The sequence below is a fragment of the Osmia bicornis genome, chromosome 2 (genome assembly GCF_907164935.1).
Source record: "Osmia bicornis bicornis chromosome 2, iOsmBic2.1, whole genome shotgun sequence".
NCBI lineage: Eukaryota > Metazoa > Arthropoda > Insecta > Hymenoptera > Megachilidae > Osmia > Osmia bicornis.
In genome coordinates this window covers 4,799,812-4,943,990 of record NC_060217.1, presented here as the reverse complement: position 1 = coordinate 4,943,990, position 144,179 = coordinate 4,799,812, and the positions used below count along the sequence as shown (strand labels likewise).

At 44.2% G+C, this 144,179-nt stretch overlaps 1 protein-coding gene across 8 annotated transcripts; it reads right to left on the bottom strand.

Annotated features, from left to right (window-relative positions):
* Nucleotides 1–28,046: 28,046 nt before the first annotated feature.
* On the bottom strand, nucleotides 28,047–143,392 carry LOC114879233 (homeotic protein antennapedia-like). Of its 8 annotated transcripts, XR_003789885.2 has the most exons (5): nucleotides 74,796–76,418; nucleotides 49,771–51,263; nucleotides 39,507–41,243; nucleotides 31,177–31,445; nucleotides 28,047–28,478 (listed from the first exon to the last, which is right to left on the bottom strand). XR_003789885.2 is itself a non-coding variant. In XM_029193993.2 (3 exons), the coding sequence occupies exons 2-3, from the start codon at nucleotides 50,573–50,575 to the stop codon at nucleotides 40,990–40,992; spliced, it is 1,059 nt and encodes a 352-aa protein (XP_029049826.1). In that variant the 5' UTR covers nucleotides 50,576–51,263; nucleotides 142,951–143,392; the 3' UTR covers nucleotides 32,854–40,989. The 8 variants fall into 8 exon arrangements, 6 of the variants coding, with proteins under 6 accessions (XP_029049826.1, XP_029049849.1, XP_029049817.1 ...); XR_003789886.2 differs by lacking the exon at nucleotides 31,177–31,445 and having other exon boundaries at nucleotides 28,048–28,478; XM_029193993.2 differs by lacking the exons at nucleotides 28,047–28,478; nucleotides 31,177–31,445; nucleotides 74,796–76,418 and adding an exon at nucleotides 142,951–143,392 and having other exon boundaries at nucleotides 32,854–41,243.
* Nucleotides 143,393–144,179: the final 787 nt, after the last annotated feature.

The following is a 144,179-nucleotide window of genomic DNA, read 5'->3' as shown; positions in this document are numbered from 1 at the left end:
AAGCGTCGGCCGTCGGAACATGGCGCACCAAGATCGAGCCAATGTTTCTTCGCTTCAAAATCATTATATTCCACCCTGTTGTTTTTATATCACGTCGATATTTTATTTCAGACGATAATATTTCATTTTACCCAATGAGATACATATAAATGAATGTGCAAAGCAAATGGCTTCCAATTAAAGTTTAAAAATACCATTTTAATATTTATACACCCCACATAATATTAAATTAACCCTAAAACAATAAAGCCGATGACATAACCAGCAGTTAATTAATTAACAACGTTATATTAAAATTCATATATTGTCCATTATTCGTGCGATATTATAAGAGACAAAATTTTGTTGAATAAAATGGACAAAAAGAGTGATCATGAATATAACATAGAGTTCGAAATTAAAATCTCATGTGAAACATAACGAAGAGGATACAACATAATGAACGAATAAATTTGCAACAAAAATTAAGTCCGCTAATAAACCAATTCGACGCGCATAAAACACGCACGGAATTATTTACGATCGCATATTGAATTCCCATCGAATGTACCCGGGACAGTAATGAATGGTAGCCGAGCTTAAAAGCTCCTCTCTATTCATGCAATTGAATCATAATTTTATAATTGAAAAATGTTTGTTTGTTCCAAAGAAGGGAGAACAATTTAACGTGACAATGATCATTTAAAACAGAAAAAAGCTTAGCAAATCCAAATTATTTTCAAGCAATAATTATACCCCCTATAATAATAATTAAACTACTAAAATCTGAGCTTCATTAATAAATTCTTTAAACTAAGAAAATCATAATTTTTATTGAAATTGGTAAAGGGTTTAAAGAATTCGAAACAGAACATGAAAGTTGTTACACCACTACAAAATTAGTTGCATAAAGAACATTTACAATCGAAATCTGGAAGAACAAATCAAATTCCCTTCACTTTTAGATAACAATCACAATTCTGATTTTATACTTCGGTCCTACTATTCAGCGCCATTTCGGAGAAAAGAAGAGCCCGCATAGCGGGAATTGAACAACATGGCGCTGCGACGGCCGTCGGAACATGGCGACTGGACGCGGTTTGGAGCGGCGCGTCGCGTCGCGTGGATTCGAGAGCCGACCGGTCCGCTCCGGTTCAGCTCGTTACAGGATTTCGCTTGTGGATCCTATTCGGTGGATCGTCGTTGAAAAATCGTCGCGTTTCAACGGTCACGGCTCGTTAGAATATCGCTTGACAGTCGGCAACAACGACGCCGCGCGTCGAAGCCCGCTTCTATTAATACGTCGCTCGCGAGCTGTCGAGCGCGTTGCGGCCACGTCCACACACTCACGTCTACACCGGGTTATTGTACAGTATGGGTGAATAACAACGGAGCAACCTGGCACGATGCGTGGCCCACGATCCGTCGCGTATTTTTGATGCACTTTCGAGCGGCTCGACGCGATTTAACCGGCTGAAAATTAATTGTCGCGGCGAACACCGTGTCGCACGGACCAATGCATTTTCGTTATTTTTCAACGAACCGCGGAAATAGTGCCAGAATCTTGAACTGATCCTCGAACAAGCGTCTCGTTAAGTTTACTTGGTATTTCGATCGATCATTGCAGAAAGATCGATGGAGCTCTTAAACGTCGATTTTTATTCAATTCCAGTTTAAAATTTGGTTAATCCTTTCGCTTCCACTCGATCACACAAACCATTCTTTTTTTTTTTCAAATGTAAGATCTGAAATGTATGAATTTTATTTTCTGAAATAGATCATGGAGACGGGTAAAGTTAGACGTCGAACGAGTTTTTGGCCAAGTGGTCGAGGTGAAACATGCCGGATCGAATAGTATTGATTAAGGGGAGGAGAGAGTGGTGCGATGGGGGAATATAAATCGTTCCGTGCGGCTTGCCCCGTTAAAAGCTCGTGATCGTTGTAAACTTCGGTTTCGCGACGGTTCAACGACGATTGTTTTACCCGGTACGCTTCTGTCCTTCTTATTCTCCTATGATCGATTGCGGTAAATGAAGCTCGAATTCAACGGACAATACTGATCCAATGAGTTATGCCAACAAAACCCATTGGTAAACGAAATAAAAATGGAGGTTCTGATTGAATGAAGCATGCTGATTGAGTCTCTATATGTAAATTCAATAGAGATTATATTTTCTGCAATAGTTTCTTTAAAAAGTTTGTAAAGAAACCTTCGGTGTTGGCGAGGGTACAGAAAGTTTCTTCAATTCAAAAATAAGAAATCATCGTCATTTCGACACGTTTCATCGTTGTAACGTTAATCCCGGAATATATAAATCGACAAATATGTACTTTCGAATGGTAGTGTGTGCCCGACTCAAACACAATTAGCTCGCGTTTTAACAAACAGAGTAAAAGGATTAACGAGCTCGTCTTTCAGTTTGCTTTCGAGCATTCAGTTTATCCGGACGTACAGATAAACGCGACATCGTTCTCCTCTTATTCGACTATGGAAAAACCACGAGCCGACAAACAAACAACGCTGGATCAGCGAACTTCACGATCGAACTGACACGGTGGCTGAGCAAGAATTGCACAGATATCGTAGGGTCAACCTTGTACGCATGGCCGAACGTGATTTCGTCATTTCTCGATCCGCTTAATGGAAAGTTAAACGGTTCAGATAAGGTCGGCTAAACTCTGTGAAACGTAGCTAGATCGACGCTATTAATAGGCGACCGTAGACGCGTGGAAAAACGAGCGTCCATTCTTTTTCACCGATTCCGAAAATAGACGTTTCGCTGACTAACGGGAGTTATAATAACAATAAATATTTATAGAGATTGTTTTGGTTAACGAACGCGAAATTGATATACCCTTATCGGTGCAATGTGTCGACGGAACGCAATAAAGCTGTTCGACGTATTGCAATGATTATAACCTCAGAACACCAGATATTCAATCTTAATTTGCGAATAATTCGCATATCGAATGTTTATTGATAGAATCTTTGTTCGATCGGCGACGAAATTCATGATAAAAAAATTAAATGATAATCGGGAAGACTTACGAATTTCAGCAAGACGAAAATATTCAATTAATAAGAGCCAGTTAGCGGAGAATATGGGCGTAGATTCAGCGACGGGATGGAGGCGGTCATTTTTCATAGAGCCTCTCTTCCCGAAGGTTCAAGTTTGCCAGGAGGTTCGATCAAAAGCACGTCCGTCGGAGTCGGGATGCACACGAGCCCTGGCTACGGTTAGAAATGCTTCCACATTTGTTCAAGTCGCTTCAAATTCGTCCGTGTCGTGGCAGCGAACTTCTCGCGTCCGTGCGTGCTCGTTAAGAAACTATGGCGAAATGAACATTCTCTGTGATGTTTAGAAATTTCGAAATAATTGTCGTATAATATTTTGTCTACTTCGTTCTAAGATTCGATGACTATTGTTATATGAAATTGTTCAATCAAAGATCGTCGATGGTATTGAAATGCTTAAAAACAGAAACGACGCTGCCACTTACAGGAAAACGCATCTACGAAATTCTCCCGTTATCGACATTTTTCCACCATTTTTCTCGACGCTTATTTCCATCGATCATCGGCATCGACAGAGAGGGACAAAGAGAGGAAGAAAGCGACAGAACGAGAATAAGAGAGAGAGAAACCAGGAACATTCGCATCTTGCTGCCTTTATAAATGCTTCTACATTTATTAAGGCTACTCCCCGGAGCTTGGACGTACCAGTGTACGTATTTCGAAATGAATGCCTCGTGACGTGGCACCGCGACGCTGTCGTCGGGGCGCGCGAGCGAACCGCTACGAAAAGTGAAATATTCCCGTCGTATTTTCACATGCGCGCGAGCCCAGGACGAATGGCGTCCCTGCGTCTGACGGTTCCGTGCTTTGGCAGCCGTGAAGGGAAGGAAAAAAAAAATCTGAAATAATAATAAAATACACGGGCGAAACGTTGGAACCCGGGCGCGATCTTTGCGAAGGAAAAGGCACAGTGTCGAACGCGTTTCGAGGAAAAATCAACCCCCTTTTCCCGTTGACAACCGATCCGCGAATATGGCGGTGAGGCTGAAGGTTGGGTCGTTTGCATAAAAATGAAGAGAAGAATTTATTTCGTCGGTAGGAGAAAAGTCGAGTTTCCAGCTTGATTTATACGCGAAAGGGCTGCGGGAAATGCGACACGACGCGAAATTTCCCGCTTTCAACGAACCCTTTGACGCGTCGGAATCGTGCTCGCCTTAACTCACGGCTATGTTTCAGTAAAATTGTTACTTCTAAAAATATCGCAATATTTGTTTTTCAACTTGTCAAGATATTGTTGCATCTTAAATCTCCAAAGACGTCATCGAAGACATTGCACGGCCAATTTCACATAATTTCACGTGGCCATATTTCACGGTTCACTTTTCGAACGACTTCTGCACGTTATACACGATGCGCCTCCGTAATTTTATATAACCAGTTAAATGACTCTTGGCAAGGAAGTGATTTGTCGCACGATATTTTATTTCATATAATCATCCTCCGTGTCAGACGTGGGCTGTCCACGGCGACAATGTACAGTGTACATTGATTAATGGCCGTTTCTTCGTCGTCGGAAGAAAATAAAAAAAGAAAAGAAGAAGAAGAAGAATAGGAGTGCTGGAGCGTCTCTCTTGAATTTGACACTGTACGGTTCCGAGCAGTTGGCGATGCCTAATGAATCGTCGCGTTTTCGAAATCTTGTTAACGCTCGAAATGCTTCTCGACCAAGTTCACCGAATGGTCGTCGATCATTCCGGCCATCGATCTTCCACTGGCCTGTTTGTTACCCATGATGAAGGGGAACAATGAAAAACTGTGGCAAATGTTATTGTCTCTTCGGCTGATTTACGTTCTGCTCTGGCTTCTTCGAATCTTACATGGCGACAGAAATGTCGGATTCAGTCGACGATTTAATTCACTCTCTGTGAATTGGGATCATTGAGTCAATTGCTGGAGTTTCAGTGAAATTCTATCATCGGCCGTCGATGGAAAGGAACTTTCTAGGAATAATCGTTTGCCATATTTTTGGTAATTTTTCTATTTCTCTGTGATGGAATTCAGATGGTTTTAAAGCGAACACAGTTGCCAACTTGATACCATCACTCGTAATAAAGCGATTGAGAAAGATTTATGAAACATCCTGTATATCAGAAGCCGCGTAACCGGTGTTAGGAAAGGGAACGAGCGTTTGCCAATAACCAGTAATCCGATAAAGATGTTTGCAGATAACTTTTCATAGATGTATCGGTCATTCTTTAACGCCCAGCGTCAGTGGAGATCATCTCCGTAAAATCAAGGTACGATATTTCTTCAGGCGAAGGATCATCTCGCGATAAACCCTTCTTCAACTTAAGGATCTAAAGTACACTGTAGCTAACCGGTTAACAAGTTTGGTATTTTAACCATCTTCAAAATAGTAATTGAATTTTATATATTTTGCCGTAAAAGAAGATGATACAATAATATTTTTAAAATGAAAATAAATTGGTGTTAACTTAGAAGCAAAATTCATCAGGGATCATTTCGAATCTTTGAAGCAGGTAGCGCATGAAGGTGGTCATCTTAAAGAGAAGAAACGAAGAAAAAAGGTGTCCGAACCGGCAATTTTCAGCGAGCAGCTGTAGAATAAAAAATCCGAGAACCTAAAGAGGAGGAAATTGCAAGACATCGCGGTAGATACGATTGCCGAGACCGCTTCTTCTCGCGTGAAATCAACTCCGGTAAAACGTACGCGACACCGTGCAATTTGCATCCGAAACTACCTGAAGAGGAACACGAAGGAACAACTACCAAACGGCAACACCCTCTCGCGTTTATACAGAGTAATGCTTACGTGGTGACCGGTTTCTTCAAAACCAAAAGAGGTACGAAAAGATGAAACACTTTGTAAGGTACACCCTATACCGTGGCATTCGTGACCATAGGGAGCTCGATGAACATAATTCCTAGCGATTCGAGTCGCTTACGTTTCGTGCTTTGGACACCGAAAGCGCACGGTAAACATCGTTTGCCGGTAATGAACTCTTTCGACGAGAGACTGTCTTTAGTAAACGTTCGCAAATTGCACGAAGACGAAAGACAAGTTCGCTCTTGTGGATTCACCGTGCAGCAGAAGAAAGCTCATGAATATTTACGCGAAGAAACACAGTAGTAGGAGACATGACATTTCGTGTCAGTCCACGATCGAGCCTGTTTGCGAAACGACAAGAGGAAATGACTGCGTTTATCTTTGCATCGAAAACTGCAAATGATATGATAGATTGCAGGCTCGATCGATTATCGAATACTTTCGGCCAACAGGGTTTCGAAGGTGTCACATTTTTCTCTCAAACAGACATTGATTAAAGTCCTTTATGCTTCTGGGAACAGTTTAGAGAGTAATCATTTTTTATCTTCATGCTTTAATATGTTTAATTATATTTTTTAATTGATTTTCGTTCCACCATGAAAAAGTTAATTTTAATATAGGTATTTCATGAAACATACAGATTCTCTCATGTATTTCACACTACAGTAAAGGGTTAAAGAGTGGTCAGCTCTCCCCCTTCGATTGCTCGAATAACCAAAGGCCCCGTAACGAAAGTAAATGGAGAGTACAACGCAAGGAGGGCAATTAGCGAGTCTCTGGTAGAAAGTGTGGATCCTGGGCGTCTCGAAATTGCCCTGGCGAAACGAAATTACATTTTGCAGCACGTAATACGCTTCTACGCTTTTGAGACAGGCCGGGCCAAACGAAGCTGGGCCGTGCCGAACAAGGCCCGTGGAAGCTTCGGGCGGTCGGTGAAACGAAAAACAGAGCAACAGACCACAGACCGGAATATCGGCCATACCTAGCACGACCAGTTTGCACCAAGCGATGGCCATTCGATTATACTCTCTCTTGTATATTTTCAAATAATTCGATGTTTGCTTAAGTTATTTTAAAATAACATTAGAGATGGAATCAAGTTCAACGTGTATTCAGAAATTCTATGCGAAATACACGAATTGAGTTATAAAACTTTTCAAAATTTCTAATTTTATATTATTCATTTTTTAATTCGTAAAACATTCCTCTCGTATTTAAATTTCATATTATTAACCGAGATTGCTATACGAAGCTCGAAGCGCGTTAAATCGGTCCGATCGCGAGCCATTAACCGCGGCTCGCTGGTATCTAGAATATTTTATATCGAACGTAATTTCCGGTTTTGCTTGCCCTCCACTTTTCTCCTGCACACGTGAGCGTTATCAGCAACCTGCTACGTAGGCTGTTCGATCGTATTTTTCTGACGATTAAGAGGTCGAAGCACTTGAAACGCCTTCTAGTCTATTAGCGGAATTACATTTCAGAATATTTATAGCGTGTAATTCTGTAATTACCAATTTTCAAATCGTACTTACTAATCTTTTTCAAGATTATTACCTCCGAGTACTTTTGAGGGACTCGATATCGAGGAGATACTATAAATTCAGATCGAAATTCAGGAACCTCATCATCGGGCACGCGATACAGCAAGACGACGCTTGCCACGTTCGCTCGGTGTCCGATCCGGTCGAGCCTCTGGCCTCGCGAGGCGAGGGTGCACCAACGATGGAGATGGATAATCCATCGTGGTGGCAATAAATCATGGGAGAGTAGCAGAGATGCTAGCCGAAGAACCGACCAGCCAACGAGAAAAAGCGAAAGATCGGGAGAGAAAGGGATAAACGTCAGTTGGGAAGATCGAGTGTAACTAGAGGGTGCTGTCAGAAATTTTTACTCGAGAAAGGCGGGAAAAAAAACAGCGAGTAGAACAAGGTGGACGACGAAGAAAGACGGGAAAAAGATCGGTGAAAAGAAAACAGGATGAACACAGAGGGCGAAACGAAACGAAATGAAACGAAACGAAACGGAATGGAGGATAGAACGGGAGCATAATGGAGGGAGGCATGGAAACGTTGGCTGCCGGGACAGGCCTCCGGAAGTCCGGCTGCCGGTGGTGTCGTCCCTCATTCCTCCATTTTTCAAAAAAATAAAAGCGACCGCAACGCCGGCTCATTGTTCGCATTGCCTGTTCGAGCGTTCGCGTGTACAGAGGGGTTGAATGAATTCAGCAAGGGTGGATATAGCTTGTGTGTATTTGAGCGTACTTGTTGTCGGTAGACTGTGCACGACGATCGATCAAATGCTAATTAAATATAAAATTTATTAATCATGCATGGCGTTAATTTCATGTACCTCTATCCAGATTAACTTGGAACGTTGCCTCAACGTCACATAAATAAATAATGTTAATAATAACATCAGAAATGCGAGTCGTTTTCGTTTGCTTTTAATAAGGAGACGACAGGTCGAGTTCATCGCCGACGCGAACCTTCAGGGGTTGCTGTCTCAACTGATTAACCGTCCTCGACGGTTAATTATCCCCCATAGCCACCCTATGCGTGACGTCGTCGGCCTCGTCACGTTGAACGAAGACGTTTTCGCTCTGGCGAAAATTGCCGCTTCCGTCATTAACTAACGAAACGTGCCACTTTCTGCCCCCATCGTGAAACAGTGTCATTTCGCGTTTCAACGCTCTGGGTCACGCTTCATTCTCTTCGCGGCGGCGTCGTTTTATAAATGACGCCACTCGCGCCGCGTACATTAAGCGTCGGCTGTTCTTTGCATCGCAATGATAACGAGCGTGGTCGATCAGTCTTGGAAAATGTGGGCGCACGCTGGCTTCTCTCAGAAATCGATACCGTTTCAAGACGAGTAAGGTAAAAAATAAAAAGACCAATCTACTTTAACGCCGGCGAACGGTGTTCCTTTTCCGATTCGAAGAATTCCAAAGTACTCTGAAACTCCTGGAATTCCTAACATCTTATCCATCATCCGTCGAATTGGCCGGCATCACGTGAATCTCATCGAGCGGCAGGGGTGTTCGTGCACAGGGAGAACCGGGCGAGAAAGAGAAGACCCGAGAAAGACCCGAATATCAATTCGCGATACAAAATCCCACGGCTGGTGGGAAGAACCGCATTTCAGAAATATGGCCGACAGCCAAGCCCCGAGTCCTTGATCCTAGGTACTTATCACCCCCTTTACCGCCCTTCCTTCTCCCTGTACGCCAGAGTGTGTACACAATTTTTGAACAACTTTCTTCCTTTTGCCTGGGATAGCTAGAGAGCGATAAATTTTCCTCGCTGCTCTTAAAACGAACAGGAAGAACGAGAAGTAGAAGGAGGTGGTACGAAACGCTTGACAATTGGAGAATATGAAGAAATAAGGCAAATGATGAGACATTTAATCCGCTACGTTTTTCTTCAACAAAGGGAAGGCTAAGTGGTACAAGACTATAGGTGAGCTAGGTAGGGCGCAAGATCAGCTTCCGCATCCGACTTGTCAGTTGCGTCACGTCACGACACGTCGCGTCACGGTGCATCACAGCACGCGGCACGTAGAGATACAATGCGGTTCCCGAAGCCATAAATCGCTCAAACGCCGCTCCGCTCCTGCAACAACGGACGCTGGTTACGTGGACGAAATGCAAAACCAATTGCACCCGAATACCCTTCCTCCCCCGGCTTTCAGCCACCCTCGGCGACCCTCTACCTGGCATGATTTCTCTTGACAGCTTTCTCGTGTCGTCGTTTCAACCATCGTTTTGCTTGATTCTTTGCGCGTCGATCATGGATGATTTAACTTCGATTCGTTTTATTCGTTCGGGATCGTTTCCTTTTTCCTCTATGCGCTTGTTTCAAGCATTTGTAGTATATTTTTTCTATCCAATGCTCGACTGATTTTGATTAATTTTTATTATGAAATGCACGTGTCAAATGCAAAGTGTCATTAATTGTAATCTGAGAAAAATAATAAAGTGCTTTTCTAATTGAAAAAATAAAATTTCACGATTTTTACTCTGATTCACAAGTGGGTGGGATTTGAACGAAAATAACATTAAAATACGAGATGTTCTGGGGGCGAAGAGATCGGTGGCGACAGTGGCAAAACGTTAACGTGAGAGTGCGAGCAATGAAAGCAAGAGAGCAGCAAGTGGCTCGTACGTCAGCCGGTGGCTCGTAAACGTCAGCGGTGGTGCTCGTAAACGTAAACGCGATGCTATAAGGGGATGTAGAACGGCACAGCCGGGGAGTCGCCATAACATAACAGTTAAAGAGATACACATAGAGAGAAAGACGATCCATTTAGCGGTTTAAACGTGGTCGTTACGACGTCCTATGCAACGAAACAATCTGCCCTGCTCCGTTTTAACCCTCTGAGAGATTTAGGGCATGTCCTGACTGCTACTTTATCGCGATTCGTGAAATTGTTTTCAATCTCGTGGAAATGAACGTTGCTCTTTGTACTTGTAAAAATATAACATGATTTGTTGGTGTTCTTAATTTTGAAAAATAGAAAGTTTGACACGGTTAAATGACATTGATAAAAATGGCGATGTAGCCTTATCCCTTTTTGCAATAAACCGTGTCCTCGTAAAATCGTCCAATTAATTACCTGGGAACGTCTGTTTATCTTGTTGCTCGACGAGGCTCAAATTACTCCCTGTCCTCCTCCGCAAAATCAATAAAGAAAACCGTCCAAGTCACCAACCACTTTCCACGACATTAACGCGACAACGACTACTTCCCGCCGGCAATGATTCCAATTAAGGCAAAGAGTTTATCAATGGGCGGGGATGAATGGCAATTAGAGGGTGCGTCGCGGCCTGTCGGGACAGAATCAAAACGTAACGAGATAAATTCGTGGGGTTAAGCGGAACAAGGAGATCCGATAAGAGGGCATCGTCGACGGGGGTTGGGCTCCCGCGTTATTGAATGCCACGAAAGGAGAGGCCATCGAGTTTTCAGAGGGGATAGTGATTAAACTGAGGGATGAATCCTAGGGATCCGACGAGTGGGCCACCGGATCCTCCCCGAGGTATCTCTTGGACGTTGGAAGGGGTTCGAACAACGGCATTCCGTGTTTAATCATGTCTGACCAAGGGGACAGACGACGGGGGTGAAATTTGCATACTTCAACAACGATACTTGTATTTATTAGAAGAACATACCTGACCATTTTCTGTATTTTAATACCGAAGTATTTAAATAATTTGTTGTATATGACTAATTATTCAGGAGTCTTTCCTGCAGAGTGACGCCATTTCTGCGCCATTTTGAGGATGATCTCGAAGACACCTAAAGAAGGCGAGAGAAAGGGAAAGAAAACGAAGGATAACGAAGGAAATGAAAAAAAGAAATACAAAACAAGAGGTTATACACCGATATCTCAATCGCCCGTATAAAAACGGGTAATAACTTGCGACGCCACCCAGAAAGATGATTGCACGCCACGAAAACAAGAACCTCGAGAAACGCCAAAATTATGATAATGATTCGAAGCGGTTTTCAGTTAAGACATTAGGGGACGTGTATAATTTAGAGAGAAACCAGGCCCCGGTAAGTAAAGACCGCAAAGTATCGATTCGTGGCCGTTCACGATAATAAACTTTAATACATATTATGCAGATTGCCGGGCACCGCGACGACCAGGACGCCCCGTGACTACGCCTATGGGTCTTTCGCGTTCAGACGACTACGTTTATCAATATACCCGTATGCCATAAATAGAGGAAAAATTTCTGATCGTTCCTGCAGTTATATAATTATTTCCTCTTTTCTCTCTTCCCGCGATAACGCAACAACAACGCTACTCGCGTTAAATACCAGGCAGATCGATAATTCAGCGCCGCTGAAGCGCGGAAAAATTCGTTTATCGCGTGAAATCCCCACCTTTGTTTTACAATCCCTTGGTCGATGGAAATTTTTCACTTATTCGCGTCAGTGCTAGGTTGATAAATATTATCTAACATTATTTTGTAACCACCCTCTAGAATGATTTTCATTCGGCGCGTCAAGCGGACACGAAATGTTCCATGATCGAATCCTGTTCACCCCCGGAGAGAAAAATGAAATAAGCGCGACGAGCGTAAAGATTGGCAGAACTCGAAGGGATAGAGAGAAGAGAGAGGGATCGGAAACGTAGAGGGGGATCATCGAAGGTGGAGGAGCTGGCACACGGAAAAGGGGGATGGTGATGGTACAAGAAGGATAATAATCCGTGGTTTCGATCAAGATTATAGGCGCGGATAAATGAATAGTTTACGAGCAGCGAAAATGAGACGGGTAAAATATTAAACGCTCCCTATGAACACGGACTCGAGCCTTTTATATACTGGTCGCCTGTAATAAACCTCAATGTTAAATGTCTTTATTGCGATTCTGGGCCTATCCTGCTATATACGGTAATTGATACGAACAAACCTAAGGGCAAAATTCTCTCTCTCTCTCTTTCTTTCTCGACTTGTCAGCAAATTACACGCGGCGTATTCACGTTAAAAGGACAGACAGGTATTTAATAACCAGCTTGGTAACGACTTCATTCACGGACGTGCATGTTCTAGCCAACGTTACAGCTCAACATTAATTTTCCCGTTGAGTGTCAATGAAATCTTTTCACAAACGTGAAAAATTCAGATCTAAACTTAGAAAAGTTTGCCTCCGAAATTTACACAAGGATTGCAATACCTGGTCTCAAGGTTTGACCGGACCTTGAAAAAGTCTTGTATACATATTCGTCTTGACACCGCGTGCGCATTCCTCTATCCGCCCGAGGAACAAGCTTGGCCCGGGTTTGACATTTCGCTTACAAAGCAGCTCATCAGTCCCCCGACGTGTCCGTCTCCGGCGACCGAACTGGACGAAGATTGAAATCAAGAAATCAAGCAAAAGGAGGATGGCATACCGGTCGTATAGGTAGGCAGGTTAGGCGTCAACCCAGCGGGAATATCTGGCGCGTAAGTACACGCTTGAAGCATGTCAGTGACGCGGATTGCACCAGCAGACAGAGAGAAATAGAGAGGAGAAGAGAGATACCCGTGACGGTGGTGTGCGTAGCAAGATACGAGTGTTCGTGTCCAAAATGAATTGACCGGTGCATGGTTGATGGACGTAGCGGGTGGCTCGTTATGCTTACAGCCGGCCCAGCAATCAAGAAGAATTCATACTGAACCGCCTGACGTGTCGCTCATGATGGAAGCCCGGACCTCGGAGTCATCCATCTTTAAAGCTCTTCCGAGTGTTTGCTTTATTCGAGTCTGACGTAATAATTCTACGTTCCTTTCCTTTATCTGAAGGATTTTTCAAAGATTTTGTATCATTCTTGGACCAGCTATTTTTGGTCTCTTCTAAAATTATAAATTTCAAAATTCTTCAAACTAATTAACGTTCCACAGCCACGAAAAACGAGCTATACCGTACATTCTTTTCTCTTCGAAGTTTCTTTCTTGGTGCTAGAGGCCCTGGGCTGATCGTCGTGTTGGAAAAGGTGGATGAAAGCGTCGGCTGATGGTGGTGCGAGTTGAAAGAAGGAAGAAGGGGATGGGGGTGAGGAGGAAAGACGAAGAAGGGATGGTCGACGTGGCTTGGGGGAGTTTTTCTCGTTCCCGGCTTCCGTCTCCTGGGACGCGAAGCGCGAGGATCTTTTTGCTCGCCTCGACGGAGGATCAGACGTCCCACTTTATCTCCGCCGACCCGTTCAAGCCCCCCCTCCTCCTCTTCTACTCTCTTCGTCCATCCCGCCACTACCTCCCGTATACCATGTCGGTTGCTACCCCTCTTCGAACCTCTATCCTGCCGCAACCCCCGTTGCGCCTTGCTTTTCTACCCCAACGCTCTCCGCCCCTCCTACTCCCCCTACGTCAGCCAGAGCTATGGTTGATCACGTATAGGAGGAGCCCCTAGCAGCGCCTAGAGTGACGCGTCGTGGAGGAGCCATTTGTCATCCATCAGCACACGTTTCCTAGCGCGGCGAGATAGCAGCCTGACCCAGCCTAGACCGATTCTATGCTTCTTATCTTCCTTCCTCTACTCTACTCTGTTTCCCTTGTCCATTTCACCCTCTCTCTTTCTCTCTATATAATGTGGGATACTCGGGGAAAACACTGTTCGAGAGGCTTCCACAAAGAGGAGATCACGGATTCGGATTACTGCTTCGAATCGACGTTCTATTTCTTGCGAAGGGTGTTTCTCTAGCTCTTAAGGTAAACAAAGGGGGCTGATTTTGAGGGAAAGATTTTAGAAAAAGAAATTTTCTTATCTTCAAAATACTTCTCTTTAATGTAATTTTTTGTTTTTGCACAATTTTTATATTCTTAGCAACGTCTCCCAGGAGCTTCTTTCGAAGGTAGCAATTTCACGCGGACAATTTCGAGCCCACCCTGGAGTTTCACGATTCTTACATCGTCCCAGCTTCGATACGACTACTCCTCGTCATTTTAAAATAAATTAGACTCACGGCAGGGGTTTGTAGCGTGTCGGAGGCTGTGAACGTGATCCGCGTAATTTATGAAAAAACGAGCGACCGAAAGAGGGTGGTTGATACTACCTAAAACTTGCCAGATTCCAGCGTATCTGTACAACGACGATCGCTGTAAATTGTCACGTCGTTTGTAATGACAATTCGATCGAATCGTTTCGCTTTTCCACGACCAACTCCCACCTCCTCTTTATCCCACCTCGAATGTGCACCGCATTCTTGGCCACCTTGTTCGCAGACTTTTGTTCTCGATAGCTTATCCGTGGATTTGTTGCCACCGATCCGAGTATCGTGAACTGCCTACTTATAAGATTTATTTCGTCCAGCTAAGGGTCAACGTGAACTTTCAACCCCCTTCTCTTCCTATCGAGATTTTCTTCCTTCGTCACAAAGTACGAACTACCAAATGACAGATTTTGATCGAGAAAGATAACGCGTTAAGGGTACATCGCTCCGGGTGACTCATCGACGGATCGTAGAAAGCCACCCCAATTTCCTATCCTCCCTTCCGGCGCTCTTCTTTGACTAGAAAGCAACGTTTGCAAACGGATTAGAGCCGGTCCATAATTCCTAATTAGCGATCGATACCGAAGTGAAAGAAAGAGAAGGAAAAAGGCAGCAAGTAAGTAAGGAGCTCCCGGTGCCCGGCCACACCAAGGCAATCCGTTAAATACACGGTTTTTTGGGGGAAACGGGTCGCGCGCTGTAGGGGCGTGTAAAGCACAATGGATGATATAGGTATCGCCAATTTTTCAGCCGTCCGCCAGATTTTTCAATGTAACTTGAGAGCCGCTCCCTCGCGAGGTCCCAGGACAGAGGAATGGATGAACAGGCGGTGAAGAAGGGTGGCAGCCGGGGGTCAGGACGACAAGAACACCGGAGACGACGGAGCGAGAGAGCCACAGAAGAAAAAGAGGCCAGAAAAGAGAATGGAGGGTCGTGTAGAAGAGATAGACACACGGGAAAGAGAGGAAGGCCAGTTCCTGCTCTTCTTCTGATTCTTCTTCTTCTTCTTCTTCTTCTCTTCTACCAGGGAATACAATAATGCCGGGAAAAAAGGTCTGCGAGATGGAAGGGAACGAATCCCGAGGATACCATCGCGGCTGCATCCACCGCGGCAGAAAATCTGCCCGAGGGGTTCTCGAGGGTGAACCAGGCCAGTTACTGGAGGGGATGCTGCTTCAGGCATCGATGTCATTAATAAAAGTGTCAATGGTGTCAGTGGACTAATGTCGGTAGTCACTCGTGTTGCCTGGCTGGACGGGGAGGGTGGTGGTAGCATCAACCGATCGTCCTATCCAAGTATTTTACCCCCGCTTACCACCCCACGACGCTTCAATCGTTTTCCGTTGCTCCTTTACACGATACCTTCTTCTTCTTTCAACTAAATTACCGGGTCTTATCGCGTGTCTTACACAGACACGGATGAAAAGAATGTCCTGGGTAAAACAACCACAAAAGGGGAACAGAAATTATTTTGTTTAGGGGTAGGAAAAATTAATATTAATATTTCATTTTTTGGTTGCCTGGCTGTTTAATTCTTACATTATGAATCATCTAGGAGCCCGAATAGTTTTAGAAAAACCAAAACAGAATCTGAAAGTAATTACTTTCCTGGAAGTAATTACCGAAATGCATTAAACAGGCATTAATGTTCTAAATATAACTTTCCCCTACAACCCTCGTTCTAGCTCTTTCCCGTTCCCTCGGTCACGGAAGTTTTACATTAATTTTACTCGAACCGTCCTGATCTCTACACGCTTCCAACAACACTGACAGCTAAACAGGATGTCCCAGAATTCTGTTCCGTCATGATTTTCGAAAGCGATTATACCTCCACCGTCTCATCTTTTAATAGCGAACACAAACTTTCTTTAAATGGAAAAAATAAGTGTAATAAAGGAATATTAAAAAACCCTGATAAGGGTGTAACGTATATCGGCGCAAAATGAAGGAACATGTTTGCAGATCGGGAGGGGTGGCGCATAGGAATATCTAATAAGAAGCCAGGGCTCATCCATCGTGCAGCGGGCCACTCGGGGGGCTGTCACCGTGGGCGTCAGCGTGCCACAGAGGAGGGGTGATTTACATAGTAATAATATCGGGACGCTGCACCACGGCTGAAGCTTCGAGTCTGAACCATCCGGTCTTAAACTTGTTTCTAATACGCGCCCTCTTCGTAACATCCCTATTGAAACCCTCTGATCATTATTTTTGCGAATAACTAATTTTAAACTTGGAAAAGCAAGTTCGATTCTATAAAAAGTTGATTTAAAATATTAGAGGAAAACCTCGGAAAGGAACATCGTCGAGGAGCTGATTAGAATATCAAGAGACGAATAACAAGCGACCAAGGGTAAACAATAGAAAGGGGTGGAAGGATGTTGAAGGGTTACCGTCTCAGGACAAAAGGGGTTCAAAGCCCGGCCCGACAGACACTTTGACGTCTTCCTCCACGCCCGCGGAGCACAATGTTAATTAACGAGAAGAGAGCCGCTCTAGAGATCCAGGCCGCGTTCTCAATCAACGATGGTATTCATGAGCCCTTCTGCCTGTGCAAAGCCAGCTCTCGAGGGCTGACTGAGTTATGCAAACTAAGTATAGAACGTTTAATAAACGAAAGAATTCGGACGCCTTCGTGAAACAGTTTTTCACTGTCTCCGGGTTGCGTTTGTTGACTGAATTGTAAATGATAAGATAAACCTGAAACACCCTTACATAATACATTATTGAATGATTAAATATTTGTCAACAATAATTATTGAATTTTTAAAAGAAATTGTCTCGTGTAAGACTACTATCTACGTGATGTCATCAGCATCGAGTAATTCATTTCTTCGAATCGAAGCGAAAGTCAACGACAAGACAACCCAATTTCTAATCTCTCTATTTCCCTTCTATTTTCCCTATTGTTCAGTTCCTGGTACCGAGTTATTACAGCAGTTAGAACATGAACAAAATGACAAGATGTGGAACAAGTTCCGTGAAACAATCTACTGGGACGAGACCTACCATCGCAGGAATTAACCAATGAAACTCGATTAACTCCTTTTACATTGAAACTATGCGTGTCTACATCAGACAAGAAATGTTTGAGAAAAATTGGAAAATGATAACCAGTTGTATGTCATTGCCACAAAGTTTTTCAGACTATCGCAAGTTTTGGATTATAATCTGCAGCAATGAGGTGGTTAATAATCCCAAGCCGCCTTTCCCACAGAAAATCTTGGGCCATGATTCAGATCAAAACTTGAGACACGGTGAATTTCATTATAAACAAGAGAATGCCGTCGAATCTGTATAATTAACGCGACTAATTGGCAAAGCCGAATCGGTCGGCGCGTAAACGCATCCTGTGTACATAATCATCTGCGATAAAGGATCGCTAAAGACATAAGAAGGAGAGAAGTCGAGCAATCTGTACGAAGGACGCGCACGATAATTTTATCGATGCACAACCTTATCGACTCGCAAGGTCTCTGTACAGGTGAATTCACTCTGATTACATATTCAGCCAGGCTGAAAATTACGCGGTACACGCTGAAGAAGGGAGAGAGAAAGAGATTGATAATACAACGCCGCGTAATTTCACCTATAAGATCAAATTACAGTCGGCGCCGAATTAAAGACCGTTCATTTTCCACGAGAAAGGTTATCCCCTCTTTGTCTGTTCCGTTGAAACGTAAGCTTGGAAGATTTGGATCAAGCGTCTCCTCGCAAACCTGGTCGCCACGTTTTTGATCTTAACTTGTGAAGAAAGCAATCGCTACGAAGCACGGGGTCAGACTGATCCAACTTACCGATTTACCTCGATTCGCGTCGTGTCTTTAAAGCAACGGCCTCAACGAGCACCGTTTAACAGGAAATTGCGGTCCGAAGGGCGAGACCTTGCCAGATGTGGAATTAAGTGACTCCGAATGGGCTGTGTTCAATGCCACTGTTATAGTTGCTTTATTATTGAGGAATGAGGGAAATTTGGAAGATTTTTTCGAGAAAAGATACAATAATCATTATTATAATGTTTAACCCTTGAAGGGCAAAGATCTAGTACAAGTGTCCACCACCTCTTTCCTTTAGAGACTACCTTAAGAAAAATATGGCTAATAGAAGATTAACTACAATGGCATATTTTTTTCCAGGAATACCACATTGACTGCTAATTTCATTAACAAGCTAATGACTGTTAAACCGATGCGCGAAGCAATTTGGGGCAGGGAGCGGACATTAAAAGGCCATCACGCTGGGTCCAGGAAGGAGGCTTGGCTACGAATCCGAACAGTACTAATGCCTTCCACCTTCCTCCGCAGCATCCTTTCACGAATAGACGTTTTTTGCATAACTTTGCCGGTACGATCATTCCCCTCTCGTCGCCGCCATCAGCACCCTCTCCCCACCCATCAGCTCGAGACTTCCCGTCTTGCCGTCACCCTTCTACCTGAACCACCGATTCTCCTTCTTTCCACCGACACCTCTTCATCTCTCTTCAACAACAGCATCCAGGGCTGTACACGAGGCTGCGGCTAAGAGCAGAGCGACGTCGCCGACGCCACGCACCCCGACGTCGCCCTGACGCGCTCCACTGACGCTGCGGAGCGGAGATTAATGGCTTCGGACTCTGAAATCCTGGAAAATAAATAGCGGGGGCGCCGGTGGCGAGAGCGAGAGTCCTACGGAGCAAGATGCGATCCTTTCCTCTTCTCTGCCCCCCTTCTTCTCATCTCGTTCAGCTCGACTCCTCGCTCTCACTTGGCCCAGAGAAAGGGACGCGACCAGAAGGTGGAAGGGAGATGGTCTGGGAGATGGGAGAGGGAAACAGAGAGACGCAGCATCCCGAGGGACCTGCCTACTACTGCTCTTGCTGGCCATCGCGCCATCGCTGGTCCTCCTTTGTGAGGAGACCCGAAGGTTGTCGAAGAACCGACGCGAAAAGCGGCCGCTGTAGAAATTTATTCGAACGGAATGCTTTTGTTGGACCGCCTCGTCACGTAGAAATCCAAGGTTTTCTCGTTTTTCCCGCCGGGATTTATTCAAATACCGTGGAATCGACGTTAGCGAGACTCTTTTGTTTCGACCAGTCGGTTCAGGAAGGTTTGCGCGGAGAACACTAGCGCGTGAAATTCAAACTAACTATCTATAGGCGTGAAAACGAATTGTATACGTGAAAGGGTGAAGAACACTTGTAGATTCGCCATCTTTCAGACGTTAATCGTTCAACACTCGGCCACCGGTAACCGAATACCTGTTGTATACACGGAAAGTCTTGGTGGAATGTGTGAAGACGGTCATTATATGGCCGACCAGGGGTAAATTATATTAAATACTAAATAACTGGTGGAAGACCACGGTCTAATTGTTGTGTCGTTTGCATAATGCCTGGTCTGTAACTACTCTCTTCCCTCTACCTTCTCCCCTACTCTTCCCTCGGTTCTCCATTTCTCTCTCTCTCACTCTATGTCCCTACCAGGGTACCTCTTCCTTGCATCTACCTCGTCCTATCGGCTTTCTTCCCTCCCCTTCACGTGTACAACGAGCTGACCCTCTCCTCTTATTCGCGTCGCAACACCAACGAAAAGATTAATTGCTAATTCTTGCTACTGCAACCAGTTGCTACTAAATACGTACGATGTAAAGGTCAAGGAACCGTCTGGTGCCGGTATGTTGAGCAAGAAACGTAAACGCGTTAATGAGATTTCTCCCTCTCGGTACACTGATGATCGACGCTACTCGCGAATATCTCCTTCGAACTTACATATATAGATACAGGGCGTTGAAAAAATGGATTCGAGCTTTCAGGGTGCTTTCTATACATAATGTAGGAGCAAAAAATCAGGCTAGATCACGAAAGCGGAGTCTGTTACTGGCGCGAAAGGTCGTCCGTCTTCCGTCTCGTTTGAGAGCAACAACGTGGCCTCTCATCGTTCTCCCTCAGTCATCGTCCAGTCACGTTTGCACGGTAGCCATTTGCGAGATTACGCCGAGGCGCTTGCTAGGCCGCTCATTAACGAGCGAACGAAAGAAGAGATTATCAACCGACTAAGCGTAACTAACAACAACGCGGCCCGTCCAATTTGAGAAACGGCTAATTATACGCCGTGGAACGACCGCGACGCGCTTTACCACTCTCTCTTCCCTGTCTCGCTTTCGCTGTGCGAGGAGATACTTTTTCGCGACCACGACTAATTACTCAGAACGACTTCGATCGCCACCGTTGTGACACCGTTGCCAACGCGAGATTAATTGCCATACGTGCCCCCACGAAATTAATTGCACCGTGCTACGCTTCCTACTGTGCCCCGGCGCGTCGCTACCAAAAATTAAACTGTAATAATAATAAGAGAAATGACGAAACCGAAACGGGTGACCGATATCTTAACACTTCGACTACTGTAAAAAATTAAAAAGATCTTTCTACTAGTGCTGTAGAAGCAGAGGATGATTCGAACGAGGCGGATATTCAAAGAAAATGAGAGGAAAGGTACAAGATTGATTGAGAGGCGTGATGAATTGATACACGTAATCGCTTACGTGAATTGTAATTACTTCTGTATGTACAGGGTCGCTCAAAAGTTTGGTGCGCTTATTAGAAATATTCTGGAATGCGATAAATGAAATAAATTTGATCTGATGAAGACACCCTTCATTTCCCCTTTAAATCTCGACGTGATATCAAAGTCAGACTGAGAACATCCGGCAGAGATTGCGAGCAAAGATTCCTGAACGACGAGTTCGTCACGTTACATTCCTGAACGATGATTTTCGTTCCTGCACATGGCGAATAGACGGAGAAGGGGGTATAAGGGAGGGCTAGATTTGATTCGTAGGGGGATAGAACAGATCGGGTATGGTGTCTGCCTCGACAGACACGGGGGAGATGGCGGCGTGCAACGCCGTAGCAAAGCAATATCCATAGGAACACCCCGTGTCAGAGGGAGAGATGCAGAGACGTGCAATCAATCACGAGGGACCCTGCTGCCACGTTCGTGGCCCTCGTATCAAACGTAACGCACGGTAAACATTTTTAACTTTGCCACGTTATTAATATTCGTTGCGCCACGGGAACCTCTACACCCCCTCCCCCTCCGTGTCCCTACCGCCCTCCTATACACGGAGCTTCACGTTTTTGTTAATCAATTTGCCGCCGTTCGCGAAACGAAAAATCGTGGATCGAATATTTTTTCTTTCGTGACTTGTTTTGAAAGTTTATTAGTTTCTAAAAGCCTAATGGTAATTACAATTTTTTTAAGTACCGTTTTTCAATCTGTAGGTTCGGATGGTCGGAATATCCGAAACGATGAATGCAATCGATATTAATTGCGGTAACGCGATATCGTATGTGCGCTTTTAATTACGTGGCCGACATGCTCGCCAGGATCACATTAGACGTAATGCACGGGAAATGTTTTTAACTCCGCCGTGTTATTAATATTCGTTAGAGCTCCCGGCTCACCCGACCCAGCTCCTCCTCTCTGTTCACCTTTTTGTTGTGTTAACGCGCATTCCAGCCCGCTAATCGCAATAATGGAAATTAATAATTTTTGATAGAAGCTTCTAATCGCAAAGCGTTAAAAATGATTACAGGTATAATTAGCAAATGTAATTCAGAAAATCATAAAATAACACTATTGTTATTGTAGGCGACGAAATACTTTTGCAACACCGATGTCTCTTTTTTGTTTTTCAGAACAGTTCGACATAGAATTCTGGCAAGGAACCCTCTTCTGGTAGTTCTTGAAATTTCCTTCAATTACCGGCGCACAAAGCGAGCTTGTAGCTGTCGTGAGCGTTTAACAAGGACCACGTGTGTAAGACAATTCTCGACGGTTGTTACGGTCCGAGGATCGTAGCACGAGCAACGACAAACAACAACAGGATTCAGCTGCTGCTGTTTCTGCCCACGCAACGGCCAACAAATGTCAGAACTGTAATCCGGATGAAATTAAAGCGCAGAATTAGCTGTGCCAGGTAAATAAGCGAACGCGACGGTTCTTGCTAACCAAAGTGTCAGCTTTACTAATTTACTGTCTAAATTACTCAAAATGCTTCAAAATATTTCCACTCAAACGGTTGATAACATTCAGTTCACAGAGAGCAACGTGAAATCTTGAAAATCTCTGTGAAGAAGAAGAAGAAGAAACAAAACGGTCGTCAAAATGAACGAACGTAGTTGCTTGAGATATCGCCAAAGGGTGATTAATGAACACGGAAGAAGTAGAAGAAGAAGAAGAAGAAGAAGATGGTAGAAGAAGAAGTCGAGAATTCGGCCGCTGTCAGCTGGAACACGAGATCGTCCCGAGGAATATTCTTTTTAATCCGCTCATAAATCCGCGCCGCGAAATTCGCCTGGTGAACGAGCCGTGAGCGCGATTAAATATTAACTACGTGGTCGATTATGTAATTAAAAGGGTATTCGTAGTAATTGGGAGGACGGGGACTTAACGAGCTTTCTAAAATTTCCGAAGATAATTGCGCGTGCAGCCCGCGTGATTATCGGCGGTTCGCTAATTACGGGCTAACGCGGATCGTTTCTCTTTTCCAGCTATTACGCTCCGAGTCGCCGCGGAAACTGGCAAACGCGCCCACGAGATCCTGCAACTTCCTTATCTTGCTTTTCGACTTTCCCTTCGAAACAGGAACTAACATCCAGGAACTTTGCTACCCAACCACCGTTCCTATCCTCAGCCTATAACTTTGCGCCCCGTTTTCGCATCGATACGCACCATCTACCCTTAGCACGCTTCGAAATCGCTTCAGTAATTGTTTCTAGGTGAAACGATCGTTTCTCGATCCATGCAAGTGGTTGCAATCAATATTACTTAGGATATTTTTAAAATTATATACTGATTATCCTAGCTAAGAAATAAAATTACATGAATTAATAATGATATTATGGTTTGATACGAGTTCATCATCCTCGGAGGGTTTAGTAAAATAAAACAATCAGACATTTCAAACATTTACTAATAGTTACACTAAGAATTCTCTATGCCAGATTGAGTTATAGTTTGACGGGACCATTAAATGCAGTCATTAAGGAATCATTAATCTTCCTCTACAGTGTGCATGACAACGGAGTCATTGTTGGAACAGGTGCTACTTCCGAGGAGGCTGAGATCATTAGCCGAATAAATGGAATCGGCCCTTCGCGGAATAAAAGAATCGATGATAGGAATCTTAACGGGAACAGAAACGACCCGTGGCGTTTCTATGATGGCGGCAATTAACCAAACCTGAAGTGGGAAGAATATTTCTACGTATCATCCTTTCCGACGATTCTGTGCATATGGTAATGCAAAATGGTGCTCGTTGTCAGCAAATTCGAACGGAAATATAAGAAACCGTAGCCAGGTAAGGAACACCGAAAATATTCACTGGAGGAACATAAACGGCCGTCGTTTGTCAACCAGACGACTCAATGTCTCTCGCGTAACTCGCGTCAGGCCGCACGAGGAATCCGCAAGATGTGCGATAAACGACGGAATCGAAAGGCAAATAAACGCTTTGCGGCGCCGCAAGCGAAATGCTCGATGAATGGCACGCTTGATCGATGCAAGGATCTTCGAGGCTGGCCTTGGTAACAACACGAAGATACGAAACAATGCTTTCATGCGGCGGAAATTGGATTCGAGAGGCAAGATTAATTAATCCGCCATGGACAAGCTTCTGCGGTTGTTAATCTTTATAATTAACATCATGATAGAATAGATTGCTGTTTTTTACAAATCGAAGGTCTATCGTTAAATTGAAAAGCATTTTTATGCAATTTTCAGGATCAACCTCTACGTGAACTATAGGTAGATAAAATAACTCTATACCCAAATAAAATAGCTGTAATTTTGGAAAAAAGATACGCTAATATTTGGAAAAAGATACACAAGACTTCCAGCGTTAAAAAATTGCAAATACAGTGGACACCGTTTATTACAGTGATCCAGATAAAGTAGATATAATGTCTAATAAAGCTAATAATTAATAGTAGTATAAATTATAGTGTGTTCAAGATAACCGATAATATATAATTTAACGAGAGAGATGACTCTACTGATCGTTTAGGATATAAAGGTCAGTAGATAATGATACAGTAAATTAATGTAACAACGCGGTTGATAACTAACAACATTGTACACTGTAGATTAACTATATAATACTAAGCGACGATATCATAATTTTAATTAAATAAACATTCATATAATTAAAGTCACCTCCTTAATGATGATTCTTTCCTTTACTATGCTAATAAATGGTAACGATGTTTTTAACTCAATATTCAATCTGTAACACGATCTTTTTTCTCACCATTAGGACTGTCAAAATAGTATAACAGATTAGAAAGAAAAATGATGCATTTTTATGATTCTTCAATACAATATTTTTAATTGTATTGTTTAAATTTTGCAAATATACCTAATACCTTGACCTAATCACATCTGAATGAAACGATGTAAGATAAGAAAAGAAATTGTTGTATCGGTGGACCGGTGATTAATTAAAAAAAGAGAAAATGAAGAAGAAATGTTGCACCTGCGTGAAAATTTATGCGTCGCGTACAAGTCGCGCGTATCGTTTCTTGTAACAAATTACATGCATACTTGATGGAACGAGATATTTATTCGAGGAGGCCGTAATCATAACGAACCATGCGAGTTCATTTTCACACAATACACTATTTACTTCATTTCAAGTAATAATTAACACCAGGATAATAACTAATACCACCGCTTTAAGCTTTAACAACCTCGTGAATTAATTTAAATGAACGCTTTAAGCCTCTACCAGCCTATCATCTATCGTCACTTCAATTTCACTTTGGATACATATATTCAATTTGCACGAGATCAAATCGGTCGATCTCGAGACTCTACGTCGTCAGACTACGTTTCACGGATCGTATTATAATGTTTAGAAGCTATTTGCATCACTTTGTTACAATAAAAGATGCTATCTATCACGAAAAATCTCCTTTTAATTAAAAGAGGTTTGTATATATTAAAATTTGTATAGAAGCATTTATCAGAACTGTTCTTTGAGGGGTGGAAAATAAATTAGTACATAAAATCATTCTTGAAGAATGTTTCGCAATTTCTAAAATTAATATTATTATGAAAGGAATATGTAAATTTTTTTCAGATAAATTTTGTATATTGCAATACTTTCTATTACACATTTTGACGGATTATTCTGTCATCCGACGCAAAGCAGTTGAAGCGAAACCGCGTTGTAAAGAAATATTAATCTTGTCAATTGTGATTAATACCTGATTCTAGATTTACAAGTTTTAACTGCTTTTTCAAGTGAAATTATGGCTCCGCTATAAATTATTGCTGATTGATTCAGTGAAACACTATTCAAAATTATCAGAGCATCAGATTTTACACGAATTCCGAATTTTTCAATCCGAATATTCGAAAATATAGTTGTACATAAAACAAAAAGGCATTTCGAAGCGTTTCTTTCGTTTCACATTTGCGTAACGCGTGCAAATCGTTCAAGACCGCCTTTACGATACGATTTACACCCTCAGGTCTGTTTCCTGGAGGAAGAAAACCGGCATTGTTCCAATGCGAGTACCACACGTGTTTCCTTCGAAACTGGAGCAATTTATGGGGCCCGAAAATCGTCGCAATATTCGACCCACGGCATTGCCAACATCTGGCTTTTTTCTTGCAAGTTTGGTCAATGCTACGAAATGCCTTTGTGAAACAGATTTTGTAAACTCGACAGGGAAATTAAGATTTATGCTGGCAATAGAAAATGTGGTGATTTTTACCGTGACCTTTAGAGATCTAGACTTCATGGAAAATAGAAAGACTGTTACTTCATCAATAAATCAACATTACTCATGACGTAACATTACAAACGCAATCTTGAAGATAAAGAACAAATTTTTCTCTGAATATCAATATTAAATTTTTATCTGAATAATCGCAAGTAACATTACTCGTATCAACATTAAACAACAAATAACTCTGACAAATTACTGCACGTGCCATTAAACTAATCTTTGAATAATATTTCATACGAATCATACTGATAATTGTATGTTATCAAGAAAACAACCGATCAATATTGTTCTGTATAGTCGCATTTCCGTCGCTCGGTTCGCGACTGACATCGTTTTAAGAACAAACGGAGACACATAAAGAAGTGGCATGCGATGGCAAAAAGTACTTACAGTTTTCGGAGAGCATGGCTTGAACAGGGCACAGAACTCGAACGCGCGTCACGGCAGGCTGCTTCCTCGTCCGATGTGAGACGTAAACTGGCTCGTCGACCGTGGCGAACTCGTATCTCTAAGCTAATCCACAAAATCTGTTTATTGCTCGAACTCGATCGAGCACGAGCCTTACGGTCGCTTCGAGATGTCAATAATCATCGAGCGACCGTAATGCGACGATTTGAAAGCAAAACATTCATGCTTTTTCTTACAGCTATAAATCATTTCAATACAAGACTAACTATTGCAAAAATATTTGTATCAATTTTAACCAATACTATACTAATGATATTTTTTAAAATAAAGAATTGTTAGAAATTGAATGTAATTGTGTTTTACAATTTAACCCCTTACGATTTAAGTATTTTTTTCTTACATTCCAACCGAACTATAATAAATTAATTAACGGAAATATGAAAATTTGTGTTACATTAGGAACTTAACCTATGAACACTTCAGCACATAGCTATCAGAGTATTAAAAATCATCATTATCCTTCATCATACTAATTTACGAGATGAAACTACCCCAGGATTGATCAAAATACCCTCTTACACCCCTTAGAACAAAATCCGCCCCAAGATTCAATTCCAAACCCAAGTTACCTGTGCCGATCCAAGATATCCGCGCTGCCCATCGTCTGCTGTTCGCTTCTAGGAACGATGAGATCGTTGAAAAATCGTCGAACCCTTTGGGTTCTGGTGTTCCTAAAAGGGGCCCGATGTCGCGAATCAAACAATACCTCAGAAATTTAAGAGAAACACGTTCTTTTGACGCGTTGTGCAAAAAATCGATCGGTCGTATCCGCGGTTCGACTACGAAGAGGGCAGCACCTCACCGTGCAATTTCACGTCGGCGGGGCAACCATCGATGGCCGCGTTTTTGTTGTACTTGTTCTCTGTTTTTTTTTTACTTTTTTCCCTTTTTTTTGGGTTCGTTCGCCCCTCTATTCTCTCGTAGTTGGCAGATTAGGCTAATGCGATGGACCAGATGAGATATGGGCCAACGAATCGGAGCACGGTGCTGGCAGGGCAGGGGCGTGACTGTACCCTGGAAACGGTCGTGCCCCGGGCCACAGTCACGACGTGAACTAAGTGCTGGGTGGAGCCCCGTCTAGGCACTACCTACTCGATGGAACCATCATCCTCTCCCTCGAATGTCACGACACGGGGCAACCTAATGGCTGCCAGCCACCTCGAAAACGGCGCCAGTTTTGAAAGGTTCTCGCGACGATTCCTGTTTCTAGCTTCCATTTGGTTTCAGTTTCCACAAGGTGTTTGCAGTGATCCGCGTACTATTTGCTTCCAGTGAGATCAAGAGTGCGGTGAACACCTGCATATAAGTGTTGGAGATGAATTTTGGAAAATGATAATTTCATTTGTAGAGTCGTAGCTTAATTAATATGATTGATGGAAACCTAATGGTCAATGGAGACGTTGATTGGTACGTGGTGACAGTGTTGGTAAATGGAGAACAATTTCTTTCTTAGATATCTGCAAAACTTTTTAATGTATTTTAGCATATGTTAGTATGAATTGCTTGTAGCAACAAAATAGTACATTTGTGTTGGATATGGTACTAACTTAACACTTAATTGTCGACAATGTTGTTATCATGCTGATAATTTTTGTTAATTATCATAAACTATAGCTATGATAAATTCATCGAATATATGTCTACTTATTCAACTCGTATTTTCACTTTATCCAACACTGTTCCAGAACATCAGTTTTTATAAATAATTAGTGTTCAATAGAGTAACTGTTTCCATTTTATCCAACACACTTTTTAAAGGCCACACCCTTAACCACTTTGCTTCAGCAACTTGCTTGCTTTCCAGATTGATCCAAAATTTGAAGCTCACAGTTGAATCTTCATTCCACCCCTAATCATCGTCATCAGTCATTAAGCCAAAATGTTGAACTCGTTGAATTTCCAAAACGCATCACCTGAAACAATTAAAATACTCGTCAGTCAAATTGTCTTAGCATATATTAACATATTGTTAGCGGTGGTATTGGAACTTTTCAATTATGGTTTTGGTGGTCAGGAAAAAATTGAGAACCGCTGTTCTAACGAAAAGAGGCAATCATTAAACTTCATGTTAAATAAAAAATTAACGAAACACAGACATTCCCTGTACCATGACGTCTCTTTTAGAAACAGAAATCGTGACTAAAGAAAAAAAAGGAGGCGATGCATTAGTAGCTCGTACAAGCAGTTTTCAGTTGATCGGACTTCACCGGGTATTTTTTACATGTGTTTGCCCGTTTCAATTCCCCGTTCGAACCCGCTCCTCATCCATCTGCCTACCGATATATTCGTTCGTGGGCATATCTCCCGGCCACTTTTCAATTTCGTTCGACGAATTTCCACTTCCTGTTCCACCTTTCTACCAACTGTACACATCCAATCTTCGAAATCATAAATCTGTGTGCTTTTTACTTAAATAACCCATTAATACTCAAAGTTGCGTACTATCTGTTTAAGGATCGACGATTTAGCACGCGATACCGAGTGAGCGACAGTAAAGGTATTATGCTATCTTGAATATCTTTGGGAAGCAAGGTCATCTCGGAGTATCTCATCAAACGTCCACGGTGGAGGGTCAAGGAGGATGGGGTTGAAAGCTGAACGAGGCGAAATTTCCAACGTGCCACGGACTCGACTAACCCGTCTCTCCGCCTTTCTCCAGGGAATACTACAGCAGTGTCATCGGAATATACGGCTAATTGCGAGGATGTTTTGTTTGCCTGTCGGAACCCGAGACCATCTCCCCTTACAAGCTTTTGCATTTAGCCTTTCCGTATCGACGACGCGTACAGAGCACGAAACTCCGCGAAGCCGGGGGTGGCTTCCTCGTCAACCACCCTTCTACTGTTAACTTTGCTTTAACGGTATAATAGGATACCCAGGGCACGGTGAAAGTTGCTTTTCCAACAAAATCCGGGATGATTCTGACCTAAGAACCTTACACGACGGTTAGGACTGTTACTCTATGCCCCGATGGCATCGAGTTTCTCAGCTTCTGATAAACAAATTTTACTGTAATTTCTCGCTGCTTTGCCGAGGGACGCCGATTGATTTGTTAATTAAGTCGTGGAAATAGTTTCGCAGGCGCGCACGCGACAGGACGTATTAATCGTCGAACATCGGAGGTCATATATTGTTTGTGACGCTTTAGACACGAACATTGATTGCGAGAGAGACGCCGGCGTCGCTCGGTGGTTTGCGGAGGAGAGACGGTGTGCTGCTCGGCCAGGAGGACGAGGGTGTCCCGGGGGAGGACGGAAGTAGAGGGAGCGGCGATATTATTGATTTATGTCCCGTTCTACGTTATGTATTCTAGCTTTTCCTCTCTACAATGACACCGAATGATGCCCGACCGAGGTACAAGGTTTTCCTCGATTTCGGCTGCGACTTCGAATACTTTGACGATGGTCCAACCCTATAATCCGCTTCGCTAAAGTTCTAGTAGACCAGACGTTATACTGAGTATATTCAAATACATTTTATAGATTTTCAAAGTCAAGTTTGTCAATCTCAAATACAACCGCAAATATCAGAGAAAATATAATGAGTCCAAAATCCTTGCCTCTATTTGATCAATTTTCAAAATGATAAGAATCATAGCAAAATGATCATAGTCGTCACAAAACAACCATGAATCCTGTACAACAGGATTATCACTCGATTCGAGGGTAATAAATCAAAATTGACCATCAGCAGAGCCGGAAGCGCAACAGTGGCCATCGAAAATCCTGTTCATCGAGCAAGACGAACAACTATCCCCGATGATATCAATTATCTTCGATACGAGTTACAGTTACTAGCCACGAAGCGGTGTACAGGGTGGAAGGTAGGTTGACGCGAAGTTGTGCGTGCCGGAAGTCGGGGTGGGCGCAGAGAACACGAAGACAGGGGGGGGGGGGAGGGGGGCAAAGAGGGTGGTCAGAGATCAAGAGAGAGAGATCAGCGTGCGGGAAGCGCCGAAAATTGATGTATTCCCTATGCAAAACAGCAGTAGCCACGGCGCTAGACGGGTAGCTTGGACAGCACGCAACCGAGAATCCTCTATGGCCCCGGTGTCTCTCTCGTTCTCTGCCCTTCGTCTCTCTCTCTTTCTCGCCGACTCGTCCGTCTCGCCTTCTACCACCATCACCGACTCCGTCACCTACGTCCTGAACAGAATCGAGAGCGGTATAGGAGCAATTAACACTCTATTAACACTAACGACGCTCATACATAACAACGGTGCCGCTGGGATTGAATTTATGGTCTGTTAATGGGGGTTACTTTATGCGTTATGCAGTCGTACCGCGTCACCGGCGACAAACGGCGCTCGCGTAAATTTTGCACCGAATCAGCGCTAACGGATTCTTACGTACGCTACAGGGAAGACGCGCGGAATATAATCGCATGGATTACTGTGGAGGTTACCGATGGCTGGTGTGTCAAATTTTTGCAAAACTGAAAACGAGAAACACTAATGGTCTTAATTATCATCTAATGGTGTAATTGTTACATAATTCCCATTCGATAGCCAGGATTCATTGAAAGAAACGAAAGAGAAGAAAGAAGGAAACAGGTGTACGCGCGATTTCTCTAGGGCGTAACGCGAGTAAACAAGAAAGTTAGGGGGCTCACCGTTCGTCGAGTGCAACGAAGTCGAGTGCCAAAGTTCATCGTGAGATCCTGCCCTCCTCACGGCTAAAGGAGACGCGGCAAGGCCGGTAAAGTGATAAAGCGGCCATAAATTCTGACCGCCATCCTCCCACCGAGCCCCTCTCTAACCTGCCAGCTAGCTCTCTGCTCTGTCTCTCGTTCTCTTGCTTCCTTTCGTCTTCCCTTGTCTTCCTTCCTCTTCCGTTCACCTTATTTCACCTCGTCCCTCATCTTCAACAACCTGGATGCACCTGCAACAACGAAATTGGCAAAGGTCAGCGCGGGTTTCGAAGCTTTAGATCGGTGGATGGTTTTGATACTCACTGGTTGATAATTCTGCTGGATGCTCATGAAAAATGTTCATCTGTTTAATGAAAGGATTGAAAACTGTTGAGTTGTCCATGCGAGATTGACCCATAAGAACTATGAACTTAATACAAATTGCGTTTGAGGCTACAGAACAACTCAATCGAAAATTGAACCTCGAGAATTAATGTCCTAATATTAGGTCTTTACTCCAGAAAGTCTCAGGATTTTTTTTTGAGAATCTTCTTACCTGATGAATTATTCAACGAAACAGTGTCGACCACGTGATTGTATTTCGAAGGGTGTCTAATCGTGTCCCAGGATCATTCCCGTAAAAAATTTCAACTGTAAACTCTACTATTCATTTCCAAACAACTCATGGGCTCGACTGAGACGTTCTCATCTAAATCTTCCGATCTTTTATTTTGTATCTAAGAGAATCGGTTGAAATGTAACCCCTATTTAACCCCTTGCCTTACAATGTTGAGCCACAGTTATGGTGACGATCAGGGTTCAAATAAGAAATCCTTAGTGACAGAAGGCAAATCTGCAGACAAGAATCTTTCACCAGAAGAAAATTGTTTCATGGGACAAAGGAATCGCAGCTAGGAATGGGAAGTCAAAGCGTGAACGGAAATTAGGTCAGTCAGGAACGCATAGAATTCCACGCGGACGCGGAGAATGGAGACGTCCCGGTCGAGAAGAAACCGTTGCCTGCAGGTAGTTTGGTGAAATGTCGAAATCCAATATCGCAGCGTAGCCAGGCATACCAACTGCCTAGAAGCTAGGCACACGGTATGTTCGTTGCAGCGCAGGGGCGAACAGACAGAAATCCCAATAAATCATCCCGTCACGAGCCGTGAGCCAAGGCGGAGCCTCTTGCCTCGTATTAGCCAATAATAATCCTCTCCGAGGTGGAGGCCATCTTGGATTATACAATGGTTCCTTCCGCCACAATTCGTATAAATGCAACCTTCGGGTTACCGGACAACCTTTCCTGAAGGGTCCCAGTGGCGTACCGACCGCGATATTTTTCGGTCGACCGTGAAAATGCATCGACCGTTCCTCTGAATCGATGTCATTCTCGACGTTTGTTTACCCGAGATCGGGGTCGATACGACCCTTACAAATCGATCCGACAATTAACTTAATAAAATAAATATTTCTACGATAATGAATAAACTTGAAAACCTAAAAAGAAAGAAACACTTTAGATGGATTGAATAAACCCTCAGACCAGTCCACATGAGTGATCGATAAAGTTTGATCAGACACGGAGACGAAATGTTGAGAAGAATGTATTTTATACATCCGGTTCGTCAATTGTTCGCATCGATCTTGACACTCGATTCGTTTTCATATTCAACCACAATTTATTTCTCGTTTTCAAACACAGCTATTATAATTAATATAATTATTATTATTAATATGGACAGACTCTTATATAATATAATACAATACGGTTTAGACTTGTCGACATGATAGCGTTATAATACTATTATCGTTTTTTCCCATCGTCATCGTCATTGTCTTTGTCGTCGTCGTCATTACTCATAATACATAGCTCAATCGCGGTGCATATCGTTTGTCATTGCAAATATCGTATCGTTATTATCCTAAATCGTCATCATCGTCGCCATCATTATCATCATCATCATGATCGTTTGCTGACATACTTCATTTTCTTTTTCTCCTCATGTGTACATTTAGTTTACATAATGCGGGACACTACAAAATAATTATATACGTTTATCATAATTCGTAATACTATTATATTTATATTTATATTTCATATTTATATTTATTTATATAGATTCATTTATTTATATCTTCTGTTTCCGCTTATATACTTCGGTTAAGTGGTGTGTGTAGCCTACGTCATTTTTCGACCTGGCTAGGCACACCTCTATCTAAACGTGTTACTTCTTTTTTTCTTTTTCTTCATTCTTCCGCATCGCGTAACCGCTTTGAACGAATGTGTTCTTGTATCCGGTCTTTGTGTGTGTGTGAAGGGATGTTCCACCGGTTCGGCCGGGGGCAATGTGTTCACGTAGCACTGATGACTTGAGTGTACAACCAAAATAGGGTGGAAAAAAGTGAATTTGAACTTCTTAGTAACTTGGGTCAAAAATTTTCAAAATCGAATTTATCAATGCGTAAAAAATAAGAAAGTAGAAGTACTAAATAAATAAATAAATAAATAAATAATCAGGTTAAAAACCTAATTTTAATCACAAGTACTACGTATTGGTGACGACAACGTTGCGGCTCTTAATAAATATTGTCATCCTTTTATTCTATCTTCTCGTCACGGTTACAGGACAATCGAACCTCTTACATAAGGGTCGAAATCGTCCCTAAGCGACGATTTTTTGTTCGTATATTATTACAGTACCGTATCAATAAATAGTAATTAATTAATTCTCTGCTACCGTTACTTTGTAATCTTCTTTTAGTCTATTAAACAGGTACCTACTTTACCTACGCGGTATCGTATACAGCGGTCGCGGTTCGCGATTCGATGCCGCGACGTCAGACGTCGCCTTTCACATTGCCCCGCCGATAAAAAAAACTTTCCACGCTATTTTGAGGCAATTATTTACAATGCTTCCTCTCCTGTAACAGCGCAATCCGTGGCGCGAGACATTCATTTTTCAAGGAAAATGGTAGCAAATTTTAAATAAGTACTATTGTTTCCGACCCGATAGAATTTCTAAAGTACAAAGTACATATTCTTGGTTTCGAATTTACAAACTCATTACAATAAACGAACTATAAGGATGCGTTATTGTAGGGTATCAGTCTTCACAGAGGCGGAACATTATCTAATTGTAAGAAACTCTTGTCGAATTTGAAGAAGTGTGTGTAACAATGACGACTGCACTTTGAAAAAGCAATTTACGCTGGTGTATTTACAAATGCAACGGATGTGCAATGACCGGACGATTTAACGCTACACCTAAACAAAGGAGGCTTTCGGATACTGCTTTCTTCCTTTTATGTAAATGATACTACGCGAAAACATGAGTGTTTCTATGTATGTCTCAGACGGAAGAGATCGTTTTCAAAAACAAAACCAATCAAAAATAGTGAACAAAGTTACGTATGGACATTGCGGCACCTGTGACCTTATTAAACGTATAGCAAAATTTTCTTCCATTCTATCGATATGAAATTGTAGATCGTTTTTAATCCTTTTTGCTCACTTTTTAATATATATCTTCTTTCGTATTGTAAAAAAGACGGCTAATCGACTTGTAGGACATAATGGAGATTTTTAAGTTACAGTATTCCGAGCGATGGATGATCGCGTTGACTGAAAGTAGAGAGGCGATGGACTACTGTTCCTTTCTTCTTCTTTTCTTTACGTATTTAGGTAAGATATACAGTACCTAGAAAGGTGTATACGAAACTAGCGACACCTGTCTGGAGAGTGACAGGCAGTCAGGAACTCTTCGGCGCATGGGCGTGCGAGGACGTGGTTTTATTGTTTGCCAATTATGACATATGTTAATTTACACAATTGGTATTCTGGTAGACTGTCAGAGACATGAATCAACCTGGCAAGTGCATTAAAACAGCATATAAATTAATAAATATTCATAAAGAGGGTTTCCCCATCTGCAGAGATCATTTTTATTAGGACTTACTATCGTGTTTAATGTAGATTTCATAAGTGGTGTTTGCGAGCTCCCCAAATAGACACATTGACTATATACATGATCGCAAACCCCACGAATGTTTTAATTATTTAATTGCGCGTTACCCATTTTATCATTTGTGGTGAATTAGATTAGATTAAATGTCTTTTACTTCTTTTTTGTAACCACCGTCCCCGCCCGCTGCAACCGACATGCCCGTTTCCTTAATTCTATTTAATTATCATCTTAAGACTTAGGCTTTAGTCGTAAACCTTATCGATTAAACGCTATCTTAGTGACTCACTTCGTACATACGCACTATTGTTCTTGTTGTTCACTTCCCTCTTTCTCTTAAACAATTCCACTTCCTCTCTTCGTCGCTTTTAACTCTACATACAATCACGTTACTCGCTTGTCCACTTTTGCTTTTGTTTCTCTTTTCAAATTACGTATATATCCGTAAATTTTTACGCGACTATATAAGAGTAAAGATAAAATATATAATTTTGCATTTTACACATTCCAGTTCACGCTAGGAATTTCCTCTTTTTTTATTTTCCCTCGTCAGTTTCACCGCATTTATACACATATATATTTACTCTATATTAGTAGTAGCTCGCTATCCAATGGATACAAAAATTTCTTTTTTTTCATTTTAAGCTAGAATTGGTGTTCACGGCGATCGCTCGCGGTTCGAAACTTTTCTCCTCGTGGTTAGCCACGCGATTATTGCACAATTAATTTTTTTTTCTTCGTGTGTTATGAACGATTGCTAGTAAGAGAAATACCGATGATAAATTCACTAGTCGCGATCGAATGAATTTCTCGCTTTATGCGTAATAAATTGAACCTTGAATCGGTGAAAAATCATCGAGATCGATTTGCACTTTCTACCGAGAACGTGCGTGCTACACGAATTGAGACATAACAATGTGAACGCCCTTTTACCAATTGGTCAAACACATTCAGCTACAGTCACTGAGTTATAGCCTAACTGGAGTGTGAATTAAAGGCAGACTGAGTTGTTCAAGAAGGATAGTTATACTTAAACCTAGTCCACAACTACATATAGAAACAGAATTGCACAAAGAACTGAACTAAGAATGGGGCTCTCCCTAGGGACCCCTAGGTCAGCGCTGTCCAAGAGCATGCCCTGGCGGCAATGATTTGCACTAGTGGCAATGGAATTCAAGAAATGTTGAAAGATGTTACCGTTTCTGACATCACTATCCTGTGAGCCGCTTTGAATCAGGGCAACTTATAGACAGGCTTATCCTTAACTTCACACTTCAGTTAGATTAAAGCTCAATGATCAAACATTTGACAGAGATTAATGCTACCAACCCTTAGTGGTCAGGAAAAGTGTCTGGAAAATAGTTTGTCAGACAGGCATTTATGCGTGAAATTTTGCTCGCACTGTGGACCCCAGTTTGTGTCGTAACGGGTCGGTAGTGTGATGCAAGGCCAATAAATACTTCCTTTGTCTCGAAAGCCGCACCCTACGCCTCGGTATATCTGGCCTACATAGATGGTATCGCTGATTAATGTAGCCAGAATATTAACGCGTGCGTTGCTTACCAACCGCAAACCATGCAAAAATAGGAAATCACCGAATCGTGTGAGGTGAATCGATGTATTGTGATCTTTATAAATCGTGATCGATATTTCAAGGGCCTTGATTCTAGACGAGAATAAGAGAAAGCTTACTAATCAACGCGATACGTAATCTAGATCTCTGAATGGAAGGAACAAGAAGGAATTAATTTTGCATTGACAGACAGAGCCGTTGACGGGGAAACGTGGAACTAAAAATGCTCATGGTTGACAGTTCGATGAATGTGCGATGGAGATATGAAAATCAAGGTACATTCCGTTTGTTTAACACTTACACGGCTGTCAATGGGTCTTTTTAGATACAGAAATCAATCGTTTCTCATTAATTTTCATTTTTACTTTTGTATGGTGCCAAACGACTGCTGTCCATGTAACTATTTCGGCGACAGTGGTGCAAGTGTTTATAACAAAATTAATCCTCAATTTTCATGAATTCTTGCCAAAGTGGTTTTCAATGTAAACGATAAGTCTTTTATGACTGAAACTATTTTCCGACTCAGTGTACGAATAAAAAAGATAAGTAGATCAAGACGAGGACCGATGATGGTTCGTTATTTATCGTCGGTGTTCCTCTTTCCTTGAAACTTTTACGAAAACCCATACCTACAGCGATGGCGAAGAAGCCCCTCGACGGGTTATCGAGCTTAATTGACGCCAATTTGCCCGAGCAATTTAGAATCACGACCCCTGACCGTAAACGTGCGGGTTTCGGGGCTTCCCTTCCTTACTCCCACTCGCCAAACAATAAAAAAAAGAAAAGAAAAAGAAGAACCGTTCACAAGAGACAGCGAGCGATCGTCGACGATCTTCCGTTTTTCACAGTTCGTTGCTTCTCGTGACAAAAAGTTATACATAAATAAATCTCTCGAGAAAGAAAGGCCGGCTGATGCTCAATCGATGCGCGTGCGCGAGCTGGACCATGTATTACGTATATCAGTTCCATATATGTTTCTCCCATTTTATTTATTTCTTTTTTTTTTATCTTTCCATGATCATTTTACTTCTTTGTTTATCTCTCGTTAATGTGAGAACGAGTCCAAAGAAAGTATTCCTCGGACCCGTGAGATCTTTAGATTCACTTCTTAATATACATATATATACCTATATAATTTTTTTTTATTTTTTTATTCATTTGTCTCTAAATACTTCATCTTCTCGTCGTAGTCATTCGTCGTCGTCCTCGTCTCTGTCGTCGTTTATACATAATTACGTATTCGTTAATTATCGTTTATTTACGTATATCGTAGATTGCGTGTATACAAGGTGTATAAACTAAATTACGTCGATCTATGAAGTTTTACAACACAGCACAAGAATTCGCCGCGGCAGTTGTCCGACGTGTCGGCCCTTACGGGAGGGGATGCGACGACGTCGGCGACCACGTGAGGATCGACGCGCGGCATCGTTGATCCGTCATCGAGATCGCGAGCTTCACTGATCGGGCCGACAGATGGTGCGCGTTTGTTCGCCGCTTGGCACCCTAAACGCATTCAAGTTACTTTTTTTAAGTATCTAAGGGAAAACAAGAACGGGGAATCACAGATTGACTAGTGATACGCGTTGGCACGTCCAGTACCATGGGAATTCCCTGGTGAAATTTAACTAAATGGAATGATTAAGAGTTAAACGATGAAGAAAATGGAGGGCAACTGTTCAATTTTTGAATTTAATTTCTCAACTCTACCTTATGATTACTTTTCATCTATTAAATTATGTGATACAATTTTATTATTATAGGTCACTAGTAACCCCCATGGCGCCACTTGCAAGTCGAGTACCAATCACCAGTGATCCCCATGGTATTCAACGCGTTAATTATGAAATTCTTAAGTAAAGGAAATTCAATTCATTAGTAGAAATTTAGCCATGAGAGTGTTAATAGAATAATGCTACGTCTCTAAATGAACCATTGTTTATAACAAATTCAGAGCAAGGAGAGATACCATAAATAGTGAAACAAAATTTTCTATAGAGAGTTTTACTCTGTGGAGCTAGTGTTAAGGTGCCAAGCGGTTTCATGCCGAAAGCATCCTATTCCAAAAATACGCTACGAATTACATCACTTGGTAACTTGGCCTGGTGTCGTGCGGAGCAGCAGTAAATTTTCAATGACCACTCGCTCGCAAGATTCCTCGGGTTTTGGTCGTTTGTATCGAGGATCTCTTTAACCGGGGTCGCCCCTTCTTTTTTTCTCTTGTTTCGTCATTGCTTTGAATATTTACAAGGAAACAGAAAAACGCAGCGAACACGGTTGCACGATTTCTTGGTTGCTGTTTCGAAACACAGCTTCGCGACACGGCTTACCTCAAAAGAAAAGGTACTTGAAACAATAATTACCAAGACAGACTATCAAAACATCGAAAGATTTTGATACGAATTATGAAATGCATTTTACTTCGGCAGAATGATAAATATTATATATACTGTGTACAAAAAATTAAATGGATAGTCCTTCTCTTTCGAGTAGCCGCGATACACTTTTGGTTTACGATAATACTCGCGCGAGCGTAATTATACAGCGATGCAATATACCCGTAATTTCGTAGCTGTACACTCGACGAGAACAAATTATAAGAGGGTCTTTCATTGACACGTTCTTCAGACAGTGTACATACACGTGATCAAGAAGAGAAAAAAAAAGAAGAGTGCCAAAAAATATGTGTACATCTGATCGGACACGAACATACACGAAAGTGTAATTATAAATATGAAAACTTTTTTGTTTTTGTTTTTTTTTTTTTTATAACTGACCTTGCGATGACACTGTGATGAAGAAATGTCAGGTGGGTTTTGACTTCTGCTCCGCCGAAGGCCTCCTCACTCCTGAAACACTGTGTGTCCTTTTCCCTTTCGTTCAGAGCACACTAACGGACAAGACAAGTTTTGTTCACAACTTTTCCCCGATTGGCCGAAACTGTTGGATCCGATCGATCACCAAACAAATCACTGGAATTTAAAGAATTGCATAGCACACACTAAGATTTCACTGGTTCCACGACAAAGTGATCGAATCTCGCTGAATTTTTTTCCTCGTCCATTTTTTTCCTTCCGCTGTTTTTCACTAATTAAATTAGATGTAGTGTGCAAGATTTTCACTTTTTTCTTTCCGTTTGCTCTTCCGGCAACGAAGAATCACACTTGGCACGTTCTTGATTCCTTAAGCAACCCTCTGGCTGAGCCACCGCGGTATTTGTCGAAATTAATAAAAATAAAAAAAAAAAAAATAAAGTAACTATCTAAACGATCGATCCTCTCTAAAGAACACTAAACCGTTTCTGATCTACTCGCTAAACAGAGACACGATGGACGATCGTCCTTCGTCCACTATTTTAAACTAACCGCTCTACGACTCTACGCGTGTACGACGTAAGAGAATAAATAATAAAACGCTTCCCTAAAGGTATATTTCTTCTTTTCCACGCGGTAAATATATATTCGTCGCACGATTTTCGCACTCGTTCGTTCATCATTCGCTCTGTCTCTCTGGTTCATTTTCGCTGCTCTTCTTCATACATATATATATGTATATAATATTTATATATTTATATATTTATATGTATATATGTATCACTTTACAAGCTTTCATTGGGCTCATTCATTCTCTACTTTACAATTAATTTTCAAACATCCGCGCTATAATTTTCATGGACGTGTATCCGCCATTTTAAAGTACGTATATATTTTTTTCTCTCTCACTCGCATTCTCTTTCTCTCTTTCTTTCTCTCATCCCTATCATTATAGGCTTTAGTACAATTACATTCGATTAAATGTAATAGAGGTTAACGCGGTTCTGATTAGCATGTGATCCAGTTTTCTTCCGATCTGATCCGATCCGATCCGTTCCTCCTGTCCGATTCCTTTCATCTTCGTTCCGTTTCCACGACATTACTGGTAGAAGATATCATGGATCTCTATAAATCTTCATTCGACTCGTTCGTGTGTGTCCCGTTCACATCTTCACTTCCGTGTTGTTCAATTAATTTTCGTCTCTACGCGTTATCCTTTGTCTTCTCAATTTTTTTGGTACGAGCAACTTGATTAACACGACAAAATAAGCGTCATTGCTGTATGTGGAGCAAGGGTGGTTTGGGTGGGGACTCGTTTTCGGATATTGCAGAGGTGGCATGGCGTGAGGGGGTGTGTATTATGGGGAGGAGGTAGTGCTGGAAACAAGGTATTAACGACCCTGAGAGAGATGAGACCTCTTTGGAAGTTCCACTCCTCGGGACTCTCTCAACCCTGTGGCGATGTCTGAGGCGAGATCTCGGTGTCACCGTCGCCCGAGCCTGGTTCACCCTTCGTCTTGTTCTCCTTCTTCCATTTCATCCGTCTGTTTTGGAACCAGATTTTGATTTGTCGCTCCGTCAGACAGAGCGCGTGCGCGATTTCGATGCGTCGCCGCCTGGTGAGATATCGGTTGAAATGGAACTCCTTCTCCAGCTCGAGGGTCTGGTATCGGGTGTACGTTTGTCGACCTCGTTTCCTCTCTGAAACACGGAAACCAGTAACGTTCCTCGTTAGTTTCGCGTTTCCAGTCGGTTTTTTTTTCTATGTCTACTTGATACTGGATCTGATACTACTTCTGGTACAACGCAAAGTTTTAAGGTTAAGATATGGTCGCTAATTAACAGCGCTACGAATTTAATTTAATCTTTGGATCAATAACTAAGATGTCCATGGTTGCTTTATAATCGTAGTATCTGAATAGCCGTGGCAAACTAATTACTAAATACCGAGATATGTATATCATAGGGACCAAAGCGACGACAGCGCCATGGCGAAGCGATGCAACGCGACGCAAGACGTTTCGTTAGTCTACGTACGGCCTCCTTGAACCTGCTATCCGAGATATTTAATGAACGCCGTGTGCAACCTGCTTCGGCACGCGGTTGAGGTTTTTACAGGGCTTCGTTTGAAACAAAAATACCTGCTCAGCGAAGAAAAAAGCTCGACCGCCAGTTCGTAGGCGCAGTTCCGTGTATGATAGATACCTTACAGATATCCGTGACATGATCTGCGCTCGGTGTGGCGGTACACGAATCCCGAACAAGAATATTAATTGTACTTGCCGAGGGAGCAACGAAGAAAGGGAGAAACACGAACGGATAGAGAACCACAGCTGGACTCGACGTGCGAGTATTTCTGTCTCCTTCTCTCTTTCTCTCAGCAGGCATAATATCAAAGGGTTAGGTTAGCTGTTGCCACACGAGCGCAAGAGGGCAAAACGAGAATATTTCAAAGTGGTACGAGGGAAGGAAAAAAAGGAAGAGCAAGGAAAGAGGAGGAGACAGAAGCGGAGGAGGAGGAGGAGGAGGAGGAGGAGGAGGAAGAGGAGGAGGAGAAGAAGAAGAAAACTCCTTGGTGAGCATTCGAGGCAAACGCCGCCCGTCGCGCTGTCGGCCGATGAAGACGGATGGCGACTCTGCTTCCAGACAGAGAAAGAAAATTCTTGGAGGGCTCTGCATCGTTCAGCTGGACGAAGACGGAGGTTCGAAGGAAGGAGAGAAACTCTGGGAACATGCTCTCTCTTGTTCCCTCCCTCGGGCTACGCTCTCAAATTAACAACATACCAATCTCTAGCGTTTTCTTATAAGTTTTAACCATTTTGCTAGCTTCCCTCTGATTCCTCTTAGCCACTGAACAATTATTTTCTATTCCTACCTCGTACTTCTTCGTCTTTCTAAGTTGTTAAAATATACGTGTAACAATAATTACTCGAGATACCATCATTCTAAGTTAACCAACAAGCTAGCACCCAAAATACATCGACAACGTTTGCCAGAAAATTGGAGTCCTAGTCAGTCGATCAAAGGATGCTCGGGATAAACATAGATCTTGGATTTCATCAAAGAAGCCCATGAGTCGTCTCATGCACATGCTTTCACGTGGATAGCCGGCTTATTAATGTTCATTCGTCAGCCGGTTAATGAAGGTACCCCGTGAAGACAGTTTACATCCTGGCCCAGAAGATCATCAAAGCCTTCATGGAATAATAAAACGGCTTGAAGTCACGCTCGACATACCCTGTACCGATTAGTCGATGCCTATTTACCGATAACAGCCTTAATACCTAATTATAATTCCTGCGACACTTGTATCAATGGAAATGATAAATAAGAAGTGCAATTTAGCAGAACAACTCTCAACCGGCTGGGTCAAAGAGATTCTTAATAATCATCTGACTTCAAAAGCGGTGACTGAACATTAAATAAATTATTTATCAAATACTAGCAAGAGGTTACTAACATAGACACATCATCCTCAGAATGGCGAATGTAGCACAAATAAATGTTGCCACAATAAAGGCACCGCATAGTAGATAGTAAAGAAACAATATCAGATAGAATCCTAGTCGTATTCAGAAGTCCTTGAGACGGTGTGAAAGCATTATCTACCTGCACAATCTCTAGCAAATTAATCACCGCTATGCACTACGAGCACTACAAAGAATTTAATGGCGTTTTCATTGTGCGAACACGTCGTGGGAAACACGACGTGCTGAGGGTACGAGATGTTTTTTCCCGCCAAACGCCAGTTGGCGGGAACAGCTGAAACAACTATGTTCCAGGGATCAAAGGACATTTTAGAAATGTAACATAGATGGCTTAAGTTCATCAAAAGAGATATTCATATTCCCAGTGTCTTGGAGCGATTTTTAAATATACCTGAATATCTACCCTACGAGAAGATGCATGCCTTTCTTTCCGCGATTGAAGGATGCGTTCATCCATCGAAGGATGGACACTTGCGGGGCGTGTCGAACAGGTCGATAACAAGAAAAGCTAGCCAGAAACCTTCGGTTTATGCTGAAGCTTGGTTCTCTGATCCTGGCGTATAGCCGTTGCTCTCGCGGACGGAGGTGACTTTAAACGCGGGGCAATAAATTAACGGCGTTGGGTTACGCAAGGATCAAATGTCCCCTGGAGTATGGCCGAGAGATTTATGGGTCTGCCTTCACTGGCGCAGCATGAACAGAACAGAACAGAACAGAACAGAACAGAACAGAACAGAACAGAACAGAACAGAACAGAACAGAACAGAACAGAACAGAACAGAACAGAACAGAACAGAACAGAACACAACCGTACGGCTTATTATAGGCTAGTTGCTCCGCTTCACTCTGCTTCACCTTCAAGTCGATGGTGGACTGGTCTTTCAGACCCGCCGCAGGATACATGCAGGACTTTTCAGACGAGCCAGCCTAGCTAGCCGGATGTTGTAACTCGCTAATAAGGCGCGGCCACCACTCGCTGCCCAATTAAGCTAAGCTTTACGTGGCCACCTTAAGGCCAGGCCTTGAAACGCTCTTCGATTAGATACCCTAGATATCCCATTAATTTTATCCGTTCACCCCTCTCTTTGGCCTCTTCCCTCTCGTTCCGGTTATACACGAGGAAAGAGCCTCTCGGATTATATGACCGGTCGACGTCGCTGACAGAGGTTCAGATTAATTGCGAGGAATCCGGTGAATCGCTTCGGAAAACCTTCTCGATGGACACTTCAGGGAATCAGGTGTTTTCGATTGGAATATATATTTCTTGGTCTTTTACTGATAGGATAATCGAGATGGCCATTTTTTGTTTTTGATTCACACATTCCTTCACCTGCGTACATTACTTTTCCTATAGATTCGTTCAGAATTCAAAACACGAGCAGGTGTACATGGAATGGGGAGATCGTGGACAAAGTAGGACATCGGACACACCAAATGCATACGTTAGCCGAACCTATTCTCACTGCTCATTATCTCGACCTTCTAACTTCTCCTTCAGGCTCTCAAGCTCAGTCTCCTTGTCCGGTTGTCTGCTTGTCTGGCCGAAAGACAGAAAAAAGAAGGTGAAGAAGGGAGAAAGGCCTCCTATCAGATAGTCTGTTCCCCTTGGGGGCTCCTAAGTTCTGTGTATGAGTGTCGGGTCGACTTGATGTTCTTCTTACCCCGCGTCTCTTGGCGGCGACTTCTGTTGAATTTCTTTTTCTTCCGTCCTATATTTCGGTCCAGGTGGTTATTCCGCGCTTAGGACACTCGCTATTCCCACTTTGTCGAAGGTTATTTAGTTTCCTGGATGAGAATAACCATGCCCAGCTGATCCATTACGAGCAACTGAAGCTTGTTTGTTGTTCGAATCGATAGGAGAACGGGATAGTCTGCACTTCTGGTTTCTACACGTCTATGAATCGAAACGTGAACCAGTTGAGTTATGATTGCGCTTCCTAACCTTCGAAATCAATTAATTTCAACTAATACAAATTCATATATTCACAGGTGAAAGTATGTTTTAAATTTTATACAGAATTCAACTTTCAGACCCGCATATATAATTTAACGAATAGGTGAAATTCGAACGTGCACGACAAATCCCGTTCTCGGTCCGCGTCTCTTTAATCCCGACCACGTGATCGAACTTCCTCCAGTTCCCCGTCTGCATCCGTCCGTCTGAGTCTCCATATATTTTAAGCGTGGTAATTCGTCTTGCTTTTTGTATTTCCGTCCTAGGCTGCTTGCTTTATGTCACGTTGTTTTCGTTGAACTTTCTTCGCCGGAAGGGAGCATGCTCGCTTTTTTTGCTGAATGGGGACAGAGAAGGAGGAGAAGAGTCACCATAGGCTTCGCATAGAGGTCGTGCCATGCCGACAAGATAACTTTCGTTCAGGAATTTCGTCGTTTGTTTATGCAACGGAGGCCGCATTCCTAACCTCGCAAACTTCCTGAATCTCTGATGGAAGATAATTATTAACCACCTACGTTAGCAATTAACATCTTACCTAACCGATTGTAGATGAAATGGATAAGGTAGAAAACATAATCTTCACGACTTAATTACTCAAATCAATGAAAGGAACGAAGCATTAAAGTACTTAAGAACGTGGCATTATTTCTTCCAGGTGCAAACTGAGAAACAAGAAAATAAGAAATTCGTCTACCGAAACACTGTGAATAATTAACGTATTTAATTCTCGGATATCCCTGGCCAGTCCTACCAGGAACGTTGGATTTCCAGCGATCCGTTTCAAGAATTTTTTGCTCCCCCTCAAGAAATGCCTAATCTGTGAACGTAACGAAGTCTTTGGTCTAGCCCACTTTCACCCTGGTTTCTCCCAATTTCGAGGTTTAATTTATACGCGCAGCTCCAGCAGTAACCCATATCACCATCGCCCGTATCGTCCATGGTTGTCTCGGGAGTTCATGGCGGCGGCCCAAAAAGCAAACGGACATAGGATTTCTGTAGACCGATCCATCATCGTCACCGTCCCTACGCCCTCCTCCAACCAGACCTCCTGTCTCTCTCATCCATCCTTTCCTTTGCTTCCTATCTATCTGTATCTCAGTCCCTCTTGCTTTCGTTCTCACGTCATTTCCTCGACGCTCCTCCTTCCCTGCCCTTTTGGGCTCCGTCTCTTTTTGAATATCTCAGAAGCCGCCATCGTTACGGACACCAATCTCGTGTCTGGCAACGCAGTCTAGAAACGCGTTTCTAGATGAGATTCTGATCGCCACGACCCCTGCCAGCTTAGGCCACAGATTAAAAACTGTACACGTCCGCCACATGGTATCTAGGAGACTTTTTGCTTCTTGATGAAGGAAAAAGGGGTTACAGGTGTTAACCGTTCAAGTTCAAGGCAATAAATCAAATTGAATTGGGGAGTGTAAAAATTCTACGTAGAATACAATTAGGCTATCCATACAATTTCCATAAACAAAATTCCAAAAGATACGTATTAACATTTAACGTATCACAACGAGATAAATGCAGCCACGTGCCGGGCCAAAGAACAGTACTCAGTCCATAAATCCATGACTTCCATTAATTGAGCAAGATTAACCGCAAAAAAAAAAGAAATAAATCGAGTCAGAGAATGGCAAGGGCCATTTTAATTCCTCATTACAAGCACGGGTTATTGGCCATTTATGTAGATATTTCGTGCGGTTAATTCGATGGTAATGCGGCTTTTTTTTATCACGGCACTTTCTATTTGCTAAGCATTCGTGTCAGTACACGACTTACACAAGAAATGTGGCGCTTGTACGAGGTTGCACGTGCACCTGTGTGCAATAACGGAAGCCTCACACCTATGCACGTGTATAAACCCGTGCTGCTGCATGCTTATTTGCAAGGAAGACGAAGAAGGAGGAGCACTGAATTGGAAGAACTCGATATCATAAATCTTTTCGCGCAAAAGGGATCGCAATTATCTTACGCATTAAAAGCGTATCACCCGGTATCGATAAGTTTCTCTTCCTGCAGGGTATGCTCGAGTTTCGACAGCCAACGACACAGTGCATCGATAATTACACGTGGTGCATGTTCGAATTTACAAACAGAAATTGCATTTCGATGATCTGAACTGAGAAACGAAATAATTCCATTGCAAATTTTATCTGAAATCATAATAGGATTCATGAAACGTTGGATCTTTTGAATTATTATCTTCATGTAATGATGCTTCATGAGATTTGGTTGTGAGATACATATACTTTTTAATCAAATTTGCAAATTTTATAATCTCATATCTAATATGCAATTATCTACGACGGCTACCACTAATAAGAATACTTATTATGGCTATCTAAAGGCATTAACGCGACAGAACGCGACACGTGACTCGACAGGTGGCCGAGACATTTCAAAAAAACCATCATTAACAAATGGCGGATCGAAGACGCAATAGAAGAGGCTTTCACGTTTAGAAGTCGTGCACGTTCCAGCGGTGTTTCATGATGTTTGGCAGTAAACGACATCGATGTGCATCATCATGAAACGGTGTTACACGAGCCAGGCCAACTATGCCGGAATTTCCTAACCTATGTAACGCAAATGTCCCGCGTAAGGTGGCAGAGAATCTCGGTGGTTTCACCAGGCAAATGCCCGAAGAGCACCTGCATCTATAAAATTGAACCATGCATTATTCATAGGACCTGCTTAGCTCAGCTGGTGCGCTTTTGCAACGTGTTAAAGAAACGGCTAGCCACGGCCAGGAATGGATAGCCAGATAAATTGATATGAAGTTTATCATGATTGGTAGCCCCGTAAGGGTAAACAGGATCGACTGGAAACTAATAGACACTATTAAAACAGGCTGAAACTAGAGATGAACACGGAACGAACGGTAGAGGAAAACTGTAAATCGGTTGAATATCGAAGACAAGTTATACCCCATAAGGGGTATATCTCACATCGTGTTTGTGCATACAGTGATTGAAAATGGTGTACTGTGCAGATGTTGATACAATGGCTGTATTGAATACTCCATAAGTATAACGATTAATTTTTTAGCACAACTCTGCTTTAATAATAGAGCTTATTGGTGTCGGACAGTGATGCCAATTACCAATTATTAAAAGCTTATGTTTTGTGTGAAATGTATAACTAAGAAACTAGTGATAAATTCTCTAGGGTAATGTGTTTCTTTTCATTTCTTTAGAGTAAAAATTTATATAGTGACCAAAAAATCAATATGGTTTCAAGAGGCATGAACTATATTGTTGATGAGAGAAAAGACTTTAGCGTGCCGACATCTGTGAGCAGATTCAGGCACTCGAACCTCTGTCTTCCTTTGACTGGCAGTAAAGTACGAACCAACAACCTCATCGCGAACTGGACCATTTATCGGCGAATGGAGGAGTCTGATAGTAGCTTACAAACTCAACCGAAAGATGGTCGCAAAGAAATCAATTATTTGCGTACTAACTCAGAAAAAAACACTTAATCCATGCACCCTTATAAACTTTATATCCTTATAGATACAACACTTATATCGATAAACGTGGAGAAATTAATAGTTCTTAATTTAATTAGACTTAACGAAGAAACACTACTTGACTTCACGAAGTGCACTGAGTAACTGAAGGCAAGAGTGCTAGGATAAAATGGTAAGGAGAAAACATTTAAGTATCGAAGAAGCCTGGCCCTTCAAGGTTGCGGCTTTTTCCTTAGATTTACCGACGAAAGAAGCGGTAGGAACGTAAGGAAGAAGGAAATAAGAGCAATCCCAGCAGGGTGCCGAAACCTGTGCTATTACCTAACCCTGGGACAAGATACCTTCGGGTTAAGGGGAGCGGACTATTATCACTTCGTTATTGCCATCATAAATTTCCAACTCGTTACACTGAAATTGCCCCTGTGATTCTTTGCAGTCACGGATGGGCCGAGAAAATTTCAGCAAACCTTCCCTGCGTTACAACCCCATCGTATTTCAAGGAAGCAGGTGGCACACTGGGTTACCTCTATCTATACATTTCCTAAATATTACATTTGGGATAGTAATAATTAAACGGGGAATCGACCCTCACTTAGCAAAGGTGGAAAAAATCTCCTTTCATATTTGTGAAAAGGTTTCTCTAAAAAATCAGAAGAAGCGATCATTGGCTGGACACATGAAGGTGAAAACGAGTGAACCAGTCCAACATGATGTCGAGGGAAAACAAGCAGCCATGAGTTATCATGGGAATAAAAGTGGATGAGTGGAGACTCTGCCAAGCCGCGGAGCCAACGCGGACGCGAACGCAGTCAGCTAGCAAGATAACTTTTATGGGGGGGTAAGGGTACGGTACACGGTATACGCGTGGTGAAACTACCGAGCTAAAAGGTCAGAGCAATAAATAACTCGGTACGTCTGGGGTATACCTAGAAACTGGAGACATTATGCCAATCTTGGCTTGCGAACCGTACGAATGTGGTCTAGTTTTACCTACTGTTGCATAAATCTGAAAGCGACCGGCTACCTGCTGTCCTCTCTAGAAACCTTGCTTTCTACGAAACCTCTTGGCCACGCGGGAAAAGCCTTGAGCCTATTTTCGTGAGCCGCCTCACGTATTCCGATTATGCCTTTCTGTGATTCGAGTTCACGATTTTGGAAATTTTTATATTTTTTCTTCTTAAACAAACCCAGAAAGAAGACGCACGAACCTGTCTTGTAAATTTATGGTACACGTTCGTCGGATTGAATTATTTTTCTGAGACATCAAGAAACCTCCGCAAAAGGCTGAATTTAGAATCATCATGAATATAATCTTACCGAACTGACTTCTCATCCATGGGTAGAGCGGGCTCGGTAGGTTGGCACTGGCCGCACCTTGAGGAGTGCCCTGTTGTTGCTGACTAAGCGGCGACGTGACCACCCCTTGATGTTGCTGAGCTTGCGGCTGTTGCTGCGGATGTATGCCTGGCTGCGATTGCTGCGACGCCGCTTGCGTCTGTTGTTGCTGTTGATACATCATGTGCTGCTGCTGTGCCTGAAGATGTTGATGCTGTTGCGGTTGCTGTTGGTGCTGGGTTTGCTGAGGCTGCATATGAGGATGTTGCGAGTGCATCTGATGGTGCATCTGGGGCTCGACGAGAGGCGGGCTGTCCGGTCCATCGAGCACGCTACCCTGATGATCGACCGCGGCCGCTTGAAGCTTGCAACTCGCGTAGACAATAGGAGTGGACGGATGTCCGTTCGGAGTAGGTGTGTGTCCCATGTGGCCCATACCAGGGCTGGGGGACGTCGACCTGTAACCACCCATTCCGTCCATGCTACCGTGCTCTTGTTGATGCTGATAATAGGTCGCGTTTCGCATGTCCATCCGATTGTACGGCGGAAACCTCGGATAAGGCATATCTTGTTGGGTGCCCGCTGCCCCATAATGATGGCCAGGTACTCCTTGACGCAGGAGGCTGGGATCGCATGGGTCCCCGGCTTGCTGAGACTGTTGTTGAACCGACTGCGTTTGCTGGGGCACCTGGACGGCGGCACCGTAGTGCTGCTGATGCTGATGCGGGTGTTCCACCCCGCCATTACGCAGGTCCGGGATGTACGAATTCGCGAAGTACGAACTCATGCTACTTGTCCCACCTGGCCCACCTGCTAATGCCACCCTCGGTCGTTTAGCGTGCTCTCACTCTCTGTATTTGATCTTTGATAGTTCTTCTCCACCTATTTACTTTCCTCTTTCTCTTCCTCCTCCTCCTCCACCTCTTCTTCTTCTTCTTCTCCCTTTGTACCGGGATATAGTAATTGTTTCTTTCTTCACTTTTTATATATTCGCTCGTTTTGTTTTGTACTCTATCTGCGTACGGACACACTTGCACACTGTCCTTACATTTGGATATATTATTTATATTATTTTTACATATATAATATATATATCACCTTCTGTAAATCTTGAATCCCACACTCTCGGACAACACGCGGGCGCGCACACTCTTTATTATCACACCACCATCACCGTATTATCTCACTTGCGTATCGTTGAATTCTATTATTTCTTTTTTCTTGCCCTTTATCTCGGGTTATCACACTGGACTCATCGAAAGAACAGAAAATAAAACTGGAGCACTACAGAACCGTAAGTTATCAAACTGTGGGGTTAAGGTTGAGGGGCGAAGATTGAACTTGTACACGAGGGGGGGAAAGATGGTAATCAGAGTTCTTCGTCTTCTTCGGTGTGGTACCTTCGTTCAAAGCGCCAAGCCGCTCCAGACACGTTCCGTTCCTCTGTCCACCCTGCTACCGAAGTTGTGCCGCACCTGTAACCCAAACACACACAGCTCGTGTTAATTTAACAAGTTTTCAAATCAATGTCGCGATTAATTTTGCGGTACCGTATTTCAGCGCAAGACGGAAAACGAACAGCTCGCACGGAGACAAGCTCCGTTTGCTGATCTTTGTGCGACCAACTGAATGAACCGAGCAGAGTTTGACTCTGAGTGACAGAAGGCGAGGTACACACGTGGCCCGTCACGGTGACGGCCATCACCCAGACGCCGAATTTGCCTTTGGCCTTCTGTGTGGGCGGGCTAAACGATCGTTAAATTTGGAAATATTCCCATCCATTAAGCGGCATGGCTACTGAACGCCTCGTCGAGATTCTACCCAGCCTCCCTTCATTTTTTTTGTTGCATACGCGGTCGACGGCTTCGCGCAACTCGTTAGTACGTAACTAGAACCAGGAGACTTCTTCCTTTTTCGCGTTTCTCACAGAGACCAGTTCCGGGAACGCGTTTTACGAAACATTTACCGTTACAAACGTTGTTCTGTTAACCCCCGAATGACAGAGCCGACTCAATTAAAAAACAGTTTCAAGAAATAAGAAAGGAAAATAATGTTTAAATTACATATTGGGTCAAGATACGAAGAGTTTCACCCAACGATAGGTTTAAATTTCGCGGGGGGACTTATGGGACCGAAACAGTGACGAACATCTACGATGGGTCCGTCGGTCCCTTATCGGCAGAATCTTATAGAAACATCTGGGCCCATCTTCTCATTAGGCCCGGAAATCTTCCCTACCGACTGTACATCATCTTTCCTACTTCGAGATGGCCATCGGTTTTATGTTGTAAGTTCAGGTAGTAGGCACGAGTCTGAGTGCAAATGCCTCGTTCTACTTGGGCCAAATTTATAGGCCTATTTTTCCGTCACGATCGAAATCCAACTATAGTCACATAAAAGAATAAAAAAATTCGGTTTCAGCCAAAGAGAATAGAATAGAATATACGCAGTATAAAGGTATTGTGAGCAGCACACAGTGGTCGTGTTGGTAATGGTCGAGGAATGGTATGGGATAGGGATGCGGGGGCGGATGTACACGGGGATCCAAAGGGATGGGTAGGGTGGCAGGTTGAAGGGTTTGGGGTGGAGGTGGGGCCCTTGGGAGTTTGCTGTACACGAGAATGGGTCGGACACGGGACGATCGCGATTAACATTCCGGCCGCTAGCTCGCTGTTCGCGCGGCGCTTTCATTAATTCCAGCGTATTGATTCCCCGGATTGATGAATGGCCGCCGATAGCGATTCCATGCGCTCCGCAACTCCCCGTACTCTTCCCTCCAGCCCGCCAGGATCGCGTATAAATTCTACCTCTTGCAGGATTTTAACTCAATTCCCGCTTTACGGACTGCCCTCGCCCCTTACGTATTGTGTGTCCTCGTAACGCAAGTTTCTTTCTATTTATTCGGCCCCCTCGGTTTTCCCAGAGATGAAGATAAAGGCTTACGCCTCGTTTCCATCCGAACGACGCGTAACCCTTCTTCCTTCTTCTCTTTTTTCTCCTTACAAAAACAAGATCCATGCTTTCCATGAGGTGCGATTAAACGCGATCGTTGTTACGCGAGCCGTGTAATAAACCGTTTGAAATGGAAAACGTCACGCCTCGGTATTGTTGGAAACGTTGCATTGTCTTTCCGTGAAAATGTTTCTGCCGTTTCATCTGAACGAGGCATTGTTTAATTGCGTAGCGGAAACTCTTCAAAGAAAGGGATTTCCGGTAGATAGGGAGCGAGTGGAAAAATAGTACGATTGTTTCTCTTGTTGGACTTCTTCGTTTTGATAGATTTAAACATTTCCAAGGACGATTCGAGGTCATTTAGATTTTGTCAAGTGGTGACACCGACTGGAAGAGGCATCAACTAACTAGCCATTTAAAGGTCTAAGGAGTTCATATTATTGCCGATAGATGGCGATGTCGACAGCCAGAAGAAACGGAAAAAACGGGGTGGAGCGTGTCTGACAGCTGGGTGGGTTCGGGGCCAAGGTGATTGAAAACAGGGTGGAGCGTCACGTGACGCCATAGTTGGATATGGAAGTGACGTCAGGCAGCTATGATGGCCTCTAGTTAACAAAATGGCTCCTACCGGGAAGTTTCTTTGTCTCCTCGTGTAGCGGGTCCTAGGTCATCGTTATCGTGACTTAAAGGGACATTTGTTTACTTCACAATCTACAGATTCCATTTACCCAATTGATTCTCTCGGATCAATTGTATAAATAGTATATTTCAATTTAACCTGCAATGTCCCACTTCACATTATCAGTCTAATACTTTTTAATCTTGTTTCTTGTTAGAATTTAAAGCATCTAACATAATTCAGACTGTCGTGGGAGTCAGCGCGTTAAAATTCCTACAAGTTCCATGATATGGTTACCGAAAGGTTAAGACGAAGCAAACCACTCAACCTAACCTATACCACAACGTTCAACGACCCATAAATACACCATTAAAAGAACATAAACACCTGTTCAGCGATTTCCAAGTGGGATACATTTGCTGCAACACGATCCATGGCCATTTCACTTTCTATGCGATAACCTCTAGTCAAGTGACAAGTGATCAAGGCTTCACGTTCGCTATCTCGAAAGCACTGACGATGGCCCGACTATGCGAATGGCACGATAGGATGAAATAAATGACACGTTATCGTGGACAGCTGGTCAACTGAAGATTGCTGGCCAATAAATGCTGGCAGGATTTGACAGTTATGGGACTCGTAGCTCGTGCCGGTCGTTCGCACGCCGTAAAACAATCGTAAACTAAAGGAGCTCGTAAAACTGGGACCCTTGAATGAGCCACCTACGTGCCGGGATCCCGGTTGAGGAAAAAAGGAACAGAAAATTGTGACCTTGAACAAAATTCCTGTTCTCTGTTCCTGTGGATTTGGTCATATTACCAGCACATTATCCGAAAATTAAAGAAAGAAAGAGATGCAGATAGAGTGTTCAATCTCGGTTTACACTCAACGAGAAACCGCGTCAAAGTCGATAAATATTTATATCGATCCACTCGATATAAATTGCCATCGTGTTAATATAATTAGAGTCTCTGTGGCCGCTAATTGCACGCCATTAATTCATGATACTCGTTACTAATAAACGATGAGACGAGTCAGTCAGGTTAATGACACGGGCGCAGTTACTTTCAAGAGAGTAATGGAGACGAGGTAATGAATTCAATGATTGATTGCATTCCAAAAAGTAAATTATCTACCATGGGAAGAAAGATAAAGAGAAACGAACTCAAGAGGAGTAACGGAGTTCAACGAGTAGGGAAATCGAGAAGGAATACCGTTACGCACGGTAGAAGGTGTCCAGCTGGTGGAAGGTCGAGTGGGCATTAAAGGGTGGCCGCGATCAAGGTTTCGAGCGGACTGCTCGAAAAGGATCGCGGTCCAGCGGTGCTGTGTGTTGCGCGTCCTGGTGGTCGAGGAGGTGCACACTAGTACGCGGTCGGATCGGTGAACGGAGAACCGACACGCCAGCGGATCAGCCAAATGCTAACATGCATATACGATTAGCATAATCGAGTCGGCCTGCAGGAAACCAGTTTGCAAGGCCGCTCAAAAGCCGGCCGCCCAATAGCTTATGCCGCTCTCCGCGAACCGGCACGCACGCCGCATCCGTAATTCCATTTCCCCCTACCGAGTACGCATCGCCTCGTCTCGCATCAGCTGACTGCGAGAACAAACCAGACGGACGGGACTCTGCCTTTTCCGGCTCCTCTCGCGGCCGATTGCGAGATCCACAGAACCGATGAGACGGGAGGAATCTCGCGTAACCGATGAGACCGGACAATTGCCCACTACAATTCATTTTAAACTTTTGCAATGTGCTTATTTTGTATAATATAATCACTTCAAAATAAATTCCTATATTTCAGATCACTAAATCTCTGGTACCATTTCTTTAAAAAGGGGCAAGAATCATACCGCCCTTGATCATTTTATAGTCAGAGAAAAGTCGTCGCCACGAACAGTGGTGGCATCGCCACGGCATATTTAATAAACAGAGAAGATACAGAGGCGTGTATGGACCTCCGGGACCGCAGTGTTTCTGGTTAAAAGGGAAGCCAAGGGGGATGAAGAGGGTCGAAACAGTCAGCCATGAACGTCGCAGATAAATCCCACCAACGTTCTGCTAGCCGACGATACGCATTACACCCTCGTCCCCTGTCTTTTTTTCTACCCTCTGCAACGCTTTTTTTCCCCGTTCATTTTCAACTTACTTTGGCCATGGCGTCAGTTACCAGCTCTCCTGTGGTTTTTTTCTCTCCTCACACTCTGCTTTTTCGATTCTCTATTCGAGATTATCAACGGTCGTATTTTTCAACGAGCTGTTCCATGCACCAAAAAGCTTGTTTTTGTTTTCCACTTCCCAATCAAAAGTTCTTTCGATAACGCTTTTTTCCTGCTGGATATAGTCGTTTCATTGAAACCTTCGTTATCTGTTGGACTTTTTTTCACAGGTTTTCGACACTGTTAAGGCTCATTCTTTTCATAGTTTCACCTCTACATGAGCTGCTCGATAATTCCTCGCTTTCGATGCGATAGAATGCTATTTAGCGATTCTAATTTCTAATTTATGAATTACTCACAGTTGTCAATCTTGAGGAAAAAACACTAGTAAAATTGTACACACCTACTTCATATCGACAAGTTTCGCATTTCACGGAACATTTGGAATAAATGTAGATAGCTTATCACAGTTTCGTGACACCTGACGTATGACATCTCGTTAAGCAGACTCGGCTCGATGAAATCTTTTAATACATCAACTCTGGCCGTCAACGAACTGAAATTATCGCGAGCATGGACCGATACGATGAATTATGCGTCTCCTACTAGCAGTCGCTTTAATTTATTCGACGTTCCAAAATGACGATGCCTTTATCGAGTGATAAATACTGGACGGAGTGTGTGTAATTCTTTGGGAACCATCTCGATGAAATTTGTTTAATTAAAAAGGCTGCCGACTGAATGGTTCTCGGAAAAGTGGTGAATGTGATTGATTTTAAGATTATTCAATTACACATTTAATTTTGACAACTTTGTTCGGGGTCTTACTAGTAACTACCAGATCAGTTTCAATAATCGGAGGATACTCGATTCAGTTGGAGAGCGAAAGTACAATAAACAGAAAGAGAAACCCAGCAAAGAGAAAAGCCAGGAGTTGCCCAAGGATTCGCTTGTTGACCCAAATGAGCTGGCCGAATTTTGCGTGTCGTCCACGCAGCAGGACGCCTAGCACCTTCGATTCTCTACAGCCCCTGTTCCATCCGCTTTCGCAACGCGTTGAAAAGCCTGAAAGAATCTCAGCCACGGTCAACTTTCACATTTTTTCGTGAAAACTTTTTTTCTCTAGGAGCTTGTCTGCCCCGAAATTTAGAGCGGTCAAGCTTTCTCTTTTAGTCCCTGGCCGAGGTGATCTCGTTTCGAAGGAATCGTAGGTCGATCTTGCGACGGGTCGTTATAGTTCCTTGGAAAGTCAGAGCTGGTTTCTCAAGCTTTTTCGTAAAAACGAGACCACGTGTAACCTCGAATGAACACATTCATGGCTGACTCCGTTACGTTTATCTTATCATCAGCGTACCACAGCGAGAGGGTTAAAACAGGAAATTTTGGCATGTTCACGATACATCTTCAATTTAAATTCGAAGACTGTAATTGAAGCGCAAGAATTTGCGTTTATAAAAGCTAGACGAGATAGGATCTCGAAACTTAAGTGAACATTGCGTAGACACGTGTACTTACTGGTGCATATAAAACATTTCTGGAACACGTTCTATGAGAACGTCGAGTTTCACTCGAGTGAAGAGGTTTCGAGTCAAGGTTTCACGAAATCTAGATTCTACTTTGTTAATAACCGTCCGAGCAGCAATGTCCTATCTACGTGGTACATCGAGGAGCAATAAAAGCTTTCTAAAGGAACCTTAAGAGCCACGCGAAGATAACTGGAAGGAATTAAGGCAGTTCCTTTGCATGAAAAGTAGGTAACAACCAAGATTTGGTACGCAGATGAGAAAGGGTTATAGTAAATTGAGAAATTAGCCTTCTGCACTTTGACTGTCGTGTCATCAATGCGTAGGTAACTGAAATTCTGTGGGAAGTTCTTTTTTAAGTAAAAATATAATTTGTTATGATCCCTGAAATTTGTGTTGAAGGTGTGAAGCCTGAAAGAGTGGTGGGTGACTAATTAGCTTCCATTCTAGGTAGCAACTAGTTAGACCTATATTTTTCACGGCTCATCAAAGACACCTGGAGTTGGGCGTTATTTTCAGTTACACTATTATACCGCGTCTGCTTGTTAAAAAAAACTAAGCATAGATTTACTAAAGATAAGATTACTACCTGAAGAAACGTTTCATGAATTTAACAAGATGATAGTCAAGGTGTTAATGGTACTAAATTGCTAGGAAATCAGGATTTCTCGAGACGAGACTAGAATAAAAATCTAACTGTTTTGTTTCGTCTTAACTATATTCTCCACTTGAAAATGGGGTAATTACAATTTATGACCCAAGTTACTTTTCAGAGAAGCAACATGAAAAAGATATGGTTACAGGAGCATTCATAATTCAGGGATGGCTACTGGTTCCGAAACGGTTAATACAAATGAGCCTTATTCCTCGATATCATCTTTTCTAGCCTTTTTTCAAGTCCTTGAAACAACAACGCCTATCAACATGAAAACACAAGTGTAACTCATATATCTTTCAGAAAACCACTCTGCGTGTAACTATACTAAATTTCTTTCAGAAAAAAAGAAAGAGCTTAGAAATCTCAAACAGAACATTAAGCGGGCACTAATTATTTAGGTAGAAATCATTTCGATGAAATCAATACGTTTATGAAAAGGCAAGAGCAAACGAACTATCAAAGAGGGTGAAAGCAGGGTAAAAGAGAAGGGTAAGGACGCGTGTCTTCGCGCGTAACGCCGACGGCGAACCTAAAATAACGAAGGTGAGCCTTTATTTCGTCGCGAACGCGAGGGGGTGCCTATAAGAGCGGCGAGACACGGAGCAGAGTGGAAAGTTTTGACGCCATCCTATAAATCAAGCTCCAGGCTCGCTCGGCCGGAACGTTGCACAAGCTCACCCCAGCTCTCGAGAGTTTCGCTCACCGTATGTCTCCTTCGCTCTCGGCACAGACAGCTTGTACAAGGTGGGTCAAAAATTCCAACAGTTCCACCCCACCTTCTCTTACCTCCTACCTACCTACCCATCTCTGACTCACCCCTGGCTTGGCCGCTGCGACTTTGAAATAATTACCTAACAGTTAATTTATGTCGTGTCTGCGACCCGCCGTTTGCAAAACGACGTATTCTTTGTTTTATGAATTAACGCGCGACAGTGTTGCAGGAAAAATTATTCGACTGATTACAAAACGACAAATTTAGTGTAAGTTTTCTAAGCACAGTGCGTCGCCGACTCTCCGGACAGATTGTCGATTTGAAAATACACTGAATTTCTTCCGCCGCTGTTCGTATTGCAAACGAGGAATCGTCCGCGGTAACAATAAAGAACGAGGTTGCGAAATAAGCAAATGCAAATTTCTCGTCGAGGCAAGTGTACTCGACGCGAAAGACGTGGATGGCCGTTTGGTGGGTGAGCCGTAGATATCGTGACGCGATAATCGCGGGAATGTCCGGTACCAGAGGGGAGCGTTTAGCTGTTACACATGTCGCGTACACTGTGAATGCGTGTGCATGCTGGGTCGCGCGCGACCCTTGTACACACACGCTCTTTGTTACTGGTATTGTACAATTAGCTGATATAATTAGTAAATGGGAAGTTGATTATCTTGGATCGCACTCGAACGACTGTACATCGCGTACCTTAATACTGAAATTGCTTATCAAGGGAAAATTTTGTTGCTTCTGCCTTCGTGAAATATTTCATTACTGAAAATAGTGGGAATAGATCGAGTATCGATATGCAAACCCCACGAATAAGTACCATTCACTTCCATTTGCGTAAACGCTAATCCGTGGATCGACAAAAATTTAATACACAGTGAGCATCGGCGGCTAGCGAAGACACAAGGTTCTACACGAACACCAAGTTCAACAACTTAATTCCATGATAGAATTCAAGGCCAAAACTGTAGTATTGTGCATGGAAGAGTACACGATTCGACTAATTAACAAGAGAAGCAGCGAATCCCAGCGGAGCCTGACGATAATCGAGGTAAGACCGAAACGTAAAGCTACCCTAGATCGCAGCAGTCCGTTGGTCGGCCCATGGTCTCTCCCGTAGGAAATACGTTTCCGGCAGTTGGCCGGCTGTCGTGTCCGTGGAAGTCGCGTGACAGACAGAAAAGAGCACGTAGAGAAAGGGAGAGCCCCCGTAGAGAGGAATGGGTAAGGGCGGAAAAGGAGGATATTGGGTGGAGTAGCCTGGAATAGCCTGAAGGGGGATGAGAAGCGAGAAGCGGTTGGTTCAAGGCATGGTATTGGATGCTGCCTCGGCGAAGCTCACGGTAGGGGTAGTTTGACAAGTTGACAAGAGCACAAAGGCCACGGCGGAGCCGCAAGAGACGGGAAAGGGCGAGACGAGGTAACGGAGTGGGAAGAGGAGGCGTCGCGACGCTCAGCGTCCGACGGAGGGTTAGCCGGATAGAGTAGTAGGGGGATGAAAGCCGTGCAGGTCCAACGCCGTGAACAAAGGACGGGCTGCCTTCATCCCGCTGAACTCTCTCTCTCGGACTTTGGAAACGAGATCACCCATACAGCGTATTGCGTGCGACTGTGTTGAACGACCTACACGTAGGGGCGTCGGCGAGGGAGTTCCAGTTTGCTTGCTCGACCCGATAGATACCAGGCAGAGCCTAATATCGAAAGTTCCTGGCTCAGTCTGAAACCGTGCTTAATTAAATCGGAAGACCGTAAGAGATAACCAACGTTCCACCCCTACTACGATTCCTCGACACCGGCGTCTGGAAAACACGATGGCTCCGTTATACGGCTCCACGCAACGCGGCTGGAATGCATCGAGATAATTTGTTGACTCAAAAGATCAGAAAAAGTTTTACGTTAGTTTATCATTTTTGTTCTAAAAAATAAAAATATGAGAAACTAATAAAGTCAAATTAGAATAACTGCAACAAGATCACCCCTTACTTCATTTTGTAACCCTCGCAACAGAAGCCAAATCTAAAATATTCTATAGATCTACAATTCACAACACGTTGAAAATGTACCCCACGAATTGAATTGAACGAAAGGAATCAATAGAGTACAAGGCGCGATCACCGGTTTGATCGACGTTCCGCGGTCTCGAACGATGTTTCTAATGATCCTTGCGGCGTGTTTGCGATCGCTATAAATCATGCTAGCAGCTCGTAAACCGTAAGGGATCCATGGATTGTATGTATCAATGCGAACACACGCGAGCAGGGTAACGAGAGAGAGAGAGGCGGAAAGAGTCGGTACATCGTGCTAAAGTTATGCCGCGGTATGAATGGAACGCTTTTGCGGAGAGCGCCTTCTACACGCTGGTTAACTGAAATATTTATTGCCTTTCGAACGAGTATCGGTGGCCCGCGGCATGCCATTGTGGAAAACCGTTCGACTTGTTCACGGTCACGGTACACATTACCCTTTTTTTCTTTTTTGTTATTTCGCTCTCTGACCTAGCTGTCTTTTTTCGAAGTCAATTTAGGGTTACCACTTTTCAGCTACGTGATCGTTATTCCATAGTCTATTTTTACACCGGGTGAGAGATTATTTTTACAGTCCTCGAAAAGAGAAGCTATATAGAGCTTTCCGTGTTGCAAATTGAAGCATCCGAGCTACTCCTCTCTCGGCTACCCTAAAATTAACCTAAACTTCTGAAATAACACGGCTGAGAATTGAAATTAAATCAACCCCTACAATCTCAATGGTTTTGAGAATCATCTTCTCTAAATTATGTGTCATTAAAACCTGCCTGACCACCTAATATCGTGTTCGTCTTGATGATCTTCAGCAGTATGAAGAGAACACTGAATAAGATCTTAATGTACAATAAAGACTACTTTACATTAGCTGTTCAGGCAGGGGGTGTTATCAGAGGAGTTTAAGGCAACGTTTATAAGGTATCTTTATAACAGCATCTACCTTAAAAATAAAAAATTACATATAAAGCACGACATTGATAAAACAAAAAAGGAAGACAAAGATTTTTATGATCTTGAGTTCGTTAGACTCTGGATTCGAGCTGTGGTACGTATTCGACTGCTCGCTATTCAACCCGCAAAGCGGACGTGACGTACGATATGACAGGTTTCAAAAAAACTTGTTCGACGGTAACCGCAATGGGACGAAATGTTCCAAGGAAAACGAGCACACGGTGAAAATAATCCGAGAAAGGAAACTGCGCGATCCTTGGAAAACGTTCCGCGAGAAACCATGCGGCAAGCACCTGTTCTCAGTCGATTTCCACGGTAAAACGTTTGAAACCCACGCTTCCCGCGATTACAGCTAGCTACTAGCAATTAGGATAATTAGATTACCGGTAATTGGAGCTGTAACAGTTTCGAGGAAATTTAGAATTCAATAAGGTGATGAATTTTGATTCAAATGAAATAGAAAACTTCATCATCTTGTTTTCAACCCTTTGACACAGATCGTTGACGATTGAAAAAATGTGTCACACGTTGTTAACAAATGTATAGATTAATAATGTTTAATTTATCCGGACAATGGAGATCCGTGCCGTTTCCCGCTCGTTTCTCATCCTCGATGTAAGCTTCTCTAAGCTACTAGACAGGCCAACTCCGACCCCGTGTCTACGAATCTACTAAATCAGAGACGCAGCGAAGCGTCTTCACCCTGGAGTCTCGGATCACCCTCGAATTCGGGTCTTGCCATGGTTGTTGGCCGAAGGTAAGGCAAAGTTCAAAGCATAGTCGACGGTGTTTACAAAGTGGGAACTCGCAAAGGTCAACTGGTCTTTACCAATGTCTAAAATGGACCTGTCTCCCCATCAATTATCGCACTCGTGATTTTTAAATATTATTAATTAATTTTGAATATTATAGCAATGTAAAAATGTGCAAAAATATATGCAACAAGCGGCATACGATAGAATGGAATATTTACGCCAGAACATGATTCTGCAACTCGAAACGTGTTCTTCGCATGTAACAATGCTGTAGACCCACATTCTTTCCTCCTTAACGAATCCATGATTAGAAGAAACGGCGCCGTGAAAATACTATCGCTTCTTGTCCCGTTGGGATGCGTGCGACTCGTCGAGAATCGCGATTCCTCTGTCGTTTGTAACCTGTTGCCGTGTCAATCGTGTATTTTTTTTATCCCCAATTTATCTGACTTCTCTTGAAAACGATTTAAATCGCTTCCACCGGTTTTTCGTTCAATTTATCACGTCTATTTTAGAGCTTTTCTCCATTTTCAACAGATTTATCGTTTGATTTTTCTTTTTTTTTTTTTTGATCTTGTAATAGTTTTATCTTTGTGGAGATTTCGTTTTTAACTTGTTGCTTTTTGTGTCATCAATTTATTGGGATACTTTTCAATTTACCAATTAACTATTGGATAGTTTAATTAACGAATCACAATGCATTGTGTAAATGCGTTCCTTGACACAGTGCAATAGGAAATCATCCCCAGGAGCTTTAATCCGCGCCACTGACCCTCGTCAAATCGAAGGGTTCGGGCTTCATTAAATATTTATGGGGTCGTGATACCATATCGAAACGATTCTTCCAGCACCTCACCCTTCGACGATTACGTTATCCAGGACTGTAATCCTGTGCCCTCTCGAGTTTTCCTCGATCTCCCAGAATAACGATTCCAGTTTCCACAGAAGAATTTCGTCGTTCACAAACAAGTTTCGCGTTTTTTTTCCACATTTTTCTCTGATCCCCCGACTCGAGACAACTGCGTGCTGATCCGGATTAAAAATAGCCGTAGAAGGATGGCTGGCCCGGGCGATTACGCAAGACGAGCCTGTTATCTGTTCCAGGTAACAAAATGAACCCGCTACCACGGTGTCCTTTGGCTACCGGGTTAAAAGAGTCCTCATTCTTCTTCGCGCCACGTGGCCACTCGAATCTTTCGGTCTGCATTTAAGATTTCAATCCGAGATAAAGCGAGGGTGTCGAGCTTAGCCGGACGTTTGTCTTCGGCCCTACCATCGGCATCCATTAGAACTTCCTCTTCGTCAACCATGAGGAAACTTGTTCGAACAAACGGGAGGAGGAATTGGCCGATATTTTTGGAACAATCGTTTTTGAAGGAAAAGGTGATGAATAGATCAGACATGGAAGAACAGTCACGTGGAATGTTTTCTGTGTAAGTTACTGCTCTGCCGCTTGTAATCCACTTGTTACACTTTGCGATTTATCGCGGTCTGCCTCAATGATATTTCACGCGCACCTCTAGGTATTTCAAAATGGTTTTTTTTCGTTGAATGGAGAGAGATATACGAGTTAGTCTTCTGATGACAGGTTTCTTTTGACTCGCCTTTTATCGTGTAACTGTAGGATAAGTTTTAAAATTAAAATTGTTACAAGCTGAAGAATGACAAAGTAGGAACTTTGGTTGACAAATGGCTTGAACAGACTACTAGTCTCTTCCTTTTTATTAATTTCTTAGTGAAAATTTATGCATAACACCTCGAACATCCAAAATATAATAGAAATTCACGACGATCTTCTAAGGACATAACTCAGACCTCCAAGCAAGATTTATATTTCCATCCTTCCATCGAGTTTCCGCCTGTGCCTCTGCTCGATCCACGATAACATCGAAACGACTTCTCATATGTCGTCATCGATTGTCATCGAACGTACCTGTCTCTGCCATGATGCGTCCTTGATGAGACGTATCAGACCAGGATGACAAGAACGATCGCTCGCGGCCAGTCGCGCGTGAAACACGATTTTCTTCGCGGTGGCTATCGGTCGATTAACGCGGAACCAACCAAGCACATCTACTCGAGATAGAAAGAGAGAGAAAATGGCAATTATGCTCGCGAGGCAGGTCGACTCGCAACGTTATCGCAGCACGTTGTCAACCACGGAAACCGACGACGCACTGCTGCAACCAGGCTGTGCAAACACGCTGCCAATTACGTACACACCTATCGATTCTCAAAGAAGCGACGAAACTCGTCGACTCGCTACGCTTTCCCGTCTCGCAAGCGGGAAAGAGTTTCAGATATGCAGGAACGATTTTCGCGGTGCCCGATCGCGATAATTAGACCCGTGCCCGTATTCATCGAAGCATCCGGATAATTTGAAGGGAAGTGGCATGATAAATGAGCAAGATTGTATACCAATCTTCCTGGTGTTAACAATTTTAACGGAAGAAATGTTTGAGGAGAGTACCTTAACACACCGTACCTTACACCAAACGTTCGTCGAAGAAGCTACACATGGTCAACATTGCAGATGGACATTTGGCGAACCCACAGCACTGATGAAAAATTTACGAGTTAGTCCGGGAGTCAGAAACGACACTCATTGCTTTATAATGTTGTTAATATTCAACGGGATCAAACCGGCTGGATCACTAGATCAATGAATATTCTTCGATCAAGTCAACATCCACTCCTCGATAACCCTCATCACTTTGATAAAGAGTAATCAAAAAACACAAAAAAGTTTCACAAGAGGTACGTCCTCGTGTCCTCGCTGCACCACGGTTCACAGGGAATAAGTAACCCGCCGCGATCGTGTTCACTGTCCGTCCGCAGAGGAACGCGACTGCTCCTCTTCAGCTCGCTCGCAGACACGTGGTGGCTCGGGAATGTCACATTCGGTATCACGTGTCCGACGTTCACCAGCGATCGACTCGCTCGCGAGTACAGGTAGGATCATGATCGCGCGCCGATTCCCTTTCGAACTGTCATCGATGGTCCGCGCGAGCCAGCGCGACTCCGCGTCCGTGTCAGAGCTTCCGACTCGCCAGAAGTACAGACAGAAACGAAACTACGCGTTGTGACGGCTACGCGCGCACCGACTCAGGGGCTGACGATGTGTGCGTACATGCACGTGCGTGTAGGAGACGAAGAGGAGCTGGTAACGGATAAAAGAAAAAAAAGGACGCGACGCACGACGTTGTCGAGGAATATACACGTGGATGTGTGTGTGGAGAAACGCGTGTGCGTGCGGCGGTGAATGTGTGCAGAGAAGCGTATCCTCCTGTCGAGCATGGAGCGGACGAGAGCGTCGAGCTGTCAGCGCACCCCACCCCATATCCTCTCCCCTCGGAACCAACCCCTCCTACTGTGACGAACCCCACTCTTCGTGTTCGAGCTTTCCCTTCGGCTACCCTATCCCCACCAACCCTCGCACCCTCGCTACGTCCAACGCCCCGTGCAACCCTCCGTCGTTGTTGGAACGACATTGAAGAAAACCCAATGAAACGGGAAACGCGTTGGCGAAGCGAACACGCTGGGAATTTTGACGGGACCAAAGTCTGCTACTTTGTAACGTGTATATTATTCTAACTTACAGAAGCAGGGCTTTCGGTAGCTTTTGTTAGAGGATTTCGAAGAAAGTCACAAGTTGGTTTCTTGTTGTTTGAAGATGGAGTTTGAGTTAGGGATGAGATCGAGTTGGGAGGAAATTTCAATCATTTCAGGGAAACTTAGGGGTGGATTGTTTTGTTAATTCTTCTTCCGGGTATTTATGGATTATTTGCGCTTGAAATTTATGGGAGAGCGATAATGATCAGTGGTTGAGATGTCCAGTACAGCTTTATTTATCTGAATTTGTCTGAACGAAGTTTGACTGAATAATTAGATTTTTGTATGAAAAATGTAAAGAATCACGAGTTACAAATATATTTTTCGTTCCGGAGCAACTTAAGGTAGTCGGCCTTGAAAATTTGCATTTTTTTGTCACCGTCTGCGATACGAAAATTTCCGTGACGCCTCGTTCGCTCCTTTTCCTCCTTTCTATCGTTGGGAAAAATAAAACAACGAGGATTCGAGCTACAAATTTTCCGTTCTCGTCGGTGATTTACAACTTTTGCGAACAATTACGTGGACCGTGTCCATCGTATTCCAGCGACGTGGTTCCTCGTCAGCGAGTCGACATTTTATCATGATTATGAGGGGTGGGTTCTGGTTACGCTTCGATGCGGCGAGGGTGGACGCGAACGAAGTCGAAAGCGAAGTAGAAGGGCGAAAAAGGGCAGTGGAGACGTTGTTTTTTGGGGAGTGGTCAGTTGTAGCCACGAGGTAAGCAAGAATTATGATCCATCTACGTCGCTGCGAACGCGAAAGGACTCAGGGTGCGCTTTTCCTGTACCCAAACAATGTGCTTCTTGTACGTGGTCTATGTTTCTTTTTGCTTCACGTTATGAACAGTATCTACTTATTTCCCGTTTGATTTTCTTTGGTTTTCTGTTCACCCCCACTGTCAAACTGTGCCCAAGATTCACCCCATCGTCACAAAGAACGTTAGTCGACAGTTGGAGGGTTGGCTTCGTGAGCCAGCTTATGAAAACCCAACGTCTGGGAACGAATATGTGCACAAGTGTTCACTACTACATGAGCATGTGTGTTTGTAAAGCAAAGCGTGGATCCAAGAAACTTGTCCCAGAAGGCGATTGAACGGTCCGCCATTGGTGGAACAACTGGAGGTTGACCTTTGGGGAGGCGAGTAAGCGAAGGGTCCTGATTACTGGCGAAACAGATCCCTTTGTCCTACAGCTTCTTTGTCGTGAAATTTGCCGCGAGCATATTGACTCGATTGTACAAATATCGCACCGTTACGGTTTTTGCCCTGCTTCTTTTTTGCCTCCACAGGAACGTCCCTCATTCGTCCCTTCAAGAGGACTGACGAGGAAGACGGTGCCCGCAGCGATACCCGACTTTATTGCTCGCGACGCCATCATTTGTTGCGCTCTTATCGCTTGTCCCCATCGTTCGCACTCTCGTTTGTGGACCATTTGGTGCGATGGAAGCGTGGATGTCGTCTGGAAGAAATTTTTCCCAGAACAAAAACTAATTCTCCTTATTGAGTATCGCTTTACCAATATATTGGTAACCTATATATATATATATAACCTATATATTATATGCTATATAGCAACAGGATTTTTTCTATTAAACCTAGCATCCCAACATTTACCCTTTCAATGATAACTGGACTTAAGAGGGGTGGAAGAGAAATGTCATCCGACGAAGGAAGGTCTCGAGAAGCGTGAAGCCGCGTTTCCAAAGAAAATGGAGTTGGTCCGTGCGTCCGTGGCCGGCGGAGTGATGACTCTATCCAATCGACTGAGCCGATTTCTCATCCGTATTCATTCTGTAGCCGTGGGCAGAGCCGCGGCCCCGACCAGGGAAGAAAGAAACGAACCGGCCTCGCTGGAGAGAAGCGCCTATGATTTATGACCACCATTACGGCTCCGATAATTATATGCTGCCCTATGGCCGCCCCCTTCTGCACCAAAGGAACGAGAGAGGATCGGTAGATGATATCCTGCCTGCTGACCAGCAACGCAACAACGAGTCAGCCGGTCGGCTCTGCTCGAACGCACATCGACCGTTCCTCCTGATTGCCTCGATCGTTTCGATACGAAGCTTCGATGTTCCGGGAGAACGGGCAACTACGGGTTTCGATCCCTTCGTCGAGGAACGGCTGGTGAAAAAATGCCGCGAAAGGAGAAAAATTGCACGGCTCGAATTACAACGGCGATATGCCTGCCATCTGGTGACGATGAACCTTTTTTAGACGACTGCTACTGACTATCGTGACTTTGTTGCTGGCTGGGTCGAAGAAGCTGGATAATATTAAAAGGACACAAAATGGAATTTCTGATATCCCAGAGCTTAGGACATAAGTGATACTAGGTTGGCTACACAATTTTCACCAAGCTTCTACTAAAGGATAAGAAATAATTTTCAAAGAACAAGAAGATTTCAAACCCTCGGAAGACCACGAAAATCCCTATTCTAGTCTGTCGGGCAATGGCGGTCGTAAATATCGGAGCAAGGGCCTGGTAGTTCCTTGGTTGCTCCCAGAAGGCCACTTATTACGCTGATTCCCTCGCAAGCCACCACAATCATCTAAGTATTTCTTAACTACCCTGATCGAATCAAATTGACTGAACTAATGACAGAGCGTCGCCTGGATCAGTAACGACGGGAAGCTCAACGTTATTATGAAGGATTACAAAGTTGCTCCATTGGTTTTCTTGCGCTATAAAACAACCCATGTTTCAAAGATAAAAATATTTATAAATAACTAATTGTCAAACAGCAACCCAAAAATCATTGCAAGTCAAAGAAGGATGATTGTATAACAAGCACTTAGGAACGGCGAGGACCATCACTCGTTACGCTCGTTACAACCGGGTGAAATATTTAGCGGGGACGCGTGAACAGACGAAACAAACATCCCCCGGCTCGCCATAAATTACCACCTCTTAAAAAAAAAAACATCCCCCCACTCTGCTCTGCTCTCACAGAGTTGATTTGCGTGCTCTCCCGATGAAATTAAGATCGCGACCCTGCCACGGGCCCTCCTCCTTCACCTATTGAGACATCGCGTGGACATTAACACACCGTTACGTCACGCTTCGTCGCTTTTGCAATAATAAATCGACGACGCGGGCCCTCCTCGCGAGTTGAGCATCGGTCACGATGTTTCGCCGCGCGTACGCGTGAATATATACGCGACGGTGATTTGCATAACCAACCAGACGAGCTGGCGCGGTGCGGCGCGGTGCACACAGAAGCAACGCGTAAAACGTTGTTACACGTGTAAGCTTCGCCGAGCGGGGAACGGGATGAGCAGAGGAATGGCGGAGGATTCATGAGAACCCACCAGGTGTATATCCCGCGCGTTCGGACCACGTGCCACCTCTCCGTCGTTATCGCTCGAACCAACTTTCCTCATTTTTCTTTTTCCTTCCTTTCAGGTACTTTTTAATCTGGAGAAGTTTGCAACTGTTTTTCCTTTTGGATATAATGAATTTCGGTGATTGAATAGGTAAAGAGTGAAACACTGCAGATGAGAGTGTACGATTAAAAAGGTGGAAATATAAAAAAGTGAGAATAATTGTTAATGAGTTTTGAGCTTCTACCTTGAGAAATTCTAAGATAGATAATGAAATGAAACTGAGTAAACTATAAATAGTGAATTAAGGTTATTAGTAGAAGAACCATGGAAAATTCTGATTTCATAAAACGCAGCTACGAATTGGGAAGAAAGAGAAGAGAACGTCAAGGAGAATCGTCCTTGACAATCGGTTATTGTTCACCACGGTGCAATTAGCGCGGCATAAATCAAGCGGATAACGAGACACGGCGCCCTGAAGGCGTCTCACACGATTCTCGGCTGCTAGCAGCGAATGCTTCAAGGAAAAGACGAGGAGAACGGAGGCAAAGCGTAGAAGAAGTGAGGCCACGTCGTCGGTTACGGGGGCGGTTGTCGTTCCGTTCGCCAACTACGCGACGTTCCTTCGCCAGAACTTCCAACGACGGAGGACCAATTCTCCCTCCGTGTCTCTCATCGTCTCGTTCCTCTTCTTCGTTGGCTGGCAGTTGCCATCGTGAACAGCAACGATCTTGCCAGACAACCCACGCGCCATCCATCTTGCCGCGCGCTACCCACGAAAATAACTTGAATTTAAGAAGCTCGGGACCGGAAACAATACCAGGTGGGCTATCGCCGTTTATCCTTTAAAGAAATTGAAAGCTCCATGTTTAGAGTTGTGGTTTCAAGAAACTTAATTGATAATAAATCAACAGATATCGACGAATCCCATTGACCCACATAAGATGCGTCTCGACGCGATTTCCCACCCTCGTCGTCCCAAATTTATCGTCCGTTCCGTGTAACACAATCGTGGCGGAATTTATGCGCGTTTAAAAAGCGGTTAAAACCGCGACAGTCGAAATCAGACAACAAAAACGTGGCCTCTATAATTTCGCGAGCAGCTTCGATAAATTATCGAAGCAACTCTGACTTCCTGCGTGGCAAGGTTCGCCTTGCTTTTCCGTCTGCCAACGATGCTCGCCCTCTTCTGTCGGTCTCGCTTTCTCGGCCCTTCCGTCGACGCTGCTTGATTTATCGCGATGGAAAGTACGAGAAATAACAAGAGAGATTCCGGGCCACGTTGCGTGCATCGCTCATTCCCGAAATAAAAATCTACTATGCCGAACTGCGAGAATATCCTCCTCTCTCTTCTCTTGATCCAACGCGGGACAAATCACTTTGGATTTATGACGAAACGTTCTTCATGATTTTCCGCTGAAAGAAATCGCCTTTTTCTCACAGACACTGAGGAACTGGTTTATAGTGACCATCCAGTTTTCTTTTTTTAAGTCTATGAATTTTTTTGAACGCTACAGCGCTAATCGTTGAAGGGAGACACTTTCGTAGAGGGTTGGAAAGTATGAATAAATTGACGGTGAAGTTAAGGGGTAGGTAGGCGAAGGGAGATGACGATAGAAAACGTTGATCAAATTTGCTCGCGTCTTGGACAAAGCTGCATAAATTTTCAGCAACGCATCGGATCGGGTAAATCGAAAATCTGTATAGCAAATATTGACTCTGTCTATGTCCACCTGAATTCGTTGGTCAAATTAACCAAGCCAATATAAAGAAGAATATTATAGAAAAATTATCTATCGTCCTTTTTCCTTTCTTCAACTTGATTCGAATAATGCCCGTAGCAGGAGATTTTCACAAGGAACAAATTCAGGATCGTGCTTTCCCGCGCACAGGAGTCACGTTTTCATATCCCGACCTTGAATACTAGTCTTCGTGAGCGGAAATGAGCCTGGAAGAAAGAGGAAAAAAAGGTCAAGACACCTCTAGTGTAAGATCTTTCTCTCTTCCTCTGTCTCTCCCTTTTACAATTGTGGTGTCTCGTTGTCCTTTGTAGCGAATTCTCTCGTGTCCGGGGGAAATCGGGGAAAGTTTGCGCAAGAGCGTGCGAGCGGACTATTGTGGGCCGAAGGGAGCGAAAAAAGAAAGTTAAAACCTCGTGAGAGCATTGTTGGTTGCGTCACCGGCGGGCTATTCCTTCAACCCTCCCTACTTTTCTCTTCTTTTTCTCCGAGCCGACGGGGCCTCGCGTATAATATCAAAATTTATAGCAGCCAACCGCTCTAGGGCCTTGCGTTAGCTATGGTCGGCTCGAGCTTCTTCTCTTCAGCACCTTCTGTCTGTTTCTTCTTCCACTGTTACCGACTTGTGCTCTTTGAACCATCGGGATTATAAAAATCTCAAAACGTGGAAGACATATTTGTAACAATTAAGATTCTGTGAGGAACTATTAACCGGTGAGAATAGTGGTACTAAATCACCCTCAGTTTTCCTTTGCGACACCTGTTTGTCATCTTCCTAATCATTTACTTTCGTACTCTGAACAATGACTCCTTTCTACGATTGTCCGCCTCATTTACGTAAGAGCCGTTCCGTGGTATCTTCTCATTTCCCATCTCTTGGTTCTCAACTTTGCACAGTTTCTTCGGGTATTCCACCTCTCGAGTATGCTAATGTAAAATGTACACGTGACACCGCACTTGTTACTTCTCGCTAACAACTAATAAGATTGAAGTCGCTAAATAAAACAAACATGATTCCCCCAGTTTTAAGGCACCTCTATGGAACACCCTGATCCTCTGCTTAAATCCCAACGACCTAGGAACGCGCTTATTAATAACCGAGTCATGAGAACTGGCGCACATGCGGGACAGTTTGCGTGCCAAGGTAATCAGTATAATGATCAGTGGTCGAATTGACGTATCGTCGAGATAATATATATGACGGTGCATGGCGGCAGATGCGTTGCACGACGTGACGTGGTCTAACGCGTCATTGATAGCCCTCCGAACCTTCTATTTCCCCTTGATCGCTACTCCATCTCTCTCGCTGCCTGTTTCACTCTGTTCCCCCCTCTTGGGAGACACCCTCCATCAAATTTTCCTGTCACCCCTCCCTACCAAACGATCCCTTCATTTCCTGCCTTGGCAACCCTCCCCCATCCCCTCGTTCGTTGCCGGTCCGTCACGAACGGAAGGAACGTAATGCGAACGAGGGGAGCCTCAGCCAACCAGCATCGTGGCCTTTCAACCTAAGAATTCTGCGAGAGCCGCGCCCAAATTCCTCGTTTTTCCAGAAAAAATAAATCGTGATGGCGTTTTTTTTGTCATTTAAAAATGTGAGGCTGGGAGACAGGACACTAGTTCAGTAGTTAGAGTCCAGGAATGCTCATCCTGAGTGTTCTTAATTAAATTGATCAAAAACCAAGGGTGATATAGAGAAGTAGTATCAATATCCAAAAATTCATCAAGCAAACTTTATAACGAATCTACAAGAAGCTTATTGAATGGAAAATTTAAGTTAGATTCAAAGCGGCATCGTTCACTGCTGAGCGGGCATCGTTTGGCGCGAAGCTGAACGCGTCCGAGCAACGAGGCTGACGCTACCTGGCGAACAGCGAATTTCTCCCAGCGGCCAATTATCGGCATTTAATCAAAACGACCGGCCATTAAAGTATCTAGGTAAGCGATCTAGGCGGCCGGACAAACGAGCCGGTGGAATGCTTCCCGGGAAGCGTTCCACGCGCACCGGCGGTGCGGTGGTCGAAAGCTGTTCCCCTTCGGCATCCGATCGGCACGTCGATGAAATTTGTTGACGCGGCCGGAAGAAAAACGAGATTGTGACGCGTTGTCCGTTCAACGACTGACCGTAGCCGGGCTTGAACCATCGCAAGAACCTCCGCGAATGAATTGCACGGCTAACACTGGAATTCTGCTTTTTACTGAAACCCCACCGTTCGACCTGGAATCCGCCGCACGCCGAACAATTACAATTAAGAGCAGTTAGCGAATTACCGAATGTCCGCTGGCACGCGGTTTCACCACGCGGACCGATCACTAACGCTTTGAATTTTCTTTGAAATCGTTATTACTTTGCGTGCAGAAATTGTAATAGCACACAAAACATTGCCTCCATCAATGATTAATTGTTAACTAAATAAAGAAAATCTAAGAAATAAAAGTATTTTATATTTTATCCCCTTTTTCATTAACGATTTGGCGAGTTACAACCACGTGCTGTAAAGCAGAGACGATTAATCTCTATCTCTCTCAGGAACTCCGATTCCCGGATACCAATGCAATTTATTCGTTCTTCGATTCGTTGAACGCGAATCTCGATCGTTTATTTTTGCGAGTGTGGCTTTCGATTTCATCGAGTTGAACGCCGCGCCGTGCCGCACCGGAAGAGGCGCAGAGGAAAACAAAAACAGAGAAAGAGTGAATAAAAAAAAAATAGAAAAATCGGATAACTTCGTCGACGTTCGAACGTTTCATCGATACACCAGGGAATTTTGATGAATAAGCAAGAGTTCAGTAACGAATTTTGGCGGGATCATTGATCAACCGTTACAGGGTGTATCGTAATGTGACATCCGAAGCGTGTCGCGCGTTTCGAGCACGGCGTTAATTTAAACGTCACGTTATCTCTTCCCGCGTTTTATCATAACGACGATTCGACACGAACCACCCTTTACAGGAAATTCGTATCGTTTCCTTTAAGGGTCTGTTACGGCTCTAATTGTCATTAACTTTTCAAAAAGCAGAAATATAACAACATTTTGATAGGAGGTATCATGTGATAAATTTACACTGAAGCTCCCATGAAATTTATGGGGAGAAAAGAGCGTTTAAAGTCTAAAATTTGTCACTTTACCATGAGACCCCCAAAAAAATGCTTCGATCATCGAGCTTTCGTCCCAACTTCACACTCGCGGATTACGCCGTTGCAGCGATAAATTTTGTCCGGTGACCAGCTAAAATTAATTAGTTTCCCGGCGAATCAGGACCACGAATTATAATTAGCGAGACGCGCGACGCTCATTGTTGTCGCGAGCGTGGAATTCCTGGTCCGCGATTGTTCGTGTCGGACATGCTTCAGCGAAAAGACCAAGCTCGCCAAAGCACATTATTATACGTTTTCACGAATCGGTGATCGTTGAAATTCGATCGAGGAACAACCGTGGAATTCCACCAAGAATTTTACCCCTTACAACTACTCTGGTATCAACATTCTGCTCGCGATAATTCATAAGAAACTTGCCCCTTTATATAATTTCTTGCAGTTCGATTTTCGCATTCATTCCACTCGATGTCTTGACCGACGAGGTTCGAGAGAACCGGTCAAATGATTCTTTAAATCCTATTTCCCGCGTGCACGTGACAAGCCAGCCAATTTTCGTAAATCTGTCGATACGTTACACTTCCAAAAAAAGTGTGTGCGAAAGTTTAAACTGGTCTACTTCCATGAAGGAACATGCCACGATGACGTCGAAACGAGGAGTGCCAAACAAAAACAAACAGGAACACCCACGCACGCATAGTCGACGAAAGCGAGAAAAAGGATGAAGATAACTCAACTCTTTAGAATATGTAAGATGAAAATTCACAACAGTGATACTGTAGTTTTTTTCGAATTGAAGCTTTGTGGAGGGTAGTAGTTTAAGGGTTAAACGTAGTACTGCCCGATGGATGTCAAAAATGTCAACAAAAGAAGCGCTCACCTCCGTCGCTTCTTTTTCCGTCGCCTCCGTCGGCGAGGTCTCCTCCTGGTTTCCCCCCTGTGCAAGGGGGTAACTAGGTACCCCTGTAGTTTCAGGGCCGTTGCTGCTACGCTGGCCCCGTTCTTTTCCCCTTCTTCCTGGCTTCTTCCCTGCACCGGGGGCCCTGTCCGTGTCCCGGCGCTGGGCCCCGTCGTGGCTGGTTCTTCCCTCCACGCGCCGGCACCTCCTTGTGCGATCTCGTCGTCGTATCTGCGTACCGTGCGTGATTCTGAACACTCACCGTCGAATGAAAAAGGCTCGGCACCGTCCACCACCAAACATGTGTCCTTCGTGCCAACTTACTCGGCTCTGCGAGTCCAATCACCATCACCCTTCTCTCAATCTAGCCTGCGAGGCACCCGTTTCACCAGGATCCGCTAAGCGGAACCCTACCCGTCGAACGGACACTTTTCAACGATGAAAAGTGTTTTTTTTTCTTCTTTCGTGTCTACACTGTTTTTAGCACTAGATTCGTTTTTTCTATCGTCGTGGCACAAGCAACGTGAAGAGACACAATAAGATGATGGTCCACCCGCGGCTACCTAAGCCGTCTGCCGATGAATAACAATAAAAAATAAGCAAGCGATTGGCTTAGCGAGTCACGAACCCAGCCGGCTCGTACGATTGTCTTCCGTCGTCGACGCTTTGTTTTCGCGAAGCTTGACGACGGCGAGGGAACATCTGACGACGGTATCCTCCTCGACGTCAAGGCCACGCTATACGGTCTCCTTTAAACTCTTCAAGATTCCCTCGTTGATCGCGTTGAAAGCAATAGATTGTCTCCGTTTCTGTTAACTATGAACCCGTCCAGATGGAACACGCGAGGCTGAATCTTCCTCTAGGCGGTCATGTCGCACGTGCACTACGAGGTCGCGATACGATCGTGAAACGGACACTCGTGAATCGTTCGTCACCGATTGTAGCCAGCTCGAGGCGGCATTCCGTCGACGATCGGGACGACGCGGGTCGGCTGGTACGGTTATGTTGGCCAGCGTCGAGAAGGCCGCGCGTTCCTCAATTTTCATGGAAAATCGCGGGCCCGACTACGACGAAGAGCGTGGTGTGTATCTTCTAACGAGAGATGCGACCACTCTGAACCGCGAATTCTGGCCGCTCGGTTTCGCAGCCTCCGAACGGCGGCGGCGGGACCAGAGCGCCGCGACGCGAGGCGCCCTGTGCACATGCGTTAAGCTTCGTCGCTCTCTTCTCTCCTTCACTCTCGTCGTCTGTCTCCGTTTCACGAGCCACTGTCGTCTCCTTTTGTCTCTGTTTTCTCACTTCCTCTCTTTACGCCCCCGTGATCCAACGCCGCGCGACGGTGGTTGCGTATATTCAGCCCTCCCTACTTTTACTCTGTCTCTTCTGTTCTTTCTCTCTTTCTCTTTCACTTTTGTTCCCGCCACTGTCTTCTTACTTTCTTTCGCTCTCTCTTCGTTGCGTTTTAGCGCAGCTTGCTCTCTCGGGACGATTTCGCTCCCTCGATTCGTTTTCGAAGGATCGGGGGTTGCACAGCGGAGAAACGCTGTCACGCTACTTCTTTCAGCGTCAACAAAGGGAGGCGTGCGCTCGATAGCGTTTGATCGGACGTATTGGAAGTCTCGGAGCTCGTATTGGTCACCTGATACGGAACGGACGAGTGAAAATAAATTGACGACCCGATGAATGACTTCGTTTGCGAAGGCGTTCGATGCGGAGGAATAATTCCGAATAGTTTCAATATTAGACTGCTAAACTTGTTAACGAGAGATTGCAAGGTTTGATATTCTTTGGTGTGAAAGTTGGAACGATTCGTTGAGTGATTCGAATAAATTAGCTTGGTGATTGTAATAGGTACGAAGGTTAATCGATTAATTTATTTCAATTCATGACCGATATTTCGCACGTACATCAACTCCATTTTACACTTGTTTTAAAGTCTATGTATCATCATGGCGGTATGATTAATTCCCGCTTCCAAATTGATGTATTAATCATTTAAAATACCCCTTGCACGGCTGTTTATTTACCAGTTATTATGTATTAATATTGCAAAAGGTAAAATAGACGGTCGGTAGAGCGTAAACGCTCGCACGTGGCTGCGTTTTAAGCCACGAGGAAACGTACGCGTACGCGAATCGAATTGAATGCGAAGCTGTCGAACCTCGGCGAGACGTGCACGGCCTACGAGCTCGAGGCTCGCGCGGAAAATTGCAGAAAATCCTGAACGCGTTCACGCGCCTCGTTCCACTGACGGATTCGCTCGTCAATCTTTCAGCAAACACCGTAAAGCTATCGAGCGAGCGGCTACAACAGGATAGAGCCGAACCAAGAGCGCTTTCGTTGCTGCGCCCTCGCCGCGAATAGTGCCCGCTATATCTATCTCTAACGCCCCACTGGGCAGGAAATGATATAAATAGGGAACGGCGTGGTGGACGTGCATGCGTGTCGATCGAGAAGATTCACCTGCGTGAAGTTTCACACCAGCGAGAATCGAGCAACCGATCGAGTGGAAAGCGATAATTTTCTCGGGACAAAGGGGAAAAGCAGTTGCCCGTAGGCTTGGATAAAAAATTGCTCCGTTTGAATCTTGACTTGCGCTAGATTCGAGTAGAGCGATAGAAAATAGACTTCAACTACTAATGAATCAACGAGCGTAACGTTCAGCCAACCATCGAGGTACCAGGCGTAAAATAATACAGTAAAAGGTGATTGTTGCCACAAAGTCATGTGCAAAATCTCTTTTCAATTACGATCAACACCGTGTATCATAATGCATCGTACGCGAGAATGAACACTTACCAACACGCCGGTTTCTCATTCTTTCTTTTTTAACGGCCTACGCGTAGGAGATACTTCAAAGCGCTCTTACCTGCAACAGTTAGAAGAATTTGATTAATTAGCGGCGAGCGGTACACCGTGCAATAAGGAAATTAATTACAGAGATATCGCGGATAAACGGACAGATAACGTTACACGGAACGCGCTATTAAAGCTGCGTTGCGTTATAAATATTCATCGACAAAAGCAGGCTTCGCTTGTTCGCAGAAATTTTGTCGGCTACTATCGTACGAGCACACCGGTCATGTCACTTATTACAGCTCTAATTGCTCGTTTCGAGCAGTGAATGCTTATCTATGGGCGATTGCTTTATTAATTGATCGTAAACGCTTGACTAACCTCGCTACTCCTTGTCGAAAACGTGTATTTATGTACTGCGGTTCTGACAGATCCCGAAAGAGCTAACTCGCTTTGCAAGATTTAGAGGACAGAAGCCAAAAGTGGTAAATTTTCGAAGTAGATTAAGATAGGGGAGGAAAAGTAATCACGGTGCAGATCGCGAGAAATTAACAGGGCACCGAGTTGCTTCATGACGACCCAAGCGTGTTGGGTCGCAACGTAAAATCGCAAAGGCTACTTTGCCAACCGGAAGTTAGTACGGTCCGCGGCGCGAGCATCAACAGAGAAGGCGAGCAAAGAGGAGAGACGAAGGTATCAAGACAGACAACGGGCAGCGGCCGTGAAACAAAGCAGAAGCCGGCTGCCCGTGTAATTGGACTCGCCAGAAGGACTGATCCTCCCTTGAAGAAGCTGCCACGTACACTGCCGCGGATTCTCCTCTTTTTAACTGCCGCTAATCCGGACTTTTAATCGGTCGCGCTTTGGGGTTACACCACGTCGTGTTACCGAATGTTGTGGATTGCTCTTTGAGAGATCCTACTAGTGAAATAAATGGTCGAGAGAAGCTTAGGAATTAAGCCACTGTCGTCCAAGGTTACCACTTGCGAACACAGTTTAGAATCTTTTTATCGAGGAAGAAACTCTTGAACCGACAAAATTAACCCAGAACTATTTTTTCAAAATCTACTAACTCATGATGTATTCGGTATAAAAGATAAGTGGTTGACAAATGGCGTCGCTACGCCAGTGACCGTCGAAACGGCAGCTGATTGTTCATTCGCCGAGCTAGCTGAAGCTGGTAAAGAAAGAGCAGGGCCAACGAGCTTAGCCTGATCGTGCACTCACACCAAGGCGGACCCTCCGGCAATCAGCGACCTCTTCCTCCTACTTCTTCGAAGGCCGGTCGTATCTCACTATCGTATATACACGTTTGGTAGTGGCCTGCAAATGGTCGACGTTTGCGTGAGAGTGGAGCGTGTGCCATCAGAGCTACGTGACCCAGTTTGGTGTTGAAGCGCGTGATATCCGTGTGGCTTTGCGTTTCTTTTCATCCTGCGCCCATCGTTCATTCTCGCGAGAATGTAACCAATTTTGTGACATTTTTCATTTGAAGTTTGTCTTCACTAGAAAAATAAAGCCTATCATATCTAGACACTCTCACATGAACTTGACCAAACATCCGAGACACGATACCACCAAAGCAGAAGCTCTCAGTTCGAAGCAACGAGTTGAAACGTTGTGTCCCTGAAAGCAAACCTACATGGAAGAAGTCCGCAGAGCCCAGACACGGTCTGTCGAGTTTGAAACCGGAAGGCCGAGCCAAGAATAGAGCAGAAACGATCGCAAAAGAGACACCGGTAAAAGGATCGTGATTCGTTTGCCGGCTCATCGTGGACGTCTCTCCCCACGAGTCGTCGTCGTGGTGGTTGTTAGACGCGAAGGGAGGAGAGAATTTCAACCCCGACAGAAACGAGCTCTCTGCGGGAGTAGTAGCCGATGGAGGCGAAGCCAGAGAACTTTCGGTCGGAAAGCGTGACGGGGGATGGAACGAAGGGTGGCATGCTACGAAGAGAAGGTGAAGGAGGTGGAGGAGGATGGTGGAGAGAAGAGAAGGTCGGGCAACGGGGTGGCTAAGGGGGTGCGAGGGGATGAGCCAGAGTTAGAGCGATGGCAGAGTATTGATTTAGTGGGTTTCACCGTCTCCTTCTATTTGTCTCTCTCGTTCTACATCTCCGCGTCTCCTGGCGTCTCTGTACGCGAGCTTGCGAGGGCGCATCGGCTTCTGCTTGTGTTTCAGGGCTTCGATTTCTTGGCTTTCCGCCTCTACGCCACACAAGCCGTCCTCCTTTTTTCCACCTCCATCCTATTCCCGTCCGTCCGGAAAACGTTCGCTTTTCGAATGGAAATTGCTCGAACGGAACCAAACCGAGAAACAAAACTTCGCGTGTTGCTTTCTTTTCCTTTTTTTTTTCTTTGCAGCGTCGATGTTGTCTCCCTGTTTCGGGGAACGTTATTTTTCGCAGGGCGTTTTACCGCGACGGGAATGCGGATACGGCACTGAGAGGTTGAAATTATTGGTTGAGATACGAGATGCTCGAAAGCTTCGTGACAACTTAATGCTACGTTGTATTGCACAAAGAACAAAGGATATTTTAATGTTTCGTTTGACATTATTTATGTCGATGATCAATTTGATGTGAACCATTCGAACCCCTCGGTATTTTTTAATAATTGATATAACAAGAATCAATAATTCATGAATTAAGTACAACTTTTGCATGTTTTGCATGTTTTACATTTTATAACATTCTTTATGCAAACGGTACAGTGTTGAGCATCTGCGCTCGTGTCTTCCTCTCGAGTCCCGTGTTTCCGCTTTCAGCACACGTAGCCGAACAACGTTCTTCGCTTTGACTCTCTTCGTGAATAAAATAGAAGCGGAGGATTTCCGTGTTGACACCCCTGCCGATCGTGTTGTTGCTCAACACGACGAGCAAACTCCACGATTTTGCTAATCTTAGACGTTAGCAGAATCTTTTGTTAAAACTTCAATGGTCCATATATTGGATTATTATATACAAAGTAAAATGACACGGTGAAGTCATTCTAATCACAAGGTCGCTTAGCGCTAAATTTCTTTGCCTTCGATAGGAGCAAATATTGATTCAGTCATTGACAAACAACCAGCCGGTTTGTTCAGGTGAACGTCAAACTGTCATCGATCAGGAACGTACAAAATTTGTCGCCGCTCGTCGAAGTCCGTGAAACGACATGCAGATCGATCGATGAGTAATGGACTGCGATAATTTCGTTAAAATCGAACAATTATTATTCCCCACCAATCGTTTTACTAAGAATTAAACTTCTCAATGTTCAACGACAGAGGTAGAAATACAGGGATCAGAAAAGAGAAACGACGAAAGCCACAGGAATGTGCAATAGTTGACAAAAAGAAAAGAAGAAAAAGAAGAAGGTGTAGAAAAGAAAAAAAAGGGATGGTGTTGTAATCGCACAGCGATCTAATTAATAATCCTCTAGCTATAACGGCCGCGTAACTGCTTAGGATACACGAGGAGGGAAACCGAGATACTATCTCTATATAGTTAAGAGGTGTTTACAAGTTCGGGCAGGGAATCTGTGGGTAAGTGGTAGAGAAGATGGCAGTAAATATTCCTTGGCTGCTGGTGTTCTCCTCCCGTCTCTCCATTCCCCACAACGTTTTCCCCAGTTTCCTGCCCTCGTCTTCACCCCACTTACCACCCCACACCCATCCCACTTTTCACCCCTCCTGTTTGGCCCGGTGAGCTAACCGAGCCACTCTTCGCGTCGCGGAATTCCAATTTACCCTCTTCAGGGTACTGTTCCTCTTCCGCTTCGATCGGACCGCCAAGCGCCAAGCCGCTTCAAAACGAAAACATTCAATTGATGGCATCCTCGCGATCCTTGCCGCCATTATTCTTCCCTGTCCCTCGATTAAAACCTTTCACTCATCCCCTTTTGTCTTGATCGTTAGACAAAAGCTTGTTACTTTTGGTCGACAATTTGGTGGTTCGTCTTAAAAGTTGTATAATAAGAATTTAACCAGCAGCATTGTTTTCGGTAAATAGAATTTACCACTTGGAAGTTGCCAAAAACAACCCCCTATTTTCGAGCTTCCATTTCGAGAATTGACGAATTTGTTTACGACATGATAATTTCTAAGTTTGAGAAATGGTGGCTCCAAGTTTCACCCGGGGAAAATCTCTCTTCCAAGAGGGGGACTGGGTTACTGGAACCTCTTTCAGGAGGGCAAGACACCCATCACAACAGCTGCTATGCCCTCCAGAGCTGCGCGCTTCCAAACTTACCAGCTGGAATACGTATTACAAAATTGCTGGTAACAATTTTTCTACTATCTTCTTATAGTATTTCAGTATTTTAACGTACTCAATTCTCAAACTGTAAGCAGAGAAAATGAAAGGTTCTAAGCGATGTTAGTAATGGGTGGTGTGTTTCTGAATGTAACTCAGTTGGTTGTTTCCCTCGTCTGCAATCGAAGGGTCAGAGAAATGAGAAAAGAATCGAAGGGAGAAAGGCGAACGCAATCAATCGAATGTTTTCCTTCAGAACAATGGCTCGTGAACAGGGGGAAGGGTGGAAATAGACGGAGGTAAATTGAAATTCCGTGACATGGAAAGAACTTTGATTGGAAGAGGGACAGGCCCCTGGTGAGCAGTCGAAAAACAAACACGATTGCTCCCAAGTAATGCTGCGAATTTTCATTATGTTAATCGATGGAAATTAACAAATACCACGAATTTAACATCCTGAAGCTACAGAGTTGAAATTCACTGTATATAAAATCATAGTTATAGTTGAATATAAGACACCACTAAAAAAATGATAAAATAATCGACAGAACATACACTGAGGATCACAGGATCAAACTGGTCAGGCTCGGATATTTAATGAATGAGGGTAAGTCTATAAAAGGTAGAAGTTCGAGGAGGGATATGAAAAGGGGGTACACGGTATCTTTCCGCTGGAAATGGAAAAAGAAAGGGGAGAATCGCGGAGAGGGATGGATAAAAAAGCGTTGCTGACGGCAGGCTCGAGCGATACGGGTGAAAGAGAGGGACACTGTGAGGGAAAGAGGGAAAGGAAAGGACGCAGCTACCGCGTGGACTGGAAATGAAAGAGCCCAACCCCGAAAGGACGATAATTCATTCGTGAACCGAACGAGGCAGCTGAATCCGGCGTTGCACACGTGCACGATTTCGTAGAATGGGTGGCGCGTTACGTGGAAACTCGCGACGTGTTTTGCCCTTTTCACCCTCGCTTTTTCTCCGATGCGGATTATCATTATTTCCCTCGATTCTTCTTTAACTTCGAACGATACCTAGAATCTTGCACTGATTGCATGATTAGATTTAACACTCATTAATTAACTAAACTACACTGTACTTTCCAATTTGAAATAAAAAATTGATACACAATAGTGTGACTTGAATTTTTACCCTCGCGAAAGATAGAAGGATCACGTTCAAAGATCTTGAGAAACTGATCCTTCCAATGGAAACACCGTTAGACCCTTTAGTTTTCTCTTTCGGTTCTTTCCAAGGTTTTTCCCCGGGCACGGTTGGTGGGGAAAAAGTGAAACTCTCCTGTTATTGTCCTCGTTTTTCCGGCGAAACTTAGGGACGTGAAATGCCTTCACGGCCGCGACCCCCTGAGCCAACTTTCACCGCCATAAAAATATAAAAGCCTGGCTCGAATCCGCACCGCTTTTACGTCACAGTTTGCGTGAAACTGTACCGACGACGCCCTAGGTAGACCCGTCGCACCGAGGAACCTTGAACAATGAACTTCGCGCTCTCTATTGCGAACTTCCTTCGCTCCCGTTCGAAAACCGAGCAACTTGAAGATGTTTTGAATAAGCACCTTAGTCGTAACAGAGATTGTTTTTGTAATTTATGGAGAATTGTTGGTGACAATTTGTCCCATGCTTAGAAATACTTAAAGATTGTACATGTGTGTATGGTGTGAGAGTTAATGATGATAAGCAATCTCCAAATTAATTTTATCATATAATCGTCAATATAACTAAAACACTAACTATAGATATCGAAGTAATCAAAAGCATTTCCTAGGGTGGACAGAAGATTTTGTTGGTGACTGTACCGAGAGAACCCACCCCTTCGAAGGCAGCTAGCAAGAGGAAAGGGAGTGCGAGAGCGTAGCCAGCGAAAGGGCGGGCAGTCAGCGTGAAACGAAAAGGGAGATTTAGATGTCATCCCCTGACGGGCTACTTTCCTTCTACCCCCTCCCCACTCCAACGGACAGAAAGTTTTCCTCCTACTGGCAGACTGAAACGCTCTGCCATGCTCTGATGGACAAAAATGCCGACCAGACGTTTAGAAAACTCATCAACAAAATGAGATACTTCTTTAGGATAGAAAATACAGCTCTAATGATGATGTTTCTTAGTTACATCTTCAATAGAGCTAATGAAGTCATCAGTGAAGTCATAATCCGTGAAGTCCTAAACACTCTGAGTTAAATTCATTGTGGTCTCAAATCAAATTTAAGTTATGTCATTACCCAACCACCGAAGGGTTGGATACCGCTCTCCAAATATTTCAATATTTATCGCTGCCAATAACTTAGAAATCTTTCAAATATTTCTCGTATCACAAAAAGTTGTTAATATCCATTGGAGGTGAAAACGGTCGTTGCGCTTCAAATTCAAACAGGGACGAGAGAAAAAGTAGAATCGAAACACGGGTTCGTTAAAAATACCAGTTGTCCGAAAGACGCGGCGACGTCAGGGACAAGATGAATGCCAGGTTTCCCTGGGGGTGGGTTTATTTATCGGCGTATAAATCATTATAATTTTCTTAGTAGGCCGCGAAAAAATGTTAACGGTTGGATAGCGTTTCTCGGTTGTCTTTCCAAGAGGGAAACCCTAAATTTCCTACGAACGGGATTAGCTCATCCAATCAGACGAAACATTGGAAGGGCGGGCTTAATTAAAATCTTCTTGGAGGCAGGCTATCGAGACTCTCTCTCTCTTCTCTCTGGTACCGGAGATGCTACGAGATGTAAGAATAGAACATTAAGAGGTTTCCCTACCGATGGTATTTCTGAGTAGTCCGTGCCAGATTAACGAACGCTAGAAACGGCGTTCTACAAGGAAATACGCTGTAACTCCCCCTATTTCTATGGTAATTTATTCCATATAGTCGCTGGACCGGTGAACGGAAGTACCGATAACTCCGAACGATTTGCCATGAATTTTCATCGCTTGCCTTTAAAAATTTCTATAAACTGAAGATGGTGTATAGTTGAATTTACAGATAAATATACAATACTGACTCTTTTGCAGTGTACATCATATAAGGGGTTAATTGAAAAACTATGGATTTTAAACAATTACGAATAGAATAAAATGTCGATGCTTTTAATAGGTGGAATAATAAATTGATCACGTCGTAGAGCGCATGAAAATACGGTCGTTTGAAAATGGACACGGTATATTTTCGGATTTCGCGGCGGATAGATTCGTACACACACACAACGGGGGACTGAACGACTGCAGGGCAAATGAATTTGCATAGGCCGTTTGTTATTCAAATGCCGCGATTCACTCTTCTGACTCTCAATGAGGGAAACACAGAAGTATCGCAACAGGGCGATGACGTATCCGTTTAATAAATTATTGTTCCTCATAGGAGGCGCTCGATTGCGTTTCTAAACACGTGCTTAATATACGAGCAAGACGACGGACGCATGTGAATATTTCAACGAGTTGACCGTTCAATTTACTCGCCACTTTTCAAGTGCACGATGTTACGGCTCAATAAAGGGAACTAGAAACACTATTCTATTAATGTACATTTTTCATTGTATCTGAAATTATTCCATTTTGAGTGTTTAATTTCTTCAAAAATTATTTATAACACTTTCTCAATTTTCTATAAGGTAGAAAGGTTAAATTTACTGAAAAATGTTCTACACAACATCCACGTTGTCCACAACAGAAGGCATCAGTTTCCTGGCAGGGTTAAGGGTTACTGGTCAGCGCGTCGATACAAGATCGTCTTAAGTGGATCTATAAATTTGCCCAGGCCGAACACCAGCCTATATTTACTCTATTATGCAGGCTCGTTTTTATAAGCCGTTTACGTTTAACAGCAAATAATCGTTTAGATGCCGCGCCATGATACGGCTCATAAATCTTCTGGCAGCATGGCGTTCGGCTTTGTGTGTTATGATGGTGCAGGACACGCGCAGGTCAGTACCGTCATCATTTTGCGCGGGTCACTGAAGGTGGCAGCACGTAAACAGCTACGTGCTTTGGCGTTTTCGATATCGAATCACACGGCGCGCCATCTCTGGTGCTTTTCCGGAACACACTACTTCCTCGTGGTTCCTGCCAAAATTCATAGATGGCTGGCTATTTTTTTGGCGGGAAATCGTAGAAAACTAACCCCAGAAGAACACGTGTACCGTTATAATACCCCAATGATCGTTTACACTGATAGCTAAATGATAACGCGATTGAGGATGTTGTATCGATTTAATTTGCATAATGGACAGGGCTGCGCAGAAAGTACGATTACAACTAAAAAAGATTATGAATATAAGGCATTAATTGGTGATAACCGGTCTTTTTCTTGAAATATGTCGTTCCTTTGAAGAAATGAGCCACACGATGTTCTATTCGGTCTCATTTTAAGCAATTATCATACATAGTTGTCACTTAATTCGATATCGGTGTCTCAATATTCATGTATGCAAATAACTGTGCGCGTCGGTGCCGCTGACAAACAACATTCGTTATTTACTTCGAATATCGGACAAATTGTGCATACATTTTGTACGAAATGCTAATTAAAGTTATGCTCGATGAACGACCCCAAAGGAAGACACACGTTTGCGTCGTGGTTGTATCACAGTTGCTGATTTCGAAATTTATGCATTGAAAACTTTCCAATTCCTCGCATTCTCACGTTTTTTTCTGTTACATAGCTAGATAAAAAAATTTACGTAAAAACCTAACCATGAAATTATGTATATAATAGTTTAAAATTATAAATAAACGTCTTTATCGAGTTGTTCAAATAATTTGAATATATAATATCTTCATAAATAATGTCCTGTGGCGATACTCACCGATGCAACAATATATTCTGGAGTGCACCTATGCCCCGCACAGTCCAATTAGGGTTAATATTCAAAAAATGAAGTTCTCGGGTAAGAGTCTCCTGGCAAAACTTGCTACTAGATAGATTGTAAATTATACGGGATGCAACACCGCAGGCGGTCTCGTTGCCTTTTCTGTTACAATGTTTCCTCCAGCAAACAAGGCTGTACCATGCAGTCTATCGACTGTACGCACACTTTTTTCCATAAGATAACTACCGTTTCCTCGTTATTAACATCGGTACTACCACGTTTTTCTGCCTCGTCATCGGCTCCCTAGTTTTCAAAGTGTACCCCCTAGGGTCTCCTTATCGAGACGAACCAAGAGGACTCACGAACCATATAGATGTGGCTGCGATGCAGACTGTGCGGGCGGTCCCGTCGCCTTCCGATGATCGTATTTGTCCGTCGAATGGCGCGTGGCGCTGTTTATCAATCACCTGACCGATCCACCATGCTCCTTCACGCGTTTGCGTTCGTTTGTTCTCGCAATACAAATCAGACCCACCGTTGGCGAAGCTAAATCGTTCTTGCGGCACGATTTCATTGGGTGGTCTCAGGTGTTAAAGTATATTATTATAGAGAACGGCTCGGCTAGAATATATACGCGTGAAGCCACGTCAGGTTTTACGTCAAGGAGCCCCTAACCTTACTCTTCGCTGCTGCACAGAATGTATCGGGCGCCGATTGAATAACGATTAGGTGATAATACACCATTGGACACACTTGTCCTGCATCGAAACGAGGAATTAAACCAGTGACCAATTTGTAATCGAATCTTCGTGAACGTGATGTGTTTCTTTTGTATGCCTATCGATTATACTAAGGTTTTTTCTTCTCACAGGTAAGATTTGTAAAATTTTACAAGTATTATCATTTATCTGATTCAAGAGCTTTCGGTAACACTGACATCGTTAATCACTGACGACCTCTGAGGCGCCATTGGCAAGTCGAGTACCGATTATCAGTGACCTCTACAGCATTCAACATGTTAATAAGAGAGACGAGGTCTTTTTTGACGTTTTCTACAAGAGGGTAGAAACAAGCCCTGAAAAAAATCATTGGCAGACTTATCTCGGCGTAAACGCTATAGGCTATCCAGACAGAGAGCAGCACGATCGGTTGACTATAAAATGAGATGATAAATGATAGGCCGGGGCAAAGTATACGGAGTCAGGTTCGACAGGTAGTAATACTCTTCATGGATGCAGTAACTCATACACATCGGGGCGGGAGGAAATTGTGACGATGAAAAAACGATTGGCACGAACGTAGAGGCGAATAACGAAACAAAAGAAAAGAAAGCCAGGATAGGCTTGGAAAAAGAAGAAGAAGAAGGAACAGGGAAAGGACGAAGAAGAAAGAGGAAAGAGCATCAACGACGACCAATTAGTCCATATAACCGTTTTTACAAGCACAACGATAAACGTAATGTATAGAAGCGAGATTTAATCGTACCACAAACCGGGATACCGGTTCGTGTCCGTTTTCTCACGCATCAAGAACCTCCGCCAAAACCACACAATGAGAGGTCGACATACCGCTTACGGATGAACGCGATAAACTCGAGGAATAATCTTAATTAGCGAATTGAAACACGTTTAGACCATCCCTAGCGCGAAACATTGATCGTGGGCACGTGAATTAATTTACTTCCCATTTACGTTGCTTTCTGTTTACACTTTATAACGCATAGTAGACTGTGAATGGGAGGAAATTATATGCGTGTACCTTATTAATTTCAGTTTCATTGTTATTATAAAAAGTGATGGGACCCAGATCTAACCTAAAACTAAAGTAAACCTAACCAAACTTGCAGATATTTTGGTTGGAATTCGAAGAACAATATCAGTAAAGAAAAAAAAATTCGTGTTATCTTTGACTCGACGAATCATCGTTATCCAAGATCTTTGTGGCGAGGAAATCATCGAGAAACAACTATAATTTTCTGCACGAATCCCCGCCCCGTTTTCAGCTCGCGACACGCAGAGACAGCGAGGCTCGTCGCGTAAGAAATCGCAGGTTAATCGACGCAGAAAAGCGATGACGATTTTTCCATGAACAAGATATCGGCAGGAAACAGCGAGAAGTTCAACCGGTTTGCCGGTTATACACGAGGTTAGTATACGCGAGAGCGCCACGCAGTGGTTCGCGCAATCGCGAGGCGCAGCGCTGATCGGCGAGCAGATAAACGTGACACCGGTGTGGTGTGGTGTGCCTTTTACACCGGCGTTGCTTTAACGTCGACCACGAAGCGCGGATTCTGTTGCTGAACATTTCGCGCGTTGCTTCTAGATCCGCATCATCGCGCCAGTCGGCCGCGTTTATCGCGTATTCAGCATCGAAAAATCGCGATCCAACAACCGCTTATCGAGCGCCGCCTCGTGGTGCGATCTCTTACAACAGTTATTAAAAAAAAAAAATCCGTTCCTGATGTAACTGAGGTCTATCTGAATATCATGCTACACTTCCGTGTAGACTATTATAGGGTAGTATGTTAGGGTCACTGTACCTTGACTACTATAACCTATGGAAGCCTTAGAAATGCTACAAAATCAACTACAATTATTGAAAATGTGATTTTCTTCAGGTTAAGAGAACAAGTATCAATTATGCTAGACTTCAGTGTTACTTGGAGAACTTAAAAACGTTACCGTCATGGCGGAAAGTACCCCTAGCGCCGTCTACAGTCTATCCGCCATAATTTTCTCACGACTTTAGAAGTCAGTGTGTTTGAAACGTGTAAGCAGCAGGCAATAACGATCGGGATACGATAAGAAAGATGAGGCACGACTAGTACCAACAACGGTAGAAAGAAGGGAAACGTGTCGAGCGAAGAAGTAGAAATTATTTTTAATGTTTCGTAAGCGGTGCCGAGATTTGCATCTCTGTTGCGTGCCGTTGCTTATCCGTTGGCCATCGCTGAGAATTCTCGCGGCATCAAGCAAGGAATTTCTCTAATTTCAAGAGACCCCTGCTGCCCCCACGGATGGCCCACGTATAGAAGCGTGCGAAGAGCACGCTGAAGAAGAGAGACAGAAGAGTAGGAGGTTGAAGGGCAAGGAAGAAGACGAAGACGCATGACTTATACGCCTATTTCAGTTAATAATCCCGTTACGCCCGGTTCAGCCTTGCCCCGAGGCGCATAATGGACGTAGCAGGAACCGAAGCTGGGACTAAAGCCGTTCGTCGAGGGCGTAAAAGGGGAGAACTGAAAGGCCGCCTCGTCATCCGTCAACTGTCAGACGTCTGACCAATCCTGTACGGCATAACCAAGAATCGAGCAACCACCCACGGGGCCTATGGGGCAAATTGCGTCTAGCCTTCCACCCACCCTTTCATTTTGCTCTTCTTCTTCTTCGTCGTATTAGTGCACAAACTACGATTTCTTGCAAAAAAAATTCCGATTGACCCTTTCGCTACTATGGGCGCCTATAATCGTTTGCCATCAAACGATCATTGGGTACCATACACGGCTATAATGGTCCAACGCCGAGCGTAAACATTTTAAAATAATGGAATATTTCTTAGAAGTTTGATTTCGCTGGGAGTATCTATGCGGATGGATCAAGAAAAAGGAGATACTACCAAAAAGAGGCAAATCAGAAATTCCAGTTGATTTACAGTTATTTACCACACACGGTACTGAAAAAAAATCAGGGTCAAGAAGTACACGAAGTACAATGGGCACGGCTGGCTCGACGCCTGACGGATAGAAATGGCGTTTCACTTTGGCATCGCAGAAATGCGTATTGCCTGATATATCGACGAACCGGAGAAACCGTCGGCCATAGATTCAACTAGGTAAAACCCTTGCTCACGACATTCCTTGAGGGTTGCTTAGTTTGAATTCTCGCGATCTATTTTGAGATAAGTATTCTGAACGTTTGGCGGGCCTCGAAAATACTGGCCTCTCCCCTCCTGTCGTATAGTCTTTTTAGCGTGTCCTCGTGATCTGTTTCCCGACCGACAATACAAATTGTAACGAATTGTTTTGCATTCGAAATTCAAATGTGAAACTCCGAGGTTCTCAAAGTGGAACAATCGTTACCAATTTACAGACATGTTAAGTCGTCGGTCACTGGTGAAACACATAATAGTCAAGTGTTAATACTTTGACGACTGGTGTTACGTATTCCTGACTCGATACGCACAATTTACCTTTCCATTTTTAAACTTATTTGAATTTGACATACAAAACACTAATTATAATTTAAAAGAAGTCACAGTCGTCAAAGTGTTAAGACTGACAAAAATGACAATATAGCATGAAGACTGCTAAACGTAAGTAGTCTGGGACTATTAACGCTGGCGAATCTAACGTTACGTAAAATTTACGATTGTAGTACCTCGTGCATCACTGAAGTCACGTGTACCACTTGTACGTCGGTAATACGCGCGTGGAAAAGGCTCAGGTCCAAACTGATCCACTCGCGTGAACCACACGACACGAAAAGCTGTCTCCGCTTATAATTCATTAGTGTCAATTGTTAACGAAATCATCATCTGTCAGACATACACAGCACAGAAGTAAAATTCTTTTTCTACTCTCTAACCACTACTCAGTCTATGCATCACGGTTTCGAGAACGAGCTGATCGGACACCGAGGTAACGGATCGAGACGCGCAGAAACACTGCCAGGATTATGAAGTGCGATGTTGATACGATGGCAGGCAGGCAGGCAGGCAGGCAAGGCAGGCAGCGCGCCGGTGAAGGAGGAAGGAGCGCGAGGGCGCGCGCGGGAAACACACCGACGCACCCACACTGGCTGCCTGATACTTGGCGAACATACAGACACACCTATTTGCCGACGGAACACAGCCCACTTGTTTTCGAGAATCTCGGGAAAAATGCCGCGCTGATTATGCAAGCATACTGGTACCCCTATCTGTTGATTCGCTACACGCGCCTTGATAAATGGAAGACCGATGCGACCATGAAGACCACGGGTTGTTCTTCTTGTACAAGAAGACAAGAAGAACTTTGTAATGAGGTATCTTAATTTTTTGGATATATTTAGCAATTTAATTACGAGGTTATGTCTAGCTGTGATCCAATAGTGGAGGACGTATGTAGACAGAGATCCTTGAAACGATCCTGATGCCTCTTCTACGATATTTATAACTTTATCGAGCATATTTAAATTTTAAAAGAAACATACACATATATGTCGGCGTTCCTAAATATTTTAGGTTTCAAATCATACAATGATAGTCTACTTGGACTACAAATGGTTCACAATTCACCTGTACACATGTAGCAAGGCCCAATTCCCTGTGTTCAAACCATGGATGACGCACTGTTTTGTCATTGTTTCATTACAATGCAACAAAAAATCACTAAATAAAACGCGGTAATAAATTTGCTGGAACACAGGTGGACTATGCTGAACAACAAAAAAGATCCTTCCACTTCTTCCACGATAAATCAAGATTAAATCAAAAGCTTTTTGACCATGCTGTCTACCAATTCAGATGTCTTCGACGAAATCATGTAACAATACAGTAAAAATCAAAGCTGGAATGTTTCGTTCGGCATAGCCGCAAAAACCAATGATATTCGATTCCAGACAACTTGATCCCACGGATCTCTACAATTTTCTTTCCCTATCATTTCTCGCCGACGAAACGCTACGGTTCTATCTCCCTCTACACAACGGCTATTATTGTTCGTTGCTGAACTGGCCAGTGCTCGATTTGGACCGTTTCTCGATTTTGGAAGCCGCGCTTCGTAGCTGCCGTATATTCGTGTAATTACAGAAGCGGAGAAAGCTTTTAGCTGGGCTTCGAGGACGGAACGGGTCTGGGTTAGGTCGTGTTAAAGGAACGTCGGCTAATTCTCGGGGACGACGACGTAACGTAATGTATTGCCTCGGGTACGAGCCTGTTACAATGGTAACACGTTTCGACGCTGTGCGTGATACGCCACGTGATGACGTGGTCCGCGAATGTGGACGCGTACTAGTCGATCCTACCGCGAGATTACATTCAAATTTACCGCGCGACATACCCTTTCTTCCGCTGATTCTTATAGCCATCCATCGATGGCCGTGAGAATGGATTATGTACGGGTCCATGAGTATTTAAACTTTGAGGGCAACCAAAAGAAGAATGGTTTTCACCTTATGCTGAAAGTTTTTAAAATCGTCGAACAGACTGAATTACAAAATCTAACGAAGTTTGTAAAGTGGACTAAGCAATCAAGATTAAACAGGCAGAAAATGTCTATTAATTCAGGGTCCTATTTAAACCAATACCTAGTCACAACCAATAAACAATTACTTGTCAATGGCGCTTTCCTTAAAGGGCAGCTCGTTCAAGAAAATTATAGATGTCTGTACTTTTCAATTTCACGCTACTAAACCACAACGTTGCACGAACGTAAATTCAGTGTCGCTAAGAAGTACGAGCCATTGATTACAGTTTATTAGACGCGTCGCGGGTAATCTATCGCGCGTAACACAAACTTGCCTTGGTACCGTTGCTTATTATTGGCAGCGATTCCTGCAGAAATGGGAACCACCATCGTCGTAAAATCAAACTCGTCGTGGTCAGGCTATTACCGACATCGACGGAGGCCCAAGTAATACTTCGAAGGCGAACATAATGTATAGCTACGGAAATTGCAGTGTGTTGGTACAATGCTGCAGCAGTCTCACACCCCACGCTATCCGGGGTCACAGCAAGCGGTGTGATGCTGTGAACTAGAAATCCAACCGTTTGACAGCATGAAACTGACTATATTCTACGTTGAAGGTGTCTGAGACAATAAGGATTTTATGTGAAAAAATAATTTTCGTTCAAAGAAAAGAGTTGCAACCCGGGGGTTTCAGGATCAGGTTTGAATTCAAAGAATACCAGCCGCAATTTCATAGTGGCGGATATCACGACACGGAAATATGTAGCATTCGCCGGTGTTCGACGTATGTGCTACGCGAAGCAATCGATGTTTATGGATTTCCATCCACACGTGCAGCCATGGAGCCACGTCTGTCCCTCCCCTCGCATGAAATCGCGTAGCTGGTAGCGGCAATTACGAATTGCGTGATTTGTGGCCGTAACTCGCCGCGACGGCGGCGTCGTGACGCTCCCAAGTTACCTGCAGCTGGCCCGGCACCAACTTACCTTTCCCTCTTCGTGGCCGCGTTGCTTTCTGAATGACGGAATATTACGCTCGACTACATATACCAGTTTTTACATAGAAATTACTGTCACGTGTGTCAATACTGCGAATTCATCAAATTCTGTCACGGAAGCCTACCACGACCACAATGAATTTTCTCGCAGACTATTTCTCAAAACGATTTCAATTTGATCCGTTCGATTAGATGTTCACTGATAACATGGTATTCATTGATCATCTTGAAATCCGAATGCGCCTTTCGCTGCTTTGTCATCAAAATGACTACCAGACCAGTTATCAACTACATATTCCTGCACGGATATGGTCAAGTCTCCATTGCGGAAAAAAAGATAAATCGTCACAGAAATTCATCAATCAACCATTTATCGGATGCGTTTCTCGATCTCTGATATCACGTTTTCGTTCGTTGAAACGGCAACAGTCGCGACATTATAAATTGCGACGATCCATTCACCGTGTTAATTTGTCCGCTTTTCAATTAGCAACTGAGAGCGAGTTCAACGGCGGCGAATAAATTGAGCGGCGGCGGCGGCGGCGGTGGCCACGTTCGCGGGAGGCTGTTCGTGACTTTCTAAATTCAACCTGTGTTTGTGTGTGCGTGTGTGTATGGTGGCCCCCATTCTAGCGGGCGGTATACACCATCGTGTTTTCACCGACAGGTGGAAGAAACTCCTCCTAGCTCTTGGACTGTTTCCAGAATTTTTTCTATCCTCAATATATCGATGCCTAGCTCGATTGCTTCATGCCACGGGGTGAAGGAGAAAGTTCTGTCTAATTAGAACTCTTCTAAATTATGACTTTAAAAAAGGTAGACTAGAATTTGGATATGTTCTATGTTACTGTGTTTAATTCACTGCTGGAATATACAAGGTGAATTGGTCAGCGCTGCGACACAAATATTTAAATTCCGGCAATTTGCGGTCATCACGATGAATCCATGAAAGAGCAGCTGATTTTAAAACACGATAATGTCATCAGTATAGAAGACTGATCAACAGCCATTTGGAAGACCGCTTGATCGATGCGATAAAAACAATTCATTAGTGGTTTCCTTATTTAATGTACCGGTGACACCGGGTGTTCTCGATGTTATCGTACCCGTATTGCTACTTTTGCATAAAAACGGGCGTATTTGAATAAAATGACTGATTCGAAGGATGTATTAGGTTGCTGTATATCAAATGACCGATTTCATAACAATACAATCGTTACATAACAATTTGGAACACAAGTGTGGCCATCAGAGTCATTGGAGAAGACGAAGAGAAATGACATTAAAGGAGTAGATAAGAAAGTTCCAGCGGTTCTTCGTCACGCAGCAATTACCACAAATATATTTTATCCACATGGTGACAATATTCCAAGCGTCTCGCCATGATCGTATTAATGCCGATAAAAGAATTACGGAAGCCAGCAGCTGCAGTGGCGCTCTCTATCGAACAGAATGCTCAGATACGGATCTATTGAACGCGCCTATGCCGCTATGTGGACTGCACGCAGCAAGCAAACCCGTAATTTATTTGCCGGCGGCGGCCTACCTTCCAACTCCAATATAATCATTATAATTATTGTCTCCCCTTCAAATCGAGTTCGATAATCATCGCCTGTATTTGTTACACACGGCTCGCGTTCACGGGGCGCATTCGTACTATGAGGGCCTGGTTTCTTCGAACCACGAATCCGTCCCTCTACGTTCGTTGTTTCCATTGTTCTAGCCTTCGTGCTGCTTACTGGTGGCGGTGTTGTTGAAATACGAAATATGGCGAAGGTTGTTGTGGTATAATGTCTTCTAGCTATTCTATTTTCAGATATTTCATCATGGTATTCATTGGTTCATTCAGTAGAGATGGGATAATAAATTAAAAAAAAGTAGTTTTAGAATATTTGATTGTGCTAGTTATTATGTTCATGTTAGTTTGTCCATGGAGTCTACTTTGAAGATTTTTGTTGGTTTTTGAAACTGAGGTTTCAAAAGTACAGCAACATCCGGGTGGTCCCGTTCGTCGGGCATTCCTGCCCACATTCCAGCATCGATTGCTCTTGGACACTTCGATTCCCGGACGATAGCAAGGAGCCTCCTGCAATCACTCCTATATCTACGGAACACGTCCAAGGAATACGCAACGACGCTCGGTTACCACCAATGTGTCTTCTCTCTGGATATTGTGTACCCTTCGCCGGGACATCTAATTATACGATTGTCGTTTGCTCACGAGCCACGAGATATCGCAGACGTCCGTGTGGACCGCGAACAGTTTAGCCTCGCGTCGGATCCTACCGTGTCGTCTTTGTCTTTTTCTTTCCCTCTTTCGGTTCCTTCTTCTCAGACTTACAGCACGGTGTTGCTCTTTTCGATTCACGCGTGCGATTATCTTTGTTTCCTCTCTCCTGTCGTTCTTCGTGTCCTCTTTTCATCATCCGGAATTTAAATAGAACGCTAATTCCATAATGCTGTACTATGTTACACCCTATACTCAGTGTATGTAGTTCCCTAATTGCCCACTAGAAGGATTATCCATCAATCTGAATACGCAACATAACCTCTAATTTTTTAAGTTCATAAGTAAGTCCACTTCGTTTTTTTCAGTACAACTACCATCACACCAACGATAAATGGCAGGAATAAACCAAGTTTATAAAGTATTAACAGAACTATGTGCGATGGAAATAGTTAAGCGTCCAGCAGCAAGGTGTTAATCCCAATTTCTTCCATTGCCGCGTATCTATTCGGCACGAAACGGTCGCGGGTACACGAGTACTCGCAACCGGCGCTGTTCTCCAGCCTCTTCGTCCCCGTTCACCATCGGTTGTATTGCTCTCCTCGCCACCGCGAAGATTGTCACGCGATTAGTGCGGGCCCCAATGTCACGGGGAAGATACATTGCTCTGGTGGCTTGGTCCGTACGTTCTGTGTACATACGTGTGCATACCTGCGCAAGCGAGACTTTATACGGGCTCCGTTTATATACGGTAACACCGTAAGTGCATAATCGTCGATCGCATCTCCTTGCACTTTGCGTCAAGCCACGGCATCTTGTACGTCGGCCCGTGCGACCGCCCCGTCAAAGATCCACGTATCTGCCGCTGTAACGACCTGACACGTTCTACGTGTACTCTTGGAGACGCGTTCGCGATCAAGTGTCACGTCTGACTCCGTTGACGACTTTAACCCTTAAACTGCTACCAGTGTGTTTACACGTCTGGCTAAATGGCACACTGCTATTTACCTGTGTTTGGCGTATTCGTAGGTTAAAACAGTGTACATACACAGGTGTAAGGTTTATTGGGAATGATGGTATTCTCGTTAGTAGTTTGCTGAATGTTAGTTGCTATACAAAGGCGACAAAAAAAAAACAGTGTAGAACTTTAACAGTGGGTAATTGTGCGTTTTTTATGATAACAGCACCATGACCCCATCGATATGGTATTAAACAATGACCCAATAATGCGATTAGCGTCCTCGGTGCTCGTGACTCATAGTAAGACCGTGTGACGCTCGCGGCCAAGTATGCAAAACGTTCACATGAATAAAGCAACGAGTTGCGTTTTCACGCGTTGCACGATGGCATTTAACGTTTGCGCGTGTCCCGTATCGAAAGAGGCGTGCTGTAATTGCTCGATAACTATCGCCGGATATTACTTTTTGGAACGTTGTATATAATCGATTAACTCCTTCCGGAATCAAACTAGCGCGAAAGGTGCGCGATTAATACCTTGAACATCATGCAATCGACAGAACCTCTTTTATGCCAAAGAAAATGCTAACTTGTTAACGATTCTAGTCAAGTAAGAATATTGCATTCCTGTTTTTTATTACTAAGAATATTTCGAAACTTTTATCCAATGTTTTCTACCTTTTTTAATCGTATCTCAAGGAAACACCGTGAATTTTTATTTAGTAACTCAAATGATTTACTTCGCGTGTATCCAATCGTTTTTAAGGGCGTGAAAACTAACCTCAAAATCGAATGGACATTCCCATTAATTACAGATTAAAAACAGAACACATCAAGTTGACACTTGAAAGTTGTTGACCGATTTCGTAAATACTCCGTTGGTAATCCAGCTTGGTCAAATCGATTTCACATGGCGGACAAGCTCTGAAGGTTCTCGGCTTAGAGGTAAAGGCAACAAGGGCGAGGCGGTCGGATACAGATACCGGAATTTTTGTCGAGCCCTCAAAGAAGCGGCTATCTGCCTGCTCCAAGAATAAAAGTTGCGGTGTTCACAATTGGTAATGCCGATAGAGCTGCCATCGTCTTGCCATACAAACGTCCTCCTGGCTACATGCACCGGCCTTTCTTCGCTAAACACACCAAACGACCGTTGTGCGCTTCTTCGGCATACGCATCACAAATGTCCAGCGAGTCACAGCGCGATACATTGTTTCGATTGCGTTCACCTTTTAAAAACTGTCTCTCCTCTGTGCTTCTTTGTTTCATACACTTTTCCTCTCAGATTTTTAGCGCTTTTTGCAGTCTAGACTTATTTAAAATCATATTAGCATACGTCGTCTATAAGAGGAATTATTTTCTCCTTAGCTTTTCTAAGCTAAATATTTATATGATAGACAGAAATAGAAATCCAAGAAGTTCCTTCTAATTGATCCTAGAACCACAGGAATCCTAATGTCCACACAACGAACACAACTTCAAAAGGGTCAAGTAAAACACGTGGAGCGCCTTTGGTGCAGCGTTGGGCCATGGGATAGCGCAAAACTGTTGGATGATTCAGCGCGGTTCATTACTCAAGCAGCTTTTTACTTTAATCACATTAATGAAGCATTTAATCTCACCGCGTGTTTTACAAGCCGCCGGTGTGTGGCCTATCTCGGCTTCGCGGTTGACGAGGATTTCTCAGCACTCCCCCGTGCGCCTTCCTCTCGTTCTCCCCTTTCGTTCGTCTTCGGGGTTATTATTTTCTTGTTCTCCCACCGTCCCGTGGTGTCTGCTAATAACCGCGCCTCGTTTAGGGCCCATTTACACCTGTACGACTCGTGGCAAGCGTTCTTTATCTTACCGCGGCGAGCAAGCACCATTACAGTGTAATATATTGTATTACAGGTGCTTGCTTTTATAGTCCACTTATCGCCGCCAGGGTATCGGCGCGAAGGAGTAATCGAAATCGGTGGAAAACCGGATTTCGTATCGACAGCTGGCATGTAGGCACATCGCCACCATCGTAGTCCTTGGTATCGCAGAATTCTCCACAACACGCAGATATGGTTAAAAAATTAGAAGACTATCTGGAAGGTCTAACAACTCGACCATTTGATACAGTCTCATTTCCCTCATTATTTATCATCAAGTCTTTACAATCAACTGTTCCTTAACTAACGTAAAGAAAAAACAATGGAAAAGTCGACGTTCCAGGCTTATAGTTGGTGATCGCGAAGGGTACAACGTGAGAAGGAGAAGCGAGCAGCGTTGTCGAGCGTGTATCGGTGTCCCGATAAAATCTGAACTCATTGTCCGTCCTGTGACGATAAATTCCACAGGCGGCGTGGTAAAATTTCGTAAAAAAGTCAGGAAGCGAACGGACACTAGAGCGAACGTAAGGGACAAGTCGAGGTCCGTTCTCCTAGCTTTTATTGTTTCCCTGAACGAGCCGCGTCCCGGTTGACATCGGTCGTAACAGTGAGTTGCTTACATTATGCCGAGAAAGGAAGATGCACACGCGTGTGAGCTCCGTAAGGGCCTGGGGCGGTGCAACGTCACTTACCTGAAACAATAAATTACATACCGTTACGTTGCGTACGTATTATATGCGCATATATAGGTAACTGACTGATTTACGATCATCCTCTGCGTTACGTTCGCGGGTACATGTGCTTACAAGCGCTCGTGTGCCGAAGTACCTGTACACGCGCGCATCTACGAAAGCGTTCTACGATAGATATATCGCGGTTAGGTGACTGTACAGTAATACTCGATCCCCATTTTGGGGATCTAGGGGTGGATGTTTCTAAAAAAATGGGGAATTATCAAAATATCGGGTTTTATCATATTTATCATCGGGTTAACGTGCACTATGTTAAGTATCTTCTACTTATAAATTTGACACTTTCCATTTGAACACGAAAATTTAATATGGATGAATAATTCCCAAGCGAAGCAACAAGGGATGAAATTCAAAGTTACCGGCTGACTGGTGCTGAATACGCCAGAATCCGCCAGAATCCGCGGAAGGTAAGGTCACGTTTCGGACAAACGAACATCGACAGTATCCGGAGCGCGGCCCAGCATCCTTACATTCTCATTGGCGAGTGTTCTACAGTCGCTCGCATTTATTAGGTCCACTGGACACGTGGTGTATGCTTCGATCCGCAGAACATCCCATCGACTTTGTCGAACCACGCACTGGTAGGTATACGCGTTATGCGCGCGATTTAAAAGCTGATGGTGCTAGCGACATGGAACTTTATTTAAACACCGATAAAGAAAAAAACTTTCTGCAAATTAATTACTGGTAACTTGATTAACAATCACAGATATGCTTGTTACACCAAAAAGGAATAATTCTTCCAAAAGACTGCAAGTATAAATGCACAAATTAACTTTTGAAGTTAAGCCACAGGATTCAGTTAGATCACCAATATCGAGACGCAATGAACCAACAGGAGCGACTATGTAAGCGAAACGATCTCATCGACATTGATGAGGTACAGCGATAAACATTGATGACACACTGAAACGTCGAACGCGTGGTAGGAAGAAAAAGAAGAAGGATGAGATAAAAAAAGAGTGGCACGAGACAGACTGGAGACACTGCATAAACCTTCCCGACCGCGAGCCGCCACATAAATATAATAGGGAAGGTAAGGCCTCGTGATGGTTGGTCGGCATTGCCCGCCGAACCGTCACGGACTCGGCACGTCGTACAGAGTAGGGGAAATTCGCGCGGGGGTGGGGTGAGATGGGTGGACGTGTCAGGGGCAGAGTGTGGAGGCGGCTTGAAGAGGGAGGAGGGCAGCGGTGGTCGACTGCTCTCTCTACACGGTGCAACACACGGCGGCGTGAAACACGGGGAAACGGGCACGAATGATCGATGGGATTCTGCGCCGTTGCAGGCATGCCATGGGTGTCTATTCCCCACTACCTTTTGCCAGTGAGCTCGACGCGCAACACCATCCAACAAAATCCCCGCTTTTCGAAGCCGACGAGCGGCTCGCGCCTCCTGGTGGGGCGAACGCACGTGGTGACTCGTGAGAAACTTCTTCCGAACCAACATAGATGACGCGTCGAATGGTTGCGATGCGAACGCCACCTCGTAACCAAACGGGGAACACTGTCGGTAAAAAATGGCTGATCTTTTAGGGGAAGAATCGCGTACCCTGAAAATTGGCGGGAAAAATTTTCCATTGCCTGTATAGTTCCTGTTGCAACATGGTTTCATTAATTAATTAATAATAATGATTGGAGTGGAATGTTGTTTCAACCCCCGCTTTAAAGTTTTAGAAATCGTTTGAAAACGTTAAAAGCACAGTGTCGTAATAAAATCGTTTCCAACGCAATTTAAATTTAAATTTTCTAATTCGTACTGCATAGAAAATAAACTTTGGAATACATTAAACACGAGACGTTTTGCATAAAACATACACGGCGATTAGATTAAAACGTGCAAAAGTAATCGTTGAATGACAAATGTTCAAGGTAATTAAACTTTCATCGAACTGTCAGACATACAAGTGTCTCGCACTTCTTTCAGCATTATGGCAATACGCAGCAGAGAAATGCAAAATGAATAATTCACTACTTTCTCAATAAGTGCAGCAATTATTTTTAGTCCTTAAATATCGTAGCAAGGTTCTTCAATTTCAATTACTAATATTTTAGTAGGAATGAAAATTTTCCATGTCCTTCGACTGTCTAACTTTGAAAGGACAATGAGTAACAACGTGTCATTTAGAATATCGTGCAATTTGCGTGTGTTTATTAGTTCTGAATGCCCGTCACAATTCATCAACCTAATTGCGGCATTGTTAAACAACTCACGATCGGTACTCGTGCATGCGTGGAGTGTAACGCAGCCGGCTGTGCCTGCGTGCTAACCGTTCGGGGAAAGGAGAGGGTTTCTAAAATCCTCAAGGCGAAATTTAGTTACGCGACAGGTCGGGCGCACACGCGCCCATAAACCGGGAACGCGTTAAGCATTCGTGAAATGCGATCAGAGGACCACCCGTACGTCGATGTACGTATGTACCATCCTTCCAATGAGCAACGAACCGATGTCCGCATTACGACGGCCCTGATCAGACGTCGCGATAAAAATTCTTCGGTGAGAGGTGGTCGAATATTTTAAAACGGCGGCAGGTAATTAAGGAAAGAAAGAAAACAAACAAAGAGAAAAAGAGAAGAATTTTGAAGTATCGTAGTTACGCTTAATGCCAACAATAAATTACTGACGAAAGAAACGGAAAGTCGTGGTGCGAATGAAATTAATCTAACACGAGTGACGGCAGACCGTGGAAGATTGAATGCCTGAAAGTACTGAAATTCCCGAGAACACGATCGTTATATAATTAGTCTCACTCGACCACGCAGTTGGGTATCGTGCCACCACCACCAACGGGCCATTGTACATTATAGTAGGAAAGTAGTGCAAAGCACGGCAAAGCAATTGATCAATATAGCGCCAACAACCCCTCGTAACCACCCTTCTTCAGCCTCCAGTTCTAGTCGTTCGCTTCACCCGCGCCCTCTCTCCTCCCAACTCCCAACGGCGCAGAGAGAACGCACCCCCATAACAAGTTTCTTACTCATCTTTTTCGTTCAATAACTCTCCATCCAAGATGGCCACCGCGGTCGTCCCTCATTGGCTGGGGGAAGGGGTGGTCGCAGGGCTCTGTACGGGGTTTGGGTGACCCCGAGAGGCGAGGTAACCGAGACAGAGAGAGAGAGAGGGGTTGGAAGCAGTGACGCCATCTATCTTCCGTTGCCTTGGCTCGGCGTAACATAAGGCAAGATAAATTGCGGGATCTCCCGGGTTCTTGAACCTTTCTGGCAAATTGCATAAGAATATCCACCCTCCACCCCACCCGTTCTCTCGTCTCTTACCGCCCTCTCCGACTGCCCTCGCGGCTCCAATGGAATTGGAATTAACTCGAATAAATCACCTTGGTGGCTCTGTACGGCTACGCAGAGAATTGCTCGTCTCTTTGCTCGAAGGAGTTCAAATTTCTTTTACAACAACCTTAGCATCCCATGCGTTTTCTCCCTGCTAATTTGTCCGAGAAACGAAAGAATTATTATACAAAAAAATTGAACACTAGAAAGCAACAATGTTTGTTGCAATGTAATCTCCAGTTTTGATCTACGGTTAAATTAGAGAAATTAAGACTTAACGCTTATTAAATTCATAACGATTCATATCTTGGGATTATTTATCTACGTGAAACGGATAGAGGCAACAAATAGATTGATACCGTGTTTTTCACGTATCTTGATTTATAGTTGCCGTTATTAATTTTTCAAAGTAATGGTTTAAAGTTAAATAGCGGACTCGTTGTTTATTTCATGCTTTAGAGGATGCGCCAATTACCTTGGCAAACAGTGGAAAAACAATAACGTAATGCTAAATAATACCGGTTATTTACGGTTCAACGAAATCTCGTGTATTTCATGAAATTTCCAGCAGGCAAATGGGAGGGTATTATGTCATGGCAATTGTAAAGGCGAAGAGTAAGTGGCAGATAAAACGATCGAAACGTTGGCCGCTACGAAGTCGTAAAGCAGTGCCGGCATCTGGTGGCATTCGTAGGAACAAACGAAACAACGGACAGAAGACGAAATATGGGGTGCGCGGGCGCATCATGGTCCATTGATCGAAAGATATTTTGTAACTCTATAAAATCAACAAAAAACAAATTCTTGTTTCGTCTTATATTGTATAACATAAGCCCTATGTATTTATATCATTAAAATATCAATTGTAAATAAAGGATCATATTCATAAAAGAAGAAAAAATGTGATTGTCTATATTAATCCCCTAATGGCCCATTGCAGGATCATAAAATAGTCGATATTTAGGGGGTTAAGAAATTCTGTAATCCCCAATTAACACAGAATTTATAATCTCATTTTCTCAATTGCTCTGATACGTAAATAACAATGTTCTAAATGTTCGCGACCTTGGTTTAATGCTTGTTAACACGTGTGTGAAATTCGAGATGCGGTCGATTCACGTGTCACAGTTACGGGGCCATAACCCTTTCCTTATGCACCTCGTACGATATCTCTATTGCACGCCACATCACGATAATCCCCCACCAGAGTCGTTTGAAAGCGTGGAAGGGAACTGGTTATCATTGCCGAGTGGTTGGCTTTCCGTATTGCTTTCCGTATATTGTGCCAGGTCAGTAAATCCGAAACCGAGCTTTACGATTTGTTTACTCAACAGTGGGTTATGGGGACCCTGGTTATATAGCCATAGGTATGCGGGGGCCACGTGATCGTACGGCCATAAACGCGTTTGTTATGCGCTCGTAAACCGTGAGAGCCCCACTCGACACGCTTGCCGTTCTACCAGCAATTCTCCCACTACCGATAGTCCATCGTAAAACAAGCGTTTTACGATCGCTGCCTATCGCCGATGATACTGCCACCGTATGGCCAGCAATACTCACATCGCCCTTTCACAAAACCTGTTCGTGCTTCTCTTTCCGATACTCATCGTCAGTTCAAACATATTTCCTTTGGCCCTTAACAACAAGGACAAAAGTGAGGAATTGATACCATCAAGATGACGACTTCTGTACTTAAATACGATGGTTTAGCTCAATGTGAAATGCTATGCAAAAATGACAAAGTGGCATGCGGGGTAACGCATGGGCAAGAAGTGCCTGCACGCACTAGCTGACTATGACCCTCTCGAAGCAGCCACCTCTAGGTCCTCGGCAACGGTCTGTGCTACAATATACCAGCTGCTCGATAATTTCATGGTTTCGAGGCTTTGGAGTTGGCCTATTAAGAAATGGAAAATTATCTAACGACTACAGTTGCCACCGTAATGGATAAACCGCCGTTTTATCCGGTTCACAGTATGTGAAAGCCTCTAAATGTCCAGGACACATCGCCGTCTTGTGGACACATGTGCGCTCTTAAAATCCACTGAGTCGGAGAGCCGTGCAATAGCAGAATGAATAGAACCATCCAAAAATCTAGATGTTTGGAGCAATAAATGCTTTATTAGCCCTATATCAAGAACAACGTATTGTGTTTGCATAGTTCCGCGATTCGCGTAATCCAAGTATGATATCGGGTAACAGATTGGCGTAACAGTTTCACGGTACGATCGTCGCGCCTCTAGTGGTCGGCGTACGATCGACGGCTGACCGTATCGGCTGTGATGACGCCGCGTTTGCTACGTCACTACACGACGGAATGTAGCCCTGACGTCATTCAGGTCCTTAGAGAGAAGGACGAACGACGGCGTGGTTGTGACGTAACCAAGCCTAGGAGAGAGAGAAACCCGTACCAGCCATGCTGGTGTAGGTAGGGGAAGGAAGAAAAGGGAGCCATTATAGAAGGGGCGCGACTAGGCTGAATCCTCCCCACCGACCGGTCGGCCCACCGAGGAAACAGCTGTCAGCTGCGTGGAGTTGCGGACCCTGTCGTCTCACCCACCAACCCTCCTTTCCCCGTTACTCCATCGGTCTGTGTGCGTGCGCGCGCGTTTGTGGTAGCCTTCTGTGTGTAACAACGTAGCCCTATGTTCCAAGTTGAACCCATACACGCATACAAGGAAAGGCTACCAGCCAGCCAGCCACCCACCCCCGATGTTAAAATATTCCGGTGGGCGAGCGAGCGCGGGACGGGAATAGCCCGGGAGAGTTATGGCCGCCTCCGAGACTCAAATAACTCTTTAATCCGCGGGCGCGTGTACGCTCTTCGCGCTCCTTTCTGCCGCACAGCTCCTCTACTCTCTTCTCAAACCTCCTTTTTTTTCTCTTACCACTTTCCTCTATCTCTTTTTCTTTCGTCGATGTCGATTTTGCTAAGCTAGACACAGCTGGCTATTTGCGGCGAGTCCTAACGAAAACTAACCCGTGAAAACTTCAACGAGCCCGTACGGTACCTTGTTCCCTCGCTTTTGATCTCCCCTAGCCAGCCCCTTTCTCTGATTTCGCTTATGACCGCTCGTATGGCGCTACTAATCTAAACTACGTTTCACTTTCGACCACAATAAATTGGCTAATTAGGCTACCGTTAGAATTCTCGTGTCACGTATCACGGGTTTACGGCCTTCTTCTATTTATAATGAAACACGCGGCGCGTGATATAAGTTAGTGTAACGCGAAGAATGCCGCAACAAGTGCTTCAAGTGAATTGATGGATATATTTATCAGCAGACAGAAACATTGTACAAAAGTACTAGTGAAATTGGGTAAAGAACACCTCTAGCGCATTATATCCTTATAACGATAGCGTAGTTCCAGCAACGCCCTCTAAGATCATGGAACTACCATTTAACTTAAGTGTAAACCAGAGGTATGCTATAGAATTCCTTTAGAAATAAGTTCAGAAATCGTCACAAAAATGTAAATCGTACAATCTAATGGTGTCTGAACGCCTACGAAGTAAGTCAACATGTTTCAATGGTAAGAACATTCATCCTCACTTAAAAAAAACCCACGTCTAGTTACTAAACCACGACATCAATAAGTTGAAAAAACGAAAATGACAAGTGGGTTGTCGAGAATCGCCAATCTCGAGTCGATCCACAGTTGTGCGACACGAAGATACGTCGATCGAGTGTCGCACACAAATTTGTCGTGGATTAAAAATTCCCCGGAATCCAGGCGTATCGATGTAGTACCCGAGGGTAATTAAATGCAACTCCGGCGTCGCGTCGTTTTTTCTTGTTTCGCATGGAAATCGCGACCAGCACACATCCCATCACACCACACCGCTTGTGTGTATGTGTGCGCTAATGTAATCGTGTGCACGCAAATTAAATATCTGAGAGCCTGTTCGCGTGTAAGAATACACAGGTAAGCTAGGGCGCCAGAAAGATATATCGCTCCACCAATTTGTTCTTCGTGAGGAAATCCATTATTAGGCGAAGCACGAACTTTTGCGACTAATTGCAAGCGTTGTGTGCACGCGCGCGCGAGTGAAACTTCTCTCGCCGTCGAACACGAGCTCTCACTCTGTGCAAGCAAAGCATTCGATCGGTCGTGCGTAAACGTGAAAATAATGTATATTCATGGGCCATTGGGGCGTTAATGATTCGTTCACCGATAAGTGGCCGGGCAATACGCCCGTCTCAAGACACTTTACGATCTTTATTCACTTGACAAGCGAGCTGCCTTTCCGGGATCTCTTTTAACTCGTTCTATACGTTGTTATAACCGTTGGAGTTTAATAAAGGTCTTGAAAATTAGAGGTTCAGTATGCAAGGTATTAAAACCCAGTTATTAACAAACAACAACGATAGTAATAATACTTCAGACTATATCCTAAATGAAAATGAATTACGACAATTTCGTCCTCGAATGTGAGGGAGAAACTCAGTAGCGCCATAAATTTCGAAGGTCTTTCGAAAGAGACGTTGCACCATCTTGAGCAAAACTGACCGAGGTTTTTAGTGTATCGCATAAAAGAACTTGCTCGGTCCCGAGCCAAGGAGGAAGTCGACTTTATTGCCTCTCAGGTAAACGCGCAAAAAGTACGCAAAGGACTTCCCAGGCGGAAAAAACCTCCCGTCGATCGTAGCTAGCACAAGCAAGGACGAATACTTCCTGCACCATTGGAAATGGTCGATAAGCGAGGTCTCAAATGGGCCACCCTCAAAATACTTGGGGTAAACCGCGCCATCGAAGGCTACAAGGATGCGCAAGGTTATAAAGAAGAACCGCAGTACGCTTGTAAAACCATAAATCCAAAATTTAGCATCTTTGTCTGCCTGAAAAAGGTAGAAGGACACTGTTGGTTAAAAAAAAGTGTTAGGAAAAGTTGACTAGATGTCAACCGAACCACATGGAGAGTCGACGTAAAAAATATTAGGCACCAGAAATATAATTACATAGACATAATCTCAAATGCGCTAGGGGGCGCTAGATTAGTGCGGATAAATCAAGTTGATCGAGCAGTGATCGGTAATCGAAGGAACGAACAAGTTTGCCGGTAGATAAGATACACCGAACGGGATCCCCCGGGGATAATTATTTTGCTGCACCGGCCAGGTAAACTTATCGCGATGGGAGATAATCAAATCTGGAAAGACTTTTTTGGAGAGGGATCTCGGTCCTTCCAAGGTCGGGCCGAGCAGGCCGCGGTCATAAGCGAACGAGGACAACAACAGTCGGTCATCGTTGCGATCGTAAATCAACCGTTGGCGTTTTTCGGCTGTGCTACCCAGACAAAAAGGGCAAAAGAAACAAAATAAAAAAGGAATGGAAGGGAAAAAAGGGAGGCGTCGGGGCAAAAACTCTGCTCTGTCCGGCTTGTTATAAGCGGTCCTCGGGTTAACGGAGGGACGGCGAGCCTGGAGCGAGGTGGGCCTTAAAGGGGGACACACGGTGAAGGGTGTGGGAAGGGAAACGAAGGGAACTTTAGCAGGAACAATGCCCAAAGTCACGGGGAAGAATGCGGTCCGTCGGGCTACGAGGATGCACGAACGAACTTCGTGGGTGCCCACCGGTCGCCCATCGATACTGCTCTTTCCATTGGGTAGGAGAGACACACGCGTTCAAACCCAGACCGGCGACAAATACACCAGAGAATTTACTGCATCGCCGAACGTTACGTCATTTGGCCTCTTTCAAGTCGACCGCGAGTACCTCGACTTCTTTGTCGAGAGAATACGATCCTGAGAAGTAGACGCAAATGATACCCTGTCGTCTTAACGATTATCCCTTTAACTCCTTTTACCGGGGCCAGTTTCGCCCAGAAGACCCAATGTATATCGCAATATTTTATAGTATAAAGGTTGGTTCAAACTTGCAGACCAACAGATAAAAGAGATAACTAGTTTCGTCATTTGATCGAGGTTCTATCGAACGGAAACAATATACCAATACGTTCAATTCACACCAACGAGTTGAAACTTATTTTCATATGGGTCGATGGAGTTCCGGCGCCACCGTCGGGACCGGAATTTCCTCGAAAATCGCTGGTTACTCGGTAATATGGTGCTCGTAAAACACATCGACGATCGAGCACAAAACAACTCGGCCAAAAAAAAAACAAAAAAAAACAAAAAAAAACACAAAAATAGTACACGGAAGTGTCAGCAATGCGGTCGGTATCGATTCTGGAAACGTGAAAAATTGGAACGTTCAAGGGTCTACAGCACATAAACAAAAAATAACAATTCGTCTCGTTTGATCGTTTCGAGGACTCTCGCGGATCGATAAACGACGATTGTGCAATAGCCATCCATTGTACTCGTTTCAGAAGTACGGTGCTGCTATGAATACAATAGAAGCGTTCTTGTGAACAAGACGTAAGTGGCGTTAGGACAACGCCGTAACAACACACAGGACGCGTTGTGTATCGCGGTAACGAAGAAATATCTGAAATCTCCACGTCGAAATCCTAAATAAAACGTTGAAGGGTAATTACAGATTATCTTCTCCTAATTACCGGTTCTCCTGATACAATTCAACGAAACGTTACAACCGCTCAATTTGCAAACGGACCTTGACGCACAAGCTACGGTTGAACACATAAAAGGTGGCCAAACGAGAATCTAAAGAGACTCATCTTTGTGTGAGAAATCGTCCATCCTGATACCTATTTTAAATTTACTGTTTTGTCATCCTTTTAAGTAGATGTACCCCTTAAACAGTGGCGCCTCGATCATGAACCCTTCTTTTACCATGTTGCAACCTCTCATCAAGCGAATTACAGAAATTATAAAACACGCGCAGCGCTGATGAACTCGCGAACAAAGATGGTCCTCCAGTAGCGTAAAGGGCGAGAGAGAATTACCGGTACCTAGCGCTAATGTCACCCTCTCAGCGAGATAAGAAGCTCCAGCGAGCTTCAACCTCCTCCTTCCACCTCCTTGGCTGCTTCCTTATCCCGCGCCAAGACCCTTCGCTTGAATTATGGGGCGATTTTTATTATTCGCCTGCCTCCTTCCCTCTTCTTGCCTTCAGCCAACCCTCTTTTTCCTATCTGCGACCGCTCATAGGCTTCGACTGCACAGGGTACCTTTTTTCCACGGACTGCATGGAGCTAAAGAATTTACCGGTGGAGTCTAATTGTAAGTATAACGGGAGATGGGGTTGAAAACAAATTGGTACCAAGAATGGAGTCTCATAGACTACACGATATGTATGTAATTTAAGGGTTGATCAAGTGAAAGAGAAATAATAAAAGTTACTAATTCTAGCAACACGAATACCGATACAGGCATGACGTAAATGGCAGAAACATCGAGGTTCCCGCGTATATAAACGCGATACGTGTCCTGCGTTTACACCGTTGATGTATGTTCTCGGCAGCAATCGATCTCTCTCACACGAACTGCTAATTGTGTGGCATCATAACTCTCTACATGTGCCTCATCCCTTTTCTCTCTTTCTCTTTGTCTGTCTGTCTGTTTCGCTTGTGCTACTGTAACCCCCGTGCGGTACACACGTACGGGAACACACCGCTTGTCCGCTCTTCTGCCACTTTATACGATCTCGGTTAGGAACGAGCATGTATTACCTTCGCACGCGTGTGCCCGTTGCAACACGGCGAAAAGTTGCGCTGGTTACACGGTGTAACACGAGCTATTATAGTTGCCAGTGTAACGGCTGAACAAAGAGAGATGGGATGACGAAAATGGGGGGTGGCCGCTACGGGAGTACATTACCGAAACGTTGTTTACGGGGTGGCTTGACAGTTTTTCGGCCCATTGCCGATTACCGTGCACTCTGATACGTTTTATCATCGGTGTTTAACGAGAACTCGGTCTGGTTGCCCGAGTTTGAAAAATTTTGAAAATTTCTTCCGAGCGTTGATTGATTTATCATATCTTTGCCCCCATGTCCACTCCTAATTTAAGAGTTAAATTACATCCATTAATGTTTCAAGAACGTTGCTTGCTTATCGAGGCAGACGCATGGATGTTTTGTCAATAAAGGTCGATTTAACTTTGGCGAAATTCATCGTCAACCAGTGGAAGGGAGAAGAGCGTTTGCTTGTAAATGCGTCGATCCGTCATGTTATCGTTACTTCCGTTTACGCTTCATTAATTTTAATTAATTTCTATAGCCGTCGGTGATTCATTTCGACCGGAGCTATTATCCGTGTTTTTAACGAATCTATCGCAAATGAACTCGCGCGAATCGCACGCGACGAATTAAAGCGGTGTCGCGCGTGCCGTGCATATCGAAGAACTGAAATTTACATGCCGATTAAAGTTCATTAATTGATGAAATTATTGAACGGCCGTTACAAAACAAAATTTTAATTCCTTCAAATGATTTTGATGTAACTTGACAATTATTAATACGGAAAACTATATCATTTCTTGACAAACGAAAATTTTGCCATTAAACCTATGTTTATAAAAAGACCGGCGATGGTGTTGCCACCTAGTCAATCTAAATTCAAAATTATACGCTCCGTGAAACATCTAAATATAATGAACACAAAACGCGTCGTCTTTTAAACTCATAAATCAACGCACAACACACAATATACCAATTATGAAATATGATCATAAAGACAATAATTCAAAAAATTACCTGTTTCCAATGAGTTCCATTGTGACGCTCATAGTATTTGACAGGTCACCATAAAGAAGAAACTTTTTTCGCAAGAAGTATCAGGTCACTGGTCACACACAAGAAGAAGGAAGAAAGAAATACACACGCGTATATATACACCTAATTTTTTTATCGTATGTGATTCGTACACGAAGCGCGGGTTAGTTCGGTCGCTTGAAGCTGGATCGTATTTCTCAAGGGCGCGTGCCACCGGACTAAGTTACGAGGCGTTTATGAGCCATAAGCGATTCCACGGGGTAGATAGAGTTACTTAGACGAGTTATTTCACTACTTTCCTGCGGGATGGCGCGAGTGGGATGGGCTAAGGTTGACGCTTCTCGCGGCAGCCCGGCTCGGCCGGATCAGAAGGACCGCCTGCGACTGCCTGATTTACTATGGTGGACCCAACGTGCCACGGACCCGGTCTACCCTCCGCTTCTATGACGGGATTTTTCGTGATGGGGGTAAAAGGGGGACTGGTTAGAAGAGTGGGGTAAGGGTTGCTAAGGGTGGGGCTTACAAGAATCGTTCTGGATCGAATTCGACAGACTTCCCTCTTTCGCCTGTCACTTGATGTTGTAAATAAAAATGTGTATACCAACCGCTTTTATATATTTCTCCTTTCACGAGTTAAAAAAAAAACTAGTACTTCTAATTAATTTATTTCAGCAGTCAAAGCGTGAAAACAAAATTCTTAAAAGGTTAATTTAATTTGAAGCGAAACGACATCCTAGATAAGATGTTAATTAGAGACACGCTCTTTGAAGCAAGAAGAAAAACAGTTGCGCCAGAGTTATACGTCACTCCGACTTTATTTTAAGTCGATTCGATCCAACTAGGAAACTTCCTGCTTGAACGGCCGCTTTAGTAACATTCCAGCGAACCTGAAAGAATTATTTCAGAGGCGTGTACAGGCGCACCGTGTAAAACGTTCATCGCAAAGCGCGTTTCTAACGGAGTGCGCGTATCCTTATCCCACATTTTCCCTCGCATAGTTACACGTTGGCCGTGCGCTTACATTCTTACTTAGCGGCGATGAAAAAAGAACCAGAAGTGCGACATTCCTGCATTACGTTATCCGACGCATCGCGACGACCTTTTTTCTCCGTCCTCAAGTTCGCCCTTGTCTAGTACGACCAAATCAGAGCCTCCAAAACCACAATCATTCAATTTATAAAAAGTAATTTTTTCTTTAAAGAAATAGCAATAGAAAATTTTTCAAGCGAAGATAAGTTGCATACAAATTTTCAGCAGTCTATTTCTTTCTATCCAGTTGCCATCTTCAATTTTAATTTGCAATTTCATCGTTGCCCCCAAAATTACCAAGATGCTTCGAGTGAATATCGTGGACGATGAACGCGAAGGAGCTCGTGATATTAGAATATCTAATGAGAGAAAATTTATCGTCCCCTCTAGTGCTTTTCACAAATTTTTCCGAAGTATTAGGGCGGAGTTTACACCCATGGTACGCCCTGTAACCCTCCCCGAAATAGACACGATGGTTGCGTGGTTGCTGCTGCCCAACTCCATGAAATCCAACGACAATGGAAGACCCCAGGGTGCATCCCTTATACGGGAAGTCGTAGGTATGCGACCTTAGCAGAGTGTAATTTTCCCTTTTTGCCTATTCCGCTGCACGCACCGTCTTTTCACGGGCCGATGGATTCCTTTGCCTAAATTAATAGCATTTATATGCCAATGCTTCTGTCGCGGTGTCACGATATTATTTTTCTATGGCCGGGTGAAAAGGCATGAGCATATGCGCGACCATAACCCCGTTCATAAAATTTTTCAAGAGGGGTTTTTTCTTCTTATAGAAGGTTGACAGGAGGTTCGTTGCGAAGCATTAATTTAAATGTTTGTGCCACAATGGGGAGCTTAATAGATTGAAAATTTGACGCGTAAACAGACACAGAGCAGACTCGAGAAATTACTGATTTTTCTGGGTGAAATGAATTTTTCAAAGAAATGTGATGGATAACTGTAACACGTGAAGGGGTGGTATGACTCGTCCATATGTTCGTAATTTAGTGCTGTTTAAGGGGGATAGAGAGGACAGATCGTGTTAATACTATTACATAATGTGTTATCGCAAAGCAGCGTAATTAATTGATCAACATCAAAGGATCTCTAAATTAAATTTTCGGTCAATTATCTCTTTTTAATCATCGCGTACGTTCCCAAATTGTTCTTGTTTTCACAGACCTCCTGCGATCAAGAATCGATCGCGTGTCGAGGAACTCGACGATGCCTTCCCACTTTAAAGCCACTCTCTAACGCCTGTAATTTTCAAATTACTACTATCAGATTGTGTACAACCCACTATTAACTCAGATAAAAATCAAATGGATGAAGATATCAAAATATGAAATATGCTACACTGAATCAAAGACTCAGGACTCCCCACCAATCATAGGATTCCAAAATGAACCGCGATATCCTAGTGAAGTTATCCACGGACTCAATTAGCCTTAGGCATCAATCTAAATTCGCGGCGAGCTTTGTCTCAGCACGGTTGATTGGTCTGGGTAGAATTACATCGCGACAACCGTGGTCTAGAACTCGGTTGGCTGGGGTGTAACGTTGTTGCGACTAACGACGAGAAAGCAGTATATTAACCCCGGCGTGTAGCAAAGCCGTCTGTCCTGTCAGACTGCTTGGCTGCGTAGTTCACAGCGTGGATAAGAGGAAGAGAGTTGCTCGAGGCTAGACAAAGGTAGACTGTTTAGGCAGAAGGGGTTAGGTTCGCTTGATATCTCCGTAGGTAATACGGTGTGGCCAGTGCATTACGTAACAGTAAACTTCGGTATTCAGGGTTAGGCGAGCACGTGTACAACGTTAACGCGTACTCGTGCCTTGGATGGGTGGCGCTTTACCCACCACCGACACCCCCATATCGGACGTGGGGTCGCTTGGACACGGCGGCACGGATGACAAACGACATCACCGGTTGGCACGCCGCTATACGATACCCAGATCCATAACTGTCATCGCTTCTAAACTGGATCTGGGGAGAATTCAGATTGCCCGACACGAGGCCTCGTCGACAGGTTGCGAAAATCGCGAAACGTGTTGAGTGATTGGAACGTACACGCCCGTGATACCAGCGTGATCTATTGGCTGCTTGTAACGAGATGTACATGAGAGAAGGACTTGCTTCGATGGGATTTAACAGTGTTTCAGGTTCTCGGGCAAATGGGAGGACTTAAGTAAATAACGACATGATAATCCTCTGATAGGAAGCAGGTCGTATCAGCTTCGCGTTAATCAGATACCAACTCGACGGTGAATAATTTTTTAATTAAATCGTGTTAATTAGATTTCAAGCCCGGAACGGGGAAGCTTTCGTGATACGACACTATTATCCTGGTCGAATAACCGTGGCACATATAAGAAATGTTCAGACGCGATGGTAGAAGGGCAAAAAAGTTCAGGACACTTTCGTCGGTATCGTAAGAAGAGGAACAGGTAAGAGGGAACAGGTTGGCATAGAGGGTAATGGAACACGACTTCTCGTGCGCTCGTGAAAGAGTGAGAAAGTGGAGGAGAGGCAAGTGCGACCACGAGGCCGCAACCGCAGTGTGGGAAGTGAAACGAGCCGAGTGGCGCGGCTTTTAATGGACTGAGGGAAACAACATTAAGTTAAGAGCAAAGCAGGGTGTGAGAATTACACGGGAATAGTCGTGGCCCTTGTAGAAGCAACTAAAACTGGGAGCGACCAGTCAGAAGGAGGTATACTACGATTCATAAACCACCAATTACCCCGTCCAGCCCTTCTAAGTCCTTCTGCGAACTTGAAAGGTCATTACAATCCAAAGATGCTCAATCACATCAGCTACGGTCAGTTTAATTTATATTACCCAGACTAGGAAGAAGTAGGTCGTAAAGATTGTATTTTGTGGTATACCGCCACATTTATTTAAATAAACCATGCTTACGTGTGGGGATATAACAGTACAACGAGAAATTGGGTAGCACCAGTCTTCTTCAAGGTATCGACGGAACAACGCCTGGGAAATGTTCGACGTAACAGGGAGGCTAGGCAATTTATCGAATGATAAATTCCACGAAGATAGGATCGCGGTTAGATTAAACGACGATTCCTGCTCGTCCTTCTCGTTTCCACCACCTATTCCATCTACAATCCCCGAAAGGCAGCGAAATTAAATATAGGGGCCGAATTGCAGCCGCGGCGGCTGCGGTGATATAGGCTTCTCCTTTCCTTCTCTTTCTTCCTCACCCCTCTTTCTTGACTCTCATCTCTCGTCGCGGAAAAGTGGTTCTAACATTTCTGCTCCCTCGACTGCTCTCGCTACTTCTTTCGCCCTTATCTGCCACCGCAGACTTTCCCCTCTACTATCGTCTTGACAAACACCTCCCCCTTGTATCTGAAAGCCACTCGGTTCGCCAACCCTCCGATTTAGATCCTGGCCCTATGGCGAGGCAACCGCTATCACGCGCAAAAAAGGCCGCTCTTCAGATAAGCAATAATACTGGGCCTCCGGTATCAACATCCGCTATCCGGCCAATCAGGATGATTTAGCTTGACAACGCGGGGAGAAAAATCTTCCTCGAGGACGTGGAAGAAAAATAAAATCACCAATCCCTTTTGGCGAAACTATAATATTTTGCATCGAGATATGGTGTCAGGAAGTCTGAGAGGCTTAATAGAGAATCCTCGTACTACAGCCCGACCACTCTTGTTGAAGAGTAATTTTTGCAAAGTAACAGAAAAAAAGTTTTTTTTTAGGTATTCCCTTTTAAAATAGCGCAACATACTTTGTCTCTTAAAGAAAGTGGTTTCTTATTTCCTATTCAACTGCATTCGTTATCTACGAAACGTGCAACAATAGATCGAGTGTTTTTCTTGAACAGGTAAATAGCGATGGCGACTGCCTCGGAATCCAGGATCCACGAAGGTGATGCTGAAGATAACGCTAATTCCGGATATTTCGCACCCCGGCCAACGATACGTCGAGGTCTTCGCTATACCCCGCTAGACATACCCCTTGCAACCCCTATCATTGGAGTAAATGGCGGTAGTGGTGGTGGTAGCTGAGGGTGTACGAGTATGCGGGGTGAGTGGAGAACAGAGCAGAGCTGAGCAGAGCGGAGCAAAGCAGAGCAGAGCAGCAGCGTGCTGCCCGCACCAGGCGCCCCTTCGCATATTTCACCGGGAATTTACGAGCCTCGATACGACAGGGAAATTGCAAGAATGGCGGAGTAATCTATCTCTCCTTGCCTCCGTGGGTTCTCTCTTCTTTTCCCAGGTTCCCTCTCTCGAACAGCCCTCTTCTGATGCCCGCCCGCCCGCGCATCCACGCTACCTTTTACCTAACTCACACACGGCCACGTAGGAAGAAGCAAGAAAATTCCGTTATCTAACCGAGAAGATATAAAAGAGATTTGTCCTTCCGGTTTTAAACGGACCGCGATCATCTAATTGTGCTATCCAGATGAAAAGTGAACAATTTATATCTAAATTTAACATTTTGACGATTATTAATTCTGATATTAAAAATAAACAACGAAGACACATCATCCCTTTTAATAATGTTAAGAAGATCCTCAAGAAACATCTTCAGATCTTCCTGTGAGTTACGAGGGAGACAGTGGTCATTGATAAGTTAATTAATTGGAAGGACATACGCGTGGGTAAGCGGCATGTAAATCACGAACGGGTCAAAACAGTAGGGAGGCTGCAACACGTGCTTCACCCTCTTATTGCGCAATAATTGCACGGAAGAGTGCCAGGAGCACTCGGTCCGAGCTGTTTTATTACTGTTTTCCATCCGCATCCTTCGCGCCGCGAAAGTGACTAACGACTGATACGCCGGTGCACGCAATTACGTGAAATATATCTGACCTCCTAGAGGCGAAAGACAACTATGGATTGTTCTAGCGAACAACACTTATTACTAACATGGATTCTTTCTTGGACTAACTTGGATTCTATCTCCATGATTAATATTTCAATTTCGCAAAAAATTTTATGTACGCTTCTATATCGAATTCTTCTATATGATTAAAAAGATTAATTAAAAGCTAGCGCGTTAATAGATATTACCTTTATAACGTAGCTTCATTCTGTTCGCATAATTCCATGGAAATCCGGAAAGCGACTCGGATATCCTCCAGGTAGCTGTATCTCTATGCTGCGCCCCTTAACACCTCGGTCTTTCCTTTCGAAGTTGCTTCGAGGTAGCAAGTAATGGCCAATAGATATATCAACGGAAATAATTACACATAACACAGTGGAATTTCCTCGAAATATACGCGGTACATCGTGATAATCTGAGTCGAAATATAAACTCTAGTTCGAATTACTGCAGGAGGATACTTCAAAATCAAAAGAACACCTTCGAACCTTGAAGGGCCGAGACGATAGAGGAGCAGGAGAGATAGAACCAAGTAAAATGCTATAGGTGAGCGTAGTTGCTGTACATGGGTAATACATGAAGAGAGAAAGGGAACCCCCTGCGCGGCACGGGTTAGCGTGCAGCTATATCTACATAACGTAGTGTAGCGTAGCCGCGGCCGCCGGTCGGTTTAATTTAACACAGCAGCTGTAATCCCATCCATTACGGCCGCGGTAATATACGATCGCTCGAGATTCATACTCCGTTTTTTCACTAATTAACAGACGGGACAAATCGCTCCGCCGATTCACCTCTCCGTCCCGCCAGACCCCACTTTCCATCCCCTAAACCCCTACCTACAGTCTCCTGCGCTGTTCATTCTCTTTTCGTCCAACGGCAACAAACGCTTTGTTTCTTCGCACTAAAATTTACCCGTTGTTACAGATGAGTTTCACTTGGCCACATCATTTTGCTGATACTATTCGTTTGTGCCTTCGCAATCCGTTAGCCCTTAATGTTTCTAATATGCATTAGCAGATAGATGTTTTAGAAGGTATGTATTTAAAACTATGAGACGAGAAAGCAAATGTTAAGGAGATTATTAATTTCCCTTTACAATGTTCCATTAATAAGGCTAGGTACTTCCACGCGGGACCCCGCTGTAAAAGGGGCACCAATTCCAACGACGTAGACCGCTCGATGAAGGCGCGCTAATTATTTCCTTCGGAAAGTTTTTATGCATCGGTCGATGCCACGGAGGGTTCGTCACGCCTCTTGTATTGACGGAAGAGTTATTACTTCGTACCACTCCGACCGCATCGCCACAGGATTGCTATGCTCGCGCACGGAATGATCGATCGATGATCCTTAATTATTCCTCTCGACGTGAAAGAAAAACGACCGCCATCGCGATGATAAGGAATCCCGTTGAAACGTTCCATCGCGCAATTAATAGCGTTCGAGAGTTCGATTTCAGTGAGCCTGAAGTGGTGCTGATACAATATCTTCTTGAAAGTATCAGTTGAAAAGGCTTTGCACCCCCATCTTCAACAGCAAACAGTTTGTTAGAAACTGCTCTATTTCGACATGTTTTGAACCTTCATCCTCAGAGAGAAAATACTTCCACGTTAGAGAGAAGGTCGTGACGAAATTCGACGAAGTTTCACGCGGCAGCTAAAGGTGTCGAGGGATGAAAAGAGACGCGAAGGTATGGCAGCCACGTGGCTCACGTGACTGTATGGCACATGAGGGAGTCGAATGTGGATATAGAGCGCAAAGATAAAGATAGCCTAACCGGCGAGAGATAGATAGAAGAGGGTCGCCAGAAAGTTTTGCCGGTATAACACAAACCTCTTCCTCCCCGTTGTCGAGTCTGCGCATTTACCGGTTGGGTTTAATTGGATGGACACCATCGCGGGTTGCTTAATTAACTAATTAATTTCGCGCGGGATACGAACGCGGAAAGACACGGTTGTTCTATCTGCTGGTACCTGTTTAATGACTTTGACTTTGGAATTAACGTTGTCCTCGTGAAATTCCATTTGAATAAACGACACGCGTTATAATCGACACATCCCAAGCGATTTGTCGAAAAATTCGAACAATTTGTTGAGGTCCATCGAGATGGCCACGGCAGAGCACTAGAAGTTAGGCGATCGCATTCGTTTTGCAGAGAAAAACGTAAATAACTGCAGGGTGAAGACAGACACACACCGAGAGAGCGAATTTAAAAGCGTCCTCGTGAGCGCGTAAATTCGTGTTCCAGTTTAATTAAATTTAAATGATTGTCTCGGCTTTCGATTCAAGTGGCCGCAGCTCGTTCGTCACCAGAGGACAAGCGAACGCTAGTCCAGCCAGAAGCCGCCATTTATCAACGGGTTCGCATAAATCGCTGATATGAACATCCGCGTGCTCTAAGAGCGCACTGTTTTCACCGGCACGCTTGCAGTAATTATAACGAGCCTCGACCTTTGTCACGTGTAAGAGAAAACGAGCAGAGAATGAACTGTGAACGGTCTTTGTACTTTTCTGACTGTACCATTTCAATCATTTTAAAGTCTTCAAGGGTTGAAGCATAGGCAAGATTTCCCTCGCACAAAACGTATGCTCGCCCCACGAGAAAGGCGCTTGCTCAGCGAAAATGAGCATAGGTTGAACGATTTAAGGGTAAGAGCGGAAAAAAGGTGGATTCTCGAGTAGAACGACCCGAAAGGGTGAGTCCAGGGTGCGAAAATATGGGGGAAGGCCGGGGAAAAACTTTAGTTCATTGTGGATAAAGCGAACGCCTAAAGAACCACCGTGCAAATGAAGCAGAGTCCAAAAGTTCTAGGGTTTGGTAGCGAAATTAACCCTCGTCGAAAAGAAAGATCAAGGTTTCCTGTATTTTAATTCCAGTTTGTAGGACTATAACATTTTCATCAATATAAAATTTAACTTCAGAACCAATTTATCGTTCTGTAATTCGAGCCACCCCGTAACAGTCGGTTCGAATGGCGGCAAATGAAAATAAGGACGCGGGTCGATGGCAGCACAACAGGAAGCTAGGATCGCTTTCGAGAAAAGAAAGACGTATGCCGATAAACAGCAAATGGGAGCGAGTGTACATTTAACTTGACTTATAGGAGTCATTTTCGGACAGAGTCTCGAACGTAAGCGTCGCGAAGATGGCACCAGAAAGAGGTACAAGGGTATGAGGAGGCGAGGCCATACCACTTCGAGGATAGGACAGAGAATTGGAGGAGGCAACGAGAGATAGTTGAAAAAAAAAAGAAAGGAAGCGGCGATGTAGGGAAACAAATCAACTCGCCTGTTGGCTCGTCTCGAGTTTTTAGTGGCGTGGCTCCAAATATTTGCTTTGCTCGTTGGAGACCGCGGTGTCTGATTCCGTCTCACCATGGATTCACACTACTGCAGTGTTACTTGTAAATGGGGCGTTTATTAGTAGGTCCTTTATGGTATTGTTGGCTTAACTCTCTGTGATCTACGACTGAAATTGAAAATTCCTCTCCCTTTGATTTAATGACATGATTTTAAATAAATAATAAGGAGAATAAACTTTTTATTAATAATAGACATTCGGTAAGATGTTAATTAATTTTGTGACTGTCTCCTTTCTTAAATATCAATGTGAAAAATTACCTCTGTAAATCATAATGATTGCAATGATAACAATAGTGACGCGGAGGGTATAGAAATGCAAAGAACGCTTCGCACAGCATTTTCTACGTCCCTACGAATCTGCGTGCATTTCAGCCAACAACCCACACCACTTTTCTGCCTTTAGTATCTGCTTTTAGTTCGAGTACCACCCTTCGTTCCCTATCCGTTCTGTTCGAGCCACGACTTCTCTTCAGCCACCCCTTCCCTTCCCCTTCCGTTCGATAGCGCGGCTTTGGCCCCGCGAAGTCGCTGCCAAGAATACGCTGGAAACTCGTCCATCATGAGCATTATTACGCGATGCTACTGCCGTCGCGTCTAATACTCCTTGTGCCCTTCCATTTTCCAGCTAGCTACCACTTTTTCCACAGGCGTCGTTGTCGCAGACGAGTTTTATTCCCGACGTTTATGATCGGCCTCGCGCGATTCTTTAAGATTTGGCACCGATATCCAGTCTGTCAGTCGATCCATTTCTCCGGAAAACGAGTGACATTCGATGGATGGTTGAGGACAGTGGTTAAGGATGACATTGGTGTTGATTTAAACGTCAAGAAACGAGTTTAATCGTTTCTATAGAGGAATCAAAAGCATGTCATTGGAACAAAAAGACAAATGGATTATGGCGTTTGAAGGAGAGGAAATATTTTCCTTGCAATATGTGATGCCATAAATATTTGACATGGTTCGTGGCAAGTGGGTTATCGATTATCTACAGTGTTTATTAAAGGCACAATGCGATATTTTTATGAATAAATAAAATATTATTTTCAGTGCAAACATGAACGTACTTGTGTTGTCGTTGAACTATTACAGAAACTTCCATCGGAAATCTATGGAAGCTGCTGTACACGACGAAACGAGAGATAAAAGTATCCATTGTTCGAGAAACGAACAGTAGCGCAAACATTTAAAGACCAAAGGAAAGTTAGAAATTACAACCCCCTTAAATCGTCTTGAAACCCATAAAACGTTCAAACGGAACGCGAAAGAATGTCGCCGGTAAGCGACGATGCTTTTTTCATCAAACAACTCAACGGAGGAGATGGGGGTATTTTTCGCCTTGGAATAAACTCGGTTCCACTCGAAAACTCAATCTATTTCTAATCGTGGCGAGAAGGAATGTACTTTACCTAAAGGGGGATCGCCCGACACGCCTAATTTGCGTTTATTTCTTCGAGTAGTAACCACGAAGAACAATGGCGGTCTATCTAATGCGACTGATGGAGTGAAACTTGGCATGGAGGCGCTGACAATAAGAACAATAAGCATGGACAAGGATTATCTTGTGTTCCGAGCTTTATAACCAAAATCGATTATAAAATCAAGAAATTTCTTGCATTTCTCATAAGTAATGAACATTTGATAACGTTTCAAAGTGCAAGAAATTTCATATGCAAACTTAAAAACTGGATGTTTTGTTGTAACACGAGAATGGAACCACGTGGATTGGAATGCTACATTTTGCAGATTAAGTTCTTAATTAATGATATCCACTATGACATTCTTTATCGAACCAACAATCGTCCAGGAAAGTTTCTTGTCCATTTTATTTCTTTCTCCATTTCTGAATGAACGGAGAGGGATCGAACGTTCCAAAGATCGGTAAACTGTCACCGGAAAGGCTTAAAAATCGACAAGGAAGATTTTTGTACGAATCAACGGCGAAAAGAGGATAAGCACGAGGTTCCTGACGTCTGGTGGTTACGTTATATATGGCAGTAACAACGTGTTTGGTGTCGGTCGAGAGTGAGTCAGCGATTTCGACTATCTGTTCTTACCAAGGGTGCTAGTACATTTATTAACGCTTGGCACCTTGACAGCTACTTCAAGTACGGACTGTCTGAATAACGTAAAGTTTGTCTTTAACAGGTCGCCTGATGAATGGGCCATTGCTGACTACCATACAGAAATAGAGTTGGCCAACAAGCACAGCCTTCTTTTCGAATCCAATCCCTTTTTCTTCTGATACTTGCTTTCCACATGTTTTTACAAAAAGCCTTTAATGGCATTTAACTGTAATTTTAGCCGTAGGTGGTTAGTCAATTGTGAGAAAAATGTGGAAGAATACATAGTGGGACAGAATCTTGTCCAAATTAATTTCACTAAAAAATGACACTCAACTTCCATCACGTACCCTTTTTATATCTCCATCACCATGAAAAATTTGTCCACCAGCTGAATCGCAGGAGGGTGGCGATTCCTTGCGCAAGCTGTGCAAGTTGCTGGATGTGGCGCTTGTCCAGCATGTAGAGGACAGGTCAGCAAGAAGTTCGGGGATGCAGGTTTACCCGAAACGAGCGTCGCGTCGCGTTGCACCGGTCATTTCGTGGCGGATACACCGTCTGGTAGATGGGTGTGCACGCTGGCACATACACTAGGACCGACGGTGCACACGAAGACGCGTTTGGCCCGAGAATGGATGTGTTGGTCCCGAGCGGCGCAAAAAGGCAAGAAGGCAAGTAGCTACACGACTACGGCAGCGATCAATCAATGTTGCCGTCGGACGGTAAAACAATACGATGTTGCCTCCATAATTGACGGGAATCCATCATCCGCGTTTCGTGACTTCTCCCGCCACGATCCGTCTGCTTCAGGGCCTAACCAATGCATTTCCAGTCGGACCCTTAATCCCGAACAGAATTTCTGTCCCACGGGATGTATGTAAATTTGAATATATGTAGAATCTGGATGATTAAGACTTTTGTCTGACCGTACATCTAACTATCAACGTGTAATTAACCCTTGTTGTCATAGAAGAAGAGGAGCCATTCATTTAATGCTGGAATTATCTAGGACTGTTTGTTTGAAACGCATTACAAAATCTACTTTCTGCCAGTTAGGAAGGGTTAACAGTAGGTGAAAGGACGAGAGAAGGATCGGATGATAAGGGGGAAGCGTAGCGAAGGTGAAGGTACTGGCTCGAAAGAGGGAGGAAGGGATCGGTAAGCCCGAAATCCTCGAGCTTAACTAATTCCCGCATGAGTTACGAGCGAGCCACGGCTAATTCCAAATAAATATTCGCCGTACAGATTATGTTAATCGCCGTGGATGCAAATTAGACGAGTCAAGGGAAGACGTATACTCGTCTGCCTCACGAGACCGTATATTTCCGTCATTCGCAAAATGTCATCCACCTGTCCAGACAGAAACCTAAAACACTTTAACATAAGCTTTTCCAAGAATATGGTCGCGATGTAACATTCGTTACACTAATTAACAATCACAAAAAGCTTGGTCCAGGGGTACCTTTGTCCCAATGCACCGCAAGCAAACGTGACAGTGAATTACTGTTGGAGTCTAGCCGGTGTGAGGGTGGAGAGCGTCTAAGTGGTAAGTAACTTGGAAGTTAGGGGGTTGGAGTCGCCTCCGCAAACTCGATACACGCGCAGATTGCACGCGTGTTGAGGGGACCAAGCGTTGTTTACCGTGCTAGAGGCCGGCTTGTACGTACACGTAATGCGGCGTAGCCACCTTTAGCCGGAGTTTACCTTGTTGGTAAACTCTAGTAGGTACCTACGCCGGAAATTCTGCTCTAATGCAGAGTAATGTTGATTTATGCCAGAGTTGGTCTCATTCTATCCACCCACCGGCCTCACCCCTTCAGCCACCACGCCTCCTCCGGTTACCTACTGCCGCCGCCATATTTCACTGTGCTCATCAACCGAACAAATATTACGTTTTTCCATTAAACACGTTCAAGTGCTGATCAGATATGTCTAAGATACCTTATCAGACTTTGGATAACCTCCACCATTAATGAAAGAACAAGGTATTCTTCATTAAATGTTGGGAAAAAGATGGGATATCATGAAGTGCAAACTAGACCTACGAAAAGTGAGATTCAGCAAGTATACGGAGAGGACGATATCACGAGCGGTCGTTTTCGAGGCACGAGTAACAGCGGGCTAAGGTTCATACATATTTGCAATGTGTGGCCAAGATGGACGATATGCAATTGTATGCACGAAGGCATACGCGAACGATATCGCGAAGAGGATGAGGATAGATGTGCATACACAACGCGTGGGTAAATGCTTTATTGCAGGTCCGTGAATATCCTTGCGCGACCGTAGGAGCCGTGTCTATTGCTTGCAAGTATCCGTACACGCGACATGCCGCGCGTACACTCACGCCGAAACGCGCCACGACCGTAAATAAACGTGTACGCGAGGTGTGGAATTCAGGGTGTATTCAGGGCATCGGCTAGCGAGAAATCGGACGCGTTCGTTCAATGGGTATTGAGAAGAATCAAGGTGGAAAAACATATAATAAACGGGTTCGCCCTACTAGTACTACTATACTACTTATCCTCCCAATGTAACCTGATACTTTTGGTACTCAATCAACAGAACCAAAGTTTTTCTGAAGCTGTCAACTTGCTAGGAGAAAGACAAACACAGAATATTCTATGATTGATCAGGGTATTTACGACTGGTTCTACAGCACTACGAATGAAAATTCACGAATAATTCTAGTTCGATCGGCGCATAAACGTGTAGGAGGGTGCAGCGAGGTAACACACGTAACGCACGCGTACCGCGAGCACAATACGCGAGAGAGGACCTCGAGAGAGGCTAGCGATACAAATGCATCAGTTTCACGGCTCGTCGGACAAGACAACGAGATTCATGCCCTCCTCATGCATGAATCAACAACCTTTTCCATATTTACATAACAACGCTTGATTCCCCATGTGCACCGTGTAGCCGGGTGGGAGGCGGTTGACAGATTGAGAGTATGGATAGGCTTTATTCTCTGGAGCGGTTGTCCTTCGGAAACGACGAAACAGAGAAGAGGAGAATGGGGCGACGATGGAGAGAAGGTACCGGTCATGCTTCAAAGAGAAACAACGAACGGGAATGAAGAGATGGAACGAAGGGAAAGGAGGATGTTTCTGCTTCGTGATCCGAATGAAGAACCTTTAACCAATATGAGGATCGAACGTGAAACCTGATCAAATCCTCTACTCGCACTAGTTTTGATCGATCTTGATAATTTGAGGTGGCTGTTGAAAATTTGTTTAAAATCATGAATCAATTTTGTGTCATAAAAATCGGAAGTATCTCACTTTTAGCCACCCTTTTATCTCGATTAACGTGGCAAAATTGACCATGGTAGAGGAGCAAAAGTTAGCAGGCGCGAACGAGGAGAAACGTTAGTTGATTCGTTCCTCTGCCTCCGGTCACGAACAGAGGAAAGCGCAGACCACCTTTGAGGCTCGGTTCGGGTAGAAAGTTTCGCGCTGACACGCGAATAGTACACACTAGGCTTGGCTGTCACAGGCCGACAGGGCAAACGTTACGTATGCACGTCGGCCAAAGGAAGCACTGCTTCATGCAACGTGCTACGTTGCAGAGGCGTGGCGATGAGTTACGTCCTCGCGAAACCCTTCCCTCAGGAGCCTTTGCCTTCTCTGCGACTGTTAGCCACGGTCCAACCGGGAAGAATTCGGGAACCCCGGGGACCATTCGTCACCTCTATTGAACGTGTGTGCAAAATCTGGTAAACGTACACCCGACGTGGAATGACTTACAAGGAAACCATTCGAGGTATCCATATAATAATTCCTTTAAATTAACTAGAAGACATGTAGTTAACAGTGAAATAGGAAAGCCCATGAATTTTGTATTCGTTTCTCTTATTCGGGACAACATTGGTACAGTAAACAGCTGATAGGAATCGACAATCTTATTCCACATCGATCTTGTCGAAGTAGCTGGGGCAACCCCGTAGATTTATCTTTATCTCGAAACATTGCTTCCCAAATTTCGAACTCTCCTCGTCTTTTTCAATCTTATCTACCGTCCTACTTTTCATCCATTTCTATTCCACTGATATATATTTCTTGCTTCTTATCATTCTAATATACTGCAGTAAAGCCTGCCCATACGTTAGCACTGTAATTGTGTACAATTATCGTCGGATAGCATTAATATGGGCTGATAATGCAACTCATTAATTGAAAAGAGAAACGTAAGAAACGTTTCATTATATATCAATAGCAAGAAGGTAAGAACGCAAGCTCGACGAGGCGTATATCGGAGAAGTATCGCGAGAGATCGGTGGCTGGTCGAAGGACGAGGAGGATGAAGTAATCCTCGTTATGGAACCGGTATGCGTGTGCTCGCGGCTCCACATGCGCGAGATCCTCCACATGAATGCTTCGCTGCGTAATTTCTAAATACGTTGTTCCATAAATGGGGAAAGGAACGACAGGCGTATGCCGCGATATTATCGTACCGTTCCAATTAAGCTAGATTAATTGAGAATCTATACAAGCCATTGATCAACATCATTTAACGTTTCCTGTACCGAAACAATTCAACCATCTCAATGAACGAAATTCTTCGACAATCCAAATGAAGATGAAGAAAGAAACTGAAAGATGAAGAAGATATCCTGATGATTTTATAGTCAATGATCCCAAGTTACACAATGTAAGTGTAAAGTGAACGCATAATTAATTATGTTAATTAGAAGAGCAAATGTGGCAAAGTGTGAATCCGTCTCTTTATAAGTAAGAATATAGTAAATGACATGCTAATTAAATCAGATTCTGTTAATTGTATGGAGCATGATAATAAAAGATTTGCTAAGCGAATAATACGTAATTATTTCGGCGATGAAAGATTAGATAGTGTACTTAGGTGTACCTCACAGTGGTTAATATAGTGACTTCCGCTGGGAAGTACGATAGTAAAATTAGTTACCTAGGTTAACCTAATTATGCCAATGCGAATGCGTATTCAAGAAATGCTCGTTCTTCTTCCTTTTATCAATTACTTGAGTGAATTTAATTTATAGCTGCCCACTGGTGACCATCAAAGCAGTCAAGGATGTTAAATTCGTGAGAGAAATCGCGCGTTCTTCGAGTCGAGCTCAACGACCCGCCGAGCGTTTGTTGGTACAGGTTGACGGTGATATTTTATCAGCCGCGCGGCCGGCCAATATTCGTCTTCGCGTATCCTCAAGACGGCGTTGATATATCGTGTCTTTTCGTAGCGCGAATTCGAGACTTCGTGCGAGTAACCGAGCATCCGGCCGACTACGGAAGACGCTTGTGCCGCTACCGCGAACACGGAGCTAACTCATAAATAGCCTGCCATATTTCCTGCTATGAGCGGGGGCGAAAAAATATGACAATCTTCCCACGCGACAAGGGGCGCGATTTAATAAAGGATAATTATAACCGGACTCAAAACGGCGTGAAAATTTTCCCTGAATAAGGAGAGATCGATGCGTGATGAGAAGAGGAAGTACGGTATTGTCTCTCTATGTGGAACGAAATGAATCATTGAACATTTGGGCAGACATTAGAAGAGTTCTTCTTGTTAGAAAATAAACTAGCTCATAACTTAACCAATTAGCCTAACATGCAAGGAAATAAACACCATCGAAGCTGATACGCCGGCACCGTATTCCAATAAACTATAACGACCAAAGTTGCCGCTTGTAAAAGCACGATACCGTTACTCGGAGTGGCTCGGCTAGCGTTGGATCTGCGTGAAAAAATCACTCGCGGATGGAACGCTCGTATCCGGGATGCGGTGTGTGCTGCCTTATCAGTCGGCGGCTTTAGCTGCGTGAGATTCTCGCGAATGTGAAAAACGGCTCTCTAAGGCCGGTGTAAACGTTCCCCCAAAGGTAGCCTGGCATCGCTAAGCCTCGCTCCCTCACGCTCACGCTCAGACTCGTCGTATTCTTCGGCGTGCATGGAAGGGAAGGCGTGACAAGACTGCAAAGTAAAAGGAACCAGGCATAGAGTCACCCGCGCAAGAGGGTGACATGCTGCCGAGCCGGTTACGGGCCGACTCTGCTCACAGTTTCAACCGATCGTTCAGGCAGGTGAACATAACCTAACTGCTAACAGAAACCCGCCGCGGACCGTTTTGTGGTCGCGCGAGCGCACGCATACACTCGTTCAATTCTATCCGAAGGGATTCGCGATGCGTGTGTATTGTACACACGTGTGCCACACGCTCGCGAATAATCTCCGTTGCTGATACACCGCTGGTTCCGCGCGGGATGCGGTTAATATTCGTCCCTCGCTCGCTCCGCGGACAGGTGGACGCGTTTCGAATGTACCTCGCCTCATGGACGAGTTGTGCTACACACGCTAGCCTTGATTCCCTTTGCTCTGCTTATTGGACACACGTTGTTGGAAGAATGGTCTAGGAAAAAGGAGATGTAACCGGTCCGGTACACACTTGGACTGGGTGTTAGCGAGAATGATAACACACTGCCAGTTAAGGCAGGTGGATGCGGAGGTGTCTTCCAGATTGGTCAGGTTGTATGATGATGAAGAGAGGAAGATTTGTATACTTGTTGGAGATCGTATTAGAAAATGTTCCTTAGCAGAATCTTAAGACAAGTGTACTGACATCAGCCAAAAGAAAAACAGCGAATTCTATAAGAATTCACGGAAAAAATCACGGGCTACCGATCAGCCAGTTCCTCCTCCCTTGGCAAATGTGCCGAAGCAACTTGACGCCTGGCGCAAATTAAAACGCACCATGAATCATGAAAACAGTGTTTAATCTCCGGGTGGACGCGGCACGCGCGACATCATCTTACGGGGATTGGAATCGACGCGATGGCGCTCATGTCGCGAACTTTCTCGCTCGTTTCTTTTCCCGATGGAAATCCGCATGGACGAACGACGTCGTGGATCTTCGCGTAAGTAATGCAGCAGCCACGACCGACGTTCCACTCTCGCGACCTAGAAAATCCCTTTAGCTGGAACAAGCGGCGAAGACTTTCGTCATCCATTCTGATTTATGCCGCCTGGATTCTCACATGATCCCCGTGTCCCGATTGGCTATGGAACGGCCGCGATAGGCCAATGTGTCGGCAGATTACCGCGCGCGCCTCGTCGAGAATAACCGATACGCGAGAATTTAACCGTCGCGTGTCGCGTCCCGGATACTCGTGCGACCGCGTTAAATCACGGAGAAAAAAATCGAATGCAACCCAAGCCATTACGCGAGAGCCGGAGCCAGCTCGATGACGAGTAAGCTCGTCCCATGTTTTCCTTCTTCGACGAGCGAATGTTAAGCATATGGTTAAAACCGTCGATGGAATACGAATATTCTCGACGAATTAGATGCAACGAGACGTGCGTAACTGCGATTAGCAGCATTCGCACGCGCCACGAACGTTTAACCCTTTCACTGTGGCGTTCTGTGCATGATAATTTGCGAATCGATCGCAATTAGGAAAAATCTGCATTCTATCTACGAGAGTCAAATACCTTCCACGACTGATAGTTGATTCCCGAGGACGTACATTTACCTATGTCGTTAGCAGTGAAGATATCAATTAGTTTGGATGGAATTTGGACCAGGTAATTGAGTCAAGTGATTGAGAGTTTCTCAAGAAGATTTTTCGGATTAGCTACGTTCTGACCGCGTTGTTATCGCGTAACGAGGACACCGATGATCAAGATGCAGGAAACGGTGTCCTGTTCATAGCTGACCTTCTTCGAACTGGTTGTTGGCCAAACAGTAAAACGTCTTGCTCGTAATTATTCAGCCTGATGGACTTGGTTCACTTTTGTCGACCAGCCAGTAGGGTCGAGAGGGAAAATTAAAGGGACGTGAACGCGTGCGAGTAAATGAATATTAAAGTTAGCTCGAAGTCACGGTAAACGATAATGCAAGAACGAACCGTAATGAATTACAGGAACGGTAGACAGAACGCGGGGTACTACGGCCCACGAAGCGTAAAAATCGCACGCATCTTAAAACACCGGTATAATTGAATTAAATGGATAATAATTCATTTTACGCAGTGAGCAATGCATCGTAGTGCGTCTGCCTTAAGCGTAACGGTTGATGTTTAATTAATTCTTCGTGTGGTAGCTCAATCTATCAATATTTTTCATGATATTATCGACCTATTTGGCTTAATCAGCCTGTGGTTTTGATTAAACATCATCCTCGTGGAAGAAGTTTGGGACTACACTCTGACATCGCAGGGGGGAAAACAATTTCGCAAGCGGAACTCTCGAACAGAGTAGCGAGAGAGTAGAAAGGTAGGTTATATAGGGAGCAGGTTCTCACGCGAGGCGAAACAGACAAACGGAGAGGGGAAGATGGCGGCCGCCAAAGTCGCGAACCGGTTGGTCTGTCTCTCTAGATTCTCCTAAGCTCGCACGTAGGGATGGGATCAAGTTCAATGTGTACTCGCAAATCTAAGTCAGTTCCGAAACTCAGCTTTCAGTTTACAAGATTCGAATTATTATTACTTTATGAACTGTTTACGAAGTAATCAATTTGAAGGAGTTAATATTGAACCTAACCCCTTGTGATCTTCCCAATAAACAGAGTTTCTCTTTTAATTCTTCGGCCATTGCTAAAAATCCTACCATTCTTTTTGAAATCACATTCAACATAAACAGGATTCATATTACTTATTATATAGTTAATCCCATCTCTACTCGCACGGCGTTCCAGTATCTGCGAGCCTAACTTACGGTACCGGGCCTCACTGACCGCGCTTCACCAGCCCACGTTGCTATGGTTTTCCCCTTACAGACCGTGACATTGAATAGCAAAGAGATTGGCAACGTTATTTCCTAAACAACGTAGACAACCATGTTTTTTCGAACGGTTTTACCAAGCTACCCATTCGGGGAATTCCCCTCAATCTCCTGCCTCTCAGCCGGCGCTCCACTTGGAAAGCGGTCTGTATCATTTCATCGTAAGGTGGATACCACGTGGGCCAGAATGCTCCTTTAGATTTTAGCGGATTCTCGATTAACATGAACATAGTTGGTCCACCAGTCCAGTTACTGAGGGGTTCTTAATCCAGGATCTAACCCTACTGATGTGCACCCACGCGGTAGCCAAAGCCAGCCGCAAAAGCCCGACGCTTTGAGCGTCGTAAGAACGAAAGTGCACGGGATGTAAGCACTGGACTAGAGAGGAAGAGAGTCCAATAGAAACGAGAGAAGAAAGAAAGAAGGAGAGATCAGTCTGTAAGCTCTCGGGATACTTACGGCGCGGCAGCAGTGGTCCCATTGTGCCGCAACGATACAAGTCCCCTCTACGTTTTCCGGCAAACTCTCCACCGTTCCCCGTTAGAGTCCCGGCGAGCTGACACAGTGCTGCTCACACGTATACAGATGCGGCGAGCAGCGCCATCGGAAAACCACCGTCCATCGAGGGAGCCACGAGTTAGAGAAGAAGTACGAAAACAAAGGCGAGAGGATTCGGGCCGAGTAGCGCGCGAAATCGGATGATAACGCATCGGCGCTAGACAAACGCCGGAGACCGTCTATGGTGATCGAGACAGCCGAGGCCGAGAGCCTTGTAGAGCGGCCATAATGCACTGCAGCGGCACAGAAAGGAATAGGTCAGCACAAGGCTTCAACCGGTGACCACTCCCCCTTGGTACCCCTCGCTCATCCACCGACCGATCACGCTCACTTTACACCTACACTCAGCTGCCTATCCCCACCTTTTCACTCCTTTCCTTCACCTGCGCCACCGGTTCGGCCCTTTTTTCGCCTATCATAAAACACGCACTTGGCTTCGTGATTATCAGTTACTTTAAAATCGAATTGTGAGAGAGGTGTCCCATCCAAGTGATATGCGGGCGGAATAGTCGAACCCAAAAGAGGACTTTTATGAAAGATTCAAACTTCAAACAGAACAACAGATCGTCGGTAGACTTAACAGTACGTACACCCACCTACTGCAGAAGAACGGTTCAACGTTTCTCGATCACAAGATCTCGTTGTCGCACAAAGTGAGTAATTCCTGATTAGTTCAGAATTCTCACTCCTATACATATATACCCCTTTACAATAATTACTCCGCTACCCGGTTACGTAGCAGTCGCGGAGTGACCATGATAAAAGGAGAAACTGGTTCGAGGACCACGCATGCGATAGAGCCGTTAACGATAAATCGAAATGCGCGGACTGGTGAAGGTGGAGGAGACTCCTCGGTGGTTCGGTACCTACGGGGGCTACACCTACACTCGCATGAATATACATGTGCGTAGTACACATATCGATATCTGTTTGCCGGACCAAGCCTGAAGAAGAATCTTCTTCTTCTTCTTCTTCTTCTTCTTCTTCTTCTTCTTCTCCTTCGCATCGCGTCATTCGGCCTTTATACGTGTATCCTACCCCCGTTTCACTCTCTCGTAGCCAGCTTAATTAAGCGTTTAAGAGATGAAACTGGTTCTCTTCTCTCCGTGATGCTCTTGCTTCTCGTTGTTCTTTCGCCGCACGCATATGCTTACGACACAGCTGTTCGCCTTCCTTCAGCCGCGTCCGACTTTTGAGCAGCGCCGATTGTCTTCGAAAATTAATTAAACGTTTCCACGTCTAGCCGTCCAACAATGGCTGTCTCCTTCTTTTCGAAAGAATTTCAAGCGTCCCGGCGAGTCAGGTTGACCAACGAACGTCAAAGTCACCTTCCTTTTCGAGGACTATCTTCGTTTCTTCTTCTTCGATCGCTGTGTACTGCTGTTACTGCTGCACTTGCCCTCCTGACGTGAAAGTGATTTATATCGAGATTATGCGACAAAACGATCGCGATAGTCTATTTGCCTGTTTGCTCGGCTCACGTCGGCCGGTACGGATATCAAGGGAATACCGTGATATCCGTTTCCAGCGAAACGCGTCGAATCAAAACACGTAACGGCATTCGAGAGCCGGTCGGTCGGTTCTATATGCCTCCTCCTTCTCTCTTTTGCGAAGTGTTCCCGTTGTTAAAGCACGGTTTACCGTAAATTCTGCAGATTTTATCAGGTCACGTCCAGCAGCACAGCTCGCGAAGGAATGTCGTTTTGTAACGCAACTATTGATACGTTTGAGCTAAGCGCGGCTGCTATCTGGCCTCAAAGGACAATCGGAATGTCTTGTCTTGCTGAGATACTCGTCAGAAATCGAATCATTTTTTCACGCGTCCAGTTCGTTATCGAAACTTTGAAAATTGAACATGTAATCTACCTGTTAATCGTGTACACGTCATTGCTGCTCGTACACTGGCACGCGTATTTTTTTGCATTTCTTAAATACGTTCAGCTATGTCACAAGCTGCGAGAGATTTGAGAGGATTCGCGACACGGCGCACACCGCAGCGCCTACTTGTAACCAAGCTTTTGTATCCGTTTACTATTTGAATACAGCGTTGCTAGGTACTCTTCGTAACGCCGTAAGCGTGCGTTGCTACTTATTTCAGTAAGGACGTTCTAACCTCTCGTTTTATTCGTTTACGAACCTTATTTCTTGGTACAGAGCCAGTGCACTGAGTATGCACCTGATCATTTTCATAAACACAGCACTTATCTCAGTGAACGAGTGGCAATTTTCAGATTTCGAAAATTATAGTGTAATGAGGCCTATTTTATCCAATTGTGACGTTGCTTAGTGATTGGCTGATCAAGGGTTAAAAGTGACACGAAAGTCCAGTTAGCACTTCAGTTATCTAAATCCCCAAACACTCAAAACAATGTAGTATTGCAACGAGGAACATTTTCACACAGAACTGGGTACGCAAAGCATCCTGTATATGCATAGAATATAATACACAGAACGAGGATACCATAATTAGAACCGGGTTAAGCGAATGCTAACCGCTATCCTCCTTATCGGAGGCTCCCTCATCGGATAAGCTGTTCCAGGGGATTCCCATAAACAGTAACACCTGCCAAGCGCATAGGAAACGTACCGGTGTGCACATCGTACATGCAACTGCAACCGCGCGCGAGCAACTAAACACTCCTTTAATTCTTATAAGTTAATTCCGTCGCTTCTTTGATGACGTTTTTCTCCTCGACCATGGCGCGTGTAATTTATTTGCTCCTAATGATGAAAAATGTTCCTTCTTCAGTGATTAAACGAGAGTATGTAAGAAGCTACAGTTTAATCATCATTACTGACTTCTATGACTCAATGAGCGTCAAGTGCGAAGCAATAAATTGTTCTTGCTATGATTTTCAAAACTTTCAGAGTCCACAAACAGTCCCAACGTATCAATTCTTTATCATTGCAAATCATAAATGTATTCAATCTAAAGTTTCAGCTCAATTTCTCAAAATTGATTGAATACATTAAAAAAACACTGAATGAAAAGAGAGGAAGAGACACAATAATTGGTTCCATTGTCTCGCGCATTCCAATCTTCCGCTCGACTATTTCACGATTCATAACACGTTCGGCTGGAATCGTGAGTAATAATTAACAAGATCGTCCAATCAAGCCCGAAAACAGTGGAGAAAAAACTCGTAGCGCGTACATTTTCCATGAAACGTCCTTGCAAACGGACGAACAGTGTTGGAAGTGGCGATGTTTATCGAGTAGTCTGTGGACGAACGAAGCGTCGAATAATTATTCGAGCGAATCGAGGCACAGGTGTTTCAGGCTTCTCATGTTAATCAGATGCCACGGGTATATCTTGTCCCAGTGCTCGACGAAAGCCAAGAAGAACGTATGCAAAACACACATTTCCACGATGCCAACTTGCGAGAGCGAGTTGTTCGAACAAGCCAGGAGAAAAATTTACAACCCAAGCCACGCGCATCTTTTCCATTCGCGTTCTTGCTGATCCGTCTACGTGGACGCTATCAATGGAACAATTATAATTAGACGCGAGCAATTCCGTTGTGCAATCGGACTTTTAAAACAACCGACGATCGGAGCAACCTCGAGCAGGAACAACACCTCACCCTGATATCTTGCACTAGCGCACCTTATACAGCTCGCTAACGAACCGCTAATTATTAATGTCTAACAAATTGTTTTGTTTACATCTTGGCAATTTATCGGCTACCTGAAGGCACGCGAGCCACGCTTTAATTGCACCGGTTTTGATCGTTCGAGATCTTATCAACGGATGCTATGCTCACTCGACTGATATTTCGGAATTTCAAGCGTTGCTTCTGCAAAGGGCATACAAACACACTAGATTTTATTAATCGTCGTAACTGTACATATGCGATTCTTCCTTTCGTCGGTTATGCTCTGCTTGCCGTCGTATCAATTCGCGCCATCATTCATAATCATATGAATTTCCAGAGAATGTGCAGAAACCAACGTTAGAATTGCGTAACATTTTTTTATCAAATCTGTCTTATTTATACCCATAGGATATACTGGCAAAGTTTAACCAGGAACCAGAATCCTGTATTAAAAAAAAAAAGAAGAGCTTTGAACAAAAAAGGACGAAGAGACAGAAGGATAGAGCGTGAAGCAAGTCGTACGGTGAGGCGGGCTATTAAGAATCTTTCGTGTAGTTAAGAATCGTCGGCGACACCTTGAGTATATTCCTCAGTGTACGGATGTAATCTCTGTGTGCCATCGCGACAAGGCAGCTTAAACTAGGCACCGTGTAGCCGATGTCCGGTGCCTCGCGTACGGTGTTCGTTCCCTCTCTCGTTCTCCCCTTTTCGTTTCGCTCGCCTATAAGGGAGTGACATCATCAGCCACCTATGTCCACCTCGCGCCCATCCGGCAGTCCGGGCACGTACTTTCGGACAAAACGAGCATTAAAACAAAAATATTGTCCGTCCGGAGTTGAACTTATAAATCAACGACGCCCAACAACGGAATCGCCGGTTCTTCGTTGTTGCCCGTCCATTATCGTTCCGTCGTTCTTCTGGCCCGTCTCCTCTCGACCGACGGACTTTTCATATATATCCCAGCCTTCTCTCGTCTCCTCCTCCATTTAACGTTGAATTTATAAATAATGGCTAACGAACGAGCGAGCCGATCGTTGTCATAATTCAACTTACAAATGAGCCAGAGGTTTCTTCGTGTGTCTTATCCGTTCCGAAGTGGAATTCATTAATCGATCACAGCCTCGCGATATGCTCTCCTCTTAGGGGTTTTCGCGGGCTCTGCCTTTTGCTCCTCCTTTGTCCGTTTCGTTTTACTCTTCTTGTCGTGGCCGTATTCTTCACTGGCCACCAGGACTCCGTAAATCATCGACGCGAGACGCACTTAATCGTTTTAGCGTAAACGTCGTCCGTTTCGATGGCTCAACGTAATTTATGATTTACGGCGAACTGGGGCGCTCGAACGCTCCGTGTATTTCAAGCTTTCCCGACTAATCCTCGGGGACAGATCGTGCGCTGAATTATCAGTTTCGTCCGACGGTTCGTCAGATTCGAGAGATAGGGTTGCTTCTTTTCAACGCTAGTTTGCATCGATCCAGACGATTACAGATGACTCTCGAGATTTTTGTTACATCCGAGAAGCGACGATACGTATATGGAATAGAATTATTGACTTTTTTATTGTAGTTTCAGTCGGTCTAAGCGGTTCAAGAAGACCCAAGACGTTTGAGAGACAATACATGAGGTTCGTACCTTTCAACGGTAACTCCCGGTAATCCAGTCGGCACGGAAAGATACTGAACACGTTGGAATTCGTACATTCGCAAAAGTCAAAATCGTGACCATTTAAAAAACGCGAGCGTCCTGGGAACAAGCTGGCAGCCAGCTTCTGGAAACGATGAAACCAATGACCTTCAGGCGCGAAAAAGGTTCAACCGTTGTACCGTTACATCTCCGTACAACTGGCTAGTTTTAGACATTTTGACTTGTTTCTTTCTCTATTTTTTTTTTCTTTTTATGGACGGTCGAATTTATGGGTACAACCGTGGTTAAGGTCGTTTTCAAGCATTAACTTCCCAGGTAGAGAACAAGGTGTACAGGTGACGCAATTGCGCTTGACCTTGCTCTAAAAACATTTTCACACCCTCGGTCAACCCCCGCTGGTTTATCCTTGTGACCCACCCCACCCTCACTATCTCGACCGAGCGCTTTTGCTCGGCCGCAAAGGAATCCATTGTACTTTCAAACGAAGCGATTTAAATATTTTTTGCTATGGTTAAGGTCACTCTTAGGCGACACGGTTTTAGGTTGATCCGTGAAGAATGCACCGTTGCGATTTCAAGGTGGAACGAAACATTGGCCGGGAATGTTTTCACTGTAAAAAATCACCGGGCTGCAACCCTCGTTTTTACCAATGCCGGCTACGAATTGCAAAGCTTCGAACACGTAGGTTTTATCAGTGGAATTTGTGGCTTCTGATTTAAAATTTATCCATGTGATTCGTTGTGAAACGTCATTCTCAAAACTTTCAGCGTCATTTCATGGACACCCACGATGGCCCGTGCCGCTAAAACGGTTGTAAAGCGCCGCGAACGGAAGGAATAATTCTACGGTAATTGCAACGGCGATTCGACGAGATTTCGCGGGAACGGAACAGGAGGTGTTCAATATATTAGCGATTTCGCGCGAACGCAATAGAGGAGCCGATCGAATGAATTAATTTGCAACGGAGATCAGCAACAATTTGCTCGTACCAGGGAAAAATATCGTAGGATACCGGTTCGGCCGAGGAGTTGAAAACTGCTTCGAAAATTAATAGTCGCCCATTAATTCGAAATACCTACTCCACTGCGTGATACATTCGCAGTTGAACAACCCGATCATTAATTTACTTACTTTATGCAACGGTCTGGCGAGCTCGACGGGCATATTTCTTACGCGAAATTATATCAACTCGACCGGCCGACCGGCCTGCCCCGAGAGAGCCTGGAAACAGCTTGTCGCCCAAGTATTTTCGCGTTGCATTCATCGGCGCCACCGCCAAAATATTCGAAAGCGTATTTAGCAAGCATAATAAATTCGTGGTATCGTCGACGCGACAGAAGAGAATGATCGCCCGCTTCTGTGTAGCAATTTTCTGTTTTTTCGTAGGCAAGGAACATAACCAAACTCTGGTGGCGGCGATGAATCGCGCGTGAAACGGTCCGACGGACAGTAATATGGTCATACGATATACTTTTTCACAAATTTTCAATTTTCAAGATTAATCATATATTTCGAATTACGTTGATACTTGTTTAATATCTTAACTGACATGTCACCCATATTCAAGTTAAGTTATGTTACATCAGTAAATTGTTGTTAGATCAGAATTTTACCGGTCTTAGTACGGCAGCTGAAGTGTTAACATCGAAGCTGTCAAATGAGGCATCAAATACTTATATTTTTTATCTCATACGTATAATTTCTGCATACTAAATGTGACACTTAAGGAAATAGTTACCGCTATATTTTTGCCGACGGCAGCCATAGCTCGTCAGCAAAACTGATGCACTCATTCAAGAGAATAAATTCTCTTATAGGTAGAATTATTTTTGGAGAAAATGTTAGTACAAATCTCCATAATTTCAAAATTTTGTTTTACAAATTTATAATTTCTTTTGTTTCATCTCTAGTGAAAAAATAAACTTTCCAATTTACGTTTTACTTTCCATCACAGCACTCTACAACTTTTAACTTCACTGTCATGTGAAATTTATCAACTAGTAAATTATTAATCAACAATTTAAAAAGAAAATTAAATTCCAAATTAGTTTAATGGATTCGCGCCCAATTTGTAAGTAAATGCAGTTTATAGCGGGAAATTCAATTGACCGCTGATGATTATAAAGTTTACACCTTGGTTCGATAATTAAGAGCATGTGGAAGAGGCGCCATTTGGTGGTGCGCAAAGTGATATAACATATATCCGAGTTTGAATAATCGAATTCAATAGAAATACGCGATTCCTCTGCGCCCGACTGGAAGATTGGACGAATTTATGCGAGCAATGCGCGGCCGGCTCTCCCGCGTCCATTTAAAAATACTATCTAGCCGGCCATTTGTCAGGCTTAACTGTGTCTTGAAACCGTTACTTTTTATTGAATAACGTATAACACCTGCGAAAACACTTAATTCACGTTCAGCGATATATATCGTGGCTAGGGTATTAAATTCGCGGAAATTTAGGAAGATAGGACCGCAAGCGGAAAGCAAAAAGTCTGCAGTAACGCGTAGCTGGAATGATCGCGCTTAAAATGACCAAAAAAACAACCAACGCCCGTCCGTTTGTCGCGTTTTAGCGAACAAGAAGAACAAGAATCGAGACTCGCCAATGAAAATCAACGTACAGTGGCTCTAGTATTTATTCTCGCAACACGAACGCCTGTTTATGTAAAAGAATGATAATTACCATTTTAAAATAATTAATTATTGAAGTTAAATCTAACAGATAAAATTCATATAGTTTATCCAAGTTGACTACAAATAGTACTGGTATACGTGCGACATTTGCACTTCGAGAACCTCAAAAATGGTAAGTTCGAGGAGGATGAAAGACGACTTTCGTCGACCTACCCACGGAATCTCTGCTACTTCGAGTACTCGCGCGTAATATCTCGGTTGAAGTTGATTCAAGAGGTCGCCAAGTTTTCCGTCATTCCACGCCTGGTTTGTTAAGTTTTGGACATTGCTTATCTCGCGACCGCGACCACTCCAGGGGGTACCACCTGGAAAAGCAGAGAAAAGGAAGAGATGCGCACGTGCGTGCGTTTATATACGAACAGAAGGGGACTGGTTGAAACATAAATGGAAGCTGAAGCGTGAAACAAGGGTAGGAGGACGGTTGGATGTTCGAAAATGGAGGAAGCCGAGTTGAGTCGGTAAGGTGTTGCAGAATCGAGAGGCAGCAGGGTTGGAGAAGCCTAGGACAGGGAGGCACAAGAGGTATCGGGTGACGTCGCGACGCCCCGGGCTCTCCAAGCAAGTTCTCGAAAGTGTCGGCTAAACTGATATGAGAAATGGTCGTTTCGTGCTGGCCGTAGGGGATGAAGGAACCTGGCTGTATCTATATATGAACGTTAGGAAACGTTCAGCCACCTCGTGCGTTTCCAACATCCCCTCAATGTTCGATACGATATTCGCGACAATACAGGCCCAACGACTCGGTTGCCGTCTTACGCCTCCGTGAACGCACCGAATTTATCGTGAGATTCGATCGTGGAACGTATATAATATCGTCTAAAGTACTTGAGAACGAAGGGTTCGAAAGAATGCTCGATAAATGATGGATACGGTTACGTGTCGTTTGATATTATGGAATTTGTCAAACGAAGATGATACAAATAATTTTCGCCCCAATATTAAATATCCCATTTTCCAAAAAAGGAGGGACATCGAGCCTTCTTTCCTTGTACCCTTCAATGCTGTCTGCGACGTTCAGTCAGTTTAGACGACGACAGCACCATATTTTACGGGAGAACCGTCGAATCGCACCGTTGGGACACAGCCCCATCTAGGGAGGGGAAAAAGTATCGCGTCGTCGCTTTGACAAACTAATTATGCCCGGGTGCCATGAGGGGGGCCAGCGGGCGTTGCAATCGCCTAGCACGCTTGCAACTGGGCGTATGTATTTTAACAGGGTCGGTGAATTAATTCGGAACTGTAGTTTAATCCAGTTCCAAGTACTGGCGTAGTTGCTATTTCTACGGGATGAAACAACGCGACACGATTATTCCATGAATAAACGTGAAAGTCGAAAGAGGACTGGAGAATACTCACGGCAACGTGAAATATTAGTGGTCAACCGAGGGCATTTGATTACAGATGAAATTTCAGGATAAGGCTGTTGAACGAAGCTGAGAAGAACAGTTACGACCCAACAATTCCTGTCATTCCTCGCCTCCCTCGCCCTTAAGACGGGCTGAAGGGGTTCCCAAGAGTTCGAGCAGGAAGAAGAAAGTCCAAAGAGGGATGGTTGGAGGGAAAGGGGGGCAAAGGAACGCTTATCACTGGCTGCAGCCGCACCGACCGTCGGATCCTTATTTATGGTCCCCGTCAGGCGTCGGTGCGGTACACACTACCTATTTTACCCCCAGGCCTCGCGATACCAAACTCACTTTATTTTCGGCCAGGTTCTTTCCCTGTTTTTCCCGGGATAAATCAGAGGTTGCCCGTAAAACTTGATTGATTCGAGGGGGACCATATCGCGTCTACAGATAAAAACCCTAAGATACACCATAACCTAATTCTCTGGGTTACAAGTCAAGAAGACTTTCACGATTTCGAAGAACCAGACACGCCAGGTGTTAGGATTAAGGAGAAGAGAGATGAAATTAAATACAATTAGGGATTAATCACAGCCAAGACAAGTGGAGCAGTTATTAACTTAAACTCGGTGATTATTTAGCATTTGGCACGAGTTCGCGGATTCCTTGGCGGACAACAGACGTCTAGTAATATTTATCGCGGGATGTTATTATGCCTCGGTGAGATACAAGCGTATCACGTCCAAGTGGTTATAGTTCTTCATTAACGCCGGCCGTAAAACACCGGTTTGACAGAACGAGATACAAGGAAAATTGATGCACGCTACCCCGACCGAGATTAATACCGTAATTGATATCTATACGCTTACGTGCAACCGTATACGCGCCGGGGGAAAAAGAAATATCGTTGCGTTTATCGAAAATCGCAGAGACTGCCACTTCATGGCATACGTTCACGCGAAACCACGTGCACGCATTTATTCTTTCTCGCCGGGCCTCGTGTCCCGGAGCAAACGACCATACGCGTCTCTACGCACAAGAAAACGCATCGCGGCGCGTATTATCCAGTTTTTAAGTGCGTTGATTATTTCCTTCAAGCACTGTTTTACCAAATTGGTAAACGCAAACGAATTTGCTTCGCAACGTTTAAAAACTTAATGAGACTAATTTGCAGCTTCCCTCACATTTTAATTACTTGTTTATGGCAAGCACTTACTAAAACTAGATACACTAAACCCTCTACAACACTAATTTTTCATATCAAAATGGACCCCATCAACGAACTAGACAGTCCATCATGGGGCACGATTCTCACAGCCGTAATTCTTTCAACGACATCTTCAATCATTTGAGCATGTGCACTAGAAAGCAACATTTTGGCGGGAGAGAATTTTTTCAAACGTCAACGAAGATACGTTCGTCGAATCGCTAAGACACGTTGACCGGTCACGTGTTTGACGCTTAGGAATAAGATTGTAACAACAGGGAGCCGCGATTTATAGTGCAAAAATGAAAGCACATAATCGGACTCACCCTTTAATGCGGCTGGCCGGAGGATTCAGCGGAAGCAGAGTGCAGTTTGCGGAAGGGTAGTCCGCGTTCGTTTCCTGTAGCTCATGATAACGGTCGATCAGGCCTGGATCGGTTGTTGCATCTGGACGTGTCGATCGGTGCTCCAAAAGGTTGACGTGGCCGATCGAGGGAGATCGTTCGGCACGCGCGGGAAGCTACAATTTCCCGATCGCGATACCCGGTTGTCCTGTTGGTTCGCGAGGACAAAAAGGACAACACGATCGAGAGGAGACCGCGTGGATAACGGAAAATCGGCGGCTCTTTGGAACGGAACGGAACGGATTTCGAGCCGCGTTGAAGTCGAAGGCTCTGATCCACCTCCTCGCGTGTATCGCGGAAGGCTCGGCTTCGACGTCGGACGCTCGCTCGCTCGGGTGACGCTCTCTCGCGGGCCAAAGCAAACTTGTCGGATGGCAATACGTGAGTTAAATGTTCACCGCGGATGGTTTACGGCCCGATAGTCCCCACCTCGTACCGCCACGCGGCGCTGCCTTCGTTCTCTCTCTCTCTTCATGCCTCTGCCTTGCTCTTTCGCCATTTCGTCTCACTCCGATCGTCTACACAACTCCGTTGGTTCTCTCTCTCTCTCCCTGCCACGCGTTCTCGCTTTCCTGCTCGCCCGGCATTTTCTCGTCGTTTATCTCTCTCGGTTTCACGAAACCCTCAAAACCCTCCTCTCTTCTCTACCCTGCCCGGCTATCCTGTGGCCAGTGCAAAGGCGGGGAATCCGGACCGAGAGAGCAACAGAGAGAAGTACCGACAGAGAGAAAACTGACTGTGAACGAAGAACGAGCGATCCCCGAAACCCGCGATCAAGACGGAGATGAACGATTCACGCACACATGGCCGATCGCACACAGATGAGACGGGGATTTATATGCAAGGGCGTTGTTAATGGCGGGAGGGGGCACCGCGTAGGGTATAGGCCTGTTGCCTCTCTCTCTTTCTGTTTTCGTCTTCTCTTCTAACCTCGTTGCTCCTTCGACCATTATCCGTCTCTTCTTCGTTCTACTCTCTAGTCTATCCTTATCTACAAGCACCGATTGGTGTCTTCTTTCCTTCGAGCATTCGTATATACACTCTTGCGTTTACTAAGGATATATTCGACGTCCTTCTCTATTCCCTCTCTCCCGTGTTGATTCTCGCACGCGCTCACGCTTACTGTTTCCTTCTTCGTCTGACCAACTGGC

What these genes read in the sequence shown, in the direction of transcription:
- LOC114879233 (XM_029193993.2), bottom strand. Translation starts at nt 50,575, where the DNA reads ATGAGTTCGTACTTCGCGAATTCGTACATCCCGGACCTGCGTAATGGC. An exon ending in ATGGATGAGAAGTCAGTTCG is followed by an intron (nt 41,244 to 49,770) that starts GTAAGATTATAT and finishes TCCGTGTTTCAG; the next exon opens with AGAGGAAACGAGGTCGACAA.